The 123,678-nt window shown below is 38.7% G+C and overlaps 1 protein-coding gene and 1 long non-coding RNA gene across 12 annotated transcripts; one reads left to right on the top strand and one right to left on the bottom strand.

Annotated features, from left to right (window-relative positions):
- Positions 1–27,945: 27,945 nt before the first annotated feature.
- LOC117671769 (uncharacterized) lies at positions 27,946–51,537 on the bottom strand. The gene is made up of 3 exons (XR_004593000.3): positions 51,387–51,537; positions 35,802–35,906; positions 27,946–29,436 (listed from the first exon to the last, which is right to left on the bottom strand). It is a non-coding gene; the product is annotated as an uncharacterized LOC117671769 (long non-coding RNA).
- On the top strand, positions 50,729–113,932 carry LNPK (lunapark, ER junction formation factor). 11 transcript variants are annotated; one of them, XM_087882037.1, is made up of 15 exons: positions 50,778–51,006; positions 52,259–52,331; positions 53,747–53,885; positions 59,385–59,475; positions 63,805–63,846; positions 65,163–65,350; positions 68,737–68,795; positions 81,500–81,540; positions 90,892–90,975; positions 91,056–91,107; positions 92,818–93,045; positions 100,773–100,878; positions 102,258–102,328; positions 106,962–107,132; positions 112,972–113,932. In XM_087882037.1, exons 4-15 carry the CDS (start codon positions 59,413–59,415, stop codon positions 113,169–113,171), a joined length of 1,305 nt encoding a protein of 434 aa, XP_087738163.1. In that variant the 5' UTR covers positions 50,778–51,006; positions 52,259–52,331; positions 53,747–53,885; positions 59,385–59,412; the 3' UTR covers positions 113,172–113,932. The 11 variants fall into 11 exon arrangements, with proteins under 11 accessions (XP_060544008.2, XP_060544009.2, XP_087738164.1 ...); XM_087882036.1 differs by lacking the exon at positions 53,747–53,885 and having other exon boundaries at positions 50,846–51,006; XM_060688027.2 differs by lacking the exon at positions 53,747–53,885 and having other exon boundaries at positions 50,898–51,006; positions 63,802–63,846.
- The last annotated feature ends 9,746 nt before the right edge of the window (positions 113,933–123,678 follow it).

Genomic DNA, 123,678 nt, shown 5'->3' with positions numbered 1-123,678 from the left:
TATGACCATTAAAAGGTGCTTCCAAAATATTTTAAAATGTGAGGAGGTTTTCTGAGAGAAGATAAGGGGCTATGAGGGAAAGTAATGTCTAGATTAAGAACAGTCACCTGAAAGTTATTGACAATGTAGTCAAAACCTAAAGTAGATTTTTTTTTTCACCAATAGAATTTATTTTCTGTTAAGGACGGAAGTCAAGGCTAGGTCTAGGATTGAAGTCTAAAGTACCTTAACTTGCAAGCCTACATAGAAACTAAATTAGAAGTAGAACAGACTTGACTCAAATACGAATTATTTTCTATACATCTATTTTGCCTTCAGAATTTGTTGCATCACAAAGTGGCTTATATGTGCAATCATAAAATATAATTAACCCATAAGAAAAGAAATCATATCCAGATTAATAAAGCATTAAATTTCAGCATTAAAATTACTAAACAAGGATAGGCATGGTTTCCTATAAAGTTGTCCAAAGATGTACTAAAATAAAAAACAAAGCACTGGTATTCATTTCTTAACATTTCACTTTGGTGGGGCCCTTCTGTGGTCTAAGTAGGTTCACTTCTCCAAAGAACCCTTTCAAAGCTATATCATATCCACCCTTCATGTCTATTCAGGAAATTCTCTCATTGAGGTTAATGGGACTTGCTTCAGAGAAATAATCAGTGCAAACCTGGGACTACAAGTTATTCCTGCCAGTTGCTTGAGAACAGGAAGGTTTGGGCCAACATCTGACAAGCCACAGATTTCCCTTCTCTAGAAAAGATGGCAGTCACAACGTTCATCCCAGCACTTTAGATTGGATGAATCCAGCCGTACTTCAGGTTGGGTCTGGATTGTAGGAAATCCCTAAGAAGAATTCTTACAAAAGTAGAACCCACGACTTTATTAAGGAGGCCCCGAAACCTCCTAGAGAGGCAGAGTTGTGTTTTTGTCCTCTTGCCATGGTTAAAAAAAAAACAAAAAAAACATTGAAGTATCTTCCTGGAAGGAACCCCTTTCCACTTTCCTATTTGGGGAGGTGACGGGAGATGCTTGAGCCTATTATTCGATGGGCTCCCTTCTGCTACATTTCTCCTGCTCTCCAAAGGCAGGAAGCCAGCCCTCGTCTTGAAAATAAATGGTGGGGATCAAACTGGTTGCAAGGAGTCTCTGCTTGGACAAGTGGCAAAGTTTAGAGCCTGAATCAGAGCCTGGTTTAGCTCAACAGACAGAAGCACTGTAATTTAACACCAGCTGTCTGCAATTAAAGTAAGATCGAATCTCGCCAGGCTCAAGGTTGACTCAGCCTTCCATCCTTTCTAAGGTAGGTAAATTGAGGACCCAGTTTGTGGGGGCAATAAGCTGACTTTGTATAAAATATACAGAACTATGAAGGCTATTGCTTAACGCACTGTAAGCCGCCCTGAGTCTCCGGAGAAGGGCGGCATATAAATCAAATTAAAAAAAAAAAAGTGGACCTGAGCGTTTCGTGTTCCTAAGAGGCCAGGAGAATGATGTGTCCACACGCTCACCTTGCCCGAAGGTGCCTTGGTTTACTGGCTCCCACTCCGACGTGCTTGGAGGAAAACTCAGAAGAAAGGAGTTTCTCCCTTTAGGGGAGAGGAGCTTCCTTTTGTCATTCTGGAAGCAGCCATCCCCTTTCCCTCTCCCGTCTGTCCTCCTTGTATGATTCCTCCTCTCCGCCTCCTCCTCCTCCCCCCGCCCGTCCGTTTTATTTTAATAAAGTCATCCTCGGGCATTATTTACAAGCGCTTATAATTTACCTACGCTATTTGGCAAAGCAGCCGGGGTGGGGGGAGGCTCCGGGAAGGGTGGGGGGAAAGGGGTTGTAGAAAAGCAAGCGAATGAATAAAGACTTCATAACTGCTGGTAGAACAGACTGGCTCCTGTAATGAAGAAAAGATTTATGTCACGTTATTTCAAGCCCAAATAGCGGCAGCCTCTGTTTGTCTCGGCCCAGCGCTTCTATTTAAATGTTACTTTCATATATTATGTGGCATTAATTTAACTATAGCTCATTAAGGCAGAATGAAATGGTTAAATTAACTTATCAACCCATAATGATGATGAATGAGGTATTAATTCAGATACAAGCTGGGCAATTTGCAAGTTTACGCATTCTGATGGTTCTCAAATAACATTTTGAATAGCGGGTCAGCGCCTCAATCAATTACATAAGCATGTAAAGTCGGTCCCTCGGAAAAAAAAAAGAAAGAAAGAAAGAAGAGAACCTTTTTCATGCATATGCATTAAAACATGTTCGCAATTACGCTCGGAAATTGCCTTCATTGGATTAAGCAGCAGGTTTGGTCGAGGGTTCTGGGCTCATTCCCTGCACTTCATATTAAAGAGCCGTTTGGGCTGCAAAAGAGCCAAGGATTGGGGGGAGGGGGGGAGGGAGGAGGAGGGAAAGAGGCCTGTTCGTGAGGAACAGCCGCGTTTATCCAAACGGAAGGGAAGGCGCAAAGACGTGCCAGCTCTTTAGAAGGGCACCATGCAGTCCCCTTAAACCAGCGGGGCTGATGGTTTTTCGCTGGGCTGGATTTCGTTTTCCATTCAGGACGCCGGAGGAGATCTGGCAGCGACCAGCCAGCCTGGCATTCTTCCTTGTGGGCATGACCTGCGGAACCCCGCGATCATTTTGCTTTGGCATCCACAGGCCACCCCATTGAGGCCTGGAGAGACTCGGTGATCTGATCTGCCCACCCTGGCACTGCAAGCATCGTTTTGTCTCCCCCTCCCCTTGTATGCTGTTCTCACTGCTTTTCTTTCTTTCTTTCTTTCTTTTTTTTTGAGGGGGGAGGAAGCTCCATTCTGACTTGGGTAGACTAATTCTATTGAGGTACCAGTTTGAGTTTGAGATAGAAAGCCTCCCCCAACCCACACCTACCCTGTATTGGATCCTGGTGACTTTTGGATGTCACAACAGGTGGCAGGCTGCAGCCCACCTTCCCTGCTCTTGAGAAAGTTAAGCAGCAGAGCTAGGCTTGGTTAGAGGGGGTGGGCAGGAGCCTGGATAGCTCTGCAGACTAAAGCACTGTAATTTAACACCAGCTGTCTGCAATTAAAGTAAGTTCGAATCTCGCCAGGCTCAAGGTTGACTCAGCCTTCCATCCTTTCTAAGGTAGGTAAATTGAGGACCCAGTTTGTGGGGGCAATAAGCTGACTTTGTATAAATATACAAAAGTATGAAGGCTATTGCTTAGCGCACTGTAAGCCGCCCTGAGTCTCCGGAGAAGGGCGGCATATAAATCAAATTAAAAAAAAAATATCCCAGGGGCAGAAGACCAGTAGGGGAAGGCATATTAGGAACCTAGGAAGCAGACAGTTGCCCACACCTCAAAAGTGAAAGTGCCCTGGGCTGGTTTGGAGGAAGCCTTTTCTTCTTCTTCTCTTACTTAGCCCAACAGGCTTGACTGTTTTCAGCACAGCCTGTTGTTGTGCAGAATCAGAGACGGGGGTTGCTGCTGGGCTCCCAGCCCTGCACTGCCCAGTCAATTCTCCAAGGAAAGCAGATGGAGAAGTGCAGCTGCTAAAAACACAAGGCACTCAATTACAAAACTGGCTGCCAAAGCCAGGCAGCCTTGGAGGATGCTTCTCAAGCACTGATCAGCTGCAACCCCCCCAAGCCAGACCCACCGCTGCCTGTCTGCCAGTGGGAAAGGGGCCACCAAAAGAAGGGCACCTCGCCAGGACTCTCCTGTGACAAAGGTTCATGGGAAATCCAACAGTCTGGAGGAAAAAAAAATGAATGGGGATTTTTGTATCCTCCTCCCCCCAGCACCTCCAATGATTTTCTTCCTGCCCCCCCCTTTGCCCCCCAGATTTTCGCTGCTATCAAATCCAAGCAGGAAGAATTATATCTTGAGTTGTTGTCTGTGTGAGCTAAACATATCCTGTTGTGTGAAGACAGACTGACAAATGGAGCTTGAATTGGGGTATGTGTGTATTTGTTTGTGTGTGCCCGCACATGTATACAAACAGGTCTGGTCCCCTTATGTTTTCTTCCATTAGATAATTGTTTTAAAATGTGTGTGTGTGAGTGTGTGTGTGTGTATGTTGTGCAAAGTATGCCTTATTAGTGCCCCCTCCATTCAAGCCCCATAGACAAATTCTGCAAATATCACCAGCCAAGTACCTTTCATACTGGATCCCATGTGCTGTTGCCAGTTTTGCTGAACAAAAAGCCAACGTTGATATTGGCCGAGTGAAACCATAGGCCAGAGTCCGGCTACAACTCTCATTGTCTTCGCCCCATAGGAGTGCAGGCCCAACAGAACTGGGTTGAATGTCTCTGCTTTGCAGATTGCTGAGTAAGGCTTTGAAGCTGCAGTTTGGTTATTTCTCTGGAATCCATTCGGCAGCAAAAACTCTGCCTGCTAATTTGGAGCCCAGACTGTTCTTCTAATTGACCTCCCGCTCTCAGATGCCATGAAGGTAAGTGTGGGGTATCTGCAAATGAGAATATTAAGAGTAAGGGCACCCTGTAGGGCTCCTGCTTAAAAGAAGGGCCATTCAGCATTGTGAACTCAGATTAGGTGATCTTTGTACATTTAGGTCCTTGCATTACGCTATTGGTCTTTCTAAATCTCTGTTGGTTACTAAGGAGATAGGCAGAAATAATAGGCTGGAAGGACATCTTCCTTTTTCTTCCTTGGAGAATCCATTTATTGGTTTTGATTTCTTACCCAAAACTGCCACATTTCTGTTTTAGGAAACACTGTAGAAGTTAGAGATACCATTCTTTTAAAGATATCAGTCCAACTCAATGGGGAAGATCTTTTATCTACACCCTTCAGTTTCTCTTGAGGTGCTCACACCCAGGCACATAAACCAGCGATCCAAAACGCATAAACCAACCATCTCCAAAATCTCATCCTGCTTGACCAAGCAGAATTGCAAAAAAGGGGGAAAAAGAAGTGGGGGGGGATGTACAATGCCAGAAGGAAAACCACAAAACCTTTATTCCAAGCCAAGCAAAAGACTTGGTTCCAAACGAACTCTTGAGCCAAGGGTGGAAATACTCAGTGCCAGCTGTTTCGTGCTTTCTTCTTCTTCTTCTTCTTCTTCTTCTTCTTCTTCTTCTTCTTCTTCTTCTTCTTCTTCTTCTTCTTCTTCTTCTTCTTCTTCTTCTTCTTCTTCTTCTCCTTCTCCTTCTCCTTCTCCTTCTCCTCCTCCTCCTCCTCCTCCTCCTCCTCCTCCTCCTCCTCCTCCTCCTCCTCCTCCTCCTTTTCTGCCAGATCTCATTGAAAAGTAGGAAGAGGAGATTTAAGGCTACCCAGAGAAACTCCTTATTTTAAAGGAACCCTATTTTCCAAAGCACCAAAAGGCAAGACAAGAAACAAGGGTTGGAAACTAACCAAGGAGAGAAGCAACCCCTTATTATATATATATATATATAAATGACTGTTAATGTTTACAAGCCATCTCGGAAAGTGAAAACCTTTTGAGTTCAAAGAAACCTGAAGGAAAACATATAGACTTTGTTCCTCTGTGAAGTTAATTTTTGGTCTTGGTTAAATCAGCTGCCACTAAGGGACCAGTGCTTCCTCTCTCTATCTGATTCTCTGTGAATTCTTTTTGAATCCCCCTTTGCAAGGGATTCTGGATCACAACAATCCAGAGCACAGGGTCCATAGTGATTCCCATCCTGTTTGGGCTCTGAAAACTACTTTAAGCAGAATCAGCATTGTTTAGCACTTGGGTGGATTTTGCTGGGAAAACCTAGGAAGAGTTGCTAAAAAGAAGTTTAAAAAAGCTAATGACATTTTCCCCTCTTACTGTTGCATGGATGCTCTCTCCGTTAGCTAGAAGTTGAACTTGTTTCCAAAAGAAAACTGCTGCTTTATAGGCAGTTGTTAAAGCAATGAGATTTCACCTCTGTTAAAACACTTTCAAGTGGAAGTGGTGAGGCCTGTATTACCTGTACCTCCAAATTCTGAATTGTAGTTAGAATTGTTTCCAGGAGACTTTGCATGATGTGGCTTCAGCTCCAATATTGATTGATGGAATGGATGAACTCTGTAGCCTTAAATGCAGCTAATATTTTTTTTTATTCCTTATTTTTTATAGGTGTAGAGAGCTCAAAAGTGGCAGCACTGAAGGCCTCTAGAAGGCCTGCCCTGTTCTTGAGTCTCACTTTCCTTCACATGATCACTTGACTTTTGCTTCAGTGGCAAAGGCAGAGCTGAGGGAAAGTCCTACTTGTGTGAACTGGATCTCCTGGCAGAGAAAGTAGGAAAGAGAATAGCTGTGTCAAGAGGAAGATTACTTGTGGCGATGAATACAATATGGAACTGTCTTGGGGATTTCGAAAAAACATTTGGCTCCTGAGTAGGGTGAAGTTTCCTCAGTGATGTCTTGTGTTTCTAAGCACAGGGTTCTAATTTATTAGGCTTGTAGCCCAAAGGCAGCAGCTGTTCCTATAGTCTGACTCTGGAAGAAGTCTCTTTCCACTAATGGTTCATTGGCTATCATTGGGGTTTAAAGGAAACCCTTGAGTTAAAATTTTGAAAGAGGAACTTGTCATGATATTGAAAAGAACTCTGATTAGTTACTACACGAAAATCAGAAACGCTGTGAATTAACACCTCTGCAGGATTCCCAGTTTGGAGAAAGCCGTATTAAACCATTTGAACTGAAACGCTTGTGGAATTATTTGCTGCCTAAATTATGTTTACAAATGGGATTTAGTCAAATCGGTTTCCAGCATTCCAGTTTACTGTTAGTTTACTGCTGGGGATTTTATCCTCACCACCCTCCTTCCGAATATTATCTTGGCACTGCATAACCCAGGACATTTGATGGACTTTTAAGCCAACCAGAGTCACCTTGCAGGGGAGATGGGTGGCATAAAAAGCAAATAAATAAACAAACAAACAAATAGTAAATAAGTTCGTTAGGAATGAGGGAATTACTAGGACAATACAGGTGGCCAATGAGGAGCCCTCGAATAGTTTCAAGGATTTCTCCAATTGGTTAGATGGCCATTTTTTCCTTTTGCTACTGGAGAAAAATATTGAGTTTATGGAGGAAAATACAGATCCAGAGAAAAAAGGCTGTTTTCTTTACTGATATATGGGCCTGCTTGAATCACATAGCGAACAGTATTTTTATATGGTGTTTTTCATATTCTTTTTCTAAGATTGTAAACTGATTTTTAAAATTTATTATAGTATAATCTTATCCCTGTCTTCTGCTTCTTCTCGCTATTCCCACTTTCCATTGGGGCTTGTTCCTAGGTAAGTGGTTTGTGTAGAAGAAGTGCAGTCCTTACACTTTTGTTGTTGCTAGTTGCAAAGTTGTGTCCCGATCCATTGTGACAAGTTCCTCCAGGCCTTCCTGTCCTCTACTATCCTCTGGAGTCCATATAAGCTCACACCGACTGCTTCAGTGAGTCCATCCAGCCACCTCATTCTCTTTCATCCCATTCTTCTTTTGCCCTCAATCTTTCCCAGCATCAGGCTCTTCTCCAGTGATTCTTATGCCTTAGCCTTCTCCTAGCAGGTGAGTGTATACACACTTTTCAGATGCAGTTACATAGAAGGCAATCATAAGAAGTGTAATGAATTCTCCTCATCCCCATCCAGTTGTTTGCCCTTTAGGTTCTCTGACTTGTGGAACCAAACTTGTAGAGCCTACACATTTTTGGGAAATAAGGTCCACCGAACTCAAATGGGACTTCTGTAGGCTTACACATGTCACTGTGATTAACTCTGTCTTTCAAAATGAATACAATAAATAGTGCCAGTATTAATATTGTAGCCTTTCTCAATAAAAGGGGCTTATGAACCTGACGTTGATGTGAATTTTTTTTTTTAAAAAAAACTCTGCTTCGTTTCATATTAATGTGAAGGCAGGGGGAGATAGAAGAACGTGAAGTCTTTTGGGGGGTTAGGGTGGTGGTGGGAGGGAGGGGGACCTTCACGGAGAACGGAAGTCTGGGCAAAGAACGGATCGAACCCAGGACTGTTCGTAGAATGTGAGTGGTTCGAAATTAAGTGCTGTTTTCACAAACTTGGTGGAAATTCATTTTGTTGCCAGCGCTATTTGGCGTAGCAGTCAATTTCGCCAGAATCCGTAGCGCCTTGTCGTCGCTCCCTGGATCTCGGCGCTTTGCATCCAGGAGTTTCCTTGCAACTTCGGGCTCCACCCTCCGCGGCCGACTGCAATTGCACGCTCCCGGTTGCACTTGGTTGGAACAGGGATGACCCTCGGGAAAGGCGACCCTCTCCTTATATGCAAAACCTTGCCCATCGAACTATGCCCGTCCCACACGGCTGCTTCTCTCCTTCCCTGCTGCTGCTGCTACCCACCAGATGGGCTGGATTACAAATCCCATCAGGCCACGCTATGGGGTCCGAGGGTGGGAACGGCAGTCCAGATTATCAGGAAAGGTGTAATGTGGGGCAAGGAAAGGTCCACGCGGAGGGCCTGGGGGTTACCTGGAGCCTCAACTCCCGACTTTTTTTTTTTTAATTTGATTTATATGCCGCCCTTCTCCGGAGACTCAGGGCGGTTTACAGTGCGTTAAGCAATAGCCTTCATACTTTTGTATATTTTATACAAAGTCAGCTTATTGCCCCCACAAACTGGGTCCTCAATTTACCTACCTTAGAAAGGATGGAAGGCTGAGTCAACCTTGAGCCTGGCAAGATTCGAACTTACTTTAATTGCAGACAGCTGGTGTTAAATTACAGTGTTTAGTCTGCAGAGCTAACCAGGACTCACGGAAATAGGAGACAATGCGGAGAAGCAACCGCTCCATCGTGAAAAAGCTCCGGATGAGAGTCTACGACTACAGTCTTAGTGTTCTCCTTGCCACGTACTACTCTTCTTCCTTGCTCCGCTATTTTCCTCTACTCGCCCCCACCCCCTATACTCCGTCGCATAAATCAGCGCTTAATGATCCCGCTCGCGAGGGTTTGCGCTGAGATTTTTTTGCAGCTCGAGCTAAATGCAGAATAACAATTCGGGAAGAAGAAATAACCTCAGTTCACCTTGCTTTCGTCAAGGGCGATTTTGACAGGCCACACAGGACTCACCTGGGGAATTCAGCGGAGGAGGAGAAGGAGGAAGGAAGGAGGAAACCCCCCCCACCTCCTGAATTGTTACCTGTAAAAAAATAACGTAGCCGAACAGGCCGCTCTGTGCGTGTCTTACTCAGGAGGGAAAAGTTAAACGCCGCGCAATTCGGCTTCCTATCAAATTGATACGTTGCAAAAGCAAGATTCAGGAAAACACACACACACACACACATACAAAGTAGGATTTTCCGGCAGCGATGTGGGTGCAAGAGCGGAGTTTCGTGAGAGAGACGCAACCGAGGACTGTCGGCTCTACAAACTCATTGGCCACTCAGAAGTCACACTTTGTAGGGTTAGCATAGGGTTTATTCAGTCCACTATTTTGAGAGTTTACAGTTCATTGAACCACAGACTCTTAACAGCTAGGGCTACAATGTGTCTGACTACTGAGAGGTCCAATGTTCTGTGTGAGCACAGCCTTCCCGGGTTTGTTAGGAAAGCTGCTATTTTCTTAACCCTGTCTGCAGTGTAGTGGACCAGACCAACGCTTTGGGGTAGTCTGAATAGTGTTTAGAAATGGCCCAACACTACCACTGCTCCTTAAACTTTGGGGTTGCGGGTGGGGAGAACTATTTATAACGTCCATTGTGGGGGAGGGGGATTCGTTCATCGATTCATTCAATATGGGTGTAAATTGGGGAGGGCTGCTTGGGCCCTTCTGCGAAAAGGGTGCAGTTCTATTTTCTCGGCATTGTGATGAACAATGGAGATGCGTCTTTTGGACGCCCCCCTGATTGCATTCCAGAGACCCCGGTTTTTTTTTTGTTGATCTACGGCTGCAATCCATAAAGGCCTCTTTGGAATATTCTCATTGATCGCAAAGGATCCCCCAGAGTAGACGAGATGGGGGCTGCCGTCTGTGTCCAGGGACCCCGTGACTCTCATTAAACATCCTTAAGACAGCACTTGAATTGGAAGTACCGGAGCCTTTGTTTCAATAGCTGAATGAGCTGACTATTAGCTTTCTTTAAAGGGAGAGAATTAGGAAACTGCTGGGGTTTGGAAGCCTAAGAGCATTTTCTTTTAAAAGCCTAACACTCGATTCACACGCGAGATTCGAGGGAAAGGCAAATTAGGAAGGAAACGTTAGCAAATAGGAGAGGCGTGTACTTTCCAAGCTCGCCAACTCTGCACTCACATCAAAACCCCACTGAAAATCAGTGGGGAGGAGGAATCCCAAGCAACTCTGCCGAGAATAACTCTCTTTTCACCACCCTGTTGTCCTTTAATTTGGGGTAGAATCGGGGCGATTGGATCGGGAGTGAAATCTAAACTACATTGAGAAGTACAGTATTGCTGTAGGCTCTTCCTTCCAATTTCAAATAAATGTGGCTCAGATCGAGAGAATACTTCTCTTTAAAAATCAGGGGGAGCCGTACAATTAAAAGCCTAAGCCAGCCCAAGGAATTCTCCAGACCGTGAGTTCATCTCTTATGTTTTCCAACTTGATTATCTATTTCCAGCGCTTAATGACTGAATTGATTTTGTCGGACCTCCTTTTAATGGTTGGGGGGGGGGGAGGAGAAGGGAGAGGCCAAATACTGGCTCCCGCAAACTATCTTTACTTGCCGAGCAACCAAAGGCAATCCTGCTGCAGCTTTTTAGGGAGGGCCGGTTTGTGTCAGGGAACGCGCGTGTTAACTTTGTTTCCTCCTCCTCTCTTGTCACTTTCTAACCTTCTCAACCGCAGAACTCAATTATAAGAGCTTTGATTACAACGATATATCTTTGCAGTCCTCCAAACGCGCGGATGTCAAGGGTAATCTTTTAAAGAGGAAGCAGGGCAGAGCCATTCGCAAACGAGAAGACCTGACAGCTCTTTGAGGGCGAAAATGATGCTCGCGCTACTTGGCCGCCAAAGCAGGGACGCGCCGAAAAAAAGCAAAGCGGAGCAAAACAAAACAAAAGCCACAGGACGATGACGTCATTCCTGCGTGGAGAAAGGCTGCGAGTGGGAAGAGAGGGGTGGGGGGGGGTCACGAGGTAGCGCCTGAAGCCCCTTTAGGATTTCCCACCCCACCCCACCCCACCAAGAGAGCCAGTTTGGTCTAGTGATGAAGGTACCGGGTAGAAACCAGGAGACTGTGGAGTTCTAATCCCTCTTTAGGCAGGAAAAACAGGCTGTGTGACTTTGCACCTGTCGGTCTCAAGCCCAGCTCGCCTCACAAGGTTGCTGTGGTGGGGAAATTAGGAGACGGGAGGGGTATTAGATATGTTTAACTCCTTGAGTTGCTAATAAAAAAACAACGAAGGTGGGCTACAAATCAAATAAATATAAATTAAAGAAAGGCACAGAGATAGTGGCGGTGGTGGTGTGAAGAACAAAATCTGATCTGAGAAGCAGTTAGATGATTTTAAGGTCTGGCCTAGCCTTTGCTCTAGGTATCTGTATCACTTAAAATAGGACGAGCCAGCCCAGCTGGGTCTGGCCAGTTTCTGGTGGGTCACTGCCCTCAAACCTGTGTTCCAAAGTCTTGAGTCTTTCCTCAGATCTATGTTCCAGAGTCTTTCCTGTATACTAAAATCTTTCTTTTTCATTGGTGGAAGTAAGCCTACTGAGATGTATTACACCCGATGGGTCAGGATTGCTATCCCCATAGGCACAGGCCCCATCTAATAGAGTAGGGCTCATTTAGAATAATGAAGGCAGTCAGAACATGGACTCTGAGATGAGTTGACCTTCAGCTCCCTGCTTCCAAACACCAAGCTTCCCATTTTTAATTTCACTCAGAAAGTTTAAATGATCTTACTACGAATGAGCTAAGGAAAAAAAAAAAAAAAGACCAGCCTATGTTTTCCTATGAAGCTCTTACATATGGCAAGGCAGCCTTTCCCAAACTATTTTTTTTCTGGAAATGCTGGAGTGCAGATTCTGCTACTCTCTGGCTTTTCCCAAGTCTCCTAGGTGGGTTGGCCTGCCAGTCTCATCACCTGACCCAGCAGCAGGCACAAGGGTGGACGACACCGAGATACTTAGTCCAACATATCTGGACAGCAACAGCTGGGGGGAGATTGAAGCACAATGCAGGACCACCAGAATATTTGTCTCTCTTTCTCTTGTGTGATGTCCTTTCCATTCAATGCCTCCCTCCCTCCCATAAATAATAATAGAGTTGTTTCTATTGTCTCAGCAACTGAGATGAAGTTGTCTTGGTGAATGAGTGCTATAGTACAAGACATCTGCGGATGCTAATTTAAGGAAACCGCAGGAAAATGGTACAATTGGTCTGGGACGCAGGTTGTTCTTCTGGATTTTAAATGACCAAATTAGACAAGCACAAGTTTGTGATACCATTTCCACTGACTCTTGCACTCCATCCAGAAGAACACAAGTTGTTGTTTTTTTCCCCAACTCTACACATTTTATTGTTTCTTCTCTACCTTCAAGTGAGAAGAAAGCCTCAAAATGATATCAGAAGCAAGATTCAATCCAAGACACGAGTAGCAATTCTACTGCAGCTGCTCTCCAAGCCAACTGCAGCATGTTGTAATGCAAGCTCCACCCCTTTGATGCATGCATATGATGCCACAAGGCTTGTTCAAAAGTGGCAGCACTTGCACTGTGATAATGTGATGTTGCTTTCATCATTGGCCCCCTTGACACCCCCGTCTGGCCATGTAAACTGTTTTTTTAAAAATTTTTGATTTATATGCCACCCTTCTCCGAAGACTCAGGGCGGCTTACAATGCATTAAGCAATAGCCTTCATACTTTTGTATGACTTTTTTACAAAGTCAGCTTATTGCCCCCACAATCTGGGTTCCCTGAAATGTCTGTGTAAAGTATTTCAACTTTGTCTAAAAAGTGTTACCTCCTACAAAGAGGAGCAGAGGTCGCCATTTCTTCTTATACCTCTAGAAAAAGCTGTGCCACAAGTTATGGTGTTGCTGAAAGGTAACTGAGCTGGAACGCAAGGGGGAAAAAAAGAATCACGTCTCCTTTGAATTTTCCTCCCTTTGTACATAACAATGGGACAAAATTGTCCTGATAACTTGTTTTCTGATATGTCGTATCCCCATGATATTGCTTTCTTCTCAGCCCTAACTCATCCATGAGACAGGCTGAAGTTCTTTACTGGTCTTATTGTAATATTTCCCCCTTTCCAACACAATCCAAGGATAACTTCAAGGGGTAGGAACTCTTATTGGGTATCATCACCCATTATCCTGGAGAGAAATCAAATGATTGGCAGGGACTTGGAACAGAAGCCAGATAGGGCTTGGTTTTGGGGGACAAACCATTCAACTGTGGCATTGTTTTTTGCTTTCTCAGGAAAAAGTGGTTAGTGCGTCAACTTAGCAGGGGAGAAAGGACACAGAGATTCCTTGGCTTGGCTGAGGATCACTAGGCTTTTTTCAAAAACCTTGGAAGGCCCAGCCAGTTCTCAGAAGAATCTATAATCTTGCAGGTCAAGGGAGCTAAAACATTTTTTTTTTCAAGCTAAGAGTGAACGGGACATATTTTATTTATTTTATTTGTATTTATTTATCAAATGTAGGCAACACCCATCTCACTATGTATCAAATTTAGGCACCACCCGTCTTCCTTCTCACTGTGACTCAGGGTGGTTTATAGATAAAAAAGTTATAAAATCATAAAAAGATACAGTTAAAACAGAATTAAAACTAAATGACAAACAGATACAAGCAAGGATAAAAGGAACACAGTCAGGTCACCAGCCACCTCCTTGGTTGCATGGCACTCTTTAATAACCACGCAAGTTGGCAGAGTCAGATTTTCACACGTTTTCAGAAGGAGTGATAAGGAAAGTGAGGTTATATTATTCATTGTTTTTTTTTAAATTTTCATCTTTCCCTGTGAGCTCATGATGGCAGATCCTCCCAATGGATCCCTACAAGGGTCCTATGATCTGGGCTAGGCTGAAAAAAGAGTAACTAGCTCAAAGACACCAGGTGAGCTTTATGGTGGAAGGAGGACTTGAAACCCAGCATCTTAAGAGCTGTCTGTTACCTCTCCAATGAGCTGGCAAGCCTTTCCAAAGTGAGGCTCTGCAGCTGGTTTGGACTACACTCCCAAACAAGGTACTGTGAGTATGACAAAAGTTCAGAAATATGGAAGTTGTTGTCCGTAGAAGCTGGAAGACGCGTCATTGAGTTAGGTGTCCTCTTTCTGCTTCCCACTGAATCTTGTTGAAAGAATTCTAGAATCTCTCTTAAGAAGTTTGTCTGACCAATCTCTCCTTATTAGCAGAAGAGTGAAGGCACTTGTACATACTGTACTCAGAGAACCTCTTCTATTGTTCTGAAGATGCCATTTCCATGAATTCACACACACAATTATAGGCCTCTTTTCTAGGAAATTCAATGGACTTGATACTCAAACCATGTAATCAAGTTAATTAAATGCAACTTATCTTCAGAACTTGGTTGGTTTATAGTAAACTGGTTAGTTAATTGAGCCATTTTCTGAAGTTACACCACACATTCAACCACATTAGGCTAAAATATGGTTGGCTTCTTTGCTACTCAGCCCTTCGGTCAACCAATCGTATCTGAGCCTCCCATGTCACGAATGGATCTTCAAATAAATATGGGCTGGAAGAGGAGAGCAGAACTTCATACAAGGAGACTGTCAGGTTTCCAAGTGATGAAATCCATTCAAACAAGAAACATGCAAAGTTCACCTTCTTAAACAAATTTCTTTATTTAGGTTGGCATCAAATTGGCAAAAGACTGTTGTAATTCCGGATCTGATACAAACCGGAATTACACCACATAACATTGAAAATTAGACACATCCCACAAAAGTCACATCCCCCAGTGAAAGTAGAATCCACATTGCCCGATGTCATCAAACTCCACCTTCAGCTCTCAGCAAGGACAGCCTTCGTTCCCACGGGAAAGAAGATCATCTAGTCAAAACAAGGCTCACTATCTATTCCCTCCTCCCACCTTAAGAATGTGGCGAGCCCGGAAAAAAAACCCCTTACAAAACAGAGAGAAAGAAAAGGAATAAATGAGTATAATATAAAGCTAACTAAAATGGCTATACCTATGTCAATTTCGGGTTCGACAGAGACTTGGTGCCATGGCTCTAGTCATAGAAATGAATTGCTTAGGTCAGTTTACGGTTTTAGCACAATCTCCGGAAATCTCACTTGGGGATTATTTTTAACAGGACGTGGTTCGGATCTGTACATACTGAGTGAACCTCTGTGAAATGCATTCAAGCCAGTTTTGTTGCAATCCGCTGTCTGTATTAAGATTAATTGGACACCTGGCTTAGTGTATTAAAGGACAGGCTGATACCTGACATCCTCAGTTGAATTCAATGGGATGGAAGGAATTTGGATTAAGGCATTCTTCCGTAATCATCTGGGAATGGGGGTGAAAACCTGGTTTCTGTCACTTGTTCTTGTATGAATGAAATAATCCAGTTAAAAATATACCTGCCTTTCCCCAAACTATAGTTTTCTTCTTCCTCCTGTTTTACCTTTTTAATTTAGACCCTGAATAGTGGTTTCTGGGTCCTCATTTTATCGACCTTAGAAAGATGGGAGGTTGAGTCAACCTTGAGCTGGTGAGAATCAAACTGATGAACTGCTGGCAGCTGGTAGTCAGCAGAAGTAGCCTGCAGTACTGCATTCTAACCACTGTGCCACCATGGCTTTCTCCCAAATCTGGGGAAGAAGATGGAAAAAACTGTAGCCTCAAGGAAACTCAAAGGCAAGAAGAAGATGAGAAATTTAAGAAGCAGAAGGACAGAGGATACATTTCCTGTGTGGATTTATTTTCATCTTTCTGTCTCTATATGTATATAGAGGAAGGGTGGGGAGGGCAGTGTTGGGGTGTGTGTGGAGGGTTGGAGAAGAAAAACTATTCTGCATTGAGTTGGCAGTCTAGAGCAGAGGTGGGCAGCTATGGCCCTTTTATGATTTATGGACTTCAATTCCCAGAATTCCTGAGCTAACATGGCTGGCTCAGGAATTCTGGGAGTTGAAGTCCACAAGTCATAAAAGGGCCATAGTTGCCCACCCCTGGTCTAGAGAAATCCAAATGTTCTCTAGAAGAAATGTCCTTTGTTGATTAACCAAGGTTTGCTGCATTATAAACTTCTAAATATCTTTGCTCCCAAGTCCCATTATATAAATTCTGGTGGTTTGGAAATGTATGGCCTTTTCAGGCCAGAGCCAAACTAACTAGATTGATATTTCTCAACCACAACAACTTTAAGATGTGTGGACCTCAGCTCCCAGAATTCCCCAAACCAGCCATGTTGGCTGCAGAATTCTGGGAGTTGAAGTCTGCATGCCTTAAACTGGGAGATGGCTACAGTGGTGAATCATTGATACACATTATCAGTAGTGGAAACATGTAAAAAAGCCACAGATGACCAATGAATTTCTAGAATGAGTGGAAGGAGGACATCATAAAATGAAAAATAAGGAACAGACATAAAAAGAAAACATATAAAGAAATTCATTAGAGAAAAAATTGACATGCAAAAGAAAAATGGGTGATAAATAAATAGAATAAATCTGAAGTACAGATAGTCCTCAAGTTACAACAGTTTGTTTAGTGACCGTTGAAAGTTACAACAGCATAGAAAAAGTGACTTTTGGCCATGTTTCACACTTACGACAGTTGCAGCATCCCCATGGCTGTGTGATCAAAAGTCAAATGCTTGGCAACTGACTCATGACGGTTGTAGTGTCCTGGGGACATATGATTACCTTTTGTGACCTTCTGACAAGCAAAATCAACGAGGAAGCCAGATTCACTTAACAACTGTGTCACTCACTTAACAACTGCAGTAATTCTTTTTAACAACTATGGCAAGAAAGGTTGTAAAATGGCGGAAAACTCACTTAACAACTGTCTTGATTGGCAACAGTAATTATGGGCTCAATTTTGGTCATAGGATTTACCTGTAATGAAAGGTAAGATTATTCAATATAATTTTGGATATAGGGCTATTTTAGATGATTGGCCAATAATTATATTCATTACTCTATCTATTTAAAGCAATGTCAAAAATGCAATGATTACTTTACAATAAGTTTAATGAGTCATGTTTTAAAAATATTTCTTAAACTAGTACACACAACAGATCTACTGATGTTGTTTTATGTTTCACTAGTTTGGATTCAGGTAATGGAGGTGCCTTTTAAAATTTGAAATGTCTAGCAGAATGTTATGGAGATATGAATGAGGATGTTGATAAGGCAAAGGTCAGGGTAACATTTATTAACTTACCATTGGTTTCAGAAGAACCATCTCCACTGCATTAGTAGATTATGCACAACTCTGCCCTTCAAAATCTGGAATGCACCTCCTATTTTCTGTCTAGTGACAAAGAGCTTCTTCTAGGATTGGACAATCATCGTTGTGTAGCAGGAACGAACACGAGGTTTATACCATTTCAGTGATGGCTAGGGGATGTTCTGAAAATGTTCTAAGTTACCAGTGTGGAAATGGCCCATGATGACCATTATCCAGAATTAGATAAAACCTTCCTCTATTCTGAACTTGGTCCACAACAGATTTTTGAAGACTTGGATTGACAAGCAGCAAAAACGTCTTTCAGTTTCGATATAGATATTCAAGAGGCCTTCAGTGAGACGTATTTTGTGAATATTACTGCTTTTGAAATCCAATACCGATTTGACTGTTTGCTTTATGTGTTTATATTATTGCTTGTTTCTTTTATATTTATACTGTGGACACTTTATTGCATTTTATGGATGTGTATAAACTGCTGAGGGCTTTTTTTGATTGCAAGGGTAGATAAGGGGCAAGTATGAATCTAATTAACATGCATACATACTGTAGCACATATTTGACAGATGTGCCCCTTATTTTACAAATATTCTTCAAAGCTGAATTTCAAAAGGAGAAAAATTAATGCTTAAACATTGCGTATGATTTGGAAAATGAAGACAAACTTTGTTTTCCAGGCCAGATGCTTATAATCCCTGTCTAGAACTCACTTCTAAGATTCAGCCAAGAGGAAAGGTCAGATATTACATCCCAAAGCTAAAGAAATGATACCGGTGTCACTTCATAATGTAACTTGCTCAATCAAGTTGACCTTGACTCCAATAACTTTGTGGAATATATTCATGAAGTTTTCTTGGTAACAACACCTGTAGAAGTGGGCTCTTGCCTTTTTTGGGTGCTTCTTTGACTTCCCAGACTAGTCTGTTTAACTCCAATTAAATTGCTGGGGTTTGAAGTAGAGGCCCCATGGGATTTATTAGAATTATCAGTCAGTTTGTATTTGTTTGCTTGAAATAAGATGCATTGACTCTAAATGTATACATACAAATTACCTCCTGACACAGCGCAGCTGCTTGCAGAGGGATTTATCCTCCAGGGAAAATACGTTCCCTGCCCAGCACCCAGTTCCTACTAGCATTGGAATCAAATGCTGTCTTTACTTACAAATAGAAGAGCAAGAAAGTGGTAAGAAAATGGCAGATTGCTGGAATTCTCCCAATTAAATAGTCTCTAGCATTGTTCTTGTTGTAAAAATACGAGTGGCGAAAAAAGTTGTGCCTTTGAAGACATTTTTATGGAAGGAAGCAGGCAGTGACCTTTTATCCTTTAAAATCTGTTATTTACAAGTGAAGTTGTTGACTCTCTAATTGCAATTTAGAAACCAGCCTACAGTCTCATTTAATCTCTGACTATTTGCTACATTTCAGTTTCCAAACACATTTTCGTTTCCATAGGGATCGCCTATACTTGCTGGAAGTTAATCCCAAGGCAGATTATAAATGCAAAGTTGAGGGAATTGGAGGATCTAAATGCAAAAAGATTCTGAACACTGAAAAAAATAAAAATGGATGGATTAGATAAAACAACCCTTCATTGTTTTGAAATTGGCTTTGTAAGACACAACAGGAGTGAAGAATGAACAATGATTAAAACTAGAATTCTCAGAGAGCTTGGCCAAGTAAGAAATTTGGGAGTTGGGGCTAGCTTGGCTCTTTACACATCTGTGTAAATGCACCCAAAGAGAATTCAAGAGAATTAGCTATGAATGATACCGCAGTTAAATGCACAGGTATTTACTTCTAAATACAACTTTATGTAAGTATGTGTCGAAATCATGCCAAAATCAGTGGAAGCTATTTTGTTTTTAAAATGTTTATGTAATTGTTAGATTATCAATGGGCTGTAATTACTATTAAGCAGTGTGGCCTGCTTAAATGCCCACCCTGACAAAGAGAATAGAGTGGAAAGAAGGCATGGCTATGGGTATGAGCCCTCCCACCAGAGGTGGTCTTCAGCCGGTTCGGGCTGGTTCGGGCCGGTTTGAGTGAACTGGTAGTGGAGATTGCGGGTGGGTCTGCCCACCTGCCCCGGCTATATGCCGTCCTATTTAGCCACATTTTTGAGGCCGGGCGCATGTGCTGAAAGCTGGGTGCATGCGCGAGTGAAGCGAGTGTGTGCATGCACAGCGAACTGGTGGTAAAAATAAGTGAAACCCACCAATGCCTTCCACCCCTCCATTCACACATTAACAATGACAGGAGTTGTAACTAAAGGATGTTGGCAATCCCTCCTTCATTCCTAATGGTGCTTCTGTTTGTCGGTGGATCAGACTGTTAACAGGAATGATCAAAAGCAAATTAATGAAGTAGAGGATGAAATGAAAGCTATTGAGCATCAAATAATCTCTAGCTATTGTACGACTGTTTAACTTGTTAACCTCATACCAAGCAATCAATATTTTGAATTATTTCCCTGTTGGCAGCTTTAAAGAGAACATCTTGAAAAATTGATTAGTGTCAAAATTACAGCAGCTCTTTCCAAACCATCCTAAAGCCTTTTCTTTCTTTTTCCAACTATCCAAATAGTCAATTTTCCCTCCATACGACATTTATCAACTTAGCTCTCAACTTCCATAGGATCATTATTACTAATTGCCCAGTATGAAGAATCTTAGATACAGTGTAATTCTTCCTTATTTCCAAATATTATGTATTGTGTTTGTATTTATTTCATATTGTATTTGCATTTATTATATATTGTATTTTTATTACAACAGCTTATATTTTTGAAGCTACTTTTAAAGAATTGCGGTCTTGAAAGTCAAGATATTAATAACTGAAATAAAAAGTATAAATAAATAAATAAATAAATAAATAAATAAATAAATAGCTACTTAGTAAGTATTGTTCAGTGAATAATACTACCTTAAATAAGAAATTAAAGAATTCTTGTACATATTAGAATCACTTTAAAAAGGTGGAATTATAATAATATAATTATTATAATATTTAAGAGAGCCAGTTCTGTGTAGTGGTTAGACTTGCAGGGGTGTCAAACTGGCAGCCTGCGGTCTAGATGCATCACGTGCAAGCAGTGGTGGGTAGCCCCCTGTTCGGACCGGTTCTGTAGAACCAGTAGTAAAACTGGCGGGAGGCTCCACCCACTGACCTGGATGTCATCATAAGTGATCTGTGCATGCACAGAAGAGCGCGCGCGGGCACGATGCGGACCAGTAGTAAAGGTAAGTAGAATCCATCCCTGTGTGCAAGCCACAACCATCCCGGCTCCACAAAGGCAAATATCGTCACATGACGTCACATGACATGATCGAGTTTGACACCCGAGTATCAGGCTAGAAACCGGGAGATGGGGTGACCTTGGGCCCTCTCTCAGCCGTAGGAAAGAGTCAATAGCAAATCTCTTCTGAAAAACCTTCCAAGAAAACTGCAGAGACTTGTTCAGTTAATCTCCAAGAATTGGATACAATTAAATGGAAGAAAAAACAAGTATTTAAATAAAAATACTATAATTTAAATATCAAGACAATATCTGTAATGAAGAAGATTGTAACAAGATGGCTTAAGTTAGGTCTGCAGTCCAAATGCTCAATGTGAGAGGGCAACTTCTAGGATTCTATTCTCCAGCTTCATGACATTTTAAAATTGGGCAACTTTTTAACACAGCTAGGTAGCTACACCAGGAAAATGTTTGGGATACTATCTGGGTCTGATGAGAGCTGTTTTCTGGCATATTTGGAGGGCATCAGCCTGTTTAACTGTGAAATACAGAGCTGCTTTCTCGCAAACTTTATAATTGGTGTATAAGTAGAACATATGATCAACCTTTCATTTTTACTTCATTTCAGTTTCTCATTGCTAAGCAACTTTTCTCCAACAATAGATTTTCTACAAAATAAGCCAAAGCATTACTGAGCCATATTGATCACACAGAATGTTACATAAGCAGGATGCTTCACACCGTGGTTAAGTGTTAAAGTTAAACTGGCAATAGGGGTTCTCCAAATGTTGCTGAATGTTATTTCTTAGCAATTCTCAATTAATTTAATTTTATTAATCAATTTAGATGCTGTTAGCTTCAGAGTGGCTGTTGGTGGCTCACAATACAACAAAGAGGAAAAAAAATGCAATACAATTCAAAAAGACAAGGCCAACAAAAACAAATAGGATAAGAACAAAATAAAGAATAAGATGGCAAATCCAGTGAACACCCCCACCCACCCACCCACCCCAACACCCCCCCACACACATTAACAAAACTCAAAAGCAGCTCCAACCACCCTAGCCCAGGAAGTACATTATCAACATGACCAATAACTATGAGGCTCTCTACCTAGGCACTGAGAATACTTGCACTCTCTCTATCCAAGAAGATAAGATAGTTTTCCTTACAAGGTCATATATATTTTCTCATTTGATAATGAAAAGTAGGTAGCAGTTCATTGAAACCAATTTCAGAACACCTTATTTGCCTCTATTGCTGTTCTTTAGAGAACTGGAGGAGTGGCCTTTCAAAAATGGAAGGTTTACTAAATATTCGTGTCAACCAATGTCAACATAAATTGGGGTCAGAGTTCTAGCCAGAGCCCATTATTTGGTCACCATTTGTTTAGACTGGTTTAGTACCTCTGCTGTTGTTTATGTTTTACACAGTGTTTAGGTATTCATTCGTTGTCATTCATTCCATTTATTTATTCAATTTATACATCTGCCTACCACAAATTCATGGCTCTGGGTGGCTAACAACAGTAAAAAAAAATCATTAAAACACATAACTGTACTGAACTCGTGGAAGAAAATAGTGCAGGTGTTCCTTCTCAATGCCTAGAGTTGCTATTGGGAGATGGGTGGTTACATAAATCAAGTAAATATGTAAATAAACAAGCAAATAAGTTACAAAGCACGTTCTTCTGTTGGACCCATCAGATTTGTTGAACATATTTTCACCTACTACAGTAGTCACTTCATTTACTTGGAAAGTAATAAGGATTGGCAGCAATAACATACACAACAATAGCAATCTAAATGCTTTAAGTGCTATTCCTTATTAGTCAAGAAAGGAACCAAAAGATGTGCAGAGGACACATGCATCAGCCGGCTTGGGATCTTTTAAGTTTGCAGATCCTGAAAAAACATTAAACAACAGGAAGAGGGACAAAAACAATTCAGTGATGATTGGTACTCCTCCAATGCTGCTGGAAGTCTTGCCCATCGCCAAATGCCATTCTATTGTGTTACCATTGGTCTCCAGATTTGGAGAAGAAGAGGTGAAAGGATAGAAAGGCCTCCAGGATCACCAATCAGTGACCTATGCACATATCTTCACTTTCATGGCAAAGAAAGGAAAAACACTACTGAAGATGTGGGCAAAGCAACAAAATTGTCCCCGTGATTTGTCTAAAGAAAGGGAGAGGTTGATAAAATGCTACGGCATGTTGGCTTCAGCAAGAAAGAGAAAATCCCAAGGGCAGGCATACTCAATGACAGCACTTGCCCAACCCTCAGCTTCAGAGGAAATATTACAAAACTGCTTTGCAGCATTTCCTCTAGAGAAGGAGTTGAGTATATAGGGAATAGGGATCTACAAAGTTTCAGATTCAGAGCAAGAAGGTGTTTTGGAGAACATCTGGGTACATGTATTGTATAGCCAATCTACAATTGCTTAAATCAAAAGCACTTTTCCCCAGGGTTGTGCTGCAGGGATAGAGAAGGGAGGTATGTCATGGTGTATTTGGTAGGTCCAAGAAGAAGAATGATTGTTGGGGTGGAAGATGTTAGTGGAATTTAATTCAATCTGCAATCTAAAAGAAATTTAAAAAAAATTTTTTTTTACGAACATGACTCATATGCATAAAAATGGGAATAAACATAACAATACACTGATTAATATTTGAACTTGTCAAGTTAAGCAAAAATATTTACAGAGAAACAAGCCTTCTTGATTTATTCTTCTAAATATGTGTTGGGATCACTAGTTGAATCAATTTTAAATTTGAATAATACCTTGTGTAAATTGAAGAAAGTATTATTTTTTTTTTTTAATTTTTTTATTGAGTTTTAAACAGAGATATAAAGACAATACAAAAAAATACAAAGACATTACCAAGACAAACGAATTCCCACCACCAACCTACCCACACTATATTTTACATATATGTTTTGGTCATCATCAGAATATATATTGCTTTATAAATTAATATATACTTAATACATTTTCAATTCAGATGTTTTAGATTAGAAATAATCTTGCATCTCCTCTTTATTTAGCTGTTTCCGGTTTTATTTTTCCTACCCTATATTCTTTCATCTATATTTGTACTGATTTTCTTTTCCAGCCATTGATACCACTGGTGCCACACAAGATAGAATTCACTTTCTTCTTTATCTTGGAGTTCTAGTGTCAGTTTATCCATTTCGGCACATTCTGTTATCTTTGAGATTAGTTTGTCTTTGGTTGGGAGTTGATCTGATTTCCAATTTTGCGCAAACAGTAACCGTGCTGCTGTCAAAATGTGTATGATGAGGTACTTTGTCTCTTTGTTGTGTTGTGTTGTTATCATTCCAAATAAAAAAAATTCTGGAGTGTTTTCTACTTGTTGGTTTATTATTTCTTCAATGATTTCCTTTGTGTCCTTCCAGTATTGTTGGGCCTTTGTGCATTTCCACCAGGCATGGTAGTATGTCCCTTTTTTTGTTTTGCACTTCCAACAGCGTGGGGAGGTGTTTGGATATATTTTGGCTAGTCTGGCTGGTGTTAGGTGCCATCTGTAAAACATTTTTATGAGGTTTTCTTTGTAGGGTATGGCTCTTGTCATTTTAATGTTCTGTTTCCACAATTTCTCCCAGTTTGCCAGTTGGATGTTGTGCCCTATGTCCTTGGCCCATCTTATCATATTTTCTTTTACTGTTTCTTCCAGTAATTTATATCTAAGTAAGTAGTTATATAATTTGGTTATCATTTTTTGTTCTGGGCCTTGTAAAATCTTATCCAATTCGTTCAAATTATTCGAGATTCCATATTGCTTTTTGTCTGCTATGTATCTTGAGTGTATTTGAGTATAGGGCCACCAATCGATATTTATGCCGGCGTTTTGGAGTTGCTGTCTTGAGACGAGTTCGCCTTCATGATTCAGTAAGTCTTGGTACCTCATCATTTTTCCTATTTCGAGCGTGTTCGGGTATATCAACGCTTCCATCGGGGACCACCATTTTGGTATTTTGGTATAGTGAATTCTCTTAATATCCTGCCAGATCTTGAATAATGAAGCTCGAATTATATGACATTGGAAGTACGTGTGTCTTTTATCCGATCCGTCCCATAAGAAAGCGTGCCATCCTCTTATTAAGTCAAAGCCTTCTAAATATAAGGTTCTTTTGTTGCCGAGTTCCATCCATTCTTTAATCCAGGTCAATCCCGATGCCTTATAGTAGAGTTCCCAATCTGGTGTTGCTAGGCCTCCTTTGTCCCGTGAATCCTGTAGAGCTTTGATTTTAATTCTGGCCTTCTTTCCCTGCCATATGTAGTTCATTGTTATTTTGTTGAGGTTCTTAAAGAAATCTCTTCCGGGGTGTATTGGTATCACTTGATATAAATATAGTACTCTTGGTAATATATTCATTTTTATTGAGGCAATTCTGCCCATCAATGAGAGTTGTAATCTACTCCAAATTTCTAAGTCTTTTTTGATTTGTTTTAACAATTTGGTATAATTATCTTCTTTAATTGTAGTTGCTTTTGCTGTCAGCCAAATACCTAGGTATTTTATTTTCTTTACTATTTGAAGTCCTAATTCTTGCTCTAATTTCAACTGTTGTGTTTGGGTCATATTCTTCGTCAATACTTTCGTCTTCTGCTTATTTATTTTGAGGCCCGCAACTTCCCCGTATTCCTCTATCATTGTCATCAACCTGGTTCCAGATCGTATTGGGTTTTCCAATATGAAGATCACATCGTCTGCAAAGGCAAGTAATTTGTATTCCTCCCCCCTGAAGAAAGTATTATTGATAGATCTTGAAGGTACAATAAATAATAAATAGGAGAAGAATATGCCATTTCAAGAATTACAAGTGAACAGTTTTAATAACAGCTGTAAACAGTATAACTATAACATGACAGAATTTTTGATTCTGTGATAATTGAACTTAAGGAATTTCGTTAAAAGAAAGCTTCCTGTTTTCTACACCTTCCTAGGTTCCCTAAAATATGTCCCAGGACTGTCAGGATCCCTCCCAAACAGTATGGAATGGACTGTGGACAGATGCTGGGAGAGTAAAGAGTAAAGAGCTTACCATCTTCCAATATTTTCCTTTTCCCTCCAATAGCCAGCATTCTGTAATAATGGAGGAGGAACATTCTATCCTTGTCAGTCAATTCTAGGATTTATGATCTTCTCCTTGCACATATGGAGAAGGTTCATATGCACGCATAGTCCAGTGATGTCTCTGGTCATTCTTTTTGCAGGATTTAAAACTGTTTGAGAAAACTCTCAACTGATCAAAATTGCTTACCATAGAAAGTAGGTAGTCCTGCATCATATAATCTTGTATGAAAAAAGAACAATTGCCAAACACTAAAGTGAGTATAGCATTATTACCACCCTATTTTGTATCACAAAAATAGCAGATATATTTAAAATAAAAGGTATATTCTGCATCACTAGTTAAGAAGAAACCTAAAGGCCTTCTACTCAAATGGTGTAATGCTCAGTATCTTTCATCTTTTTTCTTATGGAGAAAATGGCTCTTAAACGATACAAGTTGTTTTAACATTTACATTTGCTTTTGATTAGCCTTTGTAACACTTCGATGCTCTCAAGTATGGCTGATGTTTGTCCAAGAACTGCAAGTAAAATGACACCCTGAGTCACTCATGAAGAATTTATGGGAAAGATCATGACAAAAATAGTATCCCTGTTGAGTGGGCAGGGACTATAGATTTTATTGGTTTGCCAGAAATACATAGTTAAATTTATCTATAAAACCTGACTTTGATCTTGTTCTTGTGTTCCCCAGCCTTGAGCAAATAGACTGTCCCAGTATTCTACCTTCAGAAGTACTTAGTAAGGGGTTTGCGGGTTTTCTTTGATGATGACTTAAACTAGACTTCATCAATCTGGCACCTTTCAGATATGTTGAGGGGTGTGCAACTCTCAGAAGTCCCAACCAATGTGTCCAACTAAAGACAATGCTGATTGAGAGGTTTGGGAACCACAGGCCCAGTGTAGCTGGACGGAACCAGGTTGGAGAAGGCTAATTGAAGCGATATTTCTTCATTAGCCTATATAATTAATTCTGCAGTTGGGTCCGCTACAGCAATTTGACATGATGTTATAAATTCATGAAAGGGATGTGGTGGCTCAGTGGCTAAGACTCTGAACTTGTCGATCGAAAGGCTGGCAGTTCAGCGGTTTGAATCCCTAGTGCAGTGAGCTCCCGTTACTTGTCCCAGCTTCTGCCAACCTAGCAGTTTGAAAGCACGTAAAAAATGCAAGTAGAAAAATAGGGACCACCTTTGCTGGGAAAATAACAGTGTTCCGGGTGCCTTTGGCGTTTAGTCATGCTGGCCACATGACCACGGAGACGTCTTCGGACAGCGCTGGCTCTTCAGCTTTGAAACGGAGATGAGCACTGCCCCCTAGAGTCGGGAACGACTAGCACATATGTGCGAGGGGAACTTTTATCTTTACCTTTACCTATAAGTTCATTTGACAGTTCATCTTTTCATACGATTGGTGAATGGAGACCATTGTTCTACTTTTTTTTTCTTTTTTAAAAAAGTTAGAATTTCTTTAAAAAGGAAACCTCCGAGTTTACATCATTCTACCATTGCTATATTTAACTCTTTCTCAAAATTGAAAACCCTAACTCCTTCTATGAGAGAGGCTGGCAGTTTGAAAATGTGGTAAATAATAATAATAATAATAATAATAATAATAATAATAATAATAATAATAATAATAATAATAATTGCAGCTTCCTGCAATAACACCAGCGGAACTGCACAAAATTGTGCTACTCGGAATATCATATATTGTACTTGGTACTTGGTTGATACCTAGGATGCTGGCAGCAACCTGTATCAACCATTAGCACCAGTCAATGGTATTTGTGGCACATTTTTAAATGTCCAGTTGACTGAGTTTCATTTTTAATGAATAAAAGAGAATAATAATAATAATAATAATAATAATAATAATAATAATAATAATAATAATAATAATAATAATAATAATAAACCTCCATGAATTCTGGCTATATTATAATCATGACTTTTTAAAAAATTATTTTTTCTTATGGTCATCCACTTTAGAGAGTCAGAAGACTCTGATCCTGTTGGCCTTCTGAGAGACCTTGAAGACCTGGCTTTTTCCCTGGGTCCTGGATGAGACTGTCTATAATGATTGGAATATTAAATGTTTGTGGTTGGTTTTAATTTATATATTTTTTTCCTCTTTGTTCTACCTTGTTGGTCTGCTTTTGGATTTATTCCTATGTTAGCCACTCAGAATCACAGTTTATGATTCAGGCATCCATATAAATAAAATAAAATCAACAAATAAAACAATCCAGTCTGTCCCCCACATCAGAACACTGAATATATACTTACAACTGCATAATTCATTTATTTCTCAACTTAATTTGTATGGCTGTCCATTTCAAATTCATGACTCTGGTTGGCTAACAGCAAGTAAAACTATATATAAGTAGGTTAAAAAAATAAAACAAGAATACATATAATCCATAGCCAAGATAAAAACAAAATCAACTATGACAAATGAATACAATCACCACATGGGTTCTGCCATGCATCCAGATCCCTGGACCAGTGACAAAACTGTATATATATGTGTGTGCATGTGTGTGTGTACACACACACACACATATACACATACGCACACCACACATACACACTGGTTTCTCTTTAGATCATATACACCTTTCTTTTTTTTTAAAAAAAAATTAATCATGCAGTTTTAGTAAGGGTAATAGATCTTTCAAGAACAATGTAGGGAAAATTTGGCGAGAGAAAAAGGCTATAATCAGAATGAAAAGGGACAACAATATCGATCCAGGTGCAGGCTAAATCTCCTTAGCATGAAATGCTATGTCATCAGCATTTTTACTTAAGCATTTCAAATCAACTGGATAATTGGGTTACTTCTTTCCCCCTTCCACTGTAGCTGGTGTCTTGCCTTTTAAATCAAGGCCCCCTTCCTCTATTATCTGAACTGACTCCGACACTGAACGGTTGAAATGGAGTGCAGAGCTTCAGTAACAAAAATGTTCTTGCTGTTTTATGATTAGGGCTGTATGCTTTAATCAGTAGATTAATCAACTATAGCATTAGTTAATTAATCACTGGGGGGCAAATCTGAGTCAGTGTGGAAAAATGTTCATTGCTGAAGTCAAAGCTGATGGGCAATCTGAGGACTTAAAAAAAGAGAAAAAAATAACTATCATTGATCTGTAGAGGTTCATTCCTTGGGAAAACTACACACATGCAGTACCCACATATATGTATATGTTACATGTGTTTGTGTGTATGTAGCTTAATCTATAGCTATATATCTATCTAGCTATACACAAACACTTATTACAATGCCTCTTTGGATATTCATCTGTCATTTAACTCTTCATTATTTCAGAAAGCTATATTGAAATTTTGGTGATGTGAATTGTGTTCAATTCTTTATCTTACACAGCCATTTAGAAAGACAGATGACAAATAATTACATTTTACTTACTCGCTTATTGTTAAGTAAATTTGTTGGTTTTGTGTGTATGCAGAGAAAAGGGGGTTGGAGAGAGAGCAAAAGTATATAGGACATTATGAAACATTTACAATTTTACCCAAACCTGCTACTTGAAGCAATAAGCCCAATCCAAAGCTTGATGAACCTGCCTTGAGAACCTTCCTATGTTCCTGATTGCAGTTTGCTTATGTAGATGCAGAAGAGATTTCTGCTGGGATTTGCTGGAAACTGAGCTGAAATTTCAGTGAAAGTATCTTCAATTGATACAGTGAAGTCCCCGTGTAGACCTAGGTGCTTCAAGCAGCTTCACAAAGTGCCCTGGCGAATGCTTTGCAGAATCCTAAGAGTTCAGGTATATACAAAAATCAGATAGAAATTTGTTAGTTATTTGCATATTTGAAACATCTATTTTAAGTTTTTTAGAAATCTGTACATGTGAACAATCCATTATGTCCACTATATTAACTGCATATGCAATTATAAGTACACTAATATGTCCAGAGATGTGAGCAAGATTAGACTGCACTTCAGCCTCATGCATAGCTCTCTGCAGTATGACAACAGATGGAGTAATGATAACATTATAATAATAAATATTTATATAAATATACATCTTTACGTAGAAGAAATGGGGAGTGTTTTATAAATAAAAATCTAGAGCAAGTGTGTCCAATTCATGGCTAGTGGGCTGCATGCAGCCCTGGACAGCTAGTAATGCGCCCCCACAAGATCGTAAACTTTTAACGTTACTATCTGATTTATATACATTAACTATATTATACGGTCTATTTTATATGCGGACCAAGACAATTTCTCTTTACTCAATGCAAGTCAGGCAAGTCAAAAGGTTGGACACCTATGATTAGAGCAATTAGTTATCTAAGTATAATATTGAGTGTGCTAAGCATGGTATCTACCATCATAATCCTAGTCATAATCTTTTTTAAGAAATGATTTTAATTAACAGGAAGTAAAATAAAAATGAGTCACCAAGCATAAAACTGAATGAAATACAAAAACTGTGGGCTGTGAAAATGTTTACAGACCCCTCGCATCCTGGACATAAATTGTTTCAACTCCTACCCTCAAAACGATGCTATAGAGCACTGCACACCAGAACAACTAGACACAAGAACAGTTTTTACCCGAACGCCATCATGCTGCTAAACAAATAATTCCCTCAACACTGTCAAACTATTTACTAAGTCTGCATTACTATTACTATTAATCTTCTCATCGTTCCTATCACCCATCTCCTCCCACTTATAACTGTATGACTGTAATTTGTTGCTGTATCCTTACGATTTATATTGATTGTTTCCTAGTATGATTTGATTGCTTATTTGTACCCTATGACTATCATTAAGTGTTGTACTTTATGATTCTTGACGGATGTATCTTTTCTTTTTATGTACACTGAGAGTATATGCACCAAAGACAAATTCCTTTTGTGTCCAATTACACTTGGCTAGTAAAGAATTCTATTCTATTCTAATACAAAATGAACAACCCACAAGGAAAGCCAAGCAAAAAACTAGAAAGAAAGTAAAAAATGATATGTGGCAGAATAAATTCAATGGGACCCAAGTTTTAAAACTGACCACATGGAAAACTATTGATCAGATATTCCCCAACATTAATAGAAGTTCAATTTGTATTGTAGAAAGTGCGTACATATCCAGGATTTTTGAAACAGATACACCAAAGTAAATCAACTTCCTTAGCTGCACCCCACAACCAATAAATCTAAATGTGTTAGTCTTCAATAGGTTTTAAATTTTCAGAATGTAATTTGATATCACACATTTTTAATCTTATTTTTTTCCCCTCCAATACTCTCTTTAAATCACAACGGTGTCTTCATAGAACTTGCCCAAAACATATTTTATTTATTAGTGTCCGTTCCAACATACAGAGTTCAAAACCCAGCTATTGTTGCACATCTTATTGAAAAATTCAGAATATTTTATGAGCCTGTAATTTTTAATGAAGGAAATCATCAGATGTATAACCAAAAGAAGTACTGATTCCCTGTCAAGATATTAAGAGGAAGAGACAGCAGCTTTCTAGTTGTATCCATAATGCTTTTTGAAATAAATCATTTAAATTCCACAATGCAATAGAATTCAGAATAGAATCAAAATGGAAAAATTCCCTCTGTATAAAGTCATAATTTAGGTTTTAAAAAATAGGGATCTGACTAGCCCTTAAAAACGTATATTTTCAAAGCACCCTCTGTTTTAATGTATTTGACAACATTTCTCCTTTTCTTTTACAAAATCTTTCACAACATCGAGGTTTTAAGATTAGTATTTAATGCCAGAACATGGCTCTGCTGAGAATATAGAAAGCTTGTACTTTGCTGGCAGGACCAATAATGGCTGGAGGTGCTGATCTTGCTGAAGCCCTGACACTAGCTAAGCTGATAACATTGAAAGTGATTAATGAATGATTGAAAATTCAATCACTGCAGCTCCAGGAAGAATCTCTTATTTAGAGGCTGTGGCAGAAAACTAGGCAGCTTGTAAATGAGCCTCTGATCATTGTATTGATAGGTACGCTACTGTTTTCCAAGGCTAGACGGAGAAGGAAAAAGTATAGGCCAAGCTTCAGTAGGTAGCAACCAAGCTAAGAAATATCTTTCTTACTGCGTACAGAATGCCTGTCACTTTTCACCTCTTCGTTTCTCGGGTCCAGCTTTTGCTAAGAATGTTATTGTCTTAATACTAACATTCTTCACCAGCCTGAAGTTACTGCCGAAAATCTTTCATAGGTTTTCTGTGAAAGGTAAAATGGAGAGGGGAAGCTATGGTTTCATATGATGCCACATGAGAAAAGTTGAAGGGATTGCAGATAAAGGTTAAGCCAATTTACCATCTTTAGATCTCAAATTGCAATTCATTTTCATACGTGCAAATTCATTTTCAGTATTGTATACCACCTGTAAATACATTCCCTTTCTTCCCTTCTAGAAAACAGGGACTGTAACAATTTTTTAAACAAACAGTTCACTTGTAATATTATTTTCAATTCCAATGACTTAGATAATTTTTGGGATGTTCTGGGCTCTGTAGGTAATGCTAAGCCCATCTATTGCAAATGAATGTTATAGATCCAATGAAGGTAATTTCCAAGAAAATATATTTTGTAAGCAATTAAAATACATTTTGTTGGAAATTACCTCCACCGGATAATCTTCATCTCGATTTTAGAATCCTAAACCTAAAAAAAAATTGTTGGACTTAAATAATTTTGTCAATAAAACTTAATACAATGTGAATATAAACTATTTTGATATCAATACATTTAACACTTCTTTCCTGGCCATATCAGAACTGAAATATACAAACCCTCATCCCACCATACTGTTTTCTTTCCAGTAATATTAGTTCCAGTAATATTAGTTCCTTGCTATTTTTATCATTGTGTTATTCAAAAAGTATGCTGGGAAGCAGGCAAGGAAGGATAATTTTCCCCGGTGATAAAAATTAACATATTAGGAACAAAGTTATTTCTCTCACTGATGAATTAGTTTATCTCAGGAAAGGTATAAATTTCTCAGACGTATGATTAGAGTGGTTACAAATCAAGATTCTATCAATTTAATAGAACCCAAGTTTGTGTGCAAGATAAAACAAAGCAGTCAGTGCTCAACTTGTAACAGTCCTCTATGATAAAGCATTCCAGTAAATGGAATGCTTATACATGTAGAGAAAGTAAAATGCTACAGTAGTAGCAGACTCCTTAGATTTTATAGTTTGAGGATTTTAAAATATGCATAGTATGGTCGGGTAATAAAGGTTTTTTTTACATTTTATATTGATTTCCCTCCTTTGTTGAATACTGTTTTTTTCCTAGTTACTGTCAATAGTTTTTTTTTTTTTTTGGTTTAGTTTTTATAATCTCCATCGATAATATTTATTCCTGGGAAAACTGAAAACATACAGTTCTTCTCCAAGGCATCCAGACAGAGAGATATTTTGATACATGGGTGCATCAACTAAGTTCATTATATTTACGGTATTTTGAAACAACACGGCTGCCTGGCATGCTTGGATTAGCTCTGCTTGTTTGGAATCAATTCCTTCCCACGGCATAGATCTCATCTAATTCATTGTGGGTACTGTTCCATTAAGATAGAGGCAGACAATCATTTGGGGCCAGAGATTGCATTTTTCCTTTTTTTAAAAAAATGTCTTTGGCATCCAATGGTTGCAGCAATCATGGCAGATAACCTATCTCTGTCACGACAGGTACTCCTCAATTTATAACCACAATTGGGACAGGAATTTCAGTTGCTGAGTGATGCATTTGATAAGAGAGACATCACACATTATCTGATTTTACAGCCATTTTATGCAAGCATTAAGCAAATTACATGGTTGTTAAATGAATCACACAGTGATTAAGCGACTCTAGCTTGCCCTTGCTGGAAAGTTGCAAAACACGATCATGTAACCACAAGATGCTGCCACCATCATAAATGTGAGCCTACATGGCAATCACATGACCAAGAGTTGGTATAACAATTATAATTTTGAGGACAAGTCATAAGTAACTTTTTACGAGGCTATCATAATTTTGAACTGTTGTTAAACGAACAGTTGTAAGTCAAGAACTACTTGTAGAATGGGCTGGGGAAAATGTTCAATCATCCATGATGCTTTTCAAACTGAATATAATGGGCATAATAGACACAATGAGCCTCACAAAAATTCCAAAATCTTTCCAAAATTTGAAATACAACCCCTCTTCTTCTTCTTCTTCTTCTTCTTCTTCTTCTTCTTCTTCTTCTTCTTCTTCTTCTTCTTCTTCTTCTTCTTCTTCTTCTTCTTCTTCTTCTTCTTCTTCTTCTTCTTCTTCTTCTTCTTCTTCTTCTTCTTCTTCTTCTTCTTCTTCTTTTTGCCAAAAGAATCAGTTCACAAAAGATATCCTACAATCTACTCACCATTGCCATAGAATTAAAAAATGTTCTGTTTTCACTTTTTACAAAGAATAATCACATATTAATCTTCGGGCTTCAGAACATTAAGGCCTGTACTTATCTTTCATGAACACACTGGAGAAAAATAAACAAGCATATTAAGGTTATCACAGCCTGCATCTTTGAACATAATGGTGGAAAGTCACCTTAGAAAACAGAGGAAATAGTTTTTCTCTGATGTATTCATTGTCTGCTTTGACCATATCTAATCCTCTCTTGTTCCACTTGCGTGGAACCGCTTTAGTGTTTCATAAGGTATGCTTATCTCCCGATCACGAAAAACTTGGACTTTTGTGGCAAACATATATTCTTCTCTTGTGAACTATAAATCATATTTGTAAAAGAAAGTCATGAGGAGAAAATAAACTAAAATTTAATTAAAAGAAACCTTAATGGAGAGTGATCAGCTATTTAAAAATAAGCTACATAATACATGGAAAAAATGTAGCAATGGGAAGAGTAAAAACAAAGAAGAGGTGAAGTTATCTCTATTCTTTGAAAAATGTGAGCATGTTATAATGTTTATATCTAGTCATTATAAATAAAACATGGCTGCATTGTTTTTAAGACATACACACACTTTTATATCCATTCCTAACCTTTGTTTACCAAATTTTATCAACATGGTTTTTATTGTTCAATTCATGGAATAATCAATAGAAAGTAGGTTGGGGTTTTTGTTTTTGTTTTTGAGAAGAACAGTCTTTTGACTTTATCTGAATGTAGGTATATTAAAAGAGGCATTCCCAAACAAAAAAGGAATCTTTTATGAAGGTTTCACTGGGAAACAGTTATAGTAACCCCAAACTATACTCAAACATAAAATTCTGATGCAGTTGTTTCCTTGTTAAACTTGTAACATTTTACACTCCTCTAATGGCCTGAGGTTATAAGCAAAAGAAAGTTCTCAATTAGAGAATTTAGACTGGTTGCCCACATACCGGATGGCAAATTATACTACACAGATGCAGAACAGTCCTTATAAAAGAATTAAACAATATTTCCTGGTTTTTTTCCTCTATCTTTTTTGGTGGGGGAAGTGAATGGATTATTCCATGAATTGACCTTTCTTAACATTTTATGATAACAGTTCTTTTTTTTTTAAGGGCAACAATTTGGTTTCCTCTCTTCTACTATTCTGCTGACCCTTAGTTGGCATGTACAAATATAAAAATATAAAATGCTTTTCAATAAGTTTTTATTAAAAACAGTTTCTCTTCTCTTGTATCAAAGAGCTCAGACAGAGTGAGGTATCCTGTGTTATCATGATAACAGATACTCTGCGTGTGAGGCCTTTCTCAGAGTCCAGGGCTGTCTTTTATCATGGACTTTCTCCTCGGTTATTTCTTTCATTTAAAGGAGGAACTGTTTCTCCCAAGCCATAAACACCTATTAAATATTCCCCACCCTTTCATACTGGGACTGAGGGTCTTAACAGTCTGCAGCTGGGTGGATCATTTTATCTTCATTTCAAAGGCAAAGCGCTCCAACATGTAAGCCAGCTTATTACCAACTCCCCTTAATGGACATTATCTTCAATAAAAAAAGCATGTGATTATGTCTGCGAAGAGAGAAAGGTTCCTGTCCTGTAATCTATATTCACAAATGCGAAAATCGAGTCCTGGCGTTCTGGGGTCCAGGAGAAGTCTAAGTGCAATCAAAGTGAACCAGCTGGGAAATAGAATCGGTGTCCTGCTAAGCAAACCTCTTGGGTGGCTTACTTTTCACTGGGAATTTGCAGAAGGGAGAAGGCATGGTGGATCGGGGTGGCCTTGCTTAATCTGATGAGAGGCTCAAAGGTGCTGACATGGCTGCCATCTCGTGATCTGAAAAAAAAAAAGAGTCCTATTTCATTATTTCACTAAGGGTATGTATATATGGGTGTGTATATGTGAATGGATGGATGTAAATTTAGGGGATTGTTTGACTTTGTAGAAAATAATGCCTTTTCTTTCTTCATAAACTGTTCAATTGGCATATTCATTTGTACGGTCAGTCAAATGAGCATCTTTTATTTCAGTGAAAGCCCCATGTTTCTTAAAAAGGAACTACAGAGTACCTAAATGTTTCAAGGAACAGCAAAAATATAGTAAAACTCTTGCTAGGATGACTCAAATAACAAAAATGGAACAGAGGTTTATGTTAACTAAAGTCCAATCGAGTTATATTGAATTGCTTGTCTAATTTTATCTTCTAACAAATTATAAAAGTTCAGCCTATGCATACTGTGCAAAAGTCTGCCTTACTGAAAAAAAATCACAATTATGTAGTATGACATTAAGTTATAAGCAAACAAACCATGTTTAGAGTTACTGTGATGGCTGAACCAATTAAATAACTAGAGTTAGCTGGGAGTAAGTACAACAAATGTAGTGCTGAAGAAACTGTTGAGAAAATTCTTGTCCATATCCATGTTATCTTGATTTCTTGAGAAGATAGAACAGGACCTTGTGTGTTAGAATTTAGATTTCTGGATTAGCAGGTTGACATCTTGGAAAGGAGAACTAAGGCATTAGAAATTGTTGGATACATTATCTCTCTCCACCAAATTGCCTTTTTAATGGTGCAGAATATTTCAATTCCTGTTGGTTGTCTCTCATTTTCTATCTCTCCGTCTGCTGGTCTTTTATCCCACTTTGCCAGTTAACTATTTTGGTAGTTGCTGATGGTTAATATATAAATATTACACTATATTTTGCTAGCTCAATTGAGTTATCTGATTTTGTTATAAACTAAACTGAAAATTACTCACAGTAATTATTGAAAAAAAAAAAGAGTTTATGGGCCTAGTATGGAGCAAAACTAAACTCTGATCACCCCAGTAATAATAATATCCCAAATTTCTTTCCAGGCACTTGATATAGCACACAGCTGAACAATGCTTAGAGGTTATAGGTTGTTGATTTTTAATAGGACTTAAAAATCCTAATTGAGGAACATTTTTTTTATCCTTACAAATATAACAAGAGTTTTTTAAATGGCTGTGAATAATGACCAGAAAATCTCATTCTTGAAAATGGGAAAGACTATGGCATCTGCAACATCAAATGGAATTTGAAAAACTGGACCTCTCAGAAGATGTCAGGCAGCTTTGATGAACAAGGGTGGATTGCTGAAATCTGAAATACTGTAATTCTGAGGTTGAACTTAACAAACTGTAAACCGATTGTTAAACTGTACTTCAGGAAAGAGAATAAAACAGATTAAAAATGTTTTTACTAAAACAACATTTCAAAGAGTATATGCAGAGTTCTGATAAAGGATAGATCCCTTTTAAGTCCTCTAATAACATATATTGATCAGAATGATTACTATGGTTTGGCTAAAAAGAAATTTTTGAGAGGCTATAATCTTTATGGATTAAAATATTTTTTATAGTAATAGGGACCTTTTGATAAAGATCAGATTGAGTGACAAATAAATGATAAATTACCACGGCTTTTCTGGTATCAATTTAAACCTCTTTTGGGCAAGAGAAATATCAGAGATTCAGCAACATGGATTTACATCAACTTTGAGACTTTAATCTTCATTATTTAGAACCACCTAAGGGAACACTTTCAAAAATTTATAGATTATTATTGCAATCAGAAAAAGGGCAGCCACCATATGGTTTAAAAGAAGCTTGGGAAAGTGATCTTTGTAATTCCATGGCAGAAGTTGTGGAAACTGGGCAGATTTCCTTCAACTTTGATTCAAAAAATGTAGTAGAAGATTATACATCATTGGTATTTGACTCCTGTTAGGCTGGCATATATTAATCAAAATATTCTTGCCAATGTTGAAGAAGATGCAAAAAAAGATAAATCCCCACCCCCATTTTTTCATCCTACAATAAAGTTATAGCCTTTTGGTATAACAATTTTGAGAAGATAAGCACCGTCACTAATCAAAGAATTGAATGCTCCCCAGAGCTAGGCTTGCTACATTTACAGACCCAAATCATAGGCTTAAAAATAAAACACTCATAATTTATTTAATTTTAGCAGCCAAATTAATAATTGTGCAACATTGGAAAACTCTCGATAATATAACAACTGAGTTGTGGATTACTAAGACCTTTTCAATTGCTACATTAGAAAAAATTATAAAGTTAAATTAATAAAACATCAGAGGCAGGAACTAACAAACTTGGATGACTTTAATGGTTTAATTTATTAGCTATAGATTACAATCTGGTATTATACACACACACAAACAGAGCATAATTTTATATGTATTTAGTACTTCTAGTACTTGTTCCTTTAGTCACATTACAGTAGATCTCTTTGGCATTTTTAATATTTTTTTCTTTTTGATTTTTTCCCTCTATATTATCTTGAATTTACGTAAATGTAATACCTGATTTTGTTTGGCAAAACTAATACAGATAATTTTAAAAAAGAAATGGAGATGGTTGGTTAAACAGACAGGCATGTTCAGAAATGAACAATCATACTTTCATGCAGAAAACTCATAAATCTTAAATTACTGGGGAATTTAATGGAACATGCACCAAAATATCACTCTATTCCAGAGACACTAAAAATAGTGTGAACATTTCTAGTGATTTAATCAAGAAAGTGTTATTAAAATCATGACCAGAATATTATATATACAGTATGTATTAGAGTTAATCAAACTTCATGATGAAATTTCTCTTGAGAAAGTAATTGCAAAACTGGAGTCATAGAGCAGAGTTTGGATAGTTTGCAACTGTACAGAATTCCTTAACAACATAAAAGAAAGAAATGGAACATGTCATTATTCTAATAAAAGATGACCTATTAAAGGAAAATGGAGATTTTACAGAACTAAGACTCATATAAGAGACATGTAATGAGATCAAAATGACTTTTCTAAAAGAAAAGTCAAGCCTGTTCAAGGATTGCAAAAACAAAGTATAGACAAATAGAGTATTTATGTTCACATACTTGAAATTGGCTATGATTCTGAATTTAAAAAGATAAGACAGATTTTTGTTGGATAGTGGTACATCATCAATTTGTCTGTAACAAATATATTTTTATGAGCATTGACAAATTTTACTGCGAAAAAGTTAATTGAGTAAATGGAATGTTTATAGACATATGTGGAAAAGGCAGCATTAAACTGCAATACCTGATAAATCATAATGAAAGCAGAAATACTCTAAGAAGCATAGTATGCACCTCAATTGGACGCAAATGATGTATGTCTATATTATCTATGTAACGTGGTTGTAAAATAATGCTTAAAAATACCCTGTTTCCCAAAAAATAAGACATCCCCTGATAATAAGCCCTCCCCAAAAATATTTAAATGCAGAGCTGGAAATCAGGTAAGACAGCAAGAGGAGCCCCATCTTGCTCCACAAAATAATAAGATCTCCCTGAAAATAAGGCCAGGCTCTTATTTCAGAGTTCAAAAAAATATAAGACAGGGTCTTATTTTTGGGAAAACAAGGTAGATTTTGCACTGTTACAAAGGGCCATGAAATAATGTTGATGGGAAAGGAAATTGAAGCTAATTTGCTAGAACTATGCAACCTGAAGCAAACAGTTCCAAAATGTATGCATAATAATAAAATGGCATAGAATATTTAATCATAGAGATGAATCTGGTTTTTAGGGAATAAAAGATGCAGACTATTGGAGATGAAATTCCAGAGTTTCTTAGCATTCTACTTCCTTCTCAGTCACCAAGTGATGAGGTTCAAATCTGTTCCCTTTATTCAATCAGGACGCAATTTGTAAAGTCTCCAGTACCTTTATTAAGAGTGCAGAGTTTGGTCAAGCACACAAAGAATATGTTTGACAGTGCCTTCTTGGGCAAGACCACAAGCACTCATATCAGCAAGGTTTTATAATCATTTTCACACACAGAGTTAAAGACGGTACAATTGCATTGGCCAATACATAAATTATTCCATATGTGATCATTTTCAAACTATGGTAATTTGGAAGTTCCGTGCTTATAGTTTATCTAGCGCGTGCATAACTATCTATAATGCCTTTGCAATATACAGTGGATAACAATGGAAATTTTTAGATTCTGTGTTGATAATACCAGTGGTTTTCTACGACTGTGACCTTTTCGTGGAAGAGGGGAGCTTGCGTATGCAATTATATATGATTTTTAAAAGATATTCTGTCCCTTTCTAGTTGTCCTAGTTTTGCATTTCAGAACAATTACTTTAACCATCAGTTTCAACGCAGTACTAAAACATTATGGCAACTGTCTTGCCCTTTTATTCCATATATCCCTTATAGGACTGGACTCTATATTTGTCCTTACAAGAAATAAAAGGAATCAAAATGTGACTGTTGCTTAAAAGCAAAAGGAAAAAGAACAAACTGAATTCAAAGAATGGGACCTTAGTTTTTTTTATGATTGTCAAAATCAAAATGAAGGGCAGTTAACAAAGTGTAAAGTGTTAGTAAAGTGTTTAAGAAACTCCAATTGCAGTTTAATAGAAAAATGAAGAGATCAAAGTCTAATAATGGAAAAGAATATTGTAATCAAGGTATTTTGGGAAAAATACAGCAGAAAATTTTAGTCTTGAACAAAGCAAGGCTTCAGAAATAAAAATAAAAAATTGCTAAGCACGAGGAGGTGTCAATTCAAGATTACTAAACAATTTTGAGAGAAAGCAACACAGTTACACCAAACCATTTATGAACAAAACAACCAGATAAAATCCAACATGAAATGGAATTATGGAATAGGAACTATTTCAACTATGGAATGGGGGTAAACTCTGTCTCTCATACCTCAAGATATTTGGGTACAAAGCTTATGCATATACTGTTTCTCTAAAGGGAAAATGAATAAACTAAATTGTCTAACTCAATTATGAATAATGCTGGGATAGCAAGTAGGAACAAGAGGCTGTAGAGTTTTGTTTTTAACAATTAGAAAACACATACAGTCATTTGAATGAAAAAGGATAACTGCAATATTTTGATATTAGAGCAAACAAGTCGAGTTTTACCAGTATGTAGCACTTGAATCTATTTGTGAAACTTACAAAGGATAGCAAATAACAACATTGCGTGATTGGAAGAGGTTACAGAATATTAGTCTGAAGAAACTGAAATGGCAACAAATTCAGAAGGGGCCATGACCCAGGCCCAGAATTACGTTAAGAAGATCCAAAAGATCTAATAAAAGGAATCCTTCTCAGGAGAATGTGTTGCACAAATAGAACAAGGGAGGTGCCAGATCCCAGTTGATGGAAAGTTGTACAGAAATTGCCAGCAGCCAAGGCACAGAAGTAGAAGACAGCTGCAGGGGAAGAAATGAAAACCTTGCCTATACCTTGCCCGCTTCCACAAGGTGAGAGAAGTGTTGGGGCCCAATGCGCATAACGATTTGTGGTGGTACAATCCATTATGGCACACAGCTCAATGCGCAAAGCTGCCAAGGATGAGAATGTTGTATACATCATCCCTGTCCATCAAATTGTTTGTTTAATTTCTTTAATGTAAGTGTGTTATTTCTTGTAGCTATGATGTAATTAATGCACTGTAAATCCATGCTTGTTCTTTGTGTCTCTTTCTCAGCAGCTCTCCCTTTTGACTTTGCCAGTTAATTCTTTTAATGTTTGTTGATAAACATCAAAGCACATTTTCCCCCCAGGTGAGTGGTGCATGTACTTGCTTTGATCTGGATATAGAAACTGACCTGAAGTGTGTTGGTTACAAACTAAACTACAAATTACCCACAGAGATAAAGATCTACACTATGAAGTAGGTATACTTATATAACAAAATACAAAATAGGGTTTGGCATGATGAAACTGCTACTCAACAGCCTACCATAGCAAAGTATTGATTATACCACAGAAGTGTAAGACAATACCCATGTTTCATAGTGTTTTACCAGGAGAAACATTTGCTTTAAGTTAGTTGCGCAAATAAGATTATCAGCTGCTGCAGGATATTTTATTTTATCTCCCTTCCTAGTGCTTCATTTATTTTTCCAAACACTAGAATAATTAGGGTTGCCAGGTGTCCACTATTTGAGCGGACAGTCCATTTTTTTCACATTATGTTCACTATTTTTTTTTCATAAAATAGTGGACATTTTTTTTATTCAAAAGCTTTACTCAGCAGATAATGCATCGGTCAATTATGGAGTGAACAAATCTGTTTACCAAAAATTATTGCTGGAAAATGACAATAATGTAGCTGCTCATTGCAATAATCACATTTTACACAACAGCGCAAAAAATGCTTTAAAGCAGTTATCTTTTGATATCGAAAATGTAGTGCTGAAGGTTTTTCCCGAATTTTTGAATTCTGCGAAGAAACGAGAAGAGTTGAAATCATTTTTTGAGTTTTGCAAGTCAGAATTCCATGAAGTTTTGCGCCATGTTCCAACACGTTGGTTAAGTTTGTTTAAAGCGGTCGAAAGACTTCTTTTAAACTGGATACCTCTAAAATCGTATTTTATTTCTCTTGGATCTGATGAGTGCCATAAGGTTATCTGGAACCTTATTTCGGATCAGGAAAATTAACTCGCAAAGGACGATGAACCAACAATTTCAGAATTGTATTTATATTTCACGCACTTCTTCATGTCAATAACCCTACTGAAGCTGGAAAGCAAGAAAATTCTTGCATGTGATCTTCACATTATCATGTGTAAGCTGTGTGATTCTTCGCAAAAAAATTACGATGAGCAGTTTTTATTTGCCTTACGTAAAAAACATTTGCCTGAGAATGCCGTGCAAAAGTTCAAGAAAGAAGCCATCAACGTGTATCAAAGAGCCATTGCGTACCTAGAAAAGTGGTATAATTTCACTGATTCAGTATATGAGACGCTAAGTTGTTTCAATCTAATTGATCACAATAATCCTCCAACTTTAGAAGAAATGACGAACATCTGGTTATTATCACCATGGCGAGAAGAACTTCCACCCAACACTCTCTTCGATGAAATTTCGGCCTTAGAAGAAGTTTATGTTCATCTGCAGGGCGATTCATCCCTTGATAAGTGGACGTACTTTTTCAAAAAAGAGCCAGCTCCGAGTTTACTGAAACTGTTCCAGTATTGTGCATCAATTCTGGTATCAAATGCAAACGTTGAACGAATTTTCAGCGTCATGGGAAATTTGTGGACTGACGAACGTAACCGACTGCTTGTACCATCAGTTCGAAGTGAACTTTGTATATTTTTTAATATTTCTCAATGTTGTACTGAAATTAAAGAATTATTCCTTAAACACAAAGAATTGATCAAAGCTACGCAGTCAAATAAAAAATACACACGATAGCAAAATAAAATGTAATTTAATATTTTACATATTATTATAATATATTTGATGTTTTGAATTTTAAATAAAGTTTTGAAGTGATTATTTTAATACGTGTTAAAATGTTTGTAAGAAAATATATAATTTAATTGTAATTTTTTTTATTTTTTTACTACTTAACCCCTCCCCCCCGCTTGTCCGCTATTTTTTGGAAACAGACCTGGCAACCCTAGAATTATTACCATCTAAGGCTACCCGTCTCCATTACTTTTCATGTTTCTCCATCCTTAAAAGGATGGAGTATTATCCTTTTCTCCATAAAAGGATGGAGTATTATCCTCTATAGTATTATGGATAGAACAGATCTGCTGATACAACTATGAGATGCATGACTGTTTGAATCTAAGAATTCTGTCCACCAAAAAATGAGCTGTTTTTTTAAAGAACATGATCTGTGTAAATCAGGAGTGGGCAACTGTGGCCCTTTTACAACCTGTGGACTTCAACTCCCAGAATTCCTGAGACAGCCAAGCTGGCTCAGGAATTCTGGGAGTTGAAGTCCACAGGTCATAAAGGGGCCATATTTGCCCAACCCTGGTGTAAATAGCTTCTTTCAGGTTTGAGAAAAATACACACTAGCATTAAATACTATAACTTGCAATCTTACTTGTACAGACATTTTCACTTACTGCATAAATTATTTAAGAGGCATTAAACAATTATACCCATATTTATTTTTTTTAGAATATATCAACATAATACAAAATCAAAACTAAATCAATATACTATTAGGGATTGTCTTTGTCAGGGAGATGGTTATTAATAGCCCAGGATGGCAATGGATTCTTGTTTGTGTCCTGGTACTAAAAAATATGGTTTGTTTGATGTTGACTAATTTTATGGTGCTCTAACTTTTCCTGATGGCTTCAACCTTGGAGATACCTGTTCAATATTAAGCATCAGACATTTTGGGACAGAAAGAAACAACAAGGATGTAGTTCATTGAAAACAGAGAAGTCTGCTTTTCACTACATTTTCTTGAACACTCATAATCTGGCTATTGTAACATTTGCATTGGTAATCTTAGAATCAGATTCATTTCATCTGATCTGGTATTTCAATGGACCCAGAATACTGCAGATGCTGACTAACGTACTGCAAATACGAATATATCACTTGGCTAGCATGACTATATGCCGAGGCACTCAGAATGCCGTTACCTTCCCACCGAAGTGGTACCTGTTTATATGCTTTCGACTGTTAGCTGGGCAGGAGCTGGGGCAGGTAATGGGAGTTCACCCTATCACGTGGTGTTCAGGTCTTGAAACCCAGGCTGTCAGCTTTCCAGTTGACAAGCTCAGCATCTTTAATCATTGAACCATTGTGCCCTCCAATCTTTCAATAGCCTTGGTAGTACAGGGGTTTAAGGCACCCTGTTATTAAGCTTATTAAGACCAGCTGCCTGCAATTACTGCAGGGTTCGAATCTCACCAAAGCTCAAGGTTGACTCAGCCTTCCATCCTTTCTAAGGTAGGTAAATTAAGGACCCAGTTGTGGGGGCAATATACTGACTTTGTATAAATATACAAAAGGATGAAGGCTATTGCTGAGCACATTGTAAGCCGTCCTGAGTCTTCGGAGAAGGGCGGCATATAAATCAAATAAAAAATAAAAAATAAAAAAAAATAAAGCATTATTTAAACATAGGGCATAAATTTTCTTCAAAACTCACCAAAATAAGATACCTGCTTGTTGAACTTAAAATGGGAAGGGAGCATCTTGTCAAGGAAAATAAGTCCTTTTAGGTTTGTAAAATATTTTATGCAGTTTTGTAAATCCAGACCAATATATTTAGTATTCAGAATGTTCAAAATGCAATACTCAGTCTGTGTGTGTTCTCTATGCTATGTATCCTGTAAGTATATGTATCTTTCTGTGCATATGTATGTACACATTCTCACACATAGAATAAAAATGATAAACTCAAAGATATGGTAGAAAGTAGAATCTCATCTATCAAAAGTTTTTTTTTTTACTGTTATGGGAATTGAGAGGCTTCCTTCATTTTTTCTTAAAAGTTTTATGTTGACTACAAATGAAACACTTTCTCAATTAAAATACTTTTTTTAAATAAGGAAAAGTATGTGGTACTGATTAATCATCCTGTAAAAATTCATAAAATACCAAGAAAATAATGAAAGTATTTGGGGACTTATGCTCTGGTATAAATAGTAGGGGGAAATACACAAAACCAAAATCCATAGTTTTCCCCATGCAATTTGATTAAAGGTTATTGGCCTTAAAGCAGAGTTTTCAATTTTATGATCTTACTAAAGCTAAAATTGAATTTCATATGCAAAGTATATACCGTTCTGTTTGATATTTGCATTGTCCCGTCCCCAGATTTATTTGCATTTTGTTTAATTGAAAGATGAAGCAAGTTAAATGCCCCTCTGCATGCTCGAGTTCTTTATATGAAGCATGCTTACATTATCAAGATATTTAAATGGAACAATATTCTTGGGTAGTTTGTAGATACTTCAATACATATATTTTGGATATATGAAAATTAGGCTTTGTGTTTTGGGCCAATTTATTACCGGCCTAGTAATAAAAAGTATGACAAATACCATTTTAGATTGGAAGAGTTCAATGCAGGGCCTACAGTCTTTTCTCTAATAATTACCAAGTCTGACTTCTAAAAAGCTTTTCCCAGTTTGTAAGAAATTAATAATTTACAACAACAAAAGGCGTATAGATTATGACAACAATTTTATTGTCTTGGACTTCTTATGGTCTCATATCAGTGAAATTTAAGTTTTAAAGATATAATGAATAATGTATTTGGTGTAACAAATAATACAATGGAAATTAGTATATTTCTTTCATATCTGTGATAATGCAATTCCAAAAAGTTTAATCCTAGTGGTGAATTGTGTTAAATTTTAGTCTAAATTTTTGGTGTTATATATAGCATATTTTCCAATTCCTCTTTTTTTTTTTTTAACCAGTGTATATATTTGAGCAATTCTAAAAATTTGCTGCAGGAGAAAATATGTAATTCCTTTAAAATATTAATGAGTTTTACATGGATTACATGTTTTTTTTTAAAGCACAGAACACAATTGAATAAATGGAATTCATTGAATGGACATGGGCAGGGGAATTAAAACAGAAGTGCAGTTCTGTACTAGGGGAATGGATAGACTTAAAGTTTGTGTGTGTGTGTGCGCGCACGTGTGCGCGCGTGCATGTGTGTGTGTGTGTGTGAGAGAGAGAGAGAGGTTCTTACCATAAACGAGATCTATCAGCTATTACAAGATCTACCATGGTGGATCAGGAGAATCAGTAATCCATAAACTACATCAAAGGTGCTAAGGTAGACAGACAGACAGTCAATCAGTAAGTAAATAAGTTTATTGTTGTAACCACTGATCATTACTGCCTCCCAAATATAGCATATTGGAAACTCTACAGCATGTTGGAAGCTAGAAGTTAGTATTTGTTGCCTTTATAAAGGAAGACATTGTCAACAAAAGTACAGGCTCTCTCTATGACTCAAGAACAGAAGGAACCTAGAGATGATGGTCAGAGACATATAGCCAGATTTTTTTTTTAGATTTTAGATTTTTTAAAGGTTTTTTTTTCTGCCTTTATTATTTTTATAAGTAACTCGAGGCAGCAAACACACTTAATATTCCTTCCTTCTCCTGTTTTCTCTACCACAATACTTCTGTGAAATGATTGGGCTGAGAGAGAGTTACTGGCCCAAATTCTCCCATATGGTTTTCATGCTTAAGGCTGGACTAGAACTCACAGATTCCTGGTTTCTGGCTTGGTGCCTCAATCATTAAACTGACTCACTATTTGCTCCTTTTCTGCTACAGGACATACTGTAGCAGAAGAAGGAAGCTAGCAAAGCCAGAAGAATCAGCTAATGTTTTATCATACATTCCAGACAAAATCAGGACAACACAATTTGAGATCATCCAATACCATAGGATGAGATATTATCAATATGCAGATGATGAACTCTATTCCTGGTCATCCAAGCAATGCTGAGACTGCCCTTTTGTGGTGCCTGGAGATTATAGGGGTCTGTATGGGGGACAACAGGCTTCAGCTGAACTCCAGCAAGACGAATTTGCTGTGGATTCAAGGGACTTCAGGATCTAGTTGTTTATTATTTGTAGTTCTCAATGGGGTTGTACTATCTTGGACAGACCTGGTGTGTGAATTGGGGGTTCTCTTAGACTCACAGCTCCTGCTTGAAGAACAGGTAGCAGTTATGGCTATGAGGGCCTTTGTGCAACTTTTGTGTTGTGTGCCAGTTGCACCCTTATCTGGATCACAAGGCTTTGTGTAGAGTCACTCATGCCCTGGTCATCTCTCGATTGGATTACTGTACTGAGTCTACGCGGGACTATACTTGAAAAGTATTTGGAAGCTAGAGCTGGTACAGAATGCAGTGGTACACAGTTCTGGAAGCCTCTAGGGTGACACATATAACACTACTGTTGTGCGAGCTGCATTGGTTACCAGTTTGCTTTTGAGTCCAATTCAAGTAATACAATTATTACTTGTAAATCCCTATGACATGGGTCCAGAGCATCTAAGGAGCCATCTCACCCCAATTCTGCTCCACCTCTGTGGGCAATCTATTAAGGAATTCTGGTAGGTAGAATCAGAGTCTTTTCCATTGTGGCCCCCGTCCGTGTGGAACACTCTACCATTGGAGGTGAGAACAGTTCCCACCCTTCTAGCTTTCTGGAAGGGTATCAAAACTTGGTTTTGCCAGTTGGCCTGGGCCCCTGAGGAGGGCTGCTGGGTGGTTGATGGGGTGAGAAGATCTCATCCCTGTGTCATTTGTTTCCTTGATTCGAGTTTATATAAAGCCTTTAACATTTTCATTATTTTTATATTTATCTTTTTACTCTTTGTAAGCCACCCAGAGACATTAGAGAAATGGGTGGCATATAAAATGATAAATAAATAAATAAATAAATTTGGTGATGACCTAAAAGAGAGGGTAGCACAGAAATAGCAACACTTAAAGCCAGTATGTATTTCTACCAATCCAAAGATGTCTAGATAGCACTTTCAATAATCAGGAAAGTTCTTTTCAGGCACAGTAGAATCAGTACCAAACTAAACATATGTTTCCAAGTCCCGTTCCCCCCCCCCCAGCCCACATCTCTACTGTAGTGCCACAAATATTGGGAAGGTATTGTGCCCCCTACCACCTATCATTGCAGCTTTATAGATCTATACCTAACAGCTGGATCTGTGCTTCAAACACCCCCTTTGTGTCTACTTTAGCACCAAAGACATGGAAGAGGCTTTTTCAAACATAGCTCTGACTAAATTTGTGGGAGTGAGAAGTTGCACTGTTTTGCCAAGATTGATATCCTAATTCCTTATTTCAGAGCTTATATGTGTCACCAGCATTAACCTTCATCATAGTCAATTTCAAATAAGGTTGAATTGTTGGTTTTATTTCAAAAACAGCATTTCTTAAACATCCAAGCATCTGGCGCTATATTGGTATAACAATAAATGTTTTAACTGAGTATATCCCTGAGCAGATGATTTAGGTAAGCTACAATCAATATGTATCTTCTCAAAATTCTTAAAATACTGGTTGCTAATCACCTAATCTGAGCTCTTGCTTTTGTTCAGCCTAAGAGTTCTGATAAAATATTTCCCTCCATCTTTAAATTTGGATTAGCACAAGTTTTAAGAAAGGTTAAATGCAGTTCTTGTGAGTTAGATATGAAGTTAATTCATCAGAATCTGTGTTTATTGGGTTCCCAAAAAGAAGTTTAAAAAAGAATGGATATCAGACTTTTTGTGTTGATTTTGCTGGCCTTTTTGACTCAAGTTCAAGTTCTCTACAGCCCTTTTCTAGTCTCAAGTTACATGTTAGTCCAGCTTTGGAGAAAAACTTATAAAAATGTAAATGAAGCGTGGAACCATATTCCAAAAATACAGAACTTGGCATTTTATAAATAACTGACTCCATCTAGCTTGGAGATAATTTAAGAGAACCATTCTATGAAGGTGGAATAATAAAGAGTGGATTCAAGAGATGTGTTCTTTGTTGATTTTTGAAGTCTTTATATTGTAGAGAAAATAGATGTTGCTCTAGGGTTTAAATTTAATAATATGTTAGATGTCTATTAACAGCACATTTAGATTTTTTTTTAAAAAATCAGTTTATCACTAATATATATGTGTATGTAGATTTTTGTATTACCATTGTTTTTTTATTTTGTTAAAAAAGAGAAAACAAAGATAAAATGACCCATTTCCTCTCCTCTCTTGTTCTTTCCCCACCCTTGGCAAGAAAAGCGGAGGGTTCAGAAAAAAGGGGGAACTTTGTCTCACTTCCCCACCCCACTGCCTTCTTTTCTCCAGAGGAAGAGAAACTGCAGGAGCAGATAAATTATAGAAACGGAAAGAGGTTTTTTCTGGTACAATGCTCCAGTTCCATCCAAGGGAATCAGACAAGTAACAGCACCAAAGGTGTTTTTCCTACTCGGTCTCTGCCCTACCCTTGCTCTTAGTGCAAGTTATTTTGTACCACATTTGCTTGGGGTGGTGGTGGTCCTAAGTGTGATTTTTTTTTCCTTCTGGTCCCCATGAAGAATAACAGTACTTGCTGCCGTGTCAAAATGTGCTAAGGCAACAGCGCATTGTTGAATACCTTTGGTGGAAAAGAAGGAGAGGTACAATATCGTATGTGAAGACTACTAGCATGTCTTCTCCCATTTAACCACACCTTATTATTTCCTTTTCCCCATTATATTTGTTCTGATTTTGGATTGCAAGCTGTGTGGCCCGAACGCCTGTTCCTGGTACAATGTCGTAATAGCTCTGTCCTGGTAATAATGGGGAACGATTTTCCATCACCTCCGCCCACGCAAAAAGGCACATCTACATCCGTGCAAAGGCTTCATCTGTGCAAAGGCTTTATAAATCTCTGCTCATCGGTTGGATATGTTCTTTAAACGTCCCCTTGCATCTTCAATGCTTCGGCAGACCAAACACGGGGTTGCAAAGCCAGACTTTTCTTCTGTTGGGTCTCCTTTTCCCGCCCTGTTCATAAGAGGCACCGCCGCTTCGCTGTCACTTTCCGCGCTTCATTCTGATGGTTACAAAAAACAGACACACACAACGCCCAGGATTCTTTTTAAGCCCTGGTACTTGAAGAGTTAATTATTATCTTGGTTTCTACGCCCGTCCGTTCCGAAAGTCGAGTCTTAGAAATAGAACTTTCTTCTCAAATTCGGTACTATACCACTCTGGTTTCTAAGGCAGGGCGATATACTTTTTAAAAACTCCACTACGGTACGTCGACTCCCAGAGAGGCAATCGAGAAACCATCTCTTCTTACAGTTGGGACTTGAAAGCCCGCCTTAACGGAAGAGCGGACGAATCACCAACGCCAACAACGTCACCCACGCCCGAACCGCTCGTCCTCTTCCAAGATGGCCGCGCAGCGCGCGGCGCCACTCTTTGCGTCATAACCGCCACTCCGCCGGCCTTGCCCTTTTCCAGAATGGCCGCGCCGCGAGCGTCGCCAGCCTCCTCCGACTGAGAGGCACGAAGGAAGTTCGACGGGGCGGGGGAGAATCAAGTCACCTCCTTTTCCTCGTCCTACGACGAGCCCGAGCGCGTCGGAAGGAAGTTGCGGTGGGGCGGGGAAGGTGCGTTTTCACCTGGGGGGGGGAAGGGAGGGCAGAGGTGGGGGGAAGAGAGAGAGAGAGAGAGAGAGAGAGGGAGGGAGGGGGGCGTGTGCTCCTACTGGCCGGCGGGCGGCTGGCGATTAAAAACAGGGGGGGAAAAAAAACTTTATAGAGAAGGAGAGACGAGACAGGGAGACGTTGCGGCGTAGTGGCGCCCCGAGGGACTCCTGCCGGGGCTCTTTGAAGTTTAACGCAAGGGAGAAGCGAGGGAGGTGAGTGAGTGGCTTTGCGGAGTTGGAGCAGGTTGCTTTGCTTGCCCGCCCTTGGCCCCTTATATTATATAGCTCCCCCCCCATTCCTTATATTAAATTATATTATATAGCCCCATGAGGTTCACGCACCGCGTCCTGCGTTTCCTTTGTGGAGAGGCTGCCGTGCGTCGGTTGGGAGCGCCGGGCAGAGGCTGTCGATGCCCTGCAATGGGATGCCAGGCTCTTAACGAGTGGCACGAAGCTTTCCCTGCGGAGGCTGCCGCAGTAGCCACTGGAGGATGGGCGGAGGGCGTGGAGGAGAGCATGGGCATCTTTATTTTTATTTATTTTGTATTTCACCAAGCACGTATTTTGTGACAGGTACAAGTGTAAACATAATTATGAATTCATGAAATGGACACCGAATAAAAGGAAACATTAGGACAGGGGCGGAAGGCAGGCTGGTGCGCTTAAAGCAGACCTAGACTAGGCTTCTGGAATACCTTAGGCCTCACAGCCTGACTAGACATGTGGCATTTTTAACCTGAAACTAGCACTTTTCAATCTTATTCCACCCCACCCAATAGATATTATATTAAAGTAATCCCCCTCCTTTGTTTTTTTTTTTAAAAATGACTCGGGGTTGAGAATCAGTGGCCCTGGTATGTATTGAGGTATATCCGTATAAAGCCCGAGTATAAGAATTAAAACTGTAAATTTTTGAGTTATGCCACAGATACATCTTAAAGTTGTTCAGAAAAGGAGGGGAGATGTCAAATAGTTCTCATTGTGGGAAAGCATGCAGAGTGAGCGGCCCTCTTGTCTTACTTGTTTGTGAAATTCCATCTAGTTTTGTTGAAATCAAACAGGAGTAAAGTAACTCTGGGATTTTTTTTTTTTTTTGGATTTCAAATTAAGATTTTTAGGATTTCAAGTCCATAATGTTACTATCGATCTTCTGCAAGAGTCTGAAAATGTGGGTTAGTGCAACAGTGTATAATTTAGTGTTTTTTTCACTTAAGGTGGGGGGTGATGGAGGAACCAGTTGCATATTGCAGTGGAGAAAGGGAAGTGTTGATTTCTGCCTAGGAACATGTAAATATTATTCTTTTTTTTTTCTTTAACATTATGTATTACAGAGTCTGTTCTCAAATTTCATTTATGGTCACACCACATAATTAAGGTTCCACTTAGGGTATAAACACGCAGGACCTCATTGCTTGTCAGTATTTGGAAATATTTGGCAATCCAATCCAGACACACTCCAGTTTTAACATTTCAGAATTAAACTATTCTGGCTATAATGCTCCAGCTCCCGAGATGGCAAGGCACCCTCTGCCATAGAGAGAAACTAAGCTCTTCAAGCTAAATGTCTGCAGCTGTTGCTTCTCTGTGAAGAGGGCAAAAAGGAATGTGTGGGGCCTATGACAGGGAAGCTGGAAACAAAGTTCTATTTTCCCATCACTTCCCAAAGTAGGGAATAAAAGCAGTAAGCTCAGAAGGTTATATACTTTATCTCTGATCCACTTGGAAAATTAGGCAATAGAAAGAGAAGAAACTAAATTAAAAAAAATCCACCCTACCTTTCAGCTTTCTAGTGAAGTTAGTAATTTATTTCCCCTGTCCTTTTTGGATTGCTCAGTTAAAGGCATATTCATCAGTCATTGCTTCTTTGCATTAGTCATTTATCTAGTTCACCATTTATTATCTAGCCAAACTATTTTGATGAGTTGTGGTTTGACAATGATTTAACTGCTAAAATATTTTTCCAGTATCTCAAGAGTTGTTTCTTGATTAGGTAAATATAGTTGCTTCTTGAGTTGTTGCTGAAATTGAGTTGTTTCTTCAGTATGTAAAAACTGAAAGGGGTGTAATTTGAACACAGTGATGCATTCTGTGTGATGTTAAAACAATTAACTCCATTCTCTGCCAATAGCTTTTAGTTTCAAAGTAGAAAATATTTTTCTTTGCATGATAAGATATAACAAGAAATGGATATTTAGTAGAAACGCCACCCAGGGCTGGTCTTTTATTTTTTTGTGTATTCTGCATTGCTGAATTTGTTTATGTTAGATAAACCATGTTTTAATGAACCTGGTGTAGAGTTAGGCTCAATAGATATTAGCTATTTTCTCTTAATTTAGTATTTCTCAATGAGGCAACTTCAAGATGTGCAGACTTCCAGAATTCCGCAGCCAGCATGGCCATAGTTAATAATTCTGGGAACGGAACTCCACACATCTTAAAGTTGCTCAGGTGGAGAAATGTTACTTTAGTTCTTAAAGGTATGCACTGCTGGGCCTAAATGACTTAAGATGCATAGGCCTCTCCAGGGAGACTGAACATGTGATTAGCATGTTGCAATGACAGCATAGAGCTAAAAGTTTGTTCCCAATTTAAGTCATTTAGTATTCTAGAGAGGAAGCTGTTTGAGATATATTCTGATAGTCATGGGGGGAAGGTTACCCTAAAATTAACTTTTTTTCCAATTCTGCACTCTTTCTAAATAGGACTTGAAGTTGTAGGAGACTTCTTACTTGGATATATCTTCTTGCATTATCAGTGGTAATTCAGAGAATGATTTCCCCTCTGGTCCAGCAACTGGGGAAACACTTGGTTGGAAAAGGAATAGCTGATCAAAAGTATTTGGTAATAACTATTCATGTTTTGCATGCCAAAGGTATCTGGATCAAACTATATATATAAATCTAAATAAACCAACTAAACCAAACCAAACTAGAACATTCAGGTCTTTTATCATTTGCTTGATCTGGATTTAGCAAATTTGAACCCACTTGTGCACTACTGTATATATTTGGATTTCATTTGAAACAATAGTGTCAGAAGCATATTGTAATTGAAATATATTACTTTTAAAAATAATTTTAATACAAGTTTTAAAGAAGATAAGGTAAAAATTAAATTTAAAAAGATAAAAAGTAATACAAAATAATGTGAAGAAAAAAGAGCCAGTTTGATCTATTGATTAGGGCAGGGATCCCCACCCTCCAGGCCGCAGCCCACTACTGGGCTGTGGCCTATTCGGAACTGGGCCATGTGTGTGGCTAGCCAGAGTGTGCATGTGCAGTTCAACTTGCATGAGCAGCAGGCCAGTGGGTACCTTCACGCATGTTGTGTGTGCCCACCACTTGCACAAGTCAAGCTGTGGCCATCCACCCCCTCGGCCCAGTTCCAAATAGGCCACGTGGCTTAGTTCTCCTCTCCCCCCCCCCAAAGCTGGGCTGCCAAACCGCAAAGGTTGGGGATTGCTGGGTTAAGATACCAGGCTAGAAATCAGAAAAATATGAGTTAGTTTATTTATAAAATTTATTGGCCACCCATTTTACCACACTTATCTCTGGGCGGCTTCTAGTCCTGCTTTGCACATGAAAGCCATCTGATTGATTTTGGGTCAATCACTCTTTCAGCCCAACCCACTTCACAGGATGTTGTAGAGAAAGTAGGAGTAGGGAGGAGTATTAGGTATGTTTACCTCTTTGAATTTTTTATAAAAATAATAAAGGCAGGATGTAAATAAGGGAAAGAAAGAAAGAAAAAGGAAGAGAAAGCTAAAAGTCAAGAAAAGAATAAAATTAAAAATAGAAAAGAAAGAAAAAGGATACAAAGAAAAATATAAACTGAACTTTTTCAAAGCAGTTGTAAATAGACAGGTCTGCTCAGAGTTAGTTTGGTATATAGTAGTTAAGGCATTAGGCTAGAAACCAGGAGACTGTGAGTTCTAATCCTGCTTTGGGCACAAAACCAACTGGGTAACCTTGGGCCAGTTAACCTGTCTCAATCTTAGAAAGTAGGCAGTGGTAAACAATTTCTGAAAAATGAAAACTTGCCAAGAAAACTGCATGGACTTGTTCAGGTAGCCTCCGAAAATTGGATACAATTGAAAGAAAGAAAACCAAATCTTTTGTTCTTGCTTGGAGAAAAAGCTATTAACTAAATAAGATGCTGAATATACATCCTTTAATTTTTTAATAATATACCCTTTTACCATTTGCTTTTTTTTACTAATACATGTTTTCATGTATTAGGATATTATGAAATAGCTCATTCTTTCTGCCCTGAGAAAAATCTTTTTCTCATGATACCATAAGACCTACTTAAACTTCAAGAATTAGGAAGTGAGGCAGTCTTAGAATCAATCATTTGTAGCTGAGTTCTAAAAAGCTCATAATCCTTTCTGTGAAAAGTACTTCTGGCTGCAGCCTGGTTTTCTCTGTTGCATTGTAACTTACAATTGTGGCCATGTAAATTGTAAGGAGTGGGTAACTCTTGGCCGGCTGTAAATTACTACAGGTTGGCTGTGTTTCAGCAACAAATGAAATGATCAGGAACCTCTGGTGCATGTTGGTAAATATAGAAGGTGCTATTCCAGTTTAGCAGAAGCATGGAGAAGTTTTTAATGATTAGGACTCAATCAAGATACTCCCAAGAGCTTCTGCAAATATTCTCTTTCTTCTGGTTAGCTCCCTTAATACTTCCCATCATCTGATTAACTTGTAAAATTGCAGACGTTGCTGGAGGGGAAAAAGTAATCACCAAGTAATATGCTAATTTAAGCTTTCATATTTAAGCCAAAAGGGAAGAGGATAAGTGTGTGTTCTGTGTTTTATGTGTGTATGTGTATGCATGCGTCCATGTATGATTCTCAAGGAGTTCTCTTTAGTAAGATTTATTGAGGTAAGAAGTTCCCAAAATTCCAGAAACTGAATTCTTTTCCATTTATAACCAATGTGTGCCCAAGTACACTAGGCTGAAGACTTTTTGTTTCTTTATAACAGCTCTCCTATGATCTAATGCAGTGATGGCTAACCTTTTTGCCATCGTGTGCCAGGAGCGGGAGGGGGTGGTGGTGGTCATGCGTGCGTGTGCCCATACCCATAATTCTATGCGCCCCATCCCCACGCGCATGAGTCCCCCTGCTCCTGGCATGCGATGGGCCGGAAAGCCTCCCTCCCCTTTGGAAGCCCTCCAGAGGCCGGAACTGGCCCGTTTGCCAACTTTCTGTGGGACCGGAAGGCCTGTTTTTTGCTGTCCCCAGGCTCTGGTAGGACCGGAAGTTGGCAAATGGGCCGTTTCCGGCCTCCAAGTGTGTGTGGGGAGGGCCGTTTTCACCCTCACCAGACTCCTAGAAAGGCTCTGGAGCCTGGTGAGAGAGAAAAACAGGCCTTCCCCACACCCCCCGAGGCTCTCCGGAGGCAGGAAACAGCCTGTTTCCCTACTTCTGGTGGGCCCAGAAGGCCCGAAAATCAGCTGGCTGGCACACGCATGCGCACCGGAGCTGAGCTTGCATGCCCACCAATATGGCTACACGTACCACCTGTAGCACCTGTGCCATAGGTTCACCATCACAGATCTAGTGGAAAGAATCATTGGGAGTTTGGCAACATAGAAATATAATATATTATTATTAATGTCTCTGATCATAGGGAAACAGCAGCTGGATATTTATATATAAATATTCTGAACCCTAATCAGATTGGGGCTTAGATATTGCACACACATGCACACACGTGCATATCATACACACAGACAGTTCTTTTTTATTTTGAATATCAAGGCAGATTAAATATTGAGACACTGGAATAATCTGTAATTTCAGTGTTCAATCCTGGCCTAGTGCTACTACTAAATCCTGTATCATTAATGAAGTCCTTTCTTAGGATAATAGTTGGCAATATCCTGTTTATCACCAATAGTTATATGAAAAGAATCTTCTTTTCCCAGGAAACAAGGAAATATTTATTTTCATCTGATGGCTAATAATTCTCCAAATCCTGAAGTGAGAATTTGATTTTGGCTTCTTTGAATTTACTAAATTCTCTCAAGAAAAGTATAAACCACTCAATAAATCGGAAGAAGAAAACACAGCTTTCTGCTTTGTTGGGAAATTCCTCTCTTTTTTTCTGTCCCTTTATCTAAAAGAAACTAAGCTATTTTTATCACACCAAGCCAACAAATAGTAGCTCAGTACTGCATAGGAAGATCACTTTTAAAAAAAACCTTTCTCAGTTTTTATTTTTATTTTCTCAAGAAAGCAACTTCTAAATTAATTTTTGTTCCCTTTTTAAGCCAAGCTTTTCACGATTCTGCACATTTAAAGGTGAATGTATGTATGAATGCTACATTTCTAAACTTATCGATTTTTTGTTGTGACAAGAAGCTTTAATGGTGCAACTTATTTTAATTTTCCACTTTTTTCTTCTATTCCTAACTGTATGCCATTAAAGTGAATCATTTCTTTAAATCCACCAGTTCTTCCTTGACCTTGTTCTTTGATTTTTTTTAATCATTTCACTGAGTATATTATTTTTTTCTTAGATGCTTAACTAAAATTTCTGTATAACTGAATTGTAACTGGTGAACATAATGTGCTTATTTGATATCCAGCAATCCCAAATTTTATTCAATAAATTGAATTGGTTACACTTCCAATTTTTGGATTTTAAACAGCTGTTTAATAACATTTATTAATCTATAATATTCAGAGGATACAGAATTAATACTGGAGGAGGCCCAAGCTTGTAGTAATAGAATTAATAGAAATATTGGTTTTCATTTTTAGCCTATCCATATTTTTAGTTCCTGGTAGATGAAAAAAGAAATGGAGGTTTTAAATGTTTATACTTCATGAGGTGAATGAGGGACTTGAGATGCTTTCATTTCTATTTAAATTAAGTACCATTGAGTTAACTAACTGTCTATATATGTCAGGGATGGCAATTTCCCCAAGGGGCCATATGAGAACTGGGACTGTTTTGAAACCAATAGGCTTCCTGTTGCTCTTTGGTGGAGATCTTATTGATCCCTGTTGTGTTTGGAGTTGAGCTTCTTCTTGGCAGGGAGGAAGGAGGAAGGAGCCTCACATCACCTCATTTTAGACCAGCCAGGCCCAGCCACCACTCTTCCGCTGTGGCTGCTATGCTCCTGCTCACTTGCTGCTCTTGGCTGTGCTAGGCCTGCTTGCCTACAAGAACATGCTTTGACTGAGGTGGTGGATGGCTGAGCCCAGGTCCCCTCATATATGATGATCATCATCACTATTTCCTCAGGCTGCTCTAGGTGAGGGGTGAGTGGTCTGAAGGTACAGAGAAGCCCTTTCTCCCCTCATCTTCCTGCGGCCCCCAGCCAACTGAAGAAGCGCACAGTGATTGCATAGAACTGGACCCAGCTCTGTGGCATTCTTATTTACATTTGATTTCCAATTTCTGACTGGCCTCATGCAGGCTGGACAGGGACAGTTTGCTGTTCAGCTTGCAGTAATTTTGCTCAGTTCATAAGATCTATTCCACAACTTGCATTATGTACCCTCACTTGATTTTTTCTGTTGTTGAAAGCATCTGTCAGCAGGAGAGAAAATGGAATTTTCAGTGATTTCCCTGCAGACTCTCCTATGGCCTCTCTCGCATATCTCTACAAGGATCTGAATCTTTGGAACAGATGAGAATGTAGGGGGTTACAGTGAGTGAGGGAAAAATTGCTGAAAACTGTGTACCTCCCTCTTGACAGAAGAAACGAACTTGCTTTTGTTTCTGCCCCTGATTTTCTTGATTATTATGCCAAGCAACTGTAGCACCATTAAAATATTGTGTGTGTGTGTGTGTAACCAAGTTAATTTGAATTGTTGTATCTTATACAACAATTCAAGCCATATTTGCACGGATGGAGGTCTTTAATTTCAATAATGCCTTTCTGGGATTTGAATGAAGTTCATAATACTCACATTGAAATTCTATTGAAATATTAATCAGCTCTCAGACTCTCCATTCTAAAACTGCAGTTGCTAATGATAGTCATCTAATTGGTAGTAAATGTTTTATTTTTATTTATCTAGTATTAATTAAAGAAGGGATGGAACTTTATCTAGTTTCCATGGCTACTTGAAATTTTATAGTGGATTTCTTTTGGAAAGTTTTACCTAATAATTTAAAATTCACAGACAAATGTATACTCTAGCACAAAACAAATTATATATGTGTAAAGTGAAAACGTGGAAGTGTATTTGAAAACTATCCTATGTGGCTTAGTGGTGAGTCATTTGGATGACTAGAATATAGTTTGAAATATCTTAATACTTTTAGAGTTACACTGTGGGTGAATTTTTAATTAAAAACACAAATGCTTTACTTCTAGCTGTGAATTCCATTACAAGATTGGTTATATGTTACCAAAGCAACCCATCTCCACAAATAAAGCAATGGGTGGAATCATTTCCAGATGGCGGGTAAGTAAATCTTCTCAATTGGAGGTATATATTTTTGTACGGCAGGAAGGAGAGTGTCTCAGATGAATTTTTAAGTTGTTCCGTAATGTAGAACAACTTGGTGAGTTTAGCTACAGCAGAATTATATTATCAGTGTATAGGTTGCTCTTATTTCTATTTGTATGATGAGTCTTCCAATGAAGATAAGCAGCTGGAATGTTTGAACTGCAGAATGTAATCCATCTCTTAAAATCAGAAGGCTATGCATATCTTTTATGCAGTATTTAATTGTGTCTAATTATTGTGGAATGAGATGCCCCAGGTCAGTGGTCCCCAACCTGTCTGGCAGCAGGGACCTATTGGGGGGGATAGGGGATGGTTTCACTTGCAACCTAGATCCTGCGCATGTGCAAGTGAAGCTTTGCTCACTTGCCTGCTGCTTGCGCGGTTCAGTTCCTAAAAGGCCACAAACCGATAGTGGTCTGTGGGTTGGGGGGGGTGGACCTCTGCCTAGAAAAATAATATGTCGCTAATAACTAAGGTGCTGTCTAGAGAAAGGGTGAAGTCAAATCTGTTATGTTTTAGCATTTTGCAATATGAGTTTTGCTTAATGACAGATCACATATAACAGGCAACTTATTTTATGGAGTTTCTCCCTTTTTCGGAATCATTAACAAGAATAGCATTTATATCCTGCTTCCTTGTATTTGGAGTGCATCTCATGGAAAACTTTGATAAGAATACACAAATCATAATGAATTTCCAAGCTGGAGATAGTAGTCAAAAATAAGAATAGTAGCTTGAAGATATTTGTGGTTTATAATGAACCATGCCTGTTAAAATGTATACACACATAGGGAATCATGTTTATACTTTAAACATAATTTAATAATCTTATTAGTCCTGCTTTAAAAATAGATGTCATTAGGTTGTATTTATGTATAAGGAATATGTTTAGTTTTAAATGCAAGCAAATGTTATTTTTCAGATCTGTATAATTAAGAAAGACCCTTCTATTTAAATAGTTTCTTTGTACATATAGAAAAATGATTTTTTTTCTATTTATGTGCAAATGTAAATGGCTGTGAAGTGTTGAAGATAATACAATAGGATGTATCTGCATATATTTTTTGCTATGTATACATCACATTTATATCCCACCCTTCTATTTAAAAGCTCTCTGAGCAGCATTTATAGTATTAATGTAATGTATTTGCACATTAATCCTGGGAAGTAGGTTCGGGTTGACAGATACTGAGTCACTGAAGGCCACCTGCAAATTTCATGGCAGAATTGAGATTTTGAACTCAAGTCTCTCTGGCATACTACACCACCAGTTTATTGCACTGATTGCACTGTTGAAGGAAGAATTTACAATGCAGTAGTTCAAACTGCAGTAAATGTAACTGTAGAGACTGGACATTTCTGTGACTGAAATTTGTCCTCAACCTGATAGATATGCACAGAAATCTATCACTAAATAAGTATCCCTAAATATTAGGGATTATTTCTGAAATTCCCCCCTCTCTTTCTCTCTTTTCCTCCCTCCTCTCCCTCTCTCCAGAGCCTTCAGACAAGGGTTTATGTACTTCTTTTCATTGGTGTGCAAGATCACAGTTAAGATTAATACGACTGGAAAAAATTGAGGCACAGATCGAAATATATTTTGGCCCTTAGGAGTTTATAGATATGTATTAATTATCTAGATATTTACTGATTAGATATCTAAATACATAGATATCTAATTGTTCTGCCCCAGCTACGGACCCCAAAAAACGCAGCACACACAAAGTCCATACAAACCTTAGTTTACTAATTAAGGACTACTAATGAGTTTTCTTAGTAGTTGTTCGAACACAAGTACAGTTTAAATCAGTCTTTTCTGAACAAGAGCTGTTAATTTAACTTCATTAACAGTCAACAAGAATCCAAAGAATAATAACTCAATTCTGAAGCACAGTATTTCACATAACCGTAATCTTACTGTGGTTGGCAGAATGCCCCCAATTTGCAGGAAAACTGACAAGAAAGTAGCAAGAGCCGATCAGACGTTTCTGGAATCAAGATGCAAAGGAATATGAATGAAGTTGTTTCCTGCAAATTGCCTCAGTTGTCATCCTTCCTTAAATAGGCTAGGGGAGTGGCCAATGACCCAAGCCTTACTCTCAAGGAGACCTCCTCCTGAGGAGCATTCCTGCCTTTTGGCAGCTCTGCGTGCTTGTGCATCAAGAAGAGGCTCCTCCTCTTCTTCCTCTTCACTTATGGGAGCTTCTGGAGGTTCTGAAGGCCCTGGCTGAATCCCCACCTCTGGCACCACATCTTCTCCAGCCTCCTCATTGTCTGACTCAAGTGCCAGCTGCACAGGCTGCTGGCGCATCATCACACCAGCCTCCTCGCTGTCGGAATCAGCTACTAGCTGCACAGGCTGCTGACGGGCCACAACACTAATAGATATCTTTAGATATTCCTCAATCCAATTTCCTCTTCCTTTTAACAATTAGAATGCTGAAGAAAAAGATTCGGATTCACATATATATGTAGAAGCCTAGGATACAAGTTTGTATGAGAGTTTCTGTGTAGAGATGCGATGAACATAAATGTTCATTTGCGTTTCCATCATTCTGAAACATTTCCTTTTCATTGTAAATTTGTCTATGTTATTGTGAGAGAACAGGAAGGGAGAACTTTCAGAATATATATTATTTATGTGATTGCATACAATATTTGTTTTTCTTAGGTGATTAGAGCAACCTGTTGTCTTCTTTTCTGTTTTCTCACTATTGGAAGGCTGGTATTGGTGGTTCGATCTTATGGCTGCAGGACTTCCTTCAAACCTGTCTTGGCATGACCCTTTTTGTTTCAGCTTCATTGGAGCACTGATAACAAGTGGAGCAGTGACATGAGACTTTTGGCCATGTCCTATATTTATAGTTTCCAAAATCATCTTGCTTTTAATGTGTCCTTGCAGAGATATAGACAAAGATTTTATCTTTAAATAAATTTATTTAATTCTGCATAACTAGACAAACCTGTTCAAGATTCAAGAGGACCTTATCACAATTCTTACAGCAAAGTGGAATCTTCTGTTTGTATTTATGGAAAATGTAGAAAGATAATTACGCATTTTTCGGAGTATAAGAGGCACCTTAGTTTTTGGGGAGGAAAATAAGAAAAAAGCTGATTGGCAGGTGGATAGGCCTCCCGGAATACCCCCAATCAGCTGTTTCCAGAGGTGAATTTTAGCAAAAGATTCCTTGGTTGTGAACTCTCTGCCTTGCTTTTTTTTTTTTTTTTTTTTTTGCTTTTTTTGCTGCCTCTGAAACTTCTGAAACTCTGTTTCAGAAAAAACTTTTTTCCCTGCCTCCGAAAGCCTCCGAAACAGAGCTTCAGAAAAAAAAGCCTCTGAAGCTCTGTTTGGGGGCTTCTTTTCTGTTTCTGATGTTTTTTTCAGCCTCTGAAACCTCCCTTTGAGAAGCTGAGTGGGGCTACGTTCGGAGTATAAGACGCACCCAGATTTTCACCCTCTTTTTTTGGGGAAAAAGGTGCGTCTTATACTCCGAAAAATACAGTAATATCTACATTGAAGTTTACTAAAATTTACAACTTGATTAATTGAATTTTTCCATGTACTAATTTATTTATTTTTTTACTCTTTTTAAAAACTTCCATAAACTTACTAGTTTTTTTCACTTCTTAAAATTCCTATTAAACTTTAACATATCCTAGTCAAGGAACATCTCTCTCTCTCTCTGTCTTCTTTTCTCCCTCCCTCCCTCCCTCCCTCTCCCCCCAAGCATTCACCAACAATTTATATCACCCAGAAGTCAAAGTTACTTCTCTACAGACCTGGGAAACTGCTTCATTTGGGATGGTCTCAGTCAAGTGAAATTTGTTACTTCAGTGATCTGTTCTTTTACATAGTAATATTGATTTTGAGGATATGTGCTGCTCAAAACACACAGTGCCAAGCGACCTGTTATGCAATTTTTTCTCTTAGAAATTGGTCCCCCTTTCTGCAAATTGCAGTTTCTGCTTCCTTACTGTATTGCATTTCTTTCTCATGTAATCTGTGGAGGCAGTTAAAGTTATGGGAAAAAGTTACAGTGCATGTGTTACAAATGCTTCTTCATATGTGCACTTGTGGTCACTAGTAATATATCACCTTAGCATGAGGTGACTGGGGAAGTAAGTTATATAAGCAGAGAAAAAATTTGCACGGGAGTCTGCTATTACTCAAATTATTACAACTCTACCCTTCTCCAAATTTCTAACTTTTGTTCGTTTGATAGTATTTATTATCTAGTCTTTCAGGGTAATATTTCACAGCTTTTTCCTTTCATTTATAAGCAGGCAAAACCTTCCACTGTAGAAGTGTTGGAAAAACTTGATAAGGTAGGATATCCTTTTAATACTGTTTTTATGAGCTGAGAGGCTTTAATTATCTTTTTAGGTGTCACGTTATATGTAGTTTAAGTTAGAGAATATAAAAAAAATTGTGGATGATTAGTTAGAGTATCTTATCTATGTCACAAGCATAAACATTCTAGGTAGAAGCAGGCTATTTGAGAATAAATAAAAATGAAAATTTATAAAATGCTGAATTTTAGGAGGAAAGTGCTTTAAGAAGGGGAAATAAAAGAGACTATACATTCTTCGCTGTTGCCAAAGACTCCGTTTTTCTTAGAGTGGAACAAATGATTAACAAATTAATTTACCTATTGAATTTAGTAAAAATACTTCCATGTAGGTAATACATATGAGAGTCAGTTTGGTGCAGTGGCTAAGGTATCAGACTAGATAATGGGAGACCATGAGTTCTAATTCCATCTTGGGCCCAAATCCATATTGGGGCAGTCATAGTCTCATCTGTGTCTTATGGAGAAGGCAATGGCAAACTGTTTCTGAAATCTTGCTAAGAAAACTGAATGGATTAGTCCAATCGGTGACCAGGTGTAAACATTGACTTGGTGCCACAATGTAATAAAAAATAATAGTTAAGATATTAGATTTATCTATGTTAGTGCTTATTCAGAATTAAAGCTAGTCCTTCTTTAGCAACCTCAATTTGTTCCGATGACATGGTCGCTAAGTGAACCACATGACTGAGAGACAGAAATGCTGTGAAGATTACTGATTGTTGGCATCTCATTTAGATAAAATTATTCTCACTCCAATGTGTGTTTTTGTCAGGTGCAAAAATTTAGGCATAAATCTGGGCATTTGTCAGAAAATGACAGAAAATGTTTTTTACAAACATTTATTACCATCATATTTGCAAACAGTTGCTATCTGAGGCAGCTGCTAAACAAGGACTACCCAGTCAAAAGCATTTATTTATTTTTACATAATAAACTATATTTAAAAATCAAACTACATTTTTGAGCTTTCTGGTTTCTGCAGTTTCTACAGGCATGTTGGATAATCTTGAAGTGAAGATAATTTTTTATAACTTATTCTCTTTTAATATAGGAGAAAGTAAAATGTACCTCATTATTTTCTTCATCTTCTTACACAGATGTTTCTCTATTCTGCCTCACATCTTTGTATATGTATGAAGTGTGGGTTATGCCTATGTTTCTGAACACAAACCATAAACAGGTTTAGAACGTTATTCAGTACATTATCTCATTCTTAATTTTTCAGATACAAGTTTTAGAAAGTTAAAATGCTGCCAAGATACTAAAATATAAATATTTTTATATTTACAGGATATCCAGTCACTGGAAGAGTTCAGAGAAAAAAATCAGAGGCAGCAAAAGCTATGGGTTGGAAGATTTCTCCTCTATTCATCTGTCCTCTATCTTCTTATTTGCTTAGTTATTTATTTGTGGTACCTTCCTGATGAATGGACTGCTCGATTTATTATGACTCTTCCACTTTTTGCGTTTCCTCTGATGTAAGTAAAATATTTCTGTTTCATAGCATTCTGTTATATTTACAGACTTTATGAAGAAAGAGTTGAAAAGAATGCTATGGATTCTTCTTGAAATAGAGTGTTATCCTGAGCTCTCTGCAGCTATCCAGATCTTGTAAACAAGGAGTCAGGAAACAGTTTTTTTCCATAACCTAACCAGGACCTCTGAGAAGTTCATAATGAATATGGAAACCCAGTAGCCTTCTGTTGTTATTTTTGAACAAGACATGCTCTAATATATAATTTTTGCCACGAGATAGGTGGTAAATAAATTTAACAAATAACGATAATTTTATATTCCATTAATTTGTGTATTCACCATCTGAAGTGCTATCCCTGTGTTACGGCAAGAGTGTGTTCCATGAAAGTACCAAGAAGTACTTTCCTTTGCCTGTCCTGAATTGCCCATTTTACGTCTTATTGGATGATCCCAATTTCTAATGCTGTAAGAAATAAATATTATTATTATTGTTATTATTATTATTATTATTATTAATTTTCCCACCTAAATTAAATAATTCTAAAGTTGCAGCTTTTTCTGCATGGTGCTGTTCTGGACTCTTAGAACTCTTTGATTTACAGTAGCCATTCTGAGGTACAAATCCACGCTCTGCATAGTTTTCACAAGATACTCACATCATAGATTTGTACATTTCTGCTAGGAAGGAAATACTTTGTTCGGGCTTAAAAAAAGAAAATAAAGTTTTCTGAGACTAAGAAAATAACTTTCCATACAGAATGGGTAACTTTGGCCAGAGCATGCATATGATACTAGACAAGGCGGGTCCGTGGGCTGCATGCAATCCTGGAAAGTTAGTAATACAGCTCTACAACAACATAAACTTTTAACGTTATTATGTGATTTATATAGATTAACTATGTTACATATTGTATATGCAGCCTAAGACAATTCCTATTCATTCAGTGCGGTCCAGGCAAGCCAAAAGTTTGGTCACTTGTGTCTTAGACCAGAGGTGTCAAACTCGCGTTGTCACAGCGGCACCATGTGACGTATTGTGGCTTTTTCCCCCTTCGCTAAATCGGGCATGGCCAGCGTGTGACACATCTGGCCCATGGACCATGAGTTTAACAGCCCTGTCCTAGACTACTGTTTGGTGACTCCTGACACACTCCGGAGTCACAGAAATATAGTGATTGTATTTATGGCAATCACAACTTTGCATTACTACATGAGGAACTGTCAGGCATACATGAGGTCAGTGAAATCATAGAGGAATCATGGGTTATAGGAACCCTTGGAATAATTAGACCAAGACCAAGGAACACTGACTCTCAATCCAACAGCCCTGGTCAGGATGGTCAGGGGCTTCTTAGAACTCCATTTTCTCTTATCTTCTAATCTACTTGCTCGCCTGCCTTCTCTTAACACATTCTTATAGCCGTAGCACTAATTGGATAGAATACAGATCAGTTTTCTCACGCTGGTTTATGAGAAGGATATATTTTTTTTAAAAGCCTCTGGAAAGGGAAAGAAAACCCCCAAATGCTACTCCTTTGTTTCTTCTTGTTTCTGTGGTAGTAGGTTACCTACTTTGCAAGATCAGATAGAATTAATCTCAATTGTTTTTCCCCTGCTAGGAATGACTAGCTGTTGACAACTTGTTTTTTCTTTCAGTCAAAATGTGAATCTATGTGGAATATGTAGTTTGATCTGGTGCTAATTCTGGAGTCTTAAGCAAAATAAATAGTGCCAGCCTTTCTTGGCCTGCAGTTCCTAGAAAAATGCTGCCTTGGGCTACTCTCCAAGGGTCTGATAGTATTACCAATGCTGGCAAAGTTTGCTGGCTTTCTGGAATATGTTTGCTGCCTAGCTTAATGCATGCATTCAAATTAATTTTGAAAGTAAGATAATGAAGGCATTTTCAGTGATTTTGCTATTTATATCCAAAATGTTCAGCTTAGCTTCTTTTAAATTCAAAACATTTATAGAATTGCCAAACATAAATGAAAAAAAAAATCAGAAATATTTATATTCCTAATAAATTTTAATATGTAAAGCTCTTTATGTATTGCAAACAAGCAAAGAAGGACTCACAAATTATATAGTAAAATTAGGGCTATTCAGAGATCAGGGTCTGATCAAACTTCAGAAAAGTTTGACAGTTTCAAAATTATGTTATTTTTCAAAGTATTTTTATTAAACACTTTAGATTTTATTTATTCATGGCAAAAATGTTAAAAAAACACTTAAAAACATTTTAGAAAAGGTGTACTATGATTGTATTATGTTTTCTTTATTGTTGACTACCATTTCCTACATTCCAATAAAAACGTTTTTTTTCCTCTGCAGAACCTTATAGTTACTTTGATTGTACCATTTAAGCCTCATAATATAGGCTGGATTTAATTTATTTCACATCAGATAATGTGGCCCAAGTACACAGTGTGGACTGTGGATACTGAGATGATTATGCTTACTAGAAGTATACGTATTTACATAGAAAGAAAACTCCAGAACATTTTCTGATGCTACATTTTCTGGAAATTGCACACTTCTGGAAAGAGAATATCTGAGCTGAAAAGTTCAGATGGCTGCAAGATTGCAGCAAATCTAATTAATATTTATATTTCTGCTATCCAGAGGTAGATAACTGAAATGATTTGGAAAAGTATTGATTCTGAAAAGCTTAGTATGGTTTTTCTGTTTCCTGTTAATCCATCTGTATTGTGAGATGGCTAAAATGAAGTATTACATTTGCTGACAAAAGCTGTTCAACTTTGCCACCTTGTTCATAATTTCAAATACAGCACAAGGGTGAACTAGTTTTACTCATACTAAAGAGCTTGCTATTTGGTTCACCGTAAACAAAAGTTTGCAATTGCATGTCTCTAACACAGAAATTTCTGTGTTACAGAAATTTATCCTGTTTTTATAAATGTTTCCGTAAAAGAGAGGAAGAAATACAGAAACCGTATTATCCTCCACTTGTCTTAAATTCTGGTTTTATTTGACATATAATGATGGAATTTCAATAAGACAGCATATCTTCCTTCCATAGAGCACCTTAATTGGATGCAATTTTATTAAGATAGGGGATGGATCAGTAGTTGGTTTTTGCCTTCCAATTGACAGTCTGCAGTCTTTGCCTCTAATACAAATTTTGCTGTCTTATTGTCCTTGCTTGAAACAAGTCCTTTCAGTGAACTTATAACATGAAACGAGGTGGTTACCTAAGCACATGACTTTTTTGGCATTAGTTTCTTTTATTAAAATTGGGATTAGTTACGATGCATTACAGATGATAGTTAAATTCTTACAAACAGTGACAATGTTCAGTTTGCTCTTTAGATTTTAATGCTGGATGTTCTTTCTCTTTTTTACCCTCTAACTTTTCTCTTCTCTTTAGTGTTTGGTCTATAAGAACACTCCTCATCTTCTTTTTTTCAAAAAGAACAGAAAGAAATAGTGAGTATCTTATTTTTCTTTTTCTTTTTTCTAGATCATGTAAGAATTAACATGATATTAATAGAGTGACATTGTATACAGGTAGTCCACACTTAATGACCCTAATTGAGATCAACAAATCTGCCGCTAATGGTTGCTAAGTGGAAAATCATGTGACTATGACTCTTCCCATGGCTGGAAAGAGAGAAGACGACTCAGTTAAACACGTTCAGACTTTGTTTGCCCCCTAACCACTACCCCATTCTGTGGGGTCAAGTGTCTGCTTACTGTCTTGTCCACATCAAAAGCAGTGCAGTTGTGCCAACTGTCTGGGGCTGGAAGCCATGGGTATGCTACGCAAGCAGCTTATTCTCCATTGTTAGTGGAGACAGCAGCCAGTGTGGGTAGATCGCCCAGTCAGCTGAAGGACTGAGTCAGCCAATAACATTAAAGTCCGCCCCTGTTGCCAGGCAGGTCCAGCTTTTGACTCAGTCCTTCAGTTGGACGGGCGTGTGGGTCTTAGCTCTGTGCCCTTTTCTGCTTATATTTCTTATTACTGTTTGGAATTTGGTTTTTTTGACTCGGATTTCTTGACTACAATTGCATCTTCTTCCTTATCCCTTTGGACTGTCTGACTTCGCTGTGAGTGTTACGTTTGAATTTGGTGTTTTTTGGATTGCCTCGCTACTTCTGCTGATCGGGGCTAACCTTTCCCTAGCCTGCCTCCTTCGTGGAGGGCGGCTTTAGACTTCAGGATTGTTTTTCTTTGATTCCGGAGGGCTCGTTTGGCGTTTTATTAGTCTGGTGCCCTCAGAGACTTTCCCAGCTTCCAAGAGGTTCGTTGGTGAGGAGTTTCGCTCCGCGGAGTTGGCAGAGGCCATTTTGAAGCACCCTTTTTGCGCCGCTCCAATCTTCGCAGTTTAAATTGATTCCTGACAAGCCTGCTTGGGTTTTTTTTTTCCTGCTGTCAACTGTTCGCCTGCTAACCCCTGCGCTCCTGCTACTTCAGCCTAGACTAGTCTTCTCTCCCTTTGATCGTCCTTTTGTTGAGCCAGTGCACTTGTTATCGCCACTTGCTAATCGCTTGTTAGCGGAGCTCCACGCTTCCATCACTGCCGGGCGGCGGCGCTGGGGCTTGCTTCGGATTAAATTGCTCCAGACTTTAAACAGCCCCTTGCTCTGTTACTGCAGCCTTGGCCCCTCTATTGCAGTTGCTGCTTATTGGACTGGGACATTTATTAGCCGCCATTTTGTGAGCTGACATCTGGCATCGGCGGCCATTTTGTGGAGTCTAGCGCTCCCCTTGGCACTTGTGGAGTTAGTTTACGCTCCCATTCATACTGCCTGACCTCTGCTGCTGGACTTGATTGTACTGAGGTCTATTAGCCGCTTGGATGCCTAAAGCAGTGGCAAAATCCAAGCACGGCCGGAGGGCCAGTGCCAGTGACCAGGGTAAATCAGACACCTCGTCTGTTATCCCTCCACTCGCCCGGGAGGCCTCCAAGGAGCCATCCCCGGCCTTGCATACAGCGCACTCTCGCCATAGGTCTCACGGTCATCACGTTGGATCTTCTAAGGCCAAAAAAAGAAGGGACAAGGTCCTGACTAAATTGTGCGCCAGGGCTAGTGCTAATCTTCTTTCGACGCCTGCTCCTGCTCCAATCACCGGGGAGGCCTTGGCTCCTGTGGGCGCTTCACGCCCTGTCACCCCGGATCAGCTGTCACTTCAAGATTGCCCAGTGGTCATTTCAACAACCAACTTATGGGGTTCAGGTCCTCCTCCTCCCCCGCCCCACCCGGAACCTGCAGGTCCTCCCGACCATCAGCTTGCTGAGTCTCAAACTCAGCATGATTCCTTGAGCCTAACGGTTGCCCAGGAGTCAATGGCCTTAACGACCCCTGACGTTCCTCCTACCGCAGCTGTAACTCTCCAACTTCTCCCGGAGCAACTTCATCAGCTTATTGAGGCTGCAGTTCAACGATCTCTGGCTGCAGGGCGCCATGCTGCTGGTAGGCCGGATTCGTCTCGGTCAGTCATATCTGTTTCTCCAGAGCGAGCAGTCCAGGAGAGCGCTCATTCGGATCGGGTTCCTGACTCCCCTACTGGCTCGCATTCGAGTCATCCATCGGTTCTGACAGAGGCTGATTTCAGTGACTTTGGGCTGTCAGATGATGACAATCTACCACCGGACCAACTGGCCTTCACCGGACTTTTTCCACAGGCGTTGTTCAAATCCTTGCTTTTCAAAGCCGTCAATACTGCCCATTTGTCGTCTCCAAACGCTGACCCTGTGCCTGCCTCCTCTTCTTCTTCTTCCTCTGCAGCCTTGGACCCCATGTTTGCGGAGCTTTCAAGGCCGGTGACTTCGATCCCTACCCCTCCCCTCTTTCTGGATGTGATGAGAAGTCAGTGGTCTTTTCTGGGTTCTGCGCCACTCCCGTCCTCCAATGACTGCAAGAACTTTCAGGTGGCCGAGGACTTGGACTCTCTTTTATGAATTCCTTCTGTGGAACCGCCGGTGGCCGCCTTGTTACCGAACGTTGGTGTTCCTGGGGATCCGGATGAAGGTCTATGACCTGAAGAGCGCCGCTCGGACTTGGTCCTCCAGAGGGTCCAGCAAAGTTCAGCCTGGGCGATTAGAGCAGCTACCACGGCTTCGTTCTTCAATCGCACTACCCTCTTGTGGTTGCGTCAATTGCAAGACAAACTGTCTCCAGGGGATTCGCGTGCTAGGCAGGACCTGAATAAGATCATGGCAGCATTGCAATTTTTGGTGGACTCCACCTTGAATGCCGCTCGTTTTGCCTCCAAAGCTCTGGCCTCCTCCTTCGGGGCGGATCCGGTTATGCTTGAAGCCAACGGAGGTTATTGGGTGCCAGGTCTCGTCTACGTGAGCCTGCCACTGCCAGCCTGCAAGTTTTGCTGTGATCTACACAGACGGCATTCGGGCCTTGCACGGGATCGTGCAGGCCTGAAATTTCAAAGGCAGGTGTGCGGCGACCATCCCGTCAGGGCTCTGTGGGCGGCGCCGTCAATCTAGCCAGGCTTGTGTGTCTTTGTGGCCAGCTGAGGATCCCCGGCAAGCATCCTGTTGCGGTCAGGCTGTGTGGCTGTGTGTGCGGGGCTCGCAGACCTGTTTCCGCCACCATCGGCCTTCATTGACAGTAAGTGGAGCAGCGGGCGCCATTTTGTCGCCATCTTCTTTGGCGCCCGCCATTTTGAATCGGCCTGTCGGCGTGGGCTTCTCCTCAGAGAAGTGCGGGGGGCGTTTGCACGCATTTCTCCACGCATTTAATACCCCTTTTTGCCGGAACTCTAGATGGACTACTTGGGGGTTTCAGAAGCTGTGCGGGCTTCTCGCCCTGCCCCTCCCCCCGGGTAGGGACTATTGCTGAGGCCTCGGGCCACCTGGATTGGCAAGCTTCTCCTGCTGCAGCGAGAGGGGCTCTCACATTTCACGCTCATCAAGTGGTGTCTGTCTGGTGGGACAGTTTTTCCACAGTTAAAAAAACCAAAAACATAAAAAGGACATTAATTTCTACTCTGAGATGCGTCTCCGCCTGTCGCATTTGCCATGGGGGACTCGTCATTTTCATCGGACCTGGAACAGGAGGCTAGTCCTGCCAGATCCTTGATGGCGCATAAAAAACATTCGGGCAAAAAGTCGGCCTCCAGCAGCCGTAAACCTCACCATTCTAAGTCATCTTCATCGGCCGATAAAGATGCACTTCGCGGACACAAGGCTCTGGAAAGACAATTTTAAAAAGCAAAACTCGCTGTGACCGCGCTGGATGACCAGGCCGGGACAGCCTATCAACGTGAGCCCCCTGACTCCGGTCATGGCATGTCAGGACCATTTACTTCGGTTCCGCTGGCACTAGCCAAAGGTGTTTCGCAGTCGATTCCAGACGTCTCAGTGGCATGGGTACCTTCTCACCAGCGGTTGTGCCGTCAACAGCCTTCCACCACTTTCACACCTACAGCAGCGGGTCTCCGCTCTGTACCTCAACCTGCCACGAGCTCACAATTTGACTTCCAGGCCATGCTCTCTACGGCTTTGGCTTCCATCATGGCGGCGGGGGCACAGTCTGCTGTCCAAAGTCCGGCCAGGGAGGGCACTCGTGAGACGCAGACAGCTCCCGTTCTGCGACATTCTCGCTTGCCGCTGCGCCGTGAACTTGACTCGTCGGAGGGCTCCGGCTGTGAGGATGACTATCCTGTGGACCTCGAGCTTTCTGAGGACGAGAGGTTATTGCTGGATGCTCCAGCCTTTACGGGTTTGTTTCGCCTGGCGCTGTTTAAGTCCTTACTCCACAAGGCGCGACTAACTACTAATTTGGGGTCCGTTGGCGCGCAACCTTCCTCTTTCCAGCCTGATTCTGGCCCACATGATGCCTTGTTCAAGCAGGCCAAGCATGAAAAGGACTTTACTCCATGTCCTCAGTTCACTGACGTTTTGCAGGCACCATGGGGCCAACCGGGTTCGTCTACGGCACCCACCAATTTGGACAAAAAGTTGTTTTGTTCAGCGCCTGAGTTGGAGTCGCTGTTGGAGCTGCCATCCGTGGATGCACCAGTGGCGGGCCTCACTTCCCAGTCCATGATTTTGGCGAAACCTCTGGATGGCTTGAGGTCGGAAGATAGGCGTACTGAATTGGCCCTCCGTAAGGCTCATCAGGCCGTGGCGTGTGCCATCAGGACTGCAACAGTTACGTCATTCTTTAATCGTGCCTCATTAATTTAGCTTCGACAACTGCAAGAGCACCTGCCGCCAGAGGAAACACGCTTACACCACGACATTAATAAAATTATTGCTGCTACGGAATATTCGACGGACGCCTCTTTGAGTTCCATGAAGTTCACCTCGTGGGCCTCGCCGCTTCCGTCACTGCTCGCCGCCTCTTCTGGTTGCGCCCCTGGAAGGTCGACTTCAAAACTAAATGGAAGCTGGCGCCAGCGCCGTATAAAGCGCCTACCATGTTCGGGGCAGCTTTGGATCCTGTCCTTGTCGAAGACAAGGATAAGCGGAAAGTCCTTCCATCGACTTCCCGGAGGCAGGACAGGCGCTTCACTCCTTACACGCACCGCCAGTCCTTTCGTGCCTATTCTGGGTCCGGCAGGTCATCCAACTTTCGCCAGTCGTTCCACTCGGCGGACCGTTTCTCCGACCGACAGACATTTCGAGACAGAGGCCGTTCTCAGGCCGCGTCAAAGCGCCCCTTTCGTGGCTCCGGTTCCAAAACCTTCAGGTGGGGCAAATGACTCGCCGGTCTCCGGTCCCATTGGCAGTCGTCTCGGGAGTTTTCACCGCTAGTGGGAACTGTCGACTCAGGACCTTTGGGTGTGTCGAACGGTGACCGAGGGTCTGTCCATCGAGTTCGTGGACCGATCGCCGAAACGTTTCATCAGGTGCCCTGTACCGCTGTCCTCCGAGCGTCGTCAGATGATGTTGGCGGAGATTGCTCACCTGTTGGAGATCAAGGTGATAGAGTCAGTGCCACAGGACCAGCGGAGGACGGGTTTTTACTTGGTCCTCTTCCTGGTGCCCAAGAGCTCAGGGGATGTCAGAGGGATCCTCAACTTGAAGCAATTGAACCGTGCTGTATGTTACCGTCGCTTCAAGATGCACTCGCTGCGTTCAATTCTTGCTTCAGTGCGCCGAGGGGATCTCTTGCAGTCAGTGGACTTGCACAAGGCTTATCTTCATGTGCCTGTCCACCTGTCAAATCGCCAGTTTCTGTGCTTCGAGTTTGGGGGGTTGCACTTCCAATACTGTGCCATGCCCTTTGGGCTTTCCTTGGCGCCCAGAACTTTCACCAAACTGGTCGCAGTGGTGGCGGCTTCCCTCGCATCGGTGCCGATGAGGACCCTGTGCTATCTGGACAACGTTCTAGTCCTGTCATCATCCCAGGTCCAGGCAGCTCAGGACATGGATCGAGTATTGGAGGCCTTCCGAGCACACGGGTTCACCATAAACCTGGAAAAGAGCCCTCTCACACCATCCACGTCCATTCTACACCTCGGCTCCATAATAGACTCGGCGAAATGACAGGTGTTTCTGTCTCCGGAGAGGGTGCAGGACATTTCGACCCTGATCGACCAGATCCTGATCCAGAGATCGGTTCCGTTGGTGACCCTCTCTCAGCTGCTCGGGAAGTTTGTTTCGTGCCAGCAGATCGTCTTGTGGGCCCGCCGACATTCTCGCCCCTTACAATGGCTTCTTCTCCCGTGTCAACGGGAGAGGCGTGCCAATTCATCCAAGAAAGTACCAGTTCCTCCCCAGCTCCGCCTGTCTCTGCATTGGTGGAAGTCCCTGGCCATCCAGAGGGGCTGCCACTTCCTTGTGTTGGATTGGTTAGTGATTACCACCGATGCCAGCCTTCACGGTTGGGCAGCCCACCTGTCCACTCAGATCACTCAGGGCATCTGGACTCCGACCGAGCGTGTCCTCAGCATCAATCTACTTGAACTGTGGGCGATTTGGTTGGCTCTGCTTCACTTCCGATTGACGATTCAGGGGCGTCATGTTTTGGTCCTCACGGACAACACGTCCGCAAAAGCACACGTGAATCGGGAAGGGGGGACCAAATCACATGCTCTGATGCTCGAGTCAGAGAGACTTTTCGGTTGGGTGGTGCGGCATCTCCTGCCGATTCGGGCGGACCATATCTCTGGAGAAAACAACACTCAGGCGGACTGGCTCAGCAGGGAGGTGATCGACCAGGCCAAGTGGCAAATACATCCGCGCCTGTTTCGGGAGCTTTGTCTCCGATTTGGGGATCCGGTGGTCGATCTCTTTGCCACTCCCGCCAACGCTCACCTCCCTCATTTCATCTCCCGCTATCCAACTCCGTTGGTGGAGGACGCGGACGCCTTGAGGTGTCATTGGCCAACCGGACTATTGTACGCCTTTCCCCCAATCACGTTGCTTCCACAGGTAATCAGGAAGATCATCACGGAAAGAGCTACGGTTCTGTTAGTGGCGCCGCATTGGCCACGCCGGCCTTGGTTCCCAGATCTCGTGGAGCTCTCCGTCTCCAGTCCGTGGGTGATTCCGCCCCATCGTGCTGTGCTGCGCCTTCGTTCAAGACTGGGGACTTGGAGCGGGGGCGTGGCTAGAGCACAGAGGGTGGGTTAATTAAGTTACAATTTCTCTCAGTTGCTGTCAGACAAGAGGAGAAATCCCATCTATGGAGTGGATCCGCAGCGCCCCGAAAAGGGACGTTCAGGTAAGACAACGTCCGTTCTATAATCAATGAAGCATATGTTGACTTCTTTTGAATATTTTTTAGCTTTGTCAATTATCCAGCATGCATCAGCAACAATGTCTCATGCTCCTCAACCTTTTCAAAATCCAGTTTGAATATCTGGCATCTCTCTTCCCTTGTTGAGCTGTAATATGCTTTGAATAATCCTATTCATTATTTTGCTAGTATCTGAAATTAAAGATGTTATATGATAGTTTGCATATTTTGTTAAATTTCTTTTCTTTACTATTGGAATATAGATTGATGTCGTCCAATTGGTTGGCCACTGTATTGTTCTCCAGATTTGTTGTCATCGTTTGGTTACAACCTTTATTGATTCTTCTGTTGTTTGCCATATTTCTATAGATGCTACCTCAATTCTTTTAACCTTCCAATTTGCTAATGACTGGAGGGCTGATTTGGTTTTGTGGGCAGATGTCTTTGATTTTGAGATTTCTATTGTAGACAATTTTCAGCATTCCCCATCTATCTTTGAAATTTAGAGAACTTTTGGAAAACTTTTCTTGTTTTTCCATGTCTCTTTCCATCTTTACTGCTTTTACAGATATTATTGTAATACTGTTTCTTGTCTCTTCTAACAGTTTTTTGAAATTCTTTGTTAAGTTCCTTCCTGAAATCTTTGGCTTCACTACTTTTTGGCAATTTGCACTGTTCGTTCTGATATCCAGTGTGCTTTCTTTTGGTTTTTTTTATCTTTGGCAATCTCTTTTCACATTCATTTCTAATGACTTCTTTAAATTCATTCCAGAGTTTCTCTGGTTCCTGATGAATGAGGTTCGAACTTCAAAGTGATTGTTGATGTTCTCCTTGAAAATGTTGGGTATATGCTCAAGATCATATCATGGGAAATGGTTGGCTTTCTTCTTCTGCTTTAGCTTAACTTGGAAATTGCCCATGAGTAGTTTGTGATCTGTTTCACAATCTGTTCCTGGCCATGTCTTTGCTGTTATAACTAAGTCCTTCCACCTCCCTCTACCATATATACATAGTCAATTTAGTTTCTCTTAACTCCATCTGGTGATGTCCATGTTTTGGCATTATTTTGGTTGTTTGAAAAACCTGTTAGCAATGAAAAATCGTTAGACTGGCAGAAATTATTAAGTCATTCTCCTGCTTCATTTTGGGGTTTTTAGGCCATATAGTTCAAATTTGTGTGTATAGTATGTGTGTGTGTGCATGTTTGTGTGTGTGCATTTAAATATGGCGTAAGACAGCTTATTGATCCTGGGGGAAAGGTATAAACAGCTGTAGAATATTTTCATATTCTTGCATGGTCCATGCTATTATTTTGTTCTGTAAAATGTATAAAATGTATATAGCACTAAGCATCTTAAATACCAAACTTCACAATATTCACAAACTTAAATTAGGATTAATGAGCAATCAGTGTAGAGTATGGACACTGAATGTAATAAAGCAACCTGCTTGTTAAAAATTGAGTCATAAAACTGAATTATATTAACTCAAAAATTTAAGAGCAAAATTAAATCCTACAATTATTTTTTTCAAGGTAATTGGGGTTTCTTATATTAATAACAAAAAATAGTGTTATTAAAAATAGAAGAATTCTGCTTTGTTTGTGACTCCTGTTTATCAAAAAAAAACCTTGTAAATTTGTTTGGTATCAAGTCAGAGTTCCTTATATAGTGTATGTCAGTGGTGGGATTCAAATAATTTAACAATCGGTTCTCTGCCCTAATGACCGAATGGGTGGGCATGGCCATGGTGGGAGTGGCCAGGGGATGTGACAGGCAGCACTTGGCCTTCTGCACCCCCATGGGAGAAAAAACGGGCCACGAGTGAGGAACGTGACACCCATCCACGCCCTGTTTTGGGCCTAGGAGGCCTCTCTATAACCTGGGAGCGAAAATGGCCCGGGGGGGCCCGCACTGCACCCCCCCGTGCCCCATATTGGGCCTAGGAGACTTCCCTAAAGCCTCCTGGGAGTGAAAACAGGCTGCAGGCAGATGCACTGCACCCCCCGAACCACGATTTGGACCTAGGAAGCAGCCCTGAAGCCTCCTGGGAGCAAAAATGGGCCATGGTGGGGGGGGCATGCTGCACCTTCCCGTGCCCTGTTCTGATCCTAGGAGGCCTCCCTGCACTTACCTGGGAGCCAAAATGGAGCGCGTGGGGACTCCTGGAAGGGGTGGGGAGGGGAGGGGCCAGCCAGCAATTTAACTACCTGTTCTCCTGAACTGGTCCGAACGAGCTGAATCCTACCACTGATGTATATGTGCATTGGTGCACAGCAGCCTGCAATCCTGGTTTTTTTCAGGGAAGTATCCTAGCATGGAACACTTGCTTATCTAATAGTTTCTAATAGCTGTTTGTTCATGCATTTAAAAAAAAAAACATAAAGTGTGCTCTTTTCTGGATCATGAGATCAGTCACTTACACCCTGCCCATTTTTTGTTTGGATTACCACAATGCTCTCTGTGTAAGGCTACCGTTGAACACTATTCTCATATTTGTGACTTACGATTAAAACATAAAACAGTATCAAAAACCACAGAATAAAACAATCATACAAATTATACAAAACATTAAAACAATTAGAACCATGCAATTCGGTCATCAGGAGAGCACAGTTGTTCATAAACAGGACAACCATTTTCATTCTGATGCTTATTTGTATGTCTTCTCATATAATTGTCTCATTGTATATGTCAAAAATGCAGATTTTAAGTTAAGGTTAAAAGTGATTTGTAATATTTCAGTTTGCTTTCAAAGTTCAATGTTAGACCAAATAAGCTCCATAGCAAACCAGCATATTATCAGATAGTCCAAAAAAAAAAAAAAATCTGTCTCCTTGAAGTTAACAGCACTTATTATTATTATTTTTTTGACTGCAATTAGCAGACTGTGGAGAAGAAAGGGGATTGATCAGAGTTGACATAATGTGAAGGGACTATCCTCTTGACAAGCCATAATGTAAACTTCAAACACAGGAGTGGCTGCACTTTATTTTACTAGCCCTTCAGATCTGATTGCCAAAAATGCTTTGGAGAAAGCAGAAACAGATATGTAGCACGTATCTGTAGCATCTTAAAGTAACTATGCCTTTTCCCGGGATCCACAGGAAAAGCAGTTTCTGTGTGAAGCATCTTTTGAAGATTAAATTTTACGTGCTACATAGCTATTTTTACTATTATATTATTTTTTAGTATTATTTACTATTGTTGGTACAGGCTAGCACAGGAAGCAGGGCATGGGTGTCATGACATTGTAAAGATGGCCAGGGTGATTTTTTTTTTCTAGTGTTGTTTCTAATGGGGTGGTTTGGTATCCCCAAGCAGTGTAACATATGATAAGCACTGAATGCATATACCTATTTCCTCTTATGGCTACAAGGTTTGAGAGCTGCATGTACCTGATAGGCTGTTGCCAACAGGTTATCTGCTCTTAGATAAACTTAAAGTACACTTAAAATTTACAGCAAGTTGAAATAAAGTACTAGATATTTAAAGGATATTTAAAGGAACTTTTAAAACTTGTTATTAAAACATATTCAAATGAATTGTTTATAGAACAGTCTGATTTTACTTGTAATGACTCTTAGGTTACACAAAACCATTTGGGCATACCCATGACTGTTTTGGGTTTTCTGTTGAAGGTAGCATTCTTTTCAGTGTGGCATTATATATGCTAGAGAGCCAGTGTGGTTTGTTTTTAACATATCCAGAAATATGAAAGTGGGAGACTGAATTCTAGTCCAGTCTTGCACACAAATCCAGCTGGGTGATTCTCTCCTAGCCCTAATGAATAGGAAATGGCAAAATCTGAAAATTCTGAAATCTGGCCAAGAAAACTGCAGGGGCTTGTCCAAGCAGTCGCCACAATTTGAAAGCATGAATTCTATAAATGTTACTCTTGAACATGATTCATTTTTCCAAAAAAGATGTTTTGAATCCTTTGTTTTCTTGGTAGTATACATTTTTGAGGGATTTATATGTAATACAGGTGATGCTTAAAAACTTCCAGTTGATGTACGTATTAAACAATTTATGCAACAATCTCTTCAGCCAAACTAGGTGAGAATAAGGAATATAAAAAATACACTCCGAAACAGGAGGTTTACCATAGAACCAACAATGTTCTTTTAAGCATAATTTGAAATTGTTTCCGCTGAGAAATGAGTTTGAGGCATTGGTTTCAAGTTGGTTAATGTACTCTTTCTTGCTCATTTAAAGAGAGTGGAATTATTGTTGACTGAGTTTTCTGCAGGCAAATATTTTAAGACATTGTTGGCAGGAGTAATCTTATTATAGAAAGGAGTTTAATCTGAAAGGAATTCAGCATGTTATTTAAGTTCTTACGATGTGTTCCTAATTCTGGTGGTTTAAAACTAAAACTAAAATCTGTTGTGGTTTTGGGAAAAGGGAAATTGCGGTATTTGTACAGTTCAGCTAATAAATTATTGAAGTTTAGGTATAGAACAACTCTTTCCAAAGGAACCTAAAACAATATGCAGAATGTATAAATCTTTGCAGTACTTTTGTGAGTTCATGGTTTACTCGATCCCATTTCTTGAACTTCTTGTTTAACTGGTGATGTGAAACTACCTTTCCAACTTCATTTAGCATGTAATAATTAAGTTATAGTAGCATTCTTTCTTTATAATCAGTCCACTGCATTTGAATAGATTGTAACAGCTGTTTATTTCAGAATTTGAAATTATGTGGGTGCCCTTGGCATAAACCTTGCATACATTAAGCCTCTCAGTTCAGTTCTATTTATCTTGACATTAGCTTTGAAGAGGCCCAGGGATGAACTCTGTTATTATACTTCAATATTTTTTTTCAATTGCTTTGAGTTAAACATTTATGTTGCAGGGACTTCACAAAAATACTTCAGACATTTAAAGTTTTTTTTTCTTTTTTTCCAGAAGGGTTAAAATATTACATTATTATGCAATCTGTCATACTGCTGCTTCTCTTCCATTAGAATTTTTGACGAATGTTTATTTCTTAAACAAAATGTTCTTATTAATTTTGTATGGCACTGAGTATCTGCTTAATTCTGGGATTGTTTTTTAATATTTTAAAACTATATTTTTATTTAAACTTAAACTCATGTTCTTTTCCCAGTCTATAATGTTTCTATGATAGTAGCTTCGTATCAACTTTAATTTCTTGCCTTGGCTATAAAGATATTATGACATGTGAAAACAATATTACTTTTAATATTAGTTTACTTGGTACAGCATTGCATAAAAACTTAAACTTATCATATTCACTTGCAGCAAAATTGATAAGCTGCTGATTATGAATAATGATGTATTTTATTAAATATCCCATTAGTTAGCCAGAAGAGAATGGGTAATACTCCATTAGAACTTTAACCTGATCAGGGTGTGAAGAAAATACCTTTTGTATCCAATATTTTCTTTATTGTGGATGTGGATATGTTTGTCCCATTAGTATTAAAATATTATTGTAAATATTATTTTCTAGATGAAGCCCTAGAAGATTTAAAATCCCAGAAGAAAAAAATAGTAAGTCTCTATCTAAATATGTTTCTTGAAATCTTATCTCTGTGTTTTATATAACATTCACTTGGTTGCAGATATTCTTAAAGGGTATGTGAAATGCAGTTAATATGTTCAACTGATTGAGCTGTTATTGTCAACTGTACATGGAGGCAGGGGTGAAATCCAGCAGGTTCTAACAGGTTCTTTAGAACTGAAAATTTTGAGTAGTGCAGAGAACCAGCAAATACCACCTCTGGCTGGTCCCAGAATGGGGTGGGAATGGAGATTTCGCAATATCCTTCCCCTTCCATGCCCAACAAGCCACACCCACAGAACTGGTAGGGAAAAATTTTGAATTTCACCCCTGCATGGAGGGAGAAAAGTATCTTCTAATCCACAATATATTTTGATGGGCATTCATCAACAGGATTGGAGTGGTGGGGAAGAGACTGTACCATTTATATATTTGTGATTATTCAATGTTTATTACAATCAATATAATTTTAATAAGATTTCTTTATCTGATCATTTGTGCATTTTTGGCACATCTCCATTGAAAGTTGTGTCAGTGACAAGTCAATTGTCAAGCACCAGGGAAATCAGGAGATCCAGGCAATTCAAATGTGTATAAAGATTTATTGTAAGCATTACATTAATCTACATTTATTTGAACTACTAACGCTCAAGGGAAATTTGCAGGAGTTAAGAATAGAAAGGAATTCAAGGTGGGCTGGACTTAGATCTCTTGTAGGCATGAATGACTAATGACACATTTTACTCCTCCCTCAGTCTCAGGCTGGTCATCTCCTACATCAGTTGTACATATTTCTGTGAGCATAAAGTTTGATCTGGAGCTGTTTGTTCTTTATTCTTTTATGTTTATTTAAATTAATAATAAGTTTTAGAAATATACCAGCATTTTTCTAATGTATTCAGCAAATCATTTTTGTATTAGTAGCTTAGCAAGGTTTTGCCTTCAGAAGTGGTTAATGTCGGTTATGGTCAAGGAGATGTGGACAAAAAAATAGAATAATAAGCTCTTACATTTCATAAGTTGTTATAAATCCATGAGATAAAGACTAAATTACCCAAATGATTGCCCATTAGATCATTATCATCCAGAATTTACTCTAAGATAAAAATGCCAGCCTGTTGTGTCCTGGGCTTGGCAGAGGGAAAGAATAGGGAGTTCATCTCTTCCAGGTCTATCTTCCATGTTCAATCCCTATCCAGGTTTGTTGGATAGGGAGGATAATGGCAACTGTTTAACCAATTCTGCTGTTCCATTTAATGGAGAATTTGAGCAGAGTGAACCAGAAGGAGCAACAGCTTGAGTGTAAATAGCGGCAAATTCAGAATGAATTGCATTGAACATGAAATAAAGCACATTTGGAGCAACATCCCATAGTGTGGCTATAGCTAAGAATGCATACTTCATAGATTTCATTGTATATATTTGTAAAGTAAATTTGCATTGTTTTTTCATACTGAGGCATCTATTCTATGAGGATGTGAGAAAGGGGATGACTGAGGAGTTAATGAATTGGTATGAGCAATCTGTAGCATTCCTTGTAGATAAAGTAACTTGGATTAGCCTTAACTCCACCTTAACTTGAATTCCAGTGTTGAAGTAAGGTGGGAGGATATAGCAATAGCCAGCACTTTACTTATTGTTTTGTATTGTTTCTAGCTAATAGACTCAAAGTTGTAGACAAGAGTCTGAAAAAATGAAGGCTGCAACTTTCTTGGATAACTCTTGCCATTCCCGACTCCATTGCTTCCTGGCGAGAGGGGGTTTATCTATCCCTATCTTAAGGAGACAGTAATAAAACTCTCACTTAATATATTCCATTGACAAATTTTGGTTTGTTAGTTGTTGCCATCTATGGGGGTGGTGCTCATCTCAATTTCAAGGATCATTGAGTTAGCGCTGTCTGATTCCACTGTCATGTGGCCAGCATGACATCACAGAGTGCTGTTACCTTCCCACAGAAATGATCCCTATTTATTTACTTGCATATTTTTGAACTTTTAGATTGGCAGAAGATAGGGTGAGGACAGGAGCTCACCCTGTCGTGCATTGCTCGGGTCTTGAATCTGGGCTGTTGCCTTTCCAGACAACAAGCCCAAGTCTTAACTGCTGAGCCATTGCATCATCTTAGGTACTATTAGCAAGTCTCAAATATATGTCAGAGATGCATGCAGGTGATTTATGGCAAACCCCTGAATATTTTTAAATAAATCTGTGAGATTGGTGTCAGCTTGAAGAGTGAATATACCGTAGTACCCAATAACATATTCTTGTGCAATTCCTCACTTGACATAGCCAGATGCATATCTTTTAATTAGCAGATATAAAACTCAAGTAACTAATGAGTTAATAATTAGTATCTTTAAAAGTAACCAGAATGATTTTCTTCATTTATAATTTGTTGTGTACTTGCTGTTTTTACATCCTCTTTCTTCTTCATGCCCAGCAAATAAGCACCGTGTCAACTCTAATTTCACGTTTTACTCTACCTTTTGCTGTTTCCTGTGCTTTGCCCCAGCTTGACTGATAATTTGTTATCTATTACTTTTCTTTTTTAAATTATATATCATTTTTATTAAAATAATTTCAGTAATATAATCTATTACAAAGTAAATTAAAAGAGAAAAATATCGCAAATTAAGGCAAATATATGTGTCCAAGGATAATGCTGCAGGATCCAATCTGAATTGGTCACCAGGATTACTCTTCCTGGCTCGTGTTGGAGCCCATCCTTGGGGAGCATCTCTCTCTTCAAACTGGATGCAATGGGCTGTTCTATGCATAATATTTATGTAGAGCCTGGTTGTGTGTGGCTTTTAGTTGTTAATTGGGGGGTTGTTGGCCAGTTATTAAGTTGTTGATTGTTGTTTCCTGATGCTGCCCTGCCCTCAGTTCCTAAGTAACTGATAAACTGATGTAAATCAGCACTCCTGTTGACTGGCAAGGGATCCGTTTCCCCAGCTTCAATCATCAAGGGGCAGATTTCTCCCCCCACATCATCAGAAGAATGTAAAATAAAAGAGTAAGAAGTACACCCCCGCCAAGGTTGCAGATAATTTCTTCTTCCCATAATGCATCCCTTTAAGCAAATCCATCAACTTTTCAGTCCTAGTGCCGGCAAAAAGTTCGTAAAAAGTTATAAGAATTTCATTAAAATGTCTATTTTAACCTTAATATTTATATTTAACTTTATATTAACTTTATAACTTTATATTTCTTTGATTTACTTCCAAAAATATTAATCTTTAGTTCATTTGAATATTGTCATATTGATCTCTCTTCAATTCTTTTTCGTCCAATTGCATAGGCTTCTTTCTCACTATTAAGCCACTTTTGTAAATTTAATGAAAACACTCAGATCATTCTACTGGTTTATCATTTGCATTTCCCCTTTAATTTTTAAAGCCAGTTCTTTTGTATATCCAGTAAAGAATTTTTGTATGGGTTATTCTTTTGGCCTGCCACTTTAAATACCTTTGTAATCTTATAATTCCCACCTTTTAAAATCCAATATTTCTAATTTCTGCATCAAGCAAAAATGTTTCATTTATTATTCATTCCTTAGCGTCATTTAAACTTAGTTTATCCATAAAAGCCAACATCATTACTATTGTTATTGTTTGCTAATTTCTGCTTCTATTCTTGGAATTCTTTAATATAATAGTTCAGATGTTATAGTGTTTTGTGTCGTTTTGTAAATCTCAATCTGAATCCAAATCAAAGGCATTTTTTCTTTAGTCTTTTCTAGTGCCCATTTTAAATAATAAAGCATCTAATCTCTGTTATGATTTACAGTAGACAAAATAATTCTGCTTTCCACTAAAAGCTATTTATTTTATATAGTTTTACAATAAATCTTATAGTTTCAATATTCCAAATTTGTCTGGATCCTTAATTCATTTATAACACTCTTGATTCAAAAGCTTATTTAGTCCTTTGCCATTTATTTCAAATTCTTTCTTAAATTTATAATTAATTTTTCTTTTGCTCAGAGATGAAGATAGACTCACCAGGTGGCTTTTTAAACTTATTGTTCCGAAGATCTCTGGTAGTTTCATAGTAATTAAATAGGCAATTTCTGAAAATGATTAGAAATAATATTAATAAATTTAGTGTCCTTTAAAAGGCTTTACTGCAGTTGTGAGCTTGATGATTGATCCCTTTGTCTCCTGGCACTCAAACCCATGGGATACTGCTGCCTGCAGTTTCTATATAAGGAGCAGCTGTCCAGTCCACATGTGAGCGATCTCCCATCTTCTCCTTGTCCATTCCAAAGAACTGGTCTATTCATCAGTTCTTCAGTCTCTGCTCTTCATGGAGATATGTGTAACTTGCCATGCCTTCACTGGAAGTCAGGTCTGGTTATTATCCATCACTTTTCCAGTTTACCTATTCACTGTTGTCCACAGTTTAAGATCTCATCAATTAAACAGTGCTATCTAATGGAATCCAGGAAGTGTGCTTCTCTGCCATGGAGCTGCCCTCTGGAATTATATCCTCTAGAGATCTGGATGGCCTCCACCCTGATGATTGCCAGGAAGCTGTTAAAGGCCTGGCTCTTCTCCCAAGTCTTTGGGCAGGGGGAAGGTTATAGGCCCCTGTTGAATTTCGATAGGAGTCATTGTTTACATGGGCCATTTCTGACCTCTCTTTGTTTTTTTGTACCTTTTTAAAATAATAATTGTAAACCACCGAGAGCCATTAGGAGTTGATAGCCTCTAAATTATATAAATAAACATGTAGGCTTTATGTCTTCTCTGTAGGACCAGGAGAAACCATGCATGTGTCATGCTGCATCTGTAGATGCCAAAACCTAGAGCATGACACAAAATTCCCTTATTACCTCTCCTTACTCAGGAGAGGACTTGTAAAATTAAAAAAGGGCTCTCAGCAGAGCACATACCATCACTGAACTGAATGTAGCTTTATTGGCACCCTATCCTTGTTTTGCTTCCCCTTTGCCCTCCCATTGTCGAAATTCCTTGTTCCCCATTTCTTAACTCAGCTCCTTTTATTCAGTCCCCCCCCTCTTTTTTTCTTTCTGCTTCCTCACTCTTTAACTGTACTTTTTGATTTTGCTGGTTTTCATCTCTTCCAGCAGTTTACTTGAGAGTATTTTAGAACATAGTGGATTACGCATTATAGCTTTCTGATTTGGGGGGTGGGGAGTGTGTCTTACTGTCCCAAAAATATGGTATATCATTGTAAGAAGGCTGGCTTCAAGAAATTCCTACAAACATATCTGCTAGTACACGTAGTCCTTGATTTATGACCACAATTGAACCCAAAATTTATTTTGCTAAGCAAGAGTTTTGTCTCATCTTATGACTTTTTTTACCACAGTTTTTAAGTGAGGATATCCAAAACCTTATGTAAGGATGTGTGAATCTTTTCACATTCATTTTTTAATTGGGGACAACAAAGTGATTGCAAAAGACACTAAAAATACATTTGCGGGAGTATGCAGAAAAAATAAAAGAAACAAGAAGCGGATAAATAAGCTTCTGCCCAGATTATCTGTTTCCATAATGTCTGTCAAATATTTTGAGAAGCCTTAAGAAATTTGATGGTTAGATAAATATAGGTGTCACTTTCTATTTGTGACTTCTGATTGTATGGCCTTTTAAGAGGATTAGAGAAACAGTTAGTATAGCCTTTGATAAGGGGTTTTGAAAGGGCAAAAATGTTTTGTGGAAACATTCTCAGTAACTTATAAGAATAAAACCTATGTTAAAAGGTCAAGGAAAATAACAGTATGTGAGCCAATGAATTTTGTATGACCTTTCTTATGTACTGTAGGATTTGACTTCCAAGAAACACTTGCACATACTGGCTAACTTGAGCAATGTGTTCCTTTCTGAAAATAAATGTTACACTCTGGCATTGGCCAAGAGTTCCAGACCACCACTGGGTTGTATGCAATAGCTGTCCAGCTGTCTTGAGGTATGCCTAGAATCCTTTTCTGCTTTCTCTTACCCCACATATGTTTGATGCCATCAAAGCTAATAAGAACAGCTATATCTTTGGCAATACATGTTCAACATAATGTCAGATTTTTAAAAATGTGTCCATATAGGAAGTTGTATTTTTTCTGAAGAAAAAACCATTCTTGCACTCAGTATAATTGGGTATTTGCGAGACCGCCTTCTGTCGCCGATAGCTTCCCACCGACCAGTACGCTCCCACAGAGAGGGACTCCTCAGGGTGCCGTCAGCCAGGCAATGTCAGCTGGCGACCCCCAGGGGGGAGGGCCTTCTCTGTGGTAGCACCTGCCCTCTGGAACGATTTGCCCCCGGAGATACGAAGGATACCAGATCTCCGGGCCTTTCGCCGTGCCCTAAAAACTTTTCTTTTCCATCAAGCAGAGCTGGCGTGAACCCCCCCCCTTTTAGCTCTTTTTAGCTTTTTAAGTGTAAATTGGGTTTTAATTGGATTGTTTTAAATTGTGGGCCAAAGCTGTATAATTCTTTTAATTGATTTTAAATTTTGTATTGGTATGTTTTTTATCCTTGGCTGTGCACCGCCCTGAGTCCAATAGGAGAAGGGCGGTATATAAATTGAAATAATAATAATAATAATAATAATAATAATAATAATAATAATAATAATAATAATAATAATTCCACTTGCATTGAAAAAAAAGGCAAGGAGAAAGTTAAAAAAATATGCAGGAAAAAGAAATTGACAGAATTTTATCTAGTGAAGAGCCTTATTCTATTCTGTGAATAGAAATAGTACTTCTGTTGGAGAACATGCAAGATCCAACCTACTGATAGTTGATTATAACCTAGAGTATGTTCTAATTTTGAGATGCTTAGTGGGGTGAGATATATACTGTAGTTATATCTAATTCTTCACCAGACCTTTAAGCAATGAATACTACTTGAATGGTTTTTGTTTATATTTGTCTTTGTATTTTTTAAATTAATGTTATTTTTATGTTGTTCCAGTCTACAGTTTGTTTTCCATATTTTAATTATTCATTGAGAATCACTTTGAGATTTGGAAAATTCAGAAAAAGTATAGAAGTACATTTAGTAATAATAACTGAAAAAGAGATGCTTGGGGAATGGTTTAATCAAGGGGAAAAAGATAAAACAGCTGAAGTATGAGAAAGAAGTAGAATCTTTGTCTGAAACTTAACTGCAACTCATCCGTATCCATTAAACTGACATTATTCCAAAATAACCTTCCCAAACTCCAGATGGTTTGTACAGTAATTCCCATTATTCACAGTTACATTTGGGAGCCATGTTAGCTGAGTTGGCTTCTTGGCTGTTTAGGTAACCGAGTATGTTAATTTAAAATATTTTCAAGACCTAAAAATCTGGAGTTCTTACTCTGAAGCTTTCTTTATTATATAACAAATTTGTGGTCCTAGCAAACAGATTTTATAAACTTTCATTTCAAAATGTTTTGAGCACAATATTTCATGAAATGCCCTAATTTTGAGTGCAAAGTGGGCTGTCAGGAATGCTGCAAATATTTTATAATGCTCAAAACTGCCCCCCCCTTTTTTGCAAATTTACAAGCTTAAAATGAAATATTGCATGCTAATTATTTGCACTTCGTTTTTTTGATTTCTAATCATGTCAGAATTCACTGGCTATCATGTGTTGAAGCAAGAAATAGTAAAAAAATAATCAGATAATCAGTTATGTTATCTAGATGTAGTAATTTGCCTTGTTACAGAATCTTAGATACTAGAAGGATTTAAACCAAACTTTTGGTTTTAAATTACCGTTTGGAGAATTCTGGCATCTACAGCCATCTTCTGTAAATTGGTTGATCTTAATAATGTAGATAATTTTTTCCTTACTTCTTTCAAAGTTAGCAGCATATATTATTTGCTAAATAAATCCTTGATTTCTCCTTTGGAATACTATCCATACATATTTTTATATTTAAATAATATAATAAGGTAATACAGGGCAACCTTTCCTGGTCTAGCACCTTCCAGAAATATTAAAGTTGTTAAAATTGCTTTAAAGTATACTGTTTGGGAATGCTAGGCCAATGCATCTGGAGGGTGCTTGTTTTGATAGGAGACTTGCCAAAAGGTATCCAGTACAGTATCATTTTCAATTTGCATCTTTCCAGTCACCCTTCTACATCCCATAACAAAATAGTTTGATCAGTGTTTACATAGAGTAATTTTGGTGCAGCAATGAACATGAAATAATAGCTTATTTGAGTGGGAGAGGAAAAACTACTGGATATATAAAGGGGAAGTAAATTTTAACAGTAAGAAGAACCTGAGGAGAGGGGAGCCATCAAAACGCACTGTAAAATGCTTCACATTCCTTGTGTATATTAGTCATCTGTCATAATTTTAGAACACAAATATTCATAGTTAAACTTCTTCTGATGCTGGCTATTAACTGCTAAAATGATATTTTACTAGTGATTACTTTTTTAATTAAGCCCATGTATTAGCCATAAAGCTGCTTGAGTGCATTGTAAATAAAATGTTGTAATAATGAAGTGCTTTAATTACATTCCCTAAAGTATGCATAGTACTCTGTAAATTTTTTATTTAAATTTTTAACATGTTCTATTTTTTTTCCTGAAAGGCAGTTTGAATCTAGCCGTAAAGGCTGCAGCTTTAGCCTTTAAAGTCATTTGAGCAAATTCCATGGCTGTTCTCCCAGTTAGTGAGTTTTCATGGCATTTGCAGCAAGCTAATTGCTTCTGCTAATAAATAATCTAAAATCAATGCTGACAGCAGTTAATTGGCAGAGAGACTTTATTCTGTAAAGCACTTGGCTAACGACCTCCTTTAAATTAATAGCATTAAGTGCTATGAGGAAATAAATCTGAGGAATTGCTTGTCATTTGCTTGTCATGTCTAATAACTTCCAATAATGATAGCTGATAGATTTTTGCACATTCTATTATTGAAGTTGGTGCATGTAATTATTCTCCTCATTATATGTAAACAATTAGCAATATTTGGTGTTTCCTTGCAGTAAAGCTGTTGAATAGAACTAGAGGTTAGAAATTCTTTTTGAAGCTCGATTTTGTTTCAGCTGAGTGCAGACATGTGCATGTCTGTAATTGCATGTATTCCAGGATTTCTCTGGGTCAAATATGTGACTGGAACTGTGGGACTTTTCATTGCTCTCCTCTCTCCTGCATTCATCTTAATGCTCTCTCTCTCACCTATTCTGGGGGATTCCCCAAGTTTTATGGATGAGATTTTGGAGGAGGGAGAAGCAGGACAATCTATTCCGCTAACAAATGTTAATTCGTTGTACTTTTAATTTATGCACTAAAAGACGTGCAATGAAATGTAAAATCTAAAGAGGCCTATCTTGACTAATAGAACCAAAATTTATTTTTAGCTTGAAGAAGTGATGGAAAAAGAAACGTATAAGGCTGCTAAATTAATCCTTGAACGATTTGATCCAGAAGCCAAGAAGGCAAAGGTAGGGTCTGATCTCTGTACTAATTTTCTAGAAAATGCACCATAGAGAAAAACATTTTATAATATTATTATAATTGACAGGATGTTGAGCCGCCATCTGCTGGAGCATCTGCAGTTCCAAGACCTGGCCAAGGTAATAGCTCTACGAAACTGCTGCTTCTCATAAGGAAAATTGTATTTACACAATGTAATGTTTATTCCAAGAGGTTTTGAATAATTTGAAACATTGCTCCGTCATGAATATGATCTGTTCCTAAGCAAGAATTAGAGTAGGAGTGGTTCTTTGTGGATGAGTGAAGGGAGCACAGCTAAAAGAAGCAGAAGATTCCTCCCTCTCTCCGATAGGCATGGTGAACCCATGAAATTGATGGACACAAATATCTAGGGATGTATGTAGGTTTTTCTGCCTGGCTTGACCCTAGATCCCAGGAACAGCAAGCCCTTTGGCTGCAAATAAAATAATTTAAAACCTTTTTTCTATTAGCCATTTTTTCCTCTCACAAGTCCATAACTTGACAAAATTCAGAAGAGAAATTGTTATACATAAACACAAAGACCCCCTCCTGTCTTTTCAGCAGTGGAACAATATTAAAAAAATATTCATATACATCTGGCAAAGAAATAAAACAAAGCTGAAGTTGTATTTTGAAGCCATAGAGAAAAATATTTTTTCATCATGCCTTTTCCTCTAGTCATTTGAACATATACATGGATTAGTTTCTTAAAGAGCTCTAAATAGGATGCAGAAATTTGAAAATAAGTTGGCCTGAAGTAGAATAGTTCAAGGCAGAATTTGAATTGTGTCTCAAATGATACAGAAATCACATAAATTCCTGGACCCTTGGGTGCTAATACTGTTCTTATCTACACTAGGAACATTTTATTCAGAGATGGTCCCTGCCATAAATAATGATACTGAATTCAGAGCTACTCATTGCAGCTTTGCTGGAAGGGCAATTCTAGCTCCACTTGTATATTCCCATGGTTGTAATTCTGTATGACTTAATACTTTATCAGTAACAAATGCGCACACTATATTCAAGTTGGAGTGCTGAACTATCATTTTGGTCTGGTTTTGATTCAATTGGCTGACTCCTATCTGATCCTCAGTCACACCAACAAAATGACAAGGTCAGAGCAGAGCAACATGTTGACAGTATTTCAACACCTACTTCAGAACTCATTATCCATGGCAAATTCCTGCAGAGCCAAAGGCAGTTTTATGTATTAAGGATGATTTAACAAGCCTCCCCTTCCCTTTGAATGAGAGGTATTATGATAACAAACTCATTACTAACTAGGTATCTGATCTTTTTTTGCATGGACTTGAAGTTGCTGTTCAGCTTCCCCAACAGAAATGTAACCACAGCATCTCACTGTTCCATTATCTAAATAACCAAATATTTTTCTGAAGTCAAAAATTGGAGCAACTTGTTTATTTCTGCACTGATCAGGTCTGATAACCACAGGAGAATTTCACTGTGTTTGGTAGATTTTGAATAGGGGTGTGATAATGTTTGGATAATTATCTAGTGGTCCAAAGTTCATTTGATTTATACTTGAATATAAGAGATTTGCATTTAAATGTAGGTTATGTCATATGTACACTTCTTCAAAAACACCAAGAGATACATCATTGCTTCACTGTTGTTCAGGTGAGACCCTCTTATACAGTGATAGGATTAAGTGCAAGAATAGATTGCTCTGCTAAATTTAGTGCACTCTTCTGCTACTTTTGGAGCGCAACTTTCTTTCTCCTGCTTTGGCTAATACAAATCTGTTGCTTGATCTTGAATCACTTGGAATGTTGTTCTCTAAATTAAGTATGTGAATGTTCTGTCAGAACTTCGCCATCGGACCCCAGTGCGAGAAAATGTGCCTCCACCTGTCCCAGTTACATCAAAACAGGGATCTCCAAAAGCTATGGGTCTAGTGCCGCCACCATCTTCTGGCTTGCCAAGAGACATTTCAGCACCTGGGGGACCTCCGGAGAGAACTCTGTCATCAGCCTCACCGCCAAATATGTTACCGCGACATCCTGGGTCCCGTACTTCCTCAATGCCTGGAATGGGTAAACAGAGCACTTAATGTTGTTTACAGTTTATATTGTTTCCTCTAGTTACCAATAAAACAGGCCATTTTCAGACAGTATGGAAATAACATTTTGTTGGGAAATAGAAGAGCAGTTATCTGATTAAGCAGGAGTTCCATATTCAATTAGCCATAACTCTTTACAGCTGGCACCTTATGATAGCGAAGCCTATTGCCTGAGCTCATTTAACTGTTATGGCTTCTTTGTTTAAATGGCAATAAAACTTTGCAGGATTCTGTAGTCAACAATATAGCATACCTTTTTATGTTCTTGCTTTAGGCAAGCTCCAGGCTTATATAAATCAGGTACATAAGAAAACACTTTCAGAATACATTCAGTTTCATACAAAGCTCTGGGCATATTTTTAATGCATGTTTTGACATTTATTTAAATTTTTCTTCTAAACAAAAAATACAGTGCTGTAAAGATTAAAGCGTAAAATACTCAGGAACTGAAGAGGATTTTCCCCATTAGCAGAACTTTCTAAAATAACAAGCTGATAACCAGGAGTTAATATCACTTAGCATCTTATTTGAAACATTTGACCTCAATTTGTTTTAACTGAACTCGGAATTTCTGTTTTGTAGATGCATCTTTTTTCAGATGTGGATATAAAACTTTGCAATGAGTATTTCTCATTTATTCACAGCATTTATAGGCTACCTCAAACTGTGTGGAAGTACAGTTGCAAGAAAAAGTCTGTGAACCCCTTGGGATTACGTGGAGTTTTGCATGAATTGGTCATAAAATATGCTCTGAACTTCATCTAAGTCACAATAGAAAAACACAGTCTGCGTAAAATAATACTACACAAACATTAGATGTTGCCATGGTTTAATTGAACATAACATGTAAACATTCACAATGCAGGGAGGAAAAAGTATGTGAGCCCCTAGCCTAATGACTTCTCCAAGAGCTAATTGGAGCCAGGAGTGAGCCAACCTTGACTCCAATCAGTGTGATGATATTGGATGTGTTGCTGACAGCTGTCCTGCCCTTTAAAAACACACACCTGTTTTGGGTTTACTGGTTTCAAGAAGCACTGTCTGATGTGAACCATGCCTCGTAGAAAAGATCTCTCAGAAGACCTGCGATCAAGAATTGTTGACTTGCATGAAGCTGAAAAGGGTTACAAAAGTATCTCCAAAAGCCTTGATGTTCATGTGTCCACGGTAAGACAGACTGTCTACAAATGGAGAAAGTTTAGCACTGTTGCTACTCTCCCTAGGCGTGGTCGTCCTGTAAAAATGACTGCAAGAGCACAGCGCAGAATGCTTCTTGAGGTGAAGAAGAATCCTAGAGTGTCAGCTAAAGACCTACAGAAATCTCTGGCACATGCTAACATTTTTGTTGACACATCTACAATAAGGAAAACATTAAACAAGAATGGAGTACATGGGAGGACACCACGGAGGAAGCCATTGCTGTCCAAAAAAAATATTGCAGCACGTTTGAAGTTTGCAAAAGAGCACCTGGATGTTCCACAGCACTACTGGCAAAATATACTGTGGACGGATGAAACCAAAATTGAGTTGTTTGGGAAGAATACACAACACTGTGTGGAGAAAAAAAGGCACAGCACACCAACATCAAAACCTCATCCCCACTGTAAAACATGGCGGAGGGAGCATCATGGTTTGAGGTTGCTTTGCTGCCTCAGGGCCTGGACGGATTGTTGTCATTGATGGGAAAATGAATTCCAGAGTTTATCAAGACATTTTGCAGCAAAATGTACGACCATCTGTCCGCCAACTGAAGCTCTGCAGAGGATGGGTGCTGCAACAGGACAATGACCCAAAGCATACAAGTAATTCAACAAAAAAATGGTTTCAACAGGACAGAATACGCCTTCTGGAGTGGCCCAGTCAGAGTCCTGACCTCAACCCGATTGAAATGCTGTGGCATGACCTTAAGAGAGCGATTCACAATAGACATCCCAAGAATATTGCTACACTGAAACAGTTTTGTGAAGAGGAGTGGTCCAAAATTACTCCAGATCGTTGTGCAGGTCTGATCTGCAACTACAGGAAACGTTTGGTTGAGGTTATTGCTGCCAAAGGAGGATCAACCAGTTATTAAGTCCAAAGGTTCACATACTTTTTCCTCCCTGCACTGTGAATGTTTATATGTTATATTCAATTAAACCATGGCAACATCTAATGTTTGTGTAGTATTATTTTAAGCAGACTGTGTTTTTCTATTGTTGTGACTTAGATGAAGTTCAGAGCACATTTTATGACCAATTCATGCAAAACTCCACGTAATCCCAAGGGGTTCATATACTTTTTCTTGCAACTGTAGGTAGCAAAAAACAATTCAGTGTACAATAAAATTAAAAAATCAGAAACATTACAGTATTTTTAAATTAATCCATTAGGATTACCCAAACCATACTAAATACCAAAAATGTAGCACCAATTTTACTTCTGTTCAGAAAGCAAGAAGGTTTGCAGTTTCCCATAATTCAGGTATTCCATGGAGTTGGGCTGCTGCTGAGAGAAGTCTTATCACCTGATTCATAGTTTATATGCTTCTTGCATTTAATGCTAGTTAATTCTCAGGGTGCCTTTGTCCATCTTTTCCTGCTTCTGAGCAAAGTCCAAGTATTAAAGGATGAGGTTGTTTTCCAAGATGGATGGCTGGCTCTCAACATACTCTACCTTAATTTTTTTTTTTTTGGCCTGTCTTGCTTTAAATTATGACCTACTTTGAGTCCTCTGTTTAATTTCAAGCTGTGTTTATGTAACATAGTATGTTTGATTTTCCACATGATTATCCTGGAGACAAAGTTATTAACTATACAGTAGGTGACATTGTCTAAGCCTATCTTCCCCTACATTGCACAAACTCGGCTCCACATCTAGGCATGTTTATGTTGTCAAGCTAAGTGGTAACTGACTATATCCAAAGAAGCTAAGTTAAACAAGAGTTCTTGGTTCTTTATATAGAATGCCAGAATGTGATACTCCCGTGGAAGAAATAAACTGAAAGCACTTCATGCAAAAACATTTCTCCTTGAGAAATGAGAAGATTTGAATACTAAGTTCTTGCCATCAAGAACTCCCACTATAGAAGTATTTAGATTCCGTTAATTCTTTGTTTGATTTTACTATAAATAGGAATCATTTTATTGGAGCCAATTAGCAGATGCAAGTCTGCGTATCCACGGGAATGCATTGGTGCAGTAACAGGAAATGGAAGGAGTTGAGTCTGTGAGGAACTCTTGCAGGATGAGTGAATGATTATGAAGCCATGTATGAGGAAACTTTATATTTCTTACTTTGCACTGTTTTGGGCTGTTGATGATTTGGAATGGGGACTTTTAGTTCTTTTAGAAATAATTTTTGTATTTGGTGGTGTTTCAGCTCTAACAATGCCAATAAACTGACATGTCACTTACAGATCGGCACATACTTCATAGCAATATAAAGTTATTTGAACTTTTCTAACTGAACTGTATTAATAAAAGCTGAACCATACATTTAGAGAACGTGATTATTAATAATACAATAATAATTTAATATTACAATATAAATAGGTAATGCTATAACATTATCAATCCTAAATGTAGACTGTGAATTCTTTGAAAACAGCCATAGCTTTTATGCAACTGCTGTCACATGACAATGGTGGGTCTAAATACAAGCAAAATATAGCAAAATATTATTTTATTTTGGAGTTCCAATCAGCAAGCCAGATTCTGTTGATGAACAGGTCTCACCTGTTGCAGAGCCCTGTTTTTCAGTGAATAGTTTGCGTCCTGGTTTTTTCACCTCTTTTTGGCCTTCGGGCACATTGAAATTTTGAAAGTGTGTTGCAATTGCCCTGAAAGCCCATTTGCAAAGTGACCATTGTAGTGGCAGGACTCATCACAAACTAAAAATTCAAGTGCGTTGTGAAATTGGGAGGTTGCCAAGAGGAAGATTCATTGGCGCACTGATGCTAATTGGCATTGCTAAAGCTTCCAGATGTTAATAAAATTATCTTCTGAATGGTATGTTTTAAAAATATTATTTTGAACTTTCTTTCCCAAGCCACATAGTGTCTTCCAGCACATTGGCAGTCTTACTTTTTATTTCCCAGTGGTTTCTTCCCCCCCGCCCCCTCAGCATTCAGTACTAATTTTGCTACATGTGTGTGTGTGTGTGTGTGTGTGTGTGTGTGTGTGTGTGTAATACAGTTGCTGCCCTACTATAAAATCGTTTTTTGATTTGAAATTAAAAAATCAAGCTCTGCGATAAGCAAGTGATAGAAGATTTCCCTATTTCTCTGCTTTGACGTATTGATCCTGTGATGATTTAATGTTTGTCTGTGACAGACAGAGGCTAACCTATTCTTCACTTTGGAGGCATCCAGCAACTGGTTCTTTCCAGGATTCCGTAAAAGTTGGCAGTTCTAATGGGTGCATCTTATCTTCCATGGATTTGGGGGGAGGGGGGCGGTATATGCCAAAGGTACATTTGAGGCAGGCAAGAAAAAACCTTAAATATAATATAAAGATAATGTTGTGTGGAATCTTTTTGTCTTTACTCTAGTAGGGTAGGACTATTTCTACTATGTCCTACTAAATTTCTGAATACTTTGTATGGGTAGCTTCAGGTGTCTCTGGCAGACAGATGTAAGACAATGTAGGGAAGAAAAATTTATGCACTCTTCCATTTTTTTAAAAAAAATGACCCATATCCATTAATTGTAATAATTGTTAATGATAATTGTTAAATGTGATCAATTTAAGTATATCTTTTGGCAATTAAGAAATGAACACCCTCAGTTAATTCAGTTTTGTAGCATATACGATGACAGTCCTGGTGATGGTATTGGTACAGGAATTTCATTGATCATTAACACTGTATGTAATATTTAACTTATAATGCATCCTTAGCAGCATAAAAATAATCAGGTTTCTTGAGCTACGATTTCCCATCTTATGAGAAATCGCAGTCAAAGTCCATATGACTGTATTTAATTAGCTTTAAACTAGAAAAGATCATTCATTTTTTCATTACATTATACTTTGTGGAAGAGAATCAATTTAACATGTATTATTACAGAGCTTCCATATGTCTAAAAATTAATAACCAGCAGGTAGTTGAGAGTTTGCCAAGCTTTGCAGAAATAGCCAGCCTGCCCACAATTATTGCTTTTGATGTTCCTATTAATTACCGTTGTCCATATCAGCATGAAGAATAAGAAGTGTGCTTAGATGGTTTGTTACTGTGCCAAGTAACCAGAGAGATTCTTGGGGCACATGAGCTCTTGTTTTAGGCTTCCTAATTATAGTTAGGCTTTACTTTGCAATAGGCAGTTCCAGTTGAAATTGCATTCAAAATGTGCATAATAATAATAATAATCTTGAGTGCTAATTTGTTTTTTGTTTTTGTTTTGTTTTGTTTTGTTTTTGTTCTCTGCTCCTAAAACTATTTATTTGAAAAAATATTCCCTTTTGTTGGCAATTAGACATTGTTGGACTCTTATTAATCTGTGTAAAATAAAATAGAGTCTTATTCAATTTGTCTAATAATTATAATAGAAATTAACGTTTGCAGTTTATATCCCTAAATTTGTTTTTTTCTGTTTGTGATAGTAAAGTCTGGCAGAGTTTAGGCCTTAAGAATTCTTGACTTCAGGGAGCAAATACTTCAAACTACTTCCTAATCTGAGGTTCTCCAAATATGTTATATTACAATTTCCACAATTCTCAACAAGTAATTCCAAAATATATTGTAGTCTAACAGTGTCCAGGAATTGACATTGTTGCTAGACCAACTTGCAAAGGAATGTGCCTTCATAGATTTGAATGGAAAACATCATGAGGAACCTACTGGAAGAAAGTCTACCAGTATTGTTTTGCTTGTCTGATAAGAAATAACCATGTAATTTAAACATAAATTTTTAAACATTTTCATGATATTTGATCCGAAACCTGTTTCTTCTCAAGAAGTTTATGCACGACAAATTTCCATGTATTTTTCATTCAGTACCCATTGAGACACATTCATATACAGTCACCCTAAATAGTTTGATTTTTCTGAATAAATATATTATCTGGTTGGTTGGTCAGTCTGGTCCATCCATCTGTCCATCCATCTATCCAGTTTATATTGTAGCCACCCACTTGTCAAATGACTATATGGCCAACTAAGGTTAAAAACATCAGCTAGAAAGGAAAATTGTAAAAATAATAGGACCTAAAAAACTAAAAGATACTGCATTTGGAATCAGTCAGTTTACTCATAATTGCCACAAGCTTGTGCCCCATCCTGGCTCAGTCTCTAGTTTGAAAACTATTAGGCTTCCATTTAAAAATGTGTATGTTGTATGTGTTACACTAGAGCTGGTAGTCCTTTGGGACAAGTAGTAAGGCAGATTGTACCCAAAACAACAGCCCTTCAGGGAACAGCACCTCCTCCTACAAGGCATGGATAATAGCCATCCTTCACCTCTAAATAAGATGCTTGAGAATACTCTTGATGACATTACAATTTGATTATCAGAGCACAGCATGTTTTACCAATCCTCAGCAGCTGAGCCATTCTGTGGAGCATAATGGTAACAATTGGAAATTAAGCCTCTTCCTTTCTGAATTAACATATTACACATTTTTGATGCTTAATTGCTGCTTGAATTTTTTTTTTGAAAGTACTAGAGTAGGCAGATCTTGATCTGATCTAATGTACTTAAGTACATTCTTGCTTTTTTTTTTTTTTTAAAAAAGCTATACTTTAAATATTAAGGTATTCGTTAATGAAACATTCATCAGTGAACTAGGCTTTCTGATTTAAAAAAACCCCAAGATTAAAATCATCACTGCATTGGAGTGTGACACTGAAATGGAATTTGAAAGCAGGGATTTACAAATATGCTGAAGTTGTTTGTTAATATTAAAAATAATTATGTTTTATTTGACCCAATAAACCCAGTTCTTCAGGCTGACTAGAAGATGAGCTGCATATTAAAATCACTAAAACAGTAGAACACAATAATAAATACTCTAGGGAGGGAAATAAGAATATATAAAAGCTATGATATGGGCAGTTAAAATCAAAGTTATTTATAAAACACTTAGAAGAAGAAAAATACTTTAGTTTGTCATTAAGATTTGCCTTAGAATTGGAGGGAACGGAGTCTTCAAGCATAGCATCCTTCTGGATAGGAGATGGAGAGCACTCTTCTTTGCAGCCTTATGGAGGTCTTGTCAATGATTGCTGGACTACCTCATGTGATAATATTGGGGAGCAATTGTTACCTGGCAGTGATTCTAATGTAGTATTGTTTAGACAGGAATGGATGTCAAAGTAAAAGCATTCACCTGAGGCATGGTCAAAGGAGGCTGCAGTTCTATGTGTAATCCAGTGCCTGGAGTGAGGTGTTTTTTTTTCTACTCTGAATTCTGTTTTGCTCACAGAACAAACATTGACTCCTTTCTATGTAGCTCCTTCCTGTTCAGGGGCTGTTTCCCATAATTAACGATAAGGAAGTGACCATGGGTCCATCTAGTTCAGTATTGTTGGCACCAATTGTCAGCTGCTCTTTAAGACCTTAAATCGGAACGTTATCAATTCTTCCTGAAAAGGCCAGTACAGTGGGATATAATGTAATTTCTAGAATATGTTTGAGCCATTTTCCTATAGTGTGTCTCATATAGATTGAAACATTTTTATTTCTACTGAAGTTATATTAGATTGAAAGCTACTTTTGTCTTCCAGGCCTTCATCCTCCGGGACCCCCGTTGGCCAGACCTATTCTTCCTCGAGAAAGGGGAGCATTAGATAGAATTGTTGAATATTTAGTTGGGGATGGTCCACAGAACAGGTAAAATGTTGCTCATAATATAATTCATACAATAAATGAATTTTATAGCCATGGAATGAAATGGTAGCAATTTCTTATCTTACTTTGTAGATAACATCAGAAATCTATGTCTACCTACTCCATCTGAGATGTCCCTGAGACATCTTCAATTCTTCAGTCTTCAATTCTTCAGTTCCTTGAATTCCCTCACCACCATGCCCATTATTGAGAATTCTGGGGATTGAGACCCAGATTTGCAGAAGCATCTAGATTGGTGCTGTGATAGACTGCACTCTGCCAAATAACAGATATTCTTGTTGTGGTTTTTCTCCTTGGTTTTCTTGTCTCTTGCATAAATTAGGGAAAGTAAAGAAAGCCATGTGGAATCAGGCTCCTTACAGTGTCAACCTAGATTCTGTACAGATGGTTCTCGCTTAACAAACAGTGGTTTAGCAATTGTTTGAACTTACAGTGGTGCTGAATGAGTGGCAGTTACAGTTGGTCCTGGTACTTAGGTCACTTCCATTGTGTCCACGACCATATATTTGTAATCCAGACACCTGGCTTGTCATTAAAATGTCATAGCATTTCATTGTCCTATGATCATCATTTGCAACCTTTCTGGCTGGTTTCTGACAAGCAAAGTCAATGGTGAAACAGGCAGAAGGTCTCACATGGCAACCACATGACATTCTTGCTTAATGATTCAGTGATTTGCATAATGATGGCAACTGGAATTTCCATTGCAAAGCAGTGTGGTTATATAACATGCTTTATGACTGCACTGTTTAGCGATGGAAATTCCAGTTCCAGTTATCATAGTTAAGTGATAACTACCTGTATACCTAGTCAGAAGTAAATCGTACTGAGTTCAATTGACTTTAATTTGATTGCAGCCGTTGTTTATCTTTCTAATAATATATGTGAATAGTTTCATGGCAGTTTTTTTTTTTATCTGACAAGAATAGTCACAAATTGTAATAATATATAACTGATATGTCAACTATTGCTTAATATAAGCCTTTACAAAAATTAGCATGGCGGCATGAGTGTGAGAGTTCAAAATAATGATACTTAAGAAACCAAATTGCAGATCCTAGACTAAAAATACTATGATGCTGCCCGGAATTTGCAATTATGGTATATTTATAAAAAAACGATCTATTCAGCACCCTATTTTGTCATCTGCACACATGAATTAAAGGCAGGAAATGATGAGGGAATAGGCACTTGAGGTTCCTTCAGATATTATACTAAATATGCGGACATTGTGGAGTGGAGTCCAGAGATCAGGTGCAAGTTAGAGGACACATGGGGATAAGCATATTTCTGAATTTTAATGCTGTCTGATGTGAGACGAATTGTTAAACTGATAATTTTGGCTCTGATCCTTTCTTTAGATACGCCCTGATATGCCAGCAGTGTTTCTCACATAATGGGATGGCTTTGAAGGAAGAGTTTGAATATATTGGTAAGAACAAATCTATTTAGTTCGCTATTTCAGTTCTAACCAAGGTGCACTTAGGCTTATATTTATATATCATGTTGGTTTTTCCTTTAGATTAAAAACTTCATTCTGTTGTCTAAAAGTTCTTGAAATTGTTATTGTTTTTGAAAAGCTTAAACAAAACTAATTATTTACCATGCACATAAATATTTACCACACTGTTTGGGGGAGTAGGAGTCAAATCTATCTGGAAAGCACCTGATTGGAGGAGCCAATTTTCTGGGACCTGCAGGTAAACAAGCTGGCTATAGAAATGAAGTTTTTGTTTGTACTCTTAAGACTATTTTGGTATAATTAATTCCCTGAATTGTTTTAAAGTTTTAGGTCCTTATTTTGCCAGAATTTAAACAAACAGCAGAATTGGTGGAAAACACTAGAAATGAAGCAGGGGCAGGCTCCAGGGTTATACTTTAATTTTATGTTAGTAATTTAAGGTAGCCTTTGGTGAACAGAGGTGTTAGTTTTGCTTCTTATCAGCAAACACAAATCAGCATGCAAGTAATGCAGATACAGGGTCTTTTGTCTTTCATGTGGATTTACCCTCCCATGTGCTCTTAGCTTTGTGAATATGTTCAAGACAATAATCAATGCACTTATGATGTTCCAGCACTAACAAGGTATCAGAATGTTTTGTTGAAATACACCCTCATTCTCTGTGCATGTATAGCCAAAATATTGACTTTTCCAACATATTTCTTTTTCAGCTACATTGATGTAGGCTTATTAGTTTGTATAAGTTATACTCTGCATATAAATGACATATTAAATTTTATAGACTGACATTTGCCTGCTTGCTGTAACTCTTTGGTTTGGGATAAGCTGTATTTTTTCCAGGAATATATAATACAGTATTTTCCCAACTTTATCTGAAACCCCTCTTTAATTCATGAAATATTAACAGCAATGCTTGGAAACAAAAATGTAACATTTTATAAATATTCAGAATCCGTATGCATAGTAAAAGATTGTTGAATCAACTTATTGTTGAGTCCATGTCAATTTCAGTTTTTCCTCACTTTTTTAAAAAAAATAGATTTATTATGATTGATAGAATTTATCAAATACTACTACTTGTATGATTGAATTGATAATTTGTCCTAAAAGCATGTTTGATAATCTGTAATCTGTACTCTAAAAAAAATGTTTCTTTTAAACTTTTAAAAGTTGTTAAGTTTTAAAAAGATTACAAATAATACTGTATTTCCTGAAAGGCACTGATTATAATTTTGTAGCATTATATATAAACTATATACAGCTATCAAAAAGTGCTCTATTCTAAAAAAGTATACAAAATAGAAGTTAGTAAATAATCCTACCATTATTGTGTAACATCATGATATACCATCATCATTATTATAAAATATATATAATCTCAACAAAGACATCCTGGGTATTGAATCTTCCAAAAAATAAACCAGTATCTTATTAAAATAAAAATAACTAGTATCCTATTAATCTCTTTAAAATATCTAATTGAAACAAGATAGATATTGTTCACATAAAGACATGCATTTTTATATTATTTTCATATTAATTTTGTATATATTATACACACACACGCTCATCTACCTCTCAAAAACCATTGTCATCTGGGCAGTTTAGAAATGTTCTTATCCACTAAAATGGATAAGTTCGTGTCATGTAAATATTACATATATTCTATTTTGGTTTCCCCAAATACGTAATTTTTGAGCATAATTTTTAGCTTGAAAATATTTTTAGATGGCTACTTGCAGATTCCATTTATGTTCTGAATTGCTGCAGACTACTTGAAGAGAAATATGTTACAGATGATTCCCACATGCCTAGTATAAATACCCCCACAAACACTCAGATTTGAATTTAAACTCCTATAAAACTACAGAATGTGAATAATTACCTGTTGTCTTCAAAATCTGAATTTGCTCTTCTTTACTCAAGACAAAACAGATTACTTTCTTCTTCAGAAGACAACAGTTCAAACCATTAAAAATCTCAGATCCTTTGTTGACTGAGCTTTTATGTGAGCAATATAAATATAGCAATAGACCTCAGTTGATGAAGAATGTTGACTTAATAATTTAAGTCATCTTAAAGTAACTTCATATAATGATCTTTTAGCCTCATGTCTTTATTGTCTGATATTGTTTCAATTGATCACATAATTCCCTTTTTACCACATCCAATCCAAAGTTAAAATGTAAAGATTGATCAGTGCACTTGTCCTACAAAGTAGCTTTTACTATTTAAGTCTTTAAAATTTCAAGCTGTGGGGAAAATCCCTATTAGGTAGATTGCCATCTTTTTCCCCCTTGAAGCTCAAAATCCAGGCAATAGTAATTGGTATACATTTGGGAGGTAAGCAAGAACTAGAATAGGGTTTTCTGAATGAAATAGCAGCTATTTCTTGGGACAAAAAGTACCAGGCCTCTGATCAAACCATTTGTCCTCTTCATCACTACACCTCTGTCATCAAGATGGCTCCCTCTGCTTATTATCACTCCTATTTTACTCTTTCCCTCTATTTGCAGAGCTTTAAAGAGAAGAGATGCATAACTTTTAAATTTAAAGATAGATCAGTTAAATTCTAACTGCTTACCTATTTCTTCCCTCTGTTGGGACTGCAGCCAATGACTAGCAGAGAATACTGATAAAAGAATCTTTACTAAGTCAATATTTCAGTAGATAGATGGCTTATTAAAGCAGTGGCCTCCAGACATACGGCTGTGCTCATTTTCTATTCAAATGGCTTAACAGAAGCAAACTGTTTAAAACAGTAGGTAAATGTGGCCTCAACTTCAGAATGGAGATAAAAAGCTGCTTTAAGATTCCTTTGTCCTTCTGTTCATTCATGGAATCCATACCCTTCAGTTGGGCAAAATTGGAAAGTATCGGGCAACAATTATTGAACCAAGATAACTCAGATGGGCTAACTTACAGAATGCTGGAACCCCACGACTCCTATGGAAAAGAAAAGAAACTTGGGAAAGTTGTGGCCGCTTCAGTGCCACTTCAGCGTCTGGCTACACTTTCTAGAAAGTGTAGATTGTATGGTACAAGATAAGATGGGAGGACTGTATGCCTGCCCACCTTTCCTACCTCCCTCTGGTTCCTGCACGCAGTTGGATGGTGGCAAGATCTGACAGGCAAATTGGCTATTTTGGAACTGAGGAGGAAATTTGAAATCTCTTACTAGTAGTGGGCGGTGAGAGAAGGATGAGGAAGTGACTTGAATGCCTGAAGGTAAGGTAGGGCTAGCTGGAGAGTGCCAGCAGCTGACAGCTGAGCCCTCTTCCTTCATGGAGAGCAGGGACATTAGGGACATGTTGAGATGGGGATTCGGGTGGGGAGTGGGGGTACAGTTTTCCTCATGGTCCCTCACTCCCTTTGTTCCCCTTCTCCCGATAAAGTGGCAGGCAGTTTTTAAGTTCAGTCGAGGAGGAGGAATAGTGATTTCTGATGTTCCCTGCCAGCTTCCCACAAGCAAAGTCAATGAGAAAGCCAGCAGGAAATCAAACGTTTCTCCTACTCCTACTGGTACACCCGGTTGGCTGATGGCAAAGCCTGATAGGGTGAGCGATGATTGGCTGCTTTGAAATTGAAACTGAAATTTGTAATCTTTAAATGGTGGTACGTGGGAAGGGAGTGGCTCGTATGCTTGCTTGCAAGTAGCGTTGTTTGGAGACTATCGGCAGTCACCAGGTGTGCTCTTTTTCTGGTAAATGAGGAAGCTGGCAGAAAGTTGGAAGTTGATCCCTTTCCATTCCCATTGCTTTTTTGCTCATCTGTGATCACTTTGTTTCTCTGCTTAGATAAGGAAATATCTTTGAAAGGAGACCCAATAAGTTACGTATTGTCTAGTGCAGGGGTGTCAAACTTGATTTCATTGAGGGCCGCATCAGGGTTGTGTTTGACCTCGAGGGGCCAGTGGGGCAGCGTCAGGGTGGGTGTGGCCAGCTTGACGTAACTCGTCGAGACCCTCTTTTTGACCCTTAAGGTCTCCTACAGCCCTCTGCCAGTGAAAACGGAGTTTGGGGGGTCCGGCTCTGTCTAAATATTTGGGTGCAAGTGTAATGTTGGAGCATGCCCAGAAAAGCACTGAACTCTGTCCTCCCCTTCTATTAATCTCACTTGGGCAAAGCATTTTCAGCATCCCTATTTAGGTTGAACAAGACATGACAAGTTGATTTACCTGAAATGGGAGGAGCTGCAGATACCCTGTTCTGAAACTAAAAAGGCTTTATATGCTAAAGCCAGCACTCTGAATTGTACTTGGAAGCTGAACGATAACTAATGCAGTGTCTGCAAAATCATTCCTATGTGGTATTGGCGATGCTCCTTGTCAGTAGACATTGCCAGTAGGTGCTGGAGTCTGCACTTTCTGGGTAGTCTTCAAAAATAGCAAAATGCATTGCAGTCATCAGTTGGAAAGGTAAATGAGGCCATGGGTGACTGATGTGGGGCATGATGCTCCAGGAAGGGTTTTAACTAATGCACTAACCAAAATTGGTGTTTTCAAGAGTAACATCAAAGAATAAAAATAGATTATAGCAAGTGTAAACAAGAGCTCTGAAGTTTAGTGAGTTCATTAGATATGCCTATATAATCTTTTGTGCAGCCTTTCGGTGCGCCTACTGTTTTTTCCTGAATCCTGCAAGAAAAACCAGACCACAAGCTCCACGGCTTCCGGATTTCAACATTGAAAATAAGCCAGCTTCTGTAATGGAGAGCAGGACTGAAGCTCTGCAGTCAGAGGAGGAAAACATACAACAGCCTGAAACAGAAGAAGGTATGTAGATAGGAAGGCCCAGTTATTCAATGAAAATAGAATCAGCGTAGTTTGGTCAAATGATTTGAGGGATTTGCATTTTTCTTGCGAAGGTAACAATGAAAGATTGCCAGTATATGTATGATACCACATATATATATAGCTAAAGACAACAAGTGCAGAGAAATCTTATATATTGCTTTCTTTAAGGATGCTATCTTGGATCATATATATATGGTAATATGTGTAGTCTTCTTTATTCCTTACAATTTAGAATTCTTGGTGGAGGGGGGCGATATTGGGAGGCAAAGTGCAGCTACAGGAACATCCCAAGCCTTTTCAAATTTTTCAGGAATATTTTCTCTTTGCTATCTGATATTTTATCATTAAATTTGTTTTTTAAAAAAAATAAATATTGGGTTCTTCTGTTAATTAATTATCCATATTAAGAATTATATTCACTTATTAAGGGATTTGGGTCATCATGAGGTTACATGTCATAGTTTTGGGCACATCATCAGGTTGAGGTGAATCGAAGGTCCAGCTTTTATTCTAAATGAAAAAGTTGAAATGTTAATTTTGATGTTTCCCCAAAGGATAGAAAATCTAGTAAAACAGACTTGCTTAAAAATGGGGAATTCAAAGTGAGGTTGTCAGATTTAATTTATCAAAGTTCCTTTAAAGAAGTTTTGTAAATTTGAAATGCAGTAGGGACCTTGTATTCAGCTAACAGGAAAAAGAAGCATTGTAAAAATATAATTTAGGCTGTTAACTGTTGATTTCTTCTTTGAAGAGCACACCCTGTAATGAAGGGATGTAATATGTAGAACACTTTCGTGAGGCTTTAGGCAGAAGACTTTCTTCAGAATATACTGGAAAATATAACTGGTGATGATTGGTAGAAATAATGATGATGGTCAAAAATACTTTTGTAACCTTTTACAATGCTGGTTGATATTTTTCCATATGGCACAAACAAGCAATTTTTCAAATCTGTAAAATAATTTACATGGATGTAGGAAGAGCCCTTTTAGATGAAATTGAAGGAGCATCTGACACACGAACAAGGCATAAAGGAAACACTCTTTTTTTGCTATTAATTTTTCAGTGAGTAATGTTCAGCAACAGATTTAATTTGGCCATAATACTAAGTTATAATATGCATGTTTGATTTTTTTTTTTTTAACTCTGATAAGGAAACTTAATCCAAAGAACACCGTGATTTCTTTCAGGGCAAGAAAACATACTTTGAAACCATGATTTGCAAATCTTTGTTTATGAATCCTGACTTGCAATATCTCTACTCAGAAGTAATCCTTATTTGTTTTTGTGCTCTTCCTAGAGTAGGGAATCAGTAGAAGAGAGGAAGGAAAAAGAAACCAGGAATTGGTAAAACAGTCCAGTGCTTTTTCTTCAAGATTGTCTTTGACTTCTTGGGGGAACCATCATTAAAACAAATCTCGGATTAGCGTGTTACTATGAAAGCAGCCATCGACTGCTTCTGAAAATAAAGTTGGTATTTAACTGTAATGGCTGATAACTGTCTACATAGTTTTGTTTGGTGACTTTTCCAAGTTATTTGGGTTCTTCTCTTCATGTTCATTGCAAACACAAACATTTTTTTATGTTAAGTCACTTATCTAGAACATTCTTACTGTTCTTTTGTACCTAAAATCTTCTGTGGAAAAAAGTATATTGAAAGATGCCAGTGAGATCCCATTAAAAAAAATTGTTAAGAGAAATAGGAGGACAATTACTTTTAACATTTGTCTCAGACAAAACAGTTGAAAGTATTACAGCATTATTACAGAGAAGCAAACATACATGAATGAAATGAGCCTTGCTGAAAAGCAACTAATATGGCATCTGCAAACATAGATCTTGTGAACCTTCTACACTTTTTTTTGAGGGAGTCAACAAGTAAGGTAGACAAAACTTCCCTTGAAGTTACTCTGTATTTCAATTTTCAAAATGCTTTTAACAAATCCCTCACTAAAGACTCTTGATGTTGTGGCCCGTCAGTGGCCTGTGCAGTTAGTAGGTGATTCTGACAGCGAGGAGGCTGGTCTGGTGCTGCGCCAGCAGCCTGTGAAGCTGGAGCTCGAGTCAGACAATGAGGAGGCTGGAGAAGATGTGGTGCCAGAGGCAGGGATTCAGCCAGGGCCTTCAGAACCTCCAGAAGCTCCCATAAGTGAAGAGGAAGAAGAGGAGGAGTTTCTTCTCGATGCACGAGTGCGCAGAGCTGTTAAAAAGCAGGAGTGGCTCCTCAGGAGGAGGAAGGACGACTGATGCAATTTGCAGGAAACAACTTCGTTCATATTCCTTCACGTCTTGATTTCAGAAACATTTGATTTGGCTCTTGTTTATCTCTTGTCAGTTTTCCTGCAAATTGCTTCTGGGCATTCTGCCAACCACAGTAAGATTACAGTTATCTGAAATACTGTGGCTCAGAATTGAGTTATTATTCTTTGGATTCTTGTTGGCTGTTAATGAAGTTAAATTAACAGCCCTTGTTCAGAAAAGACTGATTTAAATTGTACTTCTGTTCGAACAACTACTAAGAAAGCTCATTAGTAGTCCTTAATTACTAAACTAAGATTTGTATGGACTTTGTGTGTACTGCGTTCTTTGGGGTCCGTAGCTGGGGTAGAACACTTGAGCAAACCAAGCTGCCATGGACAGTGCTCTCATGGATTGACAGTTGGATTAAAAATAGGAAACAGTGTAGAAATAAATAGACAATTCTCACACTGGCAAGTTGAGCAAAGTTGGGTTCTCTAGGAAATGTATTTATATATATATAAATGATCTGGAGTTTGTACTGAGCCTGAAAAGTGGCTGTGTGGTGATGATCTGAAGCTGTTTGGGGTGGATGGTAAAATCAGTAAGGGACTGTGAAGAGCTCCAAAAGAAATTTTCCATTTTTTTCCAAAATGGCAAATGTGATTTAACATAAGTGCATGTAAAAGTGCATGTTATTGGGGTGGGAGTTGGCAGTCACTAACCAAGAAAGGATGGTATTTTGGGAGGCAGCTCAATGAAAATGCTTTAAACTGCTGTAAATTGCAGTTGCTATAAAGAAGGCAAATTACCCACTGGGTGTCATTAGGGAGGGAATTGTACTGGCTTAATGTCCTTGCCCAAATTTGTGGTGAGACCAGAATTAGAATATTGTGTACAGTTCTGGTCACAGCACCTTTTTTAAAAAATGGTATTTTAGAATTAGAAGTGCAAAAAAGACCAAACAGATATTCCACTATAGTTTAGAGCAGCGCCCCCCAACCTTTTGGGCACCAGGGACCAGTTCCATGGAGAGAGGTTTTTCTGTGGATCAGAGGGGGTGTGGTTTCGTGTGCTGCCTGGATCCCGCGGATGGAGCTTTGCTTGTTTGCACAGCCTGGTTTCTGGCATGCTGTAGACAGTGTCGGTCTATGGACTGAGAGTTGGGGATCCTTGGTTTAGAGTCTTTAGCTTGGAATGGAATAGGGTAAGAGAAGGCATGCTAGAGGTTCTGTATTCTGTATGTAAAATCCTGCATGGCATGGATAGAATGTGCTTCTCCCTCTATACAGTATTAGAATTCAAGTTTACCTATAGTCATGACAAGCATTAAACGATCAAAGGCGATACTTTCCCATACAAACATATTATTAAATAGGAATTCACTGCCAGTTGTAGAAATTGCTATGTGGATGCTTTGAACTAGATGGATTTGTGGACAGGCTGTGGCCAGCTACTGCTATTGATGACTGTTGAAATCAGAGGCAATATGCTTGATAATGCTGATTTCTGGGAAGCAACAGTGAAAGGGGTTATTATCCTCCCCTCCATTAGTGATCAGCTTCTCCAACACATCAGTTGGCCTAGGATGGGTCTCTGCCCTCCTGATCGACTGCAGACATTATTTTGCCCATCAAACTAATAAACCTTCCCATTTTCTGAATCCCTCTTGCTAATTCTTCAGTGACTATAATTACTAGCCCGTGAAGGAATGTGGCTTGTATATGTTCAGTGCAGGGAAGAGCACCTACAGAAGAGTATTAATGATTCCGAGAGAATTTCAATACAGTGGAACCTGTTTGCTGATACTGCCCTTTGTTGTTTAATCAGCATAATTTATCCAGCTCTGCTCAGAAAGGATTAGTTCTGCAGAATACCTTTCTCCTATATTAGGCAAGGCTGGAAGACTCTAAAGAGAATACGAATACTCCATAGACAGCTAAAAGCAGCAATAGTATACACCAGCCAACATGGCAGCTGCTTTTCTTTTATTGTTGTCACTACATTTAAGGACACTAAAAAGATTTCTGTCCTTTGATTTTAACTGTTGTTTAAACCCCCCTGCACTCTCTCCCCCCCCCCCAAGTCTCAGTTACAATATCACCAACACAATTATATTGTGGGCCATAAATGACACTTAAAAATCCCCTCTGCTTTGAAAAAAGAATTTTCAAAGTTTGCTCCCCAGTTTGGGGGGAGAAGAACCTTGACAGTCACATAATTGAGGCTGCTTTGTGTTACATTAAGCTTTTATGTTATGATGACACTGACACCCAATCTATGTTGATAGTGTGATTGTTATTTTTCCTTTAGTACCGTGTACAGATAGTGCTTGAATTGTGACAGTAATTGGGACCAGAATTTCCATCGCTAAGCAATGAGGTCATAAAGCATGATGTCACATGACCACATCAGTTAGTAATGGCAAGTCCGGCAGTTGTTGTTGCCATTGTTAACAGAATGCCACCAATTGTTAGGTGAGGACTCATTCTGAACCAAGCCACTCCCAGCTTCACCCTCTCAGCCCCAAGTCTCAGTAGGGTAATGGACTGCTTTCTCTTCAATTCCCCCTCTCATCTGTGCCCTTTTGACCCTCTTGTATTCTGCTGCCTCTGTTGGCCTTGCCACTCTGCATTCGCTGGCCTTGCTGCCCCAGTTGGCCCTCACTGTCTTCCTGATGAGTGCCTGGCCCTATGTGAGGCTGATTTTCTTCCCAAGGTTGTTTATGCCTGTCGTTTTCCAAATAGTGTGTGCCATTCTTGTGGTGCTTTGGAATGCTTCTCAGGCCTTCTGAAGCATCATGAGACTGGCCTGTGCGCTTTGGAGAACAATGGATGTGGCCTTCTCATGAGATTTTTGAAGACGCTGTGGAGATTTAAGAAGTCTTCCAAAGCATTGGGAGAACAGTCCAAACAGCCTTGAGAAGAAGGCCTGGTCAGCCAGCAGCTATCTTGCACAGGACCAGGCTGGCCATCTTGTTAGCAGTGGGAGGAAAACTGTGAAAGTCAGTTGGGTGTGGCAGGACCTGCAGAAAATGCCTCTATGCATGTGGTACTAGGGGAAGAAGTAAAGTCCCTGAGGCAGTGATGGCTGGCTGAAAGTGCTTTGGGCTTTTACCTCAGACCCAGCACCACCACCATCACCACCATCAAGGAGTACTGAAAGGGCAGAGATGGGGGAGTTAGGTGCATAGGGGGTAATTGAAGTGCCCTTGTGTTGTGGTTATAAGTGTGGGAAGACTGCCAAGTGCCCAAATTTTGATCATGTGACTTGGGGGGGGGCTCTGCAGTGGCTACAACTTTGGGGACCAGGATAAGTGCCATTTGTTCGGCACTGCTATAACTTTGAATGATTGCTGAATGAATGGTTGTACAGCAGGGTTTCCTGTAGTGAATTATAGGTATTGCACATTATGCTGTAAACTGTTTGGAATTGTATGATTAAAGTGGCATAGAGAGGCATTTGCAATGAATGTATAAATAAATAAATAATAAATAAATAAATAAATAAATAATAAATAAATAAATAAATAAATAAATAAATACATACAATTTGTATAATTAAAATGTGTGTCTCATAGGACCTTCAGAAGAAGCTCCCCCATTGACAGAGACAGACCAGGAAAATAGCAAGGCTTTAACAGTCCAACAAGGTGATGACGTGGTTGAGTCTGCGGAGGAAGAGCAACCAGCAAAGGAAACAGAAACAACGGAAACAACGCCTGCAACCTCCCTCCCTCCTCCAGGTGACCAAAGAGAAGAAACGTCTGAGGGAGAATAAGTGCCTCATTGTTTTAGCTATGTGTATTTTTTTTTTTAGATGTTACTTTTTCAAGGACTGATTCTGAGCTTAGACTGCCACTCCAATGAATGTTAAAAACTGTGCAGATTGTATTGCAATATGTTTGCGAGGCGAGTGGGTGAATTAAAGCATTTCGGTCTGGGCTAGTTAGTTGACATCTAACTGAAACATTGATTTGTCTTTTTTTTTTTCCTTTTTGCGTACTTACAAAGAAATGTAAACATGCTTAAATGGGTATTTTCCATAAAGTGATCTGACCTATAGTATTATTTGGTCTTTGAGCAAAGAGTGCTGTAAATGACTAAAAAGATGTGTAAGTTTTGCTTTATTTAAATTAAGGATTTTCTTTCCTGAAAATATTTATCTATTAAGCTGAACTAAATCAACTTAAATATCCAGATGTTTACAGGAGAAAGGGTGCTTGGATAATTACTGTACCAGAAGCAGTACATTTGTGTCATTGAAACTTAAAAACTTTGCCACTCTTCATATTTTTCCTTGAAAGAATGCAGTTAAAGAGGGCCGGCTAGAATACGATGCCCCCTGTTGGGAGGCTCTGGGCACAGCAGATGAGCTGAAGATAGCATGTGAAATAGAAAACCTAGTTTGTGTTTACATGAAGTGTAGGAATTTCAGCACTTGATTGTACTTGAATACTGAGCATTATTTATACTTGTACAATAATGATAAGTGAATTTTGTGTATTTTGTTAAGAGCAAATAAAGACTATATAGCATTAAGGGCTTGTCCAAAGCATATTCTCGTAATTGACTTAAACCGTGTCTCTTAAATTAATCATTTTATTACACACATTCTTGAATGTAAAACTAGTACATGAAAATGTCAATAGAGCAGCTACTCCACATTCTTGTATGTACTATTATTATTGGGTAATTATTTACTTAGATTCCTCAAGGTCAAAAGAATTCCAGATTATATCACAATACCACGTTGTTTGCCACCATAGGTTATGTCCAAATAGCATCCAAATCAGAACAACTGTCTGTGAAGAAGCCTGCAATTTCATTTGCCATTTCTGCACATTGTTTTTACCCCATCCAAATTTTTTAATGGACTAGATCAGGGGTCTCCAACCTTGGCAGCTTTGCTTTGCTGGCTGAGGAATTCTGGGAGTTGAAGTCCACAAGTCTTAAAGTTGCCAAGGTTGGAGACCCCTGGACTAGATAATTCAAAACAGGGTCAGTAGGAAGTAATCTGTTGACAGTGTAAATGCTAAGAAGAATTGCTGCATCACTACCGCTCTGAATACTTTTTCCACTGCTGTATAGACTCTTACCAGCGTTTAGTCATATCTGTTTTTGGTTTTCCTCTACTGTCAACTGGGGGCCTTTTCAGTCACTTCAGCTCCCTTAGGTCTTCAGTAAATCTTTGGGGCTGGTGCCTGGGAGGAGACCTTGCTGGTACAATCTTGGTTCACCTCCGTGTTTCAAAGATTAACCAGGCAGAGGCTAGAACGCCTTGCCAAATTGTCAAGGAAATGCCCAAACACCCTTTGGAAACATGAATCCATTAGATTTCTGGGGCAGATTATTTTAATTGGTACTCTGCTACTGAAAAGGTTTGCAGCATCTGTGTATCCTAGTTTGATAACCTCGAGATTGATTAATCAAAGGATTGATGATAATGACTTCCATCTATGGAACAAATTGTCTAGTTTGAAGTAAAGGCCAGTTCTAGCACATGCAATCCTATATGTCCGAAGGTTACTATTTGTCATAGCACTGGATCCACTAGATCCTCCAGATTATTAAAGTTGAAGTCAACTAAGATTAAACCCTCAGGAACTCCAAACCCCAATGGGGAGGAGGCACTACTAGGCAATTGGTTAGAGCAGTTTTCCTTGCCACACAATCACAGGGACTTCTCTTCCCTGACCTTGATGTACTGTTGTAGGACCTGAAACCAAGCCAGGCAGTTTTCCAACAGAGTCCCATTGCCAGGTCTCAGTAATACACACCAAGTGCACACACTCGTCCATCACTGTTTCATGGACAGATGTGTCTTATAGTGCAATAAGGAAGTAGTGTTTATCAGGAGCACTAGGAGACCAGGGCTTCCCAAGGTTCAACAAGCTTGGTCTAGGACAGAGGCCTGTGTCATATCTTGTAATGTCTTGTCCAGTAGATTTGACTCCCCACCCCTCACAATAAAATTTTAATTCTTCTGAATTAATAGCTTGTCCATTAGTAAACCCTTAGTACAAAAGTAGGTTTTCTTTTAACGTATTGGTCTATTTAGGCCAAGGTTAGACAGAAAATAGCTTGGGATCTGCTGACAAATGCCAGGGTGAGTTGCCATGGATCAATGGAGGGTCCTACTTTATAAGCATTTAATCATAGGATAGATAGTCTTTGACTTACCATCACAATTGAAACCAGAATTTTTGTTGCTAAGCAAGGTGTTGGTGAAGTGAACCATGCCTGATTTTACAACCTTTTCTACCACAGTTGTTAAAACAACTCACTGCAGTTGTTAAATAAATCAGGTGGCCGTTCAGCGAATAGCAATAGCAATAGCCTTTAGACTTATATACCGCTTCACAGTGTTTTACAACCCTCTCTAAGTGGTTTACAGAGTCAGCCTATTGCCCCCAACAATCTGGGCAGGGCCGGATTTTCCTATAGGCTAACTAGGCTTCAGCCTAGGGCCTCAAGATCAAGTGGGGCCTACATTCAAATTGTTAGCAAAATTAAAATTACACTTTCACTATAGGTGAAAGGGCCTCATAAGTGGAATAGCCTAGGGCCTCTTTTCATCTAAATCCGGCCCTGAATCTGGGTCCTCATTTTACCCACCTTGGAAGGATGGAAGGCTGAGCCAACCTTGAGCCTGGTGAGATTTGATCTGCCAAATTGCAGGCAGCCGGCAGTTAGCAGAAATAGCCTGTAGTACTGCATTCTAACTACTGCGCCACCATGTCTCTTATCCGAGTTCTCCTTCCTCCATTGACTCTGCTTGGGGAAGATGGCTGCAAAGGTGATCACTTGACCCTAGAATGCTGCAACCGTTGTAAATACATGCCAGTTGCCAGGCACTGGAATTTTGATCACATGACTATGGGGATCTTGCAGTGGTTGTAAGTAATTTTTTTCAATGGTGTTGAAACTTCAAAACGGTCACTAAACAAATGGTTGTAAATCGAAGATTACCTGTGCTCGCTCTGTATCAATAAAACTCAGATGAAGCTCTGATAAAATTCAGTGATAAAGTAGTTACACAAACATTCAGAAAAGCTGAAAGGACAAATACTTCATAATCTTCTAAAGTCACATTTAGGAAACTATTATATTTATTTGCCTACTCATTCGATTCTAAGTGGCTTTATATGGTAGTCTGTATACCTTTGGAGCTTGTTTATTCCATCTTGCCCATTCTATCAGCCATTTATTCTGTCACTTTTGGCCAACTCACTGCTATATTTTGCTCTTCAAAGCTGACTAGGGTAAAACCAAACTTTGTTCCATATTCGTGCCATTAGAAACATCGTTTAGAATTCTGCTCAGAACAAGCTGCATCAACTTTGTGCTTGATAATTCTGCTTAGCATAAAACAGCAGAAGGCACATCAGATGTTTTAAAAGTTTCATGTATTCACTCAAACCCAAACCCATTGGGTTGGTACAAACCATGGAAAGAAGAGCACAATGTAATTGGCTTAGTAAAAATGATTTTATAAAATATCCCCATAAAATGAAGCAGAGAAAGTGATTTTCTCAGCTTGCATGATCTCTAAAGAGGGATTGGGTCACTTAAATATTCTGTACATCTGTTCAAGCTAAATATGTACCAGTAATAAGAGAAGGAGTAGTTCTATAAGCAGCAAAAGAATCTCTCTACGTGGCATGAGGCCCACATTTCTATCCCTTCCTTCAGAAGAGTCAGATATTTTAATCCATATGATTTTTTCCTGTATTTTCTTTTGTCAAATGCAATTCCATTTAATTAATTATAAGTTAATTAAAGCCTTTAATCCATAGGACACCTTGCTGTATTTTGTTTTCATCTGTAAAATAAATAATGCAATATAAGAATAACTATGTAGGTCCCTGGGAAGGACTTGATAGGTGAATAAAAATGCCAAACCCAGTCTAAAATTTGTGCAACGAATTATAATAATGCTAAAAATTTAAATCAGTTGATGCCTCCCCCCTCAAAGGAACATAAAAGAGAATTTAAAAGAAGCAAACCAATTTTTGATGTGTTACATATAATTCCAACTATTCATAAAGTTAAAGCCTAGTTCAGAGTGATCCATGCAGGAAATGTAGAACTGTAACAATATAAGCAATATTGCTAGGGATTGATTAATTATGTGCCAATCAAGTCAAAAGCAACTCTTAAAAACCTACATAAATAAGACTTTTTCCATGATGATCTGATCTTAACCTGGTCCTTCATGTCTTCCAATGTTGCACCATCACTTCTGTCCATCCATCATCCAACCTCCACAGGTTGACCTGTTTTTCCCCTTCTTTCCACCATTCTAGTTATTATAGACTTCTCAAAAGAGCTAGGTTTTTGCATAAGGTCCAAGGTATGATCACTGAGTCTTGAGTGAGAACCCTGGGTTGATTTCTTTGATAATCTACTTGCTTGTTTTCTTGGCTATCCATGGTCTTCTTAGAAGCCCACTTCAATATCAAAAGTTAAAATTGTCAATACTCTTTCTTTCCTATTCTGTAACATATTTTTGACTGCTAGTTCTTTCATTGTTGGTAGTTGTTCCTCAAGGTAGAAGCTACCACACTTTAATATCTTCATGGTCAATTTTAAGGCTGGTTGCTGTATCTGGCCATTAATGTAGTACATTTAATCTTAGTTCCATGTTTTCACTAGTTGCGTTAACTTTCATTACTAAAATTTGCAAGTCATATGCACTTTCAGCTGTCAAGAATACTGCCATCAGCACAGCGGAGGTCATTGGAATTTCTAATTTTTAAAACACAATCATCCCCATCCAATCCAGCTTCCCTATTTAACATAAAGATCGAATAAATAAATATACTCTACAGCCTTGTCTCCCTCTTTTGCCAATCTAGATCCAGTTGGTATTACCATGTTCTGTCCATTCTGTAGCTTCCTGACCTGTGTATAGATTTCTTTTCATGAGGACAATGGGATATTCTGGGATTGCAGGATACAATCTGGGTTGGTCACCGGGACCAGAGGTTTAGTCTTTGGACTTTTCGGACTCATTGTGAAGTCCATCCTCAGGGAACTTCTCTCCCACCAGAATGTGTGGTTTTTCTGGGATTCCTATTTTTTCCTCAATGTATTCTAAGTCTTGAGATAATCAACACAATCAACACCTGTTCTATAATTAGTGAAGCATATATTGACTTCAATACTATGAATAATCTACCTCACACTTGCATTAACTGTTCTAGTTTGAGAAGCAGCTTTATTGAATCAGGGAAGAGACGATAGGAGCAGCTGCTCCTTCTATTTGTGTTGAAAGCTCTTTTTATGACCGCTCTGAGCAGACCACTCCAGTACACCACCTTCTTTGGTGTGGACAAGCAATATCATCATCCCCATTCTAGATGCGGCTTTGTAAAATTGGAATGATGTTTTCAGTACCTCAAGAAAGGCATCGTGTTAGATAGCTGAACAGGTGGGAAAGAAACAAGATGCTTACTTCAATAGTATAAATCATATTGATTCCTTTTTTTAAATAAATGTCAATAGGTATTTTAAGTCATGTCATATTGTAACATAAATAATATTTTGATAACGTAAAAAACTATTTGCATGTCTGTCTCATGATTGTTCTCAAGAAGACGGACAACATCCAGCCGAAGTTTTAAAAAAATGAATTACATTTCAAAAAAAGGTGACATTCCTGCTTCTCCCATTAAAATCCATTTTACTTAAAATTTAATTCCCATTAAAATGGCTTATTTTTAAAGTGCAACACCATTATATTTGAAAGCGGACTTCCTTTATTGTTACAGTCCAGCAAAAATATTATTGTGCTATTATAAAAGCCTTATAGTAAGCTGAAGTTTCTATCAATTCCATGCTGGTTTATTTTTGGACAAGCTGTAGAAGAACACTGAGATGATATTTCACGTTAAAGATCTAATGCTACTTGATCCCCCAGAGCCTGTCTTGCTGTCATGCTAACTACCACTTTAATAATGCTTCCATGGCTTCTGGATATTTTTGGTATACAGAAAGGGGGGTGGTTTTCCAGTCAATGCAGAAGCAAGCACAGCACAGAACACATGAGCAAACCATGCTTAGAATAGCATGCATACAGATGATCTAGTCTAGTTAAATCTATTGTGTGAACCAGATAGGATTCTCTTTTTGATTCTCTCTACCTTTTGACCATCTATAAATTCCCCCCCTTTTTCCATTTCCTCCCCCTTCAATCTGCTGGCTTTAACCTGTGTTATGATTACAATTCTCAGATTTCCATACTGGCTGGGAATTTGGGTAGGTATAGTGTAAATATCCCTGAAAAACATCACATGGGCCAGAATAAATAAATGTGCTGCCATAGGGTGTGTGTGATGGTTTGTGAGCATGAATAGATGAGCTAGTGAATTGGCATGATTCCCTGCTTTTAATTCCCACATGCTATCACTTGAAATACATTGGAGTTTATTGCACTTGAATACTAGCAGGTGCAATATAGCAACTTCTAATAATGGGGTAGATCAGCCCTCTTCAGATCCATTAGATTGGTATATGCTCACTCGCAAATCAGCTCTGCTCTTTCTGCAGCTTTAACTCATTGGCGTTTTAATTCATTTAGCATCCATGACAATGGTTCCCACACTCACACAGCCTATCATACAGAGAAATCTTTGTGACTGCCATTAAGCGACTGCCACACCTACAATTACTGTACATGGGCAAGTCAAAACTGAATGTGGGATGTCATCACACTATTTAAATGCAAAGAGTGGAGTAAAATAACAACAACCACTTAACTGCAAGCAGCAACCTGAGTTGCCAGAATTATTCATTAGAAACTTTGCCTGAGGTTTGGAATTGAATATAGTACAAATTACTGGGACCATCAACCTGAGAAGGTTTTGGAAAATGAGTGGGTTAAGATTTTCTGGAATTTTAAGATCCAAAGAGGCCTCTTGCTCATAATGTGCCTGATATAAGAGTTACTGAAGAAAGTCTGCTTCATTCTGGATGATGTTAGGATTGAGGAAAAACAATAGAGAAAAAATGACAAAATACTGGATTCCAGATACTTTACTTTTATTTTACTTTTATTTGATTTGTATACCGCCCTACTCCAGAAGGACTCAGGGTGGTGAACAGCCAACAATAAAATACATACATACAAAATTTAAAAAGCAGAAATAAAATCGAATTAAATAGTTTGGCCCAGACAGATTAAAACCCCAGTCAATTTAAAACAAACTTAAACTTTGAGGATCAAAAATATTAAAAATATTAAAATATTAAAATTGTTTAAAAAGAGGGAGAAAGTTAGGCCAGGCCCACTTGGTGAAATAAAAAGATCTTTAGAGCGTGGCAGAAGGTGCGCAGATCCAGGATCCTCCGTATCTCCGGGGGAGCTCGTTCCAGATAGTAGGTGCCCCCACAGAGAAGGCTTTCCCTGCCAGTTGACATTGTTTGGCCGACGGCACCCAGAAGAGCCCCTCTCTATGAGAGCGTACCGGCCGGTGGAAGGCTATTGGTGGTAGTAGGCGGTCCCACAAGTACCCAGGTCCTGAGCCATGGAGCGCTTTAAAGGTGGTAACCAAAACCTTGAAGCGCACCCAGAAGACCACCGGGAGCCAGTGCAGCTCGCGCAGGAGGGGTTACATGGGAGCGCCATGTCGCTCCCATTACCACCCGTGCGGCCGCACTCTGCGCCAGTTGGAGCCTCCTGGTGCTCCTCAAGGGGAGCCCCATGTAGAGAGTGTTACAATAGTCCAGGCGGGAGGTAGAAGTTGAATGCTTATGGTAAAAGAAATCCATTGTTAAACCAATCTGGATTGGAGCCCATGGAGCAATACCTAAAGGAATCCTTCAGTATCTAGAAATATTGAATTTATCAGACTTGAAAATCTACTTTTACAAAAAAAAAAATAAAAAAAAAATCACCACCCTGCTTAGAACTGCCTATCTTCTAAAGCAATACTTTAATAAGAATTATTAATAAGGTTCATAGTTAGGACTGCAATGATTAAATTTCCATTAGTTTTACACTTTGAAGATGTCAATTATCCACATTACAACATCTGGAGCAGCACCTAAACAGAATCAATATCGGCAAAATAAAATACCCATCAGGCAATTACAAAAGGCAGCTTTAAAGGAACACCTGCAATGATACCTTTAACATCATCAAACACCTGCCTATCCCAGGTCCTTTGGAAGGAGTCAATAGCTGGGTTAAAATGCCAAATCCAGTTTAAACTTGCTGACTGTGTGGCCAACAATAATAACTTCTAAATCTTGAAAGTTTCCTTTTCTATCACATTTCTGAATTCTATTGTCAGCTCTTATTTTCTATTATGTCTCAGATGACAATGATGAATATGATCTTAGGTAGCTCAGCAGTGCAAACCCCCCTTTCAAATTGGAGAATAGTTACAATTTTGTTTATAAGAATAAAAGGTTTTAATGCTGAAGTTTTGTACATGTAAATTCTAAGATGGAAGTCTGGAAATTGCAGTCCGAACACAATCTGAAAGCAGCAGATTGGAGAAGGTTGACCTATAATAGTGTGGTCCCTGCAGCTTAAGCCATTTAAAAAACTAATCCATAGTAATGTTTTGTTTTATCATTCCCACTCTTAAAATATAAAGTTACCATATAATCAGCTCAGGGGTTATAATGACCATTAGCCCATTAGCACATTTAGTTTCCAACTGCAGAGTTAATTAAAAGCATGATAGCAATGAAACTGGATACCCACGATTAATGTGTGCTCATAATGACCCCATCTATCTACAGTTTCTGCCCCAAGATGAATGACCAAGGGTCATGCATACTTTGTCAATTAAAAAAAAAATGAAACTTCTGTATTTCAGTGTTATTTTGGCTCAAAAATGATCATCTTTGATTTTTGTAGGTTTATTAAAAGTTGGAGTATATCCAGAGAGTAATACAAAAATCAAATTAACTCAATTGTGTTGCATGTGTGCACTGCTGCAATTCACATGAATAAATGCTGAATGATGACAATGAGTAGTCATTTAGTTTGTTGTAACACACTTAGCGGTGACTATTGTTTATTAAAAATTAAGTTTTATTACAGCGTAAGATTTTGTCAAACAGAGTCCATTTCATTAGATGCTTAAAATTTTATTCTCAATTGACATTACAGAGGGACAGTCAAAGGAAGACTTTGGTACCAATGTTTGTTTCTTTTTTAATATTCATTTGCGTTTCCTCTTTAAGCCAAATTCTTAGTCTAAGAAGGGTAAAGGATAAAAATTCGCTTGAATCAATACCAGGACATTTCATGCAACAGCATCTCGACATAGAAGAAGGGACAGGAAAGGAGAAAGGGAAAGAGGAAAGACAAAGAAAAAGAAGGAAAGATGGGAAGAGAGCAAGGATGGAAAAAGAAGGAAAGAGGAGAAGGAAGAAGAAAGGAGAAAGGAGAAGGAAGAGGGAAGGAAAAAGAAGAGAAGGAAGGAAGGAAGGAAGGATGGATTTGGGGGAAGTTCTGCATTAGCAGTTGGCCACCACAGGTGCCCCGGACATGAGTGATGTCAAACTGGTCATGCCTCCCCCCCCAAGGTCAAATACAATCGTGATCCAGCCCTCAATGCAGGGGTGAAATGCTACCGCTTTGGTAGCATAGTAATAGGTAGTAAAAAAATGTAAAAATGTAATGTAAAAAATGTAAAAAAAAAGTTCCAATGATCAGCTGAGCAACGCCCAATTGTCAGAACTTTTCTTTTTACTTCTTAAGCATTTTTTTATGCTTTAAAAAGTAAACAATGCTTTAAAAAGTTTTTTTTTAAATTCCGACGATTGCACGTTGCTCAGATGATAGTCGGATTTTTTTTTGTTTTTACTTTTTAAAGCATTTTTTTACTACCTATTCACCCGAACCGGTAGTAAAAAAATGATTAAAAAAGGTAAAAAAAGGTTCCCAAGATCACAGCTGTGCCACGCGATCACTGGAACCTTTTAAAAAAATTTTTTACAGCATTCTTTTATTACCGGTTCGGGCGAGTGGGTAGTAAAAAATGCTTTAAAAAAGTTTTTTAAAAGGTTCCCAAGATCGCGTGCCATAGCTGATTTCCCCCCCCCCACCGCTGTTCTACTCACTTTCCCAAGCCTCTTTTTGGTGTGTATCATCCATGAGCGCACACATCACACGCTTGGCACACAAGCACGCTTGTGCAGCCAGCAAACCGGTAGCAAACTGGTTCAGATTTCACCACTGCTTCAATGAAATCGAGTTTGACATCCCTGGTGTAGAATGAGCTGTTCTATATGGCCACAGGTTTATAATCACACAATTTTAAAAG

This window comes from Pantherophis guttatus, chromosome 1 (assembly GCF_059756535.1).
Source record: "Pantherophis guttatus breed Tessera chromosome 1, ASM5975653v1, whole genome shotgun sequence".
Taxonomy (NCBI): Eukaryota; Metazoa; Chordata; class Lepidosauria; order Squamata; family Colubridae; genus Pantherophis; species Pantherophis guttatus.
Note: the sequence above shows the minus strand (reverse complement) of the source record. Positions and strands in the feature narration are given on the sequence as shown.

Coding starts and splice junctions, on each gene's coding strand:
- LNPK (XM_060688025.2), top strand. CDS start 59,413: ATGTTACCAAAGCAACCCATCTCCACAAATAAAGCAATGGGTGGAATC. Junction 65,351..68,736: donor CTTTTTGCGTTTCCTCTGAT/GTAAGTAAAATA, acceptor TCTTCTCTTTAG/TGTTTGGTCTATAAGAACAC. Junction 100,879..102,257: donor GGGGATGGTCCACAGAACAG/GTAAAATGTTGC, acceptor TCCTTTCTTTAG/ATACGCCCTGATATGCCAGC.